The sequence below is a fragment of the Pleurodeles waltl genome, chromosome 4_2, assembly GCF_031143425.1.
Source record: "Pleurodeles waltl isolate 20211129_DDA chromosome 4_2, aPleWal1.hap1.20221129, whole genome shotgun sequence".
In the NCBI taxonomy this organism is placed as follows: domain Eukaryota; kingdom Metazoa; phylum Chordata; class Amphibia; order Caudata; family Salamandridae; genus Pleurodeles; species Pleurodeles waltl.
The window spans coordinates 1,041,798,081-1,041,942,259 of record NC_090443.1 but is presented as its reverse complement, the minus strand read 5'-3'; the positions used below and the strand labels follow the sequence as shown (position 1 = coordinate 1,041,942,259).

The window sequence follows — 144,179 nt, the reverse complement described above, 5'->3', positions numbered from 1 at the left end:
AAAGACAACATTGAATATCTGATCACCAATTAAGGTAACATCCATAACCAGAACACTGTTTTCTGTCCAAAAATACCAGTGCTTGACTACACGCAGGCACATGTAAAAGTACCTAAACTATATTTCAGTTAAAAAACGTACCCTTGAGATTGACATTGCAGGGGTTATGGAGCCTGACTTGGTGGTCCACAGGACAGGTCCAGTTCTTGTTATAGTGTTGGGGGCCCTAGGCATAGTAGGTTCATATAACTGACCCAGGGCATGTGCACCTGGCCATTTTTATTAGCAGAGTCACCAGACTGGTGATGTCTGTGATGGATGGATGGGTGTGGGGTGAGTGTAGAAGCCAGCCATCAGCAGAGTGGCTGGTGGAAACAAAAGACTGTGTCCAGCAAGACACTACATCCCTTCCAAACTTTATTTCAAAGAAACAAACAACCAGGTCCAACCTGTGGGAGAGAAACATAAGCACAAAAGAAACACTGGGGTGGTCATTATGACCCTGGTGGTCCTGTTAATGTGGCGGTATCACCGCCAACAGGCTGGCTGTGAAGATTGCCACATTATGAGTGTGGTGGGTTGTGTGGCGGGTTGTCCGCTGCCAACCTGCCATATCTCCACCCATACTGCCATGGCGGCATTAGGAGCCGGCCTACCACCATTGTTTCCATGGCGGTAGCACCACCACGAAAACCATGGCGGTAGAGCTACCGGTGACAGGGAGTTCCTTCCCTGTTACCGGTAGACGGCTCCCCCCCACCCCTAGCAAGCACCTGACCTTCCCCCCTACAGTCAAAGCAACCCCGTACTCACATAGCGCCACCACTACTTACATGACGCCCCCCTCCCCACATATATGCACACAGACACCCACACGCACCACGCATCCACTCACACTCATCCATACACGCATTTACTCGCATGTATCCATACATGCAGACACAAACATACTCACACGCATACACACAAACATCCAAACATGTATACTCACACGCATACACACTGACATGCAGACACGCACTCACTTCAACATTCATACACTCATTCACTCACGCGTTGGAGAAGTGTGGCACAATGGTTAGAGCGGCAGACCCTGATGCAGAGATCTGGCCTGAGACCAGGGTTCAATTCCCACCTCAGCAGGTCTTGGGCTCAATTCCCTTGGACCAGATAATTCTTGCCTCAGTGCCTAATCTAATTAATAGGTCCCACTCTGTAACTCTGGGCAATAGCTTGCTTAATCTTCACAACGGCCCTCACAGAGCTTGGATGCCTGGCTTCACCCTGGGGCTGTCCAGGAGTGGGCGCCTCACAGGGAAAAGCCAGGAGGGGTTCTACAGCAGTATGCATGCAGCACCTTGAGATCCTAACGGGTGAGTAGTGCGCTATACATGTGCGAAGTTTACAGTTTTTACGCATACACCACAACACTCACAGTCGCATTCACACACGCACACACACATTCATACACACATGCAGACACCACAGACTCACACAACACCCCCACCACTCCCCCCGTCTCCTATCAGACGCCCGACTTACCTTATCTGGAGAGGAGGTCGTCCAGCAGAGAAGGGGCACTGCCGGCAGCACCCCGCCAGCAGGACACCGCCAGGCCGTAATAATGGAATAATGGGCAGTGCAGGTAGTAGCAATGCCAGAGCGCCACGCCCGCCAGAAAGGCTACTGCCGGATATCCGCCCACAGTGTTGAGGAAATACGGCAAGTACCCATTATTTGGTGGGCAGAAGAGCGCCTTCGCTGGCAGTCTTCTGGCCCTGTGGCTTTGGTGGTCTAGCTCAGAGACCACCAAAGTCATAATGAGAGTCTGAGTCTTTTCAGGTGGTCTGCCGGACATGCTGCATGGAACAGGTACAGCTGGGCACTCGGCATCACAGCACGCCTCCAATGTTTAACCAGACTGCTCTGGACACGAATGGCAGTGTTGATGACATCCGAGTCGCCTGACCACGACATCACAGTTCGTTTGGGGACTGTTGGTCCTGTCCCACCTGGGCTCGCAGTGTTGGAGTCCTATTTACACAGTTTGATGCTGGTGCATTAGGAGCATTGGGGAATCCACTTTAAGGATCTCAGGAAGACATTCTGGTTCCAGGGTTGGTACACATCCATAGACTGCGGATCATATGGATGAAGAAGTGCCATCCTTAAAGGCCTTGGTGCATCGGACACGAGCCTCCTCCAAACCCTTTGGCGGGCTACCACGGGACCTTGTGGACTGTGCTGTGCCTATCGCAGACCAAGCAAAGAAGTTGCTGAGGAACTGCCAACTGGACCACATCCTAGTCGCGCATGGAGTCACAAGGGTGGTTGTCATATGGTTGGCTTGCTCAGGCCGTCAGGACTCAGGTGCTCTGGCCTTAGTGCAATAGTCTTTGGGTGACCAGTCTCTGTCTGTGACCTCTGTGCTTCCCAATGCCTGTCGTGGAGCCTCCTCAGGCACATCTCTCGTGGCGGGCTTCCTCTCTCGCTAGGATTCCTCGGAGGCCCTTGCCCCTGGATGGCCATAGGACCGCGTGGGTTATGCAGGCCATTGGTAGGCCGTGCCAGGGGTGTTTCTGCAGAACTCCCAACAGGGCCACGTCCAAGCCTCGAGCAACCCCAAGGGTGGATGATACGAATGGTCGAGTATGCTCTCTTTGGCAGGTGTACGGTTCATGAGGGCTCATGGCAGTTGTTTGGGTGGTCTGCCTTGCATGGTGCCTGGGATGCCTTGTAAGCTTCGGGACTTGTTGCTGACTTAGGTTCCACTCGGGTGGTGCTTGCTCCTCAGGTGTTTTGGGTGATTCACCTCGTAAAGATGACATTCTTGCTACATCTTGCAGAAGATCTACAGGTGGCTGTATCTTCCATGGCGGAAGGTGACTTCAGGGACTTGGTGGCCACTTGCGGTTCTTGCCTGGTGTGTGCAGTTGGCAACAGAGATGCCATCGTGGTCAAGCAGCTGGTGGCAGCTGGCAGAATGGTCGAGCTGGGAAGCGTGGGGTCTGGGCTCGGTTTGCGCATGCTGGCGGTTTACAGTTGGTTCACCCGCAGAGCTATCTCCATTGACGTCTGTTCACACTGGTGGCTGGCTTGTGGTGATGGATGCTCTCTTGTCTGCTGGTACAACTCCTCAGTCCTGTCGCTCTTCTCCCTTTTGCTTGCGCATCTGTGGTGGTGTTGATCTTCTGTGTGACTGGTCTGTCACACCCTTCTTTTTGGTTCTTCACCTTGTGGCGTTGGGCCACGTTCTTCTCTCCTCTTCTCTTTCCCTAACGTTGCGCCACATAGACCTTTTGCTGGCTTGCGCTGCACCTCAGCTGTTGCATTGTGTTCCGTTGCAGCCTCTCGCAAGTTGAGTCCTGTCAGTAGGACTCGATCCTTTCACCCCTCATACCTCTTGCAGGTCTGGTCATTTCCGGGATGTTCTTGGTGGTCCACTCTGTGACTGGAGGGTCACCATCTATTCTTTGTGTCTTCACTGGAGGGTCAGCACTTGCGCCTCGAGACTACACTATTGTAGCACTTGCTTCTGCCTCCGTCTGTTAGGGAGGGTTGGTCACTTCTGACCTGCTCGACAATGGGCCAATGGTGGCCATTTTGTGCTTCAGCGTGGCCGGCAGGCACAGCCTCTTCTCCCTGGCTTTTTGTCACGCACTGAGAGGGCTGTCTATCTCTCGGGCTTCTGCCCCTGCTGTCAGGTTTGCTGGTGCGGCCCTCAGCGCACTTCCAACATTGTCTCTTTCCTTCTCCATGGGCGCCCTTCATTGGTGCTTGGGGTGCCCATTCTTCTGGCTTCCGGTGATGTCCTTCACCGCTGGGGGCATTTGGCACTGTCTTCCCATTGGCAGTTGTGACTGATGCCCCATGGGGCACTTGTGGCCTTCATAGGCTTCGCTGCTTGGCTGGGGCAGCATTGGGCATCTGCGGCAGTCTCTCCCTTCGCTGTGCAGGCTTGCACACATCTCTCTCTCTTCTGCAGAGACCTTGATGCCTTAGAAGGTGGGGTGGGTGGCAATGCACAGTCTCACTGCAAGGGGTCACAGGTTCTCCCCATGACATTCAGTGTCCATGGATGCTGTTCACTTTGTTTATAAAAATGGGTACAGTAATCTCCAGTAGCCACTAGCTGGCACTGCAGCGTTGTTCTTTACAGTCTGTGGCAGTCTTTCCTGTGACTGTGGGCCTCGATCGTAAATGCAGTTGCCGATGCTTTCAGTCACTGGTGGCCAGGGCGTCTCCCCATGCTACTTGGCCCCACCAAAGTAGCTGTTAACACGTCGCTCAGGTAGGCTGTGTTTCCAACTGTGGCAACAGCAGCCTTATTGAGGCTGCTGGCCACGCTTTTCCTCGTGGGCTTCTGTGTGTTTATTGCTGGGGTTAGGGTTTGGGTGTCCACTCACTTGTGACGCGGTCGCAGGCTGCTTCTTTGGCCACCTTAGTGACGGCACAGCCGGCCTCTCAGGAGGGAGCTTCTCCCACCTTTTCACTACCGGGACCAGATGGTGCCTGCGGGTCAAAAACTGGCTTTTCTGATTCAGGGGCTGAGGAGGCAGCACAGATTGGCAAGCTGTCTCGCAGCAGGCGGGCGGCTGCAGGATCCTCACAGGGGACCGGGTGGCCATTGTGTCGCCTCGTGCTGGTGACATTCACGCTGGCAGCGGGCGTAGGGGTGCCTCATTCGAAGGCTGCTTTTCCCCCCATGAGTAATGTTAAAGCTGCTGCCAGCGCCCACTTAGGGTCAGACCCACTCGTCTCCATTGTAGTTTTGGGGGCCGTGGGTCCTCATGCTGCTAATGAGGTTACATGGACACGGCATAGTGGGTTCATATAACTGGCCCAGAGCACATGCGCCCGGCCCTCTTTATTAGCAGGGTCACCTGTGTGGGGTGAGTGTAGAAGCCAGCCCTCAACAGAGTGGCTGGTGGAAACACTAGACTGTGCCCAGCAGGACACTACACTTAATGGGAAGTCGCGCTGAGAGGCAGGAGTCAGTGCAGGATGGAGATGCATGCTGAAAGTCTGCAAAAGACCAAAAATGTACTCCACACGTCCTGCGTGACAATTGGAGAGTGAAACATGTCAAATCATTTGCTGTCACTCCAAACGCTCAGAATTACTGACAAATGCCGTCCATTGAGGAAATGGTCAAGGACATCGGATTGAGGGCGAACATTACAGACTGTCCGTAAAATGTACGGGCGGTTGCTCACCCTAGTTCACACTTTCTGCTCCAACAGTCTCTGCCCCATCGCACTCTTGTCATCTCTCATCTCTCCTTCCCATTCGTCACTGACAGCCCTGCAATCCAACACCAATTCATGCTCATCAGACATTTCCCAGTCTCTGTAACCTGCTCTTTCATTTTTCCGCCCCTCATCAAAGAACCATCATGTGGATCTGATACTTAACTCGATGGGTGCCCCACCTCTACCTGAGCCCGCGCTGTAGGGAGGGTTGCCAAATAACCCCTCACCTCTTCAGGCCATAGTTCAGGGGCTCTTCATACCCCATTAGGTTTGTCAAACATTTGATCTTTCTCTGGGTGCCATTGCTGCCCAGTACCTCTCCAGGACCTCCTTCACCATTAGGCCCACGAGCTACACCAACTCCTGTTATCCCGGTCAGGTCACCCTCTGTATCTGGAGCCCAGAACCATTGCCCCTTTGGGCCCCCACTCCTGTTTATAGCAACGTATCTCTCTCACTGCCTCTTGCCCCTCCCCGTATGCTCCCCTGACTTTCATATTGGGTGCCCTTGTTCACACTTTGCCTCCTGTTCCAGGCATACCCACGCTCATTGCTCTTCTGTGTCCTTCAGTAGTCGCAGCGGCTCCCTGATCTTTGCTTCTGTTTCCACCTCCTGCCACCTGGAGTGTAGCCCCGTGCCCAGCTCCATCGATCTCAATGCTGCACTTGATGTGGCCTCTGACAAGACTACATGTCTCATTATTCCCTCCCGCCCCAGGGAGTCCTCCCACTTTTGCTAGCGGGCCCCCAGGCAACCAGGAGCTCCCTCTGCAGCCTCTATCATTTCACTTCCTCAGTGCTCCAGATGTGAAACAGTTGTAGGCCCTACCCCGCATAGCACACGGACTGCACCTCAGCATAATCGACATCTCTTCATCCCCACCGCCATCACCCAGCAGTGTGGCCCTCATTAACCCATGCTTGACCCATGCTCCCAAGTAAGCTGTGCCTCCTGCGCAAAGGCTTCACATTGATCTCTTTGCGCAAAGTAATGATCTTCTTCCCCTCTCCCCACTGACCCTAAGATCTGCTCCTGGGTGACTAGCAGGGCACAGCCTCGTCCGCCACACCCCCAGGTGCCACTATGCTGTCCAAATCCTGATCAAGTACATTAGGCTTGAGCATGTGTTCCCTCCCTCCTGCACATAAAATGTGCAGAGCCTGCCTCTCCACATCTGAATTCTGCATGGCGCAATATTGACAATAACCTGAATCTCTCCCATCAGGTCCCTTCTGGCCCTGTCCCGCCGTTTATTTAACAGACCAGTGTACCTCACTTTTTTCTGTATCTGCTTGCCCTGATGGAGTCAGCAGGAGGCTGCACTCCTGACCCACTTAAATACCCTAACCCTAAATTCCAGCCTCTCCCCTATGTCTGAACTTTGAAGGGTGGGCTAACATGTCAGTTAGATGGGGCGGGGCTAATATGGCAGATTATGAGGAACGAGCCATGCTTGGCCACACTGAGAAAGTAACATTCTGATTTTTAAACTGTTAACAAGTAAACAAATGTTTTTGTTGATCTGTGACAAAAGGCCTCTTTTTTGTCCTGGTTAGTCCCCACTTTCTGCCTGGTATGAGATGTAGCCTCAAAGTTTTTAGTGCCCTGGTCCCCAGCTAACGAGGTTCCCTGGGCCCCAACTAACGAGGTTCCCTGGGCCCCTGTTAACCAGGTTCCCTGGGCCAAATCTCTTTCTCTAGAACTATTGTGATGCATTGGCACAATTGGCAACACCTTTAGCTGCCACTATCAGTCCCCAGTAAATGGTACTTAGTACCCCATGCCTTGGGTACCTAAGGGTAGGTCCCTGAGGGCAGCAGTAACCTCTCCATTTAATTTTCTTTTCATCTTGCATGGGAGGAAAATAGGCAGTCAGGTGTAGGGAAGTGACCTCTGTCTACTGGAAGTGGTCACCTAGTAGATGACCCATTTGTCACTACTAGGTACCCCGTAAAACACCCACTAAATTCAGTATTTAGTGGGCATCACTAGACCAAGAAGTCAGATTCCAATAACAAAAGAAGACCAGCAGCAAAGAAGACCAAAGGCTCGAGAACCGAAGTCCTGCTGCACCAAGAAAAGGCGCCGAACCCTGCCTGCTGCTGCACTAAGGATTCTACAATCACCGCTGAGGGACTGCTTGGATGTCGGTCGGACTGTACAAACCCCCAGAGGACCTCCACTCTTCCAAAATTGCCAAAGATCTCCCTCCAGAGTGAAGGCATCACTCTGCAACACCAAGTAACCAAAGACCCAGTGAAGGCCACTAGGCCACTTCACTGACTGGCTGCTGACCAAGGAACCAGACGCCACAGCTGGACCAAACCTAACCCTTTGGACTGTGAGGACAAAACCTACCAGTGTGCCAAGGTTTGGTGGCACTGGCCCTCCATTGCCCAGGCTGTGCAATAGACCTAGGTACTGGTCACCTCACATCAGACACCCAGAAGGAAAGTCTATTCCCTCCAGCTGGACGAGCATGGTCTTGCAGATCCATACAAGAAGGGTTTGGGCGTCGCGGAAGAGGGGGGCTGGGTTGTGGCCGACCTCTGGCTAGACCCTCTGGGTCTGAAGGTACCCCAACCTCGTCCTCGCACTGGATGCTGTGAAGATGGAGGATGGTGGCTGACCTGTGGATGGCGTGGTACCCCGTCCCTCCTGAAGCCTCGAAAAGGGCTATAGGCAGACTGCTGGCGAGCGGGCGCCAAGAGGCCCAAGGATCTGGCCGTGACCCAAGAGTCCTTGAACCGCTCAAGCACCGAGTCTGCCTTCTCTCCAAAAAGGCATGAGCCATCGCAGATTTGCTGGGACATTCCCCGAAAAGCCAGTGGTACGCAGCCAGGCATGGCAATGAAAGGCCACTGTTGAGGAAATCGCTCTGCCCAGCGAGTGTCCAAACCAAACCGAATGGTAAACTTGGATGCATCTCTCCCATCCTTGACAGCTTGACAGGACCTGGGGCAGCACCTGTGCCACCGTATCCCATAAAGTATGGGGAAAACGGCGCAATAGGCATGAGGTGTTTATGGACCTCAATGCCAGGCTGGAGGAAGAAAACATCTTCTACCTAAGTTGGTTCAGCCTCTTGGATTCCCTATCCGGTGGAGCAGAAGGGAAGGCACCACAGGAAGTGGAGGCTTGGACCACCAAGCTCTCCGGGGTGCGGTGTTGGGTGAGAAAACTAAGATCTCTAGGAGCTGGTCGATGGCGGCGACCAATTATAATATTAATAGGAGCTTCTGTGCTGGGTTTGGACCACATCCCCAGCAGGACATCAGTAAGGGCTTCATTAAAGGGTAACATACGATGTAGCAACCCCACGCTGAAGCACCTGTCAGGATGTTAGTCCTGACCGGCACGTAGGCAACTCCAGGTCCAAGATCTCAGCTGCTCTATGCACCACCATGACGTATGATGCTCCCTCCTCCGTAGCAACAGGAGGTGGTGAGAGCATACCAGTATCTGGAGAAGTAGCCAGTCCGCTGGCTTCCCCTAGTTCCTCATATCAGTCCTGCTCATCTAATCTATATTCTAAAGGGTCTTCAGACCCCTCCCATTCCTCACCTGTGCCTGGCTGATCAAAATAAGCCTCAGGCACTGATCTGGGCCGAGTCAGCGCCATTGAAGTCTGAATCGGCATTGTCCGATGTCGTTCTGGCTCCGGATCATCTGGAATGAGGATGGGGCTCCCACCACCAGACATCGGACCCGGCACCGAAGGAGGCTGACTGGGTGGAACCGCACCGGTCCGGATCCGATATTGAATTCTGGGGTGGCCAACGAGGCTGAAGCTGCCTGCGTCTAACCCGATGGGGCCCCTGCTGTCCCTGCGGAGTCCACAGACTCACCCGCGGGGGCAGCCTGCTAAAAAACGAGGCGCATGGCTTCGTAGAAGACTTGAATTTGAGCTGGGGTCGCTCCGGCTCCCGGATAAGGGGGGAGACGTGAAGTCGGTCCTGGCATCAGCTCCGCTGAACCGCGCTCAGAACGTCAACGTTTCCATGGCGCCTTGTCAGCCGATGGGCGTTGCAAAGTCAAAGTCCGCTTGGACTTCTTCTTGTGCCTCTTCCCCGAATGCCCCCTGGACCTTGAGTGGGACGAAGAGGACTTGGGGCTCCTGGAGCAGTCCCGCGACCTCCTTCTTCTGGGGGACCGTGACCTCCTAGGAGTTGCGCCCACCGAAGTTGACTGCCGGGCCGCTATGAGCTTTAGAGACCGCTCGCTCAAAGCTTTCAAGTCGTGGTCCCTGTCTAGGCACCAGAGACATACCTGGTGGGGGTCTGTCCGTCACCGACATGGCGCCATGGCAGGCACCACACTGCTTAAACCCTGTCTTTCTAGATGACATTCCTCACACAGACCCGAAAGAAATCTTCGACAAAACGGTCGAAAAAGGCTTGCCAAAAAAGGCAAAGGGCAGCTCGATCCCAGACCTGCACGTAACCGGCGCAGAAGGAAAAGAACTGATGTATGAGCATCAGGGTGGTGCCTTTATAGGCAACCATGACGTCACAGATGGCTCCAACGATGCTGACGTAGCCACGCGGAGCCGGACGACGCACGCGGTTCCGAACAACGCCACCTGACGGCACACGCAGGTTATTGCTCAGCAAAAAGATTCCGGATTCGAAGCTTACGCCAGGGAATTCAAAGGTAAGGAATCTGCAGCTAGAAGTCTTTCAGATGACCTTTAATAAATGATAGATATATATATATATATATATATATACATATATATATATATATATATAAATATATATATATAAACTTTACACTGCACCGTATCACCGTTTCAACATATGCAGAAATTAATCTTGTTTACATGATCTGCTGACTTCATATACCTAATGCATTTCGGGACATGGGGCCTTTCATCAGGGGTCTCTATAGTAATATATATATAGATATATATATATATATATGTCTATATATATATATATGTCTATGTATATATTATATATATATATATACACACACAGCACCTAGAGGACCACCACTCATACAGTAATGTAACAATGCATCTAATAAAATGGAATCTTCGGTGCTTCTGAACCCGTACCTATCTATAACACTGTGCACCCTTGTGTTACCATATTAATAGTGCCTTCTGTATGCCACACAAGCATTCACGATGACTCACCATACTCAGTAGTGTCCAATGGTGGCTTTATTCTTGCTAAACATGTGGTTCTCAACTCTTTGTGCCACACAAGTACAGTACCTAATGAGAAAACTATGTCAATATCATTATAGAGATATCAACAGTGGCTAAATCTTGTGGTATCGATAACATATGGTGCATTGACCTTCCATGTTTGTTACCAAAAAGTGCTCCATGTATAAATGTTCATTCATGCATATGTACAAATATTCCATACTTGTGAGAAGGAAAACGTGATACAACTTACATGGTTGCCCAGCTGTGGGTGAAACAAAAAAGACTTGAGGGCATTGTAGGAAAATGCCACTGTTGTTATGGTTACCCCCTTACGTTTTGCCTTTTGTTGATAATAGTTATGATTGAAAGTGTGCTGGGACCCTGCTAACCAGGCCCCAGCACCAGTGTTCTTTCCCTAAAACTGTACCTTTGTCTGCACAATTGGCACAGCCCTGGCACACAGATAATTCCCTTGTAAATGGTACCCCTGGTACCAAGGGCCCGGTGGCCAGGGAAGGTCTCTAAGGGCTGCAGCATGTATTATGCCACCCTGGGGACCCACTCACTCAGCACATGCACACTGCCTCACAGCTTGTGTGTGCTGATGGGGAGAAAAAGACTAAGGCAACATGGCACTCCCCTAAGAGTGCCATGCCCACAACCCACTGCCTGTGCCATAAGTAAGTCACCCCTCTAGCAGGTCAGGCCTAACAGCCCTAAGGCAGGGTGCACTATACCACAGGTGAGGGCATAGGTGCATGAGCACTATGACCTACAGTGTCTAAGCCAATTCGTAGACATTGTAAGTGCAGGGTAGCCATAAAGAGTATATGGTCTGGGAGTTTGTCAAACACAAACTCCACAGTTCCATAATATCTACACTGAATACTGGGAAGTTTGGTATCAAACTTCTCAGCACAATAAACCCACACTGATGCCAGTGTGGGATTTATTGAGAAATGCCCACAGAAGGCATCTTAGAGATGCCCCCTGTATACCAGCACAACTACTAGTGCTAGGTTGCCCAGTTTCTGCCAGACTGCCACATTCAGAGAGGTCTCTGGCCACTTGGGGCCAGATGTATCAAAAATGTGCGAGTCGCAAATGGCCCAAATCGCAATTTGCGACCCCGCAAAATCAGAAATGGGATGCAGAAATCCCATTTCCGAAGTGCAAATTGCGATGCAAGCCATTACCAACTCGCAAAAATAGCGACCCCATTGTGCAACCCGCAAATAGGTAGATGCAATTTGCGAGTCGCAAACCATATGCAAAAGCTAGTCGCAAATTGCGACTAGTCCCAAAAAGCCCATTTTGCACACCAAAATTACCACTAAGTCAGAGCAGGTGGTAATCATAACCAAAGTATAAAAGGAGACCCAGAAGGCATCTGGGTTACTCAAAATGGCTGAAATATATGTGATAGCAAGGAGGAGGAGAGTCACGCCGCAGAGCAGAGGAGGAGGAGGAGCCAGAGACAGGAGAGGATATACAGAACCAGGCAGACACTTTCCCAACAAACTGAGGGGGAGATTTATGAGAAATACAGACTCAGCAGTGCAGCAATATTAGAATTAATTGATCTACTCAATCCGCACCTTCAACGCCAAACGGTGCGCGGCAGCGCCATCCCCACACATGTGCAAGTGCTATGCTCACTGCACCTCTTGGCCTCGGGTAGCTATCAGGAGGTGATTGCAGTGGCAGTTGGGGTATCCCAAAGTGCACTCTCACGGTTCTTCAGATGGTTCCTAGATGCCATACTCACACACATGTGCAGATACATATACCTACCCAGGAATGAGGCAGAAATCAACAGCACCAAATTGGCATTCTACAGAATTGCCAACTTCCCACATGTAATAGGGTGTGTAGACGGGACACATATACAAATAAGCCATCCTGCAAATCTTGAATATCTGTTCCGCAATAGGAAGTGTACACACTCACTGAACATCCAGGTGGTTTGTGACACCCATTATGTCATCACTGACATGGTAGCCAAATTTCCAGGGAGTACACATGACGTATACATATTTAGGCACAGTGGGATACACCAACTCCTAGAACGTGGGGAGTTTGGAGACAGATATCTATTAGGTATTGCTGCAGACACCTTGAAGCCACACACACAGGTCACTGAAGAAACCATCCATGCCCTGCTAACATTGTCAATTTTTGCCAAACAGGTGACAGTGCATATGCACTACGACCCTGGATACTTACCCCGTACCTAACACCCAGCAATGAGAATGAGAGGCGATATAACAGTGCACATAGGCGGACCAGAAATGTCATAGAGAGGACCTTTGGACTGTTAAAGGCCAGATTCCGATGCCTCCACAGAAGTGGAGGTGCGCTCCGGTATGCCCCAATAACAGCTTTCAAAATAGTTGGCGCATGCGCTATACTGCACAACATTGCCACCAGACGTGGGCTACATCTCACCCCTGAAGACCCAGATTCGGAGGATGACGAGCAAGAGCTACCACATCGCCAGCCTGGGGATAGAAGCATTGCAAATCAAGGCAGACAGAGACAGGACCAACCACATTACAAACCAATACTTTGGAAGGTACGTTGCAACTGTCACCACACACACTAATGTCCCACACACAAAGAGCCCAGTTGTGAAGTGGATCAAACAAAACATTTTAATAAGTGAACCTAATAACAGAATAACTGAACTGTTGGTAAGAGGCTACACATGTCCACCCTCAATGAGGACACATTAACTCCATGTGCCTCATGAGTCCTGCAGTGTTTGGGCCTAACACCTCCTCCTGGTACGCCCAGCATGGCTCGTGCTATGTGGGTCAGCAGACCCCTGACGTGCACTGCCACTCCGCAAGACACGTGTGTCTGGGGCAGATGCGCTGCTGATGGTGGACCCCTCCTCACTGGCCTGAGGTGTCCCAGCCGTGCCCCTTGCCACCTGCCTGGCCTACAGCATGTCCACAGCGTGGCTAATGCGCCCAGTCCCCGCGCCACATCCCCTGCAAAGTGGCCCAGGTCCACCTGTAGGCTCACGGTATGTTGTGACAGGCCTGGGGTGTTCAGTGCAAGACGGACAATGGATGCTGCCATCGATCTAGTCTCTGCACTAGTTGGTGCTCACGGCGCCTTGCACTTTGTCTCTCTGCCACCAGTTCCGTCACCAGTTGGCGTATTGATAGTGCTAGGTCACTGACATTGTCATTCAGTCTTGTGAACTGTGTGTTCACTTCTGCCAGGCCATGAGTAAAATTGTGCTCCATCCTCTGCATTGCCCCAGAAATAATCCTCAATTGCCTTGTTTGCAGGCGCTGACCAGATAGGAGGGATGCCTCAACTGCAGACATGGATGTGTCTCCTATATCTTCCTGGGGCACTGCCTGGACCTGGAGTCTGCGTCTGTGCACGGTGGTGCTTCTGTGTCTTGCTGTCTCACACTGTGGCTGGGACCAGGTGTTGTGTCTCTTTCCTCCATGTCCACTTCTTCAGCTGGAGGGAACTGTGGTGGTGTGGTGCTGGGCCCTGTAGTGGCTGCTGCAGACTCCTGCCCTGCTTGTGGCCTGCTTTCTTCAACCTGGATGGTGTGGCTGGTGGGTGTGTCGTGTGGGAGACCTGTGGGACATAGGGAACACACTGTCAGTATGTAACATCTGTTGTATGCCTCCTAATAAACATTTGCCTATATGCTGCCTACTGTACTACATTGCCCATAATGCACCATTCTGGTGGTTGCTAGTCTGGAATGGAGCTAGTCTGGTTGTGCATGCTGCTGTGTACTGGGTGAGTGCGGGTATAGCAGTTATAGGTGTACATGCCTGTTTCATGGTACTCACTTTTTGATTTCCCTTGCGCTGACGTGTCCGGTGCTCCCATTCCTGACGCTGCCTCAGGCTCCAGGGTCTGCTCAACCAATTCCTCTACGGCTGTGGGTGGTGGGATGGTGAATGGGCCTCCTCCTGTGCCCCTCATCTCCCTGAGACGCTCTGCCACCCTCTCCTTTGTCCTGGAGCGCTGGTCATACCTCTGTTTTTTTATTTCGTCAATGCTTCTGTGGCTCACCCCTACGGCATTGATCTTCTCCTGGATGTCTTGCCAGATCCTCCTCTTTTCAGCATCTGGGACACTCAGGGCTGCCTTTCCAAAAAGCTGGTCATGGTGCTGGCAGCATTCCTCTGTCAGCACCTCAAGTTCCTTCTCAGAGAATTTCAATTTCCTCTTCCTTCCAGCACTGCCTGTATCTTCCATGGTTGCAGCTGTTTCTCCAGGTAGTTGTTTAGCAGTTTGAAAAGGGTGTGGTCCTCCCTCCTCCCAGGTGTATTTGATGACTTCCTGGCTCTGATGTCATCAGCATGAGCCAGGAAGTGTTTTTTCAACTGTTTTTCTGCACCTGCATGCAATTTGCGGCACAGCCACAATTTGCAACACCCGACTCGCAAATTGCGAGTTTGTTTTCAGCTAAATCGCAAAAAGCGACCTCGCTAACAGCGGACTCGCAATCTGCGGTGCAACATCATTTGCGAGTCGCAAATTGATGTCGCTTTGTTTTGTTGGATCCCATTTTGCGAGTCGGAAATTGCGAGTTGCAATGACTCGCAATTTCCGACTCGCAAATTTTTTCCTTCCTACATCTGGCCCATAGAGTGAGTGTCTTTGTGCATTCAGTGGCCAGGAACAAAGTCTGTACTGGGTGGAGGTGCTTCACACCTCCCCCTGCAGGAACTGCAATACCTGGCAGTGATTCTCAAAGGCTCAAGCCTGGTGTTACAGCACCCCAGGGCACTCCAGCTAGTGGAGATGCCCGCCCCCTGGACACAGCCCCCACTTTTGGTGGCAAGTCTTGAGGAGATTATGAGAAAAACAAGGAGGAGTCACCGTCCAGCCAGGACAGCCTCTAAGGTGTACTGAGCTGAGGTGACCTCTGCCTTAGAAAATCCTCCATCTTGCTTTGGAGGATTTCCCCCAATAGGATTAGGGATGTGCCCCCTCCCCACAGGAAAGAAGCACAAGGAGGTTGTAGCCACCCTCAGGGACAGTAGCCATTGGCTACTGCCCTCCAGCCCTAAACACACCCCTAAATTGAGTATTTAGGGGTGACCCTGAACCTAGGAAAACAGATTTGCTGACGACCTGAACAAGAAGAAGGACTGCTGACCTGAACGCCCCGCAGAGACGACGGAGGCAACAACTGACTTGGCCCCAGCCCTACCGGCCTGTCCCCAGACTCAAAAGACCTGAAACAGTGACGCATCCAGAGGGACCAGGACCTCTGCCGACTCAGAGGACTGCCCTGCAACCCAAAGGACCAAGAAACTCCAGTGGACAGCGGCTCTGTCTAGTCTCCAAAGAAGAAACCATCTTTAAAGGGACTCCAGCCTCACCCCGGAAGCGAGAGTCCCCAACACTCTGCACCCGACGCCCCCAGCTCGTGTCCAGAGAAACCAACCCTGCAGCGAGGACCCCCAGGTGACTCCCACAACATGGACACCCTGAGACGACCTCCCTGCACCCCCACAGTGATGCCTGCAGAGACAATCCAGAGGCTCCCCCTGACAGCGACTGCCCAGTAACAAAGAACCCGATGCCTGGAAGAAGCACTGCACCCACAGCCCCCAGGCCCGAGAGAAACCAACTACCGGTGCCGGAGTGACCAGCAGGCGGCCCTCATCGTTGCCCAGTCGGTGGCTGGCCACAGAAGCCCCCCCTGTGCCCTGCCTTCATCGCCAGATTGACCCCCGGGTCCCTCCATTGCTTTCAATGCAAATCCCGACACCTACTTTGCACACTGCACCCGGCTGCCCCTGTGCCGCTGAGGGTGTATTTTGTGTGCCTGTTTGTAAAAAAGTGCTCTTCAAAACCCCCGTGGTCTGCTCCCCGAGGACGCAGGTAGTTACCTGCTAGTAGACTGGAACCGGAGCACCCCAGTCTCCATAGGCACCTATGTTATTTGAGCCCTTTTTTGACCTATACATGTGACCGGCCCTGTGTTGCTAGTGCTGGGTGTTTGGGGTTGATTTGAACCCCCAAGGGTGGGCTGCCTTTGCCCCGGAGACTGAACTTGTAAGTTCTTTACTTATCTGCTAAACTAACTTGTACTTACCTCCCCCACGAACTGTTGATTTTTGCACTTTTGAAATAGCTTATTGCCATTTTTGCCAAAACTGTACCTTACTGTTTTACTTCAAAGTTCCATACTTACCTGTGTCAAATACCTTACAATTTAAGTATTTACTTGAATTCTGAACCTTGTGGTTCTAAAATAAATTAAGAAAATAATATTTTTCTATATAAACACCTATTGGCTTGGAGTTAAGTCTTTAAGTGTTTGTACTCCTTTATTGCCTGTGTGTGTACAACAAATGCTTAACACCACCCTCTGATAAGCCTACTGCTCAACCACACTACCACAAATAGAACATTAGTATTTTCTATTATTGCCACTATCAACCTCTAAGGGGAATCCCTGGACTTTGTGCACACTATCTCTCACTTTGAGATAGTATATACAGAGCCAACTTCCTACATTGGTGGCAGCGGTTAGATCTAAGTCTGCATTTGCTGGACTACTCAGCCAATACCTGATCACATGACAGAATTCCCAAAATTGTCATTAGAAACTGATTTTTGACTATTTTTCTAAAGTTTTCAATGTCCTGCTAGGGCCTTGTGTAAGTCCCTGTTAGCATTTATTTGTAAGTTTAAAAGTTTGTAAAAGTTAGGATTTGAGAACTAGAAGTAGTTTTTAGTTTCTTAAAAAGTAATCTCAACTTTTAGTCATAATGAGTCACACAGATGAGATGGTGATGGAACTCAACCTCACCCCTTACCTGCATCTATGGATGTCAGAGCTAAGATCTCTCTGTAAGATCAAAAAGATAAAGACTGGGTCCAACCCTACCAAGTTAAAGCTCCAGGAGTTCTTGGCAGAGTTTACAAGGGACCATCCCTCTGAGATGGAGGATCCTCCTTTAGATGGGGAAATTAGTGAACAGGACGATAAACTCACTACTACTGTCCTAATTAGGGAGGACAGGGCTCCTAGAACCTTGACCCCACAAATCATAGTCAGAGAGCATGGTTCTTCCACAGGGGAGTCGGTACCTCTGTAAGCACTGAGGGCAGCCTCAATGAAGAGGACATCCTTCGAGCAAGGATGGCCAAGAGATTAGCTTTGAAGAAGCAGCTCCTAGCTATAGAAAGGGAAAGAAAAGAAACAGGTTTAACACCCATAAATGGTGGCAGCATTTTAAATAGGGTCAGAGAAAATATTGACATCCTAAAAATCCCCAAAGGGATTGTAACTAAATATGAAGAAGGTGATGACATCACCAAATGGTTCACAGCTTTTGAGAGGGCTTGGGCATCCAGAAAAATAAGCAGATGCCACCGGGGAGCTCTTCTTTGGGAAATGTTCACTGGAATGTGTAGGGATAGACTCCTCACACTCTCTGGTAAGGATACAGAATCCAATGACCTCATGAAGGCTACCCTGATTGAGGGCTTTTGATTCTCCACTGAGGAATACAGAATTAGGTTTAGGGGGCTCACAAAACCTCAAGCCAGACCTTGGTTGATTTTGTTGACTTCTCAATCAAAACACTAGATGGTTGGATAACTGGCAGTGGTGTAAGTGATTATGATGGGCTATATAATTTATTCATGAAAGGACATCTGTTAAGTAATTGTTTTAATGACAAACTGCATCAACATCTGGTAGACCTAGGTCCAATTTATCTCCAAGAATTGGGAAAGAAGGCAGACCACTGGGTCAAGACAAGGGTGACCAAGACTTCAACAGGGGGTGACCAAAAGAAAGGGGTCACAAAGCTTCCTCAGGGGAAGGGTGGTGAGACATCCAAGGACCAAAGCAAAGGGTCTTCACAAGGGCCCCAAAAACCTGCTCGGGAGGGTAAGCCCAGAGCCACTTCACAGTCCACAAATGGGTATAATGGTAACAACATTGATCCCAAGAAGGCCTGGTGTCACAACTGTAGACAGCATGGGCACCAAACTGGAGACAAGGCCTGTCCCAAGAAATGTCCCACAACTTCTACTCCAGTTAGCACTGGAATAGCCAGTCTCCTGGTGGGATCAACAGTGTGTCCAGAGTAAATCAGGGTTCACACTGAAGCTACTTTAGTCTCTGAGGGTGGGGTGGCTCTAGCCACACTTGCTGCCTGGCGGCCTAACATGCAAAAATAAAGGCAGCAGCTCTTCATAAATGGGAATAAGATTGAAGCCCTGAGGGATACAGGTGTCATTGTCACCATGGGGACAGACAAACTGTTTTCCCCAGGACAGTATCTGGCTGGACATACATATCCACTCACCAATGCTGTATTGGCTGAGGTGAAAATACTAATACCGCAAATAAATGAAAGAATAAAGTAAACTGACACAACAAAAGATAAATGTAAAACTTGTTCACCTCACCAGCAAGTGTAGCAATTAGATAAAAACATGATTATAACTTTCCACAACTTGAAGTTTAGTTGGAAAAACATTAAATACCCAAAAACATTTTAGTATGTGAATATTCGTGTTCAACCGTGAAATACCCTGATCTTCATTGATCAATTACACAGTCATTGATTTGTTTAACCAATAAAGAGTTGTATTTATTGTCTGTTCAAGAAATACAAATGTACTCCAATTTATCGGTCAAGCCATGTGGTTGCATGGTGTCAAGTCTTTTTATCCCAAAAATAATTCAGAATGGAAAAGCCACTTATCGTCAGTCCCTATCTTAAGTTTTACCACTTCCAAAACCTCAAACCGCAGTTGTGTGATGTTGTGACATGCCTCACCCCAACGAGTAGCTGCCCTGAAATTTTTCATTTTGTTGCGGATGTTGCTCTTGTGCTCAGTAATCCAAACTTTAATTTCTCTTCCTGTGTTTCCAACATAAACCATTCCACAGGGGCATTTTAATGCAGATATTACATTCTTAGTATTGCAGTCAATGAAATGTTTCAATCTGATGATGTTGCCATTTTTACGGTGTGAAACTTTGGTGCCTGGTATAACATGTTTGCAGTGAACGCAGTTCAAACATTTTCTCATGCCCCAACATTTGCCGTCTTACTTTGGGTGCCTCAGGGATAACATCTCTGATGTTCCGAGACCTTCTGTTTAGTTTAGACATTTTTATAAAGCGCATAGCTACCCTAGGGCATCCCAGCGCTAAAGGTGCAGAGAAATCCAAGACACATGAAAAGACACAACTAATGACTAAAAAGAATGGTTTTCAGTTTCTTCCTAAAAAAGGATTCAGAAGGTTCATGGCGAAGCTCAGAAGGTAAGGCATTCCAAAGATGGGCAGCCTTGATAGTAAAGGAGTTTCCACCCCATGCTCTATAGACACGGTGTATATGAATCTGCCGGGCTAAAGAAGATCTAAGGTGTCTTCGAGGGGCGTGAATATAAATGTGTTTTCTAAAAAAAGAAGGTCCTTTGTTATGTAAGGCTCTGTGAGTGATGCACATGGATTTAAAATGTATGCGATGTTTGACCGGCAGCCAGTGGAGAGCCACAAGAGCCGGCGTGGCAGATAAATGTCTCGGGCAGTCCGTAAGAAGCCTAGCTGCAGCGTTCTGAACAATCTGCAGCTTCCTTATCACGTATTCCGGGGAGCTGAGGGAGAGGGAATTCCCATAGTCCAGGCCGGAAAGAATTAATGCCTGGATCAGGATCCTTCTGGACAAAGGAGGGAGAAGATTGAGAATCTTCCTAAGCGATCTGATAAGGCCAAAACAAACCGAGGAGATTTTCTTAGCTTGTGATTCCATCGTAAGACGGGAATCCAGTATAAAACCTAGGCTTTTTACCTGTCTTTTAGGGGACGGAAGACTGGCAAAGGTCTCTGAGTAATAAAATAAAGGGGAGGCAGGAGAGCCATTGCCTAAAATGAGTACTTCAGATTTGCCGTCGTTGAATTTAAGCTTGGATTGAATCATCCAGTCACTTATGTCCTTCATACAGCCAGATAGATTTGCAGAGGGAGACTTTGCAGTACTGGAGAGAGAGACGACTAATTGAGTGTCATCGGCGTAGGTGATCACTGAAAGATTGTAGGGGGCAACCACTTTGGCCAAGGAAGATAGATAGATATTAAAGAGGGTAGGACTTAAGGAGGATCCCTGAGGGACTCCACATACTGAAGAAACGACATTAGACAGGAAAGATCGGTCTAAAACTTGAAAGGATCTTCCAGTAACAAAGGAGAACAGCCAAGAAAGCGCAAGGCCTCCCACGCCTATCTTACGGAGTCTATCACGAAGAAGATAGTGGTCAACAGTGTCAAAAGCTGCGCTGAGGTCCAGGAGAATAATGGCTACATGTCCTCCCTTATCTAATAGATGACGGGCAGATTCGGTCACCGTCAGAAGCGCAGACTCAGTGCTGTGTTGTGTTCTAAAACCCATTTGGGAGGGGTGAAGGAGCATATTACTTTCCAGATAGTTCATAAGCTGTAGATTTATATGCTTCTCTAGTATCTTAGCTAGAATGGGGAGAAGAGCAATGGGTCTGTAATCATCCAGAACCAAGGGGTCAAGTTTGGGCTTTTTAAGGAGAGGTTTTACAATGGCATGTTTGAGCGATTGGGGGAAGAGGCCAGCGGTGAGAGAAGCATTGAGAATTTTCATCAAAGAAGGAATAACAACATCTGCGGCTTTTATAAGAATAGACGGGGAGCAGGATCCAAAGGGGAGCCAGATTTAATAGCACTGAGTAATTTAAAAGCTTGCTCATCTGTGAGCGGTAAGAAGGCAGTTAGTGAGGGTCCGGTCGGTAGGGAATTCCCTGCCAGCTCATCAGAAGACATCTGGGGGGAGGACAATGAGAAATCCGCGTAGATCCTCTTAATCTTGTCCTGGAAATGGGCTCCTAGAGAGTTACTATGAATAACCGACGCTTCAATCAGGGAGGCCGGTGTAGGAATAATAGTAAGCTCTTTAAAGATCTGGAATATTTATTTCTGAGAGTTAGCGGAGTCCTCTATTCTCCTGCTATATTAGCTGGCTTGGGCTGTCTTAATGTTATGATGATAATTTCTAATAGCTTGTTTGTACTTTTCTTTAGCTAAAGAGCCATAGTCCTTTCTCCAGATTCTTTCTAATTTTTTACAGATAGTTCTAAGTTCTAATAGTAAGGGGGAGTACCATGGTTTAGATTTAAGGTGGGGTTTTTGTGATCTGAGTTTGATGGGCAGTACTAGATCTAGGGTGGTGGAGATCCAGCTATCAAAATGTTCAGGGGTAGTCAAAGGAGAGTCACCGCTGAACCTAGTGGAGGCACGAAGTGCAGCACACCAAAGATTAGGCGATAATTTAGACCAAGTGCGACTCGAGGTGGTTAGCTTAGGTTGAGGGTCTCTAGGGAGATCATAGGGAAAGTTAAATGAAAGGAGAAAATGATCGGTCCACGGTAGAGGTACTGACGGAGGGATGGCAAAATCTGGAATATTGCTGAAAAGCAGATCCAGAGTATGGCCTTTCACGTGAGTAGGACCCACAACAAATTGAGTCATGTCAAGCCCATTAAAAGAGGACAGCAGGGATTTTGCCGAAGGGCAATCCGGATTATCCACATGAATATTAAAATACCCGAGTACCGTTAGATTGGGGGACTTACCTATGAGGCCGGCCACAGCCTCGGTGACCGCTTCTAAAAAAGAGGTACACAGGCCAGGTGGACGGTAAAGAAGAATACCCGAAAAAGCAAAAGTAGCAGATAGTTGTAGGGAAAAGGTCATACCTTCACAGTCAGGGAGCTTAAGAAGCGATGTCCGACACTTAATGGTCGATTTGTGAATAATTGCTATCCCACCACCTCTATTTTGAGACCTATCTATATGGGTAATAGAATAGGAAGGGGGCAGATATTCACATACAGTATATCAGCTGATAAATCCTCATTAAGACAAGTTTCCGTTAGGAACAAGGCATCAGGTGTAGATTGCTCCAAGAGTGTATGTATGTGTAAGGCATGCGCTGGTAGAGAACGGCAGTTGAGAAGTAACATGTTACCCAACTGAGGCTGAGGGGGAATATAAGGAGCAGTGGGGGGAGTCCAGAAACAATCAGGACATGAAAAGCCAGTGAGGGAGTGAGACATGTTTATCCTAGCGGGGCATGGCGGGTGACTTCTAAAGGCAAGCAGTTGAGAGGAGGAATAGCACAGCCTATTAATAGGGATAGGGGCAGCATCCATGGGCGCGTCAGGGTGCAGACGGGCTTGCCTTTGGCACGCCAAAGGCCCACGTCCGCTGCACGGCCGGCGGCCGCCCGAGCTTAAATGAATCATGTGGGCGTGCCAACCAAGCTCCACACAAACAACTAGAGCGGAGACCAAAATGGCCACCGCAAAACGTCCAGATAATGGCTGCCGGTTAGGGTAATGAAAATGCCTAAAAGCCTCAAATTGAAATAGTCCCAGTAAAATGTCAATGGATTAAATAGATAAAAATGCTTTAAAATGAATTACAACCCCCCCTGCTTCCCCTATTTTAAAACTGCCGAAGGTAAAGGATAAAAACGGTATCACAGAAAAACGAGACACAGCAGCAAGTGCTGATTTAACAAAATAATATGCAGCCCCGATATGATGTCAACCAAATTCTAAAAATTCTAAAGTAAATCCGATAAAATGCAGCAATAGAAGAGATAGATAGTGCAAAATAAGGAAGTTCTATACCTTGTGGAACCGGCGGCTGCCCGAGCCTAAATTAATCATGTGGGCGTGCCAACCAAGCTCCACACAAACAACTATAGCGGAGACCAAAATGGCCACGGCAAAACGTCCAGATAATGGCTGCCGGTTAGGGAAATGAAAATGCCTAAAAGCCTCAAATTGAAATTCTGTGTGCGAACATCAGATTCTCCGCAAACAGTCCTTGGAAATATGTCTCACTTTGTAGAATTCCCCTACCTCTTGGTAATGATGTTTTTGATTGTGACTTTGTGGAATGCTTTAACATATATGCCATCCCACTTGACTACTTTAGCAGTTTTTTCCAGTAGATTTCTGTTTCTGTGCATGGTTTATGGATTGATCCAACACTGATTGGGTATAACCTCTGCTCTGGAACCTAGCTTTAAATGACTCATATGTGGCTTGTAAATTTTGTAGATCCAAAATGATTCTTTTCAACCTAATGAATTGAGGAAACAGGAAACAGTATTTTAAAGCTGGCTGATGGAAGCTCTGATAAGAGACTATTCCTCTCCGTAGGTTTCGTGTAAATGCTGATTTGAGCGCCTGTGGATGGTTATTTGACCAAAATGTTAAACAAAACGATTTGCTGTGTGTGAATTAGGTGGGTGAACTTGATATGGTCATTTCTGGAATTCAGTATGGTGATGTTGTTTTCCACTGCTTGTGTATCTCCTTTCCATATCAGAAAAATGTTGTCAAATTGTTTATACACTAAGGCCCTCATTGTGACTTCGACGGACGGTCTGGCGGTGCCTACGGTCCTAATCTGCCAGGACAGCGCTGCCCTGGGAATTACAACACCCTTCTCTGCCACTGGTTTCATGGCAGAGGCACCGCCATAAAGGGGCAAGCGGAGATGGGGTGCAGGTGGGCCTCTGCACTGCCCATGCACTTGGCATGGGCAGTGCAGGGCCCCTCCTGGCCTTTCCCGTTGCAGAGTTCACTGTCTGCTTTACAGAGAGTGAACATTGCGACGGGTGCTTGTGCACCCTACGCACTACAGCATTGCTGCCAGCTCTATTATGAGCCGGAGACAATGCGGGAGATGTAAACTCATAATGGCCCTGGCGGGGAGGCTGCCATACTGGCCGCAACCTACCCATCGTCAGATGGACTTTTACGTCTGCCGAACTCATAATGAGGGCCATGGTCGGCTTCCACTTTGGCCATGAAAATATTGGAGTAACTGAGTGCTTTTGAAAATCCAATTCAAGTCCCATTTTTGTAAGTAAAAGCCTTTTTGCCACTGGAAGTAAATTAAAACTTTGGTTGCTCCGATTTCATTTTGTCGTAATAAGTCCTTCTCTACTGCTTCCGTGCCTTCGCGGTGTGGAATGGACATGTACAATGCATTCCCGTCTATAGTACACAACCACCAATCTGTGACCTCATCTGCTGGTAATTGTATTAGTGTGTTGAGGAAAACTGTAGTACCCTTGACATACGTGTGCTAATGTTGCTCAAATGGTTACAAAAGGAATCTAGATATTGCCTGACGGGTTCATGCATGGAACCGCATGCTGACTGACACAATTGATCTAAATGGTGAATCACAAGGGTGTTTATGAAACTTGGGGAGCCGATATATCCTGGGTCTCCGAGGATGTTCAGTTATGAGAAAGAACTTTGTACCATCGCTAATCTACTCTATGTCCATTGCTTTCACAAGTTTTTAATTCAAGATAGATTAAAAACCTTCAGTTGGGTCTATATCAATTGGCATGTATATATGTGTCACTAACAAGAGTTTCTCATGAACGTGAAAAATGTGATTTCACTTTTCAAGATATTACTTTGATACGTGGGAACGAAGGATGTAGCTTTGTTCAGTACCGCTATTTGAGGCAAGCTCAATTTAACTGAGCAGATATTAATGACTGAGGGCTTGATGCAGATGTTGACAGAAGGAAATAATCCACAAATGTGACAGATACCCCATCTGCCGTATTGCGATCTCATTATGGGGATCATACTACGGTGGACAGAGTATTCCCTCCACTCACATCAAAATCAGGCCCTATGGTTCAGAGTCATCATCATAGGCTATAGTTCTGCCCCTCCATTACGAAAGGTTTTTGTCTGGCTTGACTACCTGACTTTTCTAACATTGTCAACCAACAAAATGCCCAGAATGATATTGATACTGCAGTGCTAACTGAACTGTAGTGATGTATTGCAATTGTATTTTTTTGACTATACATTTTTTAGAATGCCAGATATGCCTCTCCTCAATTTTTTTAATGTGTTTTTCTGGCCACACCGACCACCAGTGCTGCTGGCTCAAGTGTTGCTGCAGGAGAATGAGAGTCAGTTGGAGCGGGAGAAGCGGCAGCACGGAAAGGGGATGGTAAGTCACATTGCTTGCTTATTGACGATTACTATTATACTCACCAGCTACAACGGCGTTTTTGTGGCTCGTGTTCGACAACCCCCTGCTTTACCAGATACAGGGGTTGGTTGAGTATGGCCTCTTATCCGCAACTCAGCAAAAGCTCACACAATGCATGCTAAAAATGATGGCATGATGGAAACGGGTAATAATGGAATGTTAAAAGAAAAGATGGGTGAAATGAGTGAAAGGAAAAGGATGCATGGGTGGGTGAAAGGATGTGTGGTTGAGTACTGGGTAAATGGATGGGTGAAAGGATAATTTAAAAAATGGTGGATACTGAATAGGTGGATAACGGATTGGAAATTGTGGTTAAAGACTGGATGAAAGAAAGGAAATCTTAAATCATGGTAGCTACGGTTCAATATAGTAGAAGAATAAAAGGATGATTTAATAATTGCTTGGATGAATAAACAAGGGAGCTCTTCTGAAGAGGGGCATGGTGCTCACCTACTTCGCTTACTTTGAAGCATAGCTTTGATAACCTTAACACAAAGTTGGGGGTATTTTAATTTTTGTTCTAATTCCTTGACTCACTGATTGGTTAAACGAGGCATCTATGTATCCCGCACATCATTCATCAACTTTCTCCCTGTCCATGGCATTTCGCCACCCATGACCAAAATGCATTATGGATCAATTTCTGACTGCAGTCTTGGTTGTGCAATGTGTGTCTGCTTCAATTAATGCAGCATTTACAAAGTTTTCAATGCATTGCAAACCAAATACACAAGGTGTGTTTCCCTTCACCCACTCAGTCACCTCTTAGTGCTTCACTCCTTTATTCATTCCCAAGTTCTTCCAATCAAGCCTACCAAAAAATAGAAAAATAAATTCTTGGCATGTACAATTTTTTTTTTACCATGTGAAGTGTTTCCAAAATATATTTAATGGTTTCCCATAACAGATTTAGGGGCATATTTTGCAGTTTTGCGTCAAACAATTTAACGCTGGCTAACGCCATTTCATAGCACCACCCGTGCGTCAAATTTATACTTTGACGCACTTTGGCGCTAAGCACAAGTTAGAGTCTTTTTTTTTTACGCTAACCATTGCGCCACGTCATAAAGCAAAATGACGTTAACACAGGGAAAATGACTCTAATCCGGTTTGTGACACGGAAAACGTTGCAAACAGATATGCGCCATTTTTCACCGCAATAGCGTCAAAAAGTGGCACAAACGCAGCAAACAGTGCTAACGAGCCCCAAAATGGATCCCAGAAGCCAGGAGAGACCCCAGGGAGATCTCAATCTACCAGGAACCAGCCAGGAGGACACAGACAAGACCCAGGGGAGAGACAAGAAGAAAAGGAAGTGTTGTTTCAGTGCAGAGGAGCATGAAATACTGATCAGAGAGGTGACGGAGCACCAGCATCAGCTTTTCATTACCTCTAAATTGCCAATTGGGAGGAGAGAGGCAATTTGACAACAAACTGTCTACAAGATAAACATTGTGGCAGAGTTTAGGAGAACTGTCACTGAGTGCAAGAAACGCTGGCATGACTGCAAGCGCAGGACAAAGGAGAAAATGGCAAGGAACAGGAAGGCAGCACTACAGACTGGAGTTTGGAGTCCAGCACTGCAGGAGGCCCTGGACGTGATGGAGGAGATGGTTGCAGCCATCATCCCGGAGGAGGTGGTCACAGGAATCGCAGGACAGGACAGCGCAGACTACCAGGAAACAAAACATATGTAGGGTAAGTTGCCTGGGGGCCAAAAATACCTAAATGTTAATTGCAAGCAGGGGGAGGTACATACCTACTACACAATGCATGTCAGGCATTGAAATCAGGCAGTAGAAAGGGGAAAGGGGCACAGCACGGGTGCACGGGCTGTGCAAGGGCATCCCAAGGCACATATCAACACAACACCAACAACCTTTGCATGGGGGTAGCGCCATGCCAAGGCTGCAGGAAAGGGAAAGCCAGTCCAGGAGGGTAGTCTAGAATGCAAAACTGGGCTGCTGTCACAGGATAGCTGGTATTGTCAGAAAGTGAACTAGGGGACAATGCCCAGTCTCAGGCCATTGCCTCAAGCGGCATTTACAAACACGCTCAAAATGAGGGTTCAGGATGACTACGTGATCAACCCCCTTCAATTCCTAACCAAGTGTAACTCCTGTCAAATGCTCATGTCTATAGGCGCAGTAAACATCATGTATTGTTACTTGCATTATGAAGTACACAGCAGCAATGTCATACTCATGCTGCCCATTCCAGGGTCTACCCCATACCTGTGTTACATTAGCTGCAATGCCACCTTGCAACATCTCAACTGTCTTACTGCTAAGACAACAGCATTGAGGGGGAGGACATATGTGTGTAGCTAGTGAAACACACCCGCACAGTCATAAGAGGAAATGTAACTCTGCCAGGCCCATCGGTGCAATGCAGTGTAGCACACATACGCAAACATCAACATGACACACTACCAATGCTGACATCTGTATCGTGTCATGCCAATGCAATACATGGTATGTGCTAGGTCTCAGCAATGTATAGGTGTATGTGAAATAACATAGACTGGGTCAGGCCCATATTGTTATGTGTGGTGCAAGTGGCATCAGGACACCAACAGGCATTGCAAGGCCTCACCATGCTAATGGTAGTAGATGGGGGGTTGAGTAGGACAATAAGGTGGCAAGACACAATTTGGACAGAACATACACCTAGAGGATGTGACGCAGACAATTCCCCAAACTGCCACTCTGCATGTGACATGCAGGTGGGGTATAGGCCTGTGAGAATGCTAATATTAATGACAGGAACAATGAACAAGAACCCAGATTACAATGTTCCACTACTAGGAAATCAGTGACGTCACATTAAAAGTGCCAGAACACAGACACACTAATTGTACAATATCTCATTGCAGAGGACGATGGCTCTCCTGTGGATATGTGTGTCCTTGACTACCCTGATGACATGGATGACCAGCTGAAAACCATTAGCCAGGAAAACCTCCAAGATGTCCTGGGAACCCTCCAGACCCCACCTTCAGTCGCAAGGAGGAGCACAGATGTAGCAGCCATCACAGAGGACCCATATCACCCCAATAGTACGACCTGCCAGCTCAAACACAGCTGAGGACTCTGATGACACTAGGACCATCTTTGAGAGGACAGTTGTGGGAGTACAGCGGGAACTGGCGAAGGAGGTGTGGGTGGGGATTCAAAATATGGCAGCCAGCCTTGAAGGGATGCGCATGTGCATGATGACATCCGCATAACAGTCAGCAGCCATGTAAGTCCAACAAATACTACTGCAAGGGCTACAACAGTGTGTGAGGGACTTCACCACTGCAGTGAGGGAGTTGCCACAACACCTGGCCTCCCAAACTTTTCACAGCATGCATGACTACAATCATGACCTTCTCAGGGCTGACCTGGCTGCCTACCACAGGGATGTTGCTGCTATACTCAATAACCAGCAGCTCCTCCTTGCTGCAGTTAAGCCCTTAATAGTTCAGCAGTTGGCAGCTACCGGGAATTCAGAGCCACTTCTCCAAACACTGAAGTGTGTGTTGCCCCCACAACCCACCACCACCAAGCGCAGAAGAGACGACACACACATCAGAAGATGAAGACGTGGGACAGATCACCTTCACCCGTAGAAGTACCCGGTAGAACCAGTCCATTCCACATGGGCACTGAATTTCCTATGTCCTGTGCTTGATAACATGCCAGTCTTGCTACAGTTGGTAACATACACTGTTCTCCAACACACTGTTTACCTTACCACTATGGACTGCAATTGTCTCTCACTACCTAAGTGGCAATTCATGTTCCTCTGCACTGAATGACACTCCATTGCAGCATATCCAATGACATATCCCTCAACATTGCACTTGTATTGCGTCACAATAGAATGTGTCACACCAATGCACTTACAAACCTGGACTATGTAAATATTGCAATCCAGCACTTTAAAATAAACAGCACCTACACAACCACTTTGTCTCTGTGTAATGTGATACATCTACTGTGCAAGAGTTTTGTGATGCATGTAACATGTCAATGTTCACAGAATGTCAATACAATAGTGTAGAAAGAATGTGGGCTGATATCTATGCACAAGGGTCTTGATTTTACAATCATCTGTGCTGCTTGTGGCTCATTTCTGAAGTTAAAGCATCACAAACAGTATAATGCTGTGTAAAAATTGTATATGTCAGGGCCAAGGTATCTACAAGATGAAAGTCAATGCTGCCCACATCCCCTGCAAGACAATCATTGTGTATGTGACATATGACTCTAAACTTAACTCTCACAACCACACCATACAGCAGGAATGGATGTGTAAGAGTGTTTGGACAATAACGTCACCTGGGAGTACAGTGAGAAAACTCATAGGTGTGATTTATGTATACTGAACTTCTTAGGATTATGACACCACTCAGTTCATCAGGGTTCACATGAACATCAGGCTGCAGGCAGACATCCCACAGTGCCCAAGATTCCAACACAGGAGCCAAACGATGACAGCTTTAAAATCACACCTACCTCTCCAATACATGGGAGCCATAGTCACTTTGAGTGGTGGGTTCAATGGATGGCAGATGCATAGACATGTAGCTTTGTTGTAGCTGCCAATGTGACAGCTCACTTGGAAGTGGGAATAAGCATGTCAAGAATGGGATGTGGATGCAGGATGGAACACACAGGCAAACACAAATTGGCCACTGTACACTCATGCAAAGGCCCAGATCCCCAAGCGTATGACATACTGTAAAGGAGTACCTAAAACTTTATTACATATGTATGAAAGAAAACAAACTTAAACTATGTCACACACCTATACTAATCTAACCTATCCTAACTATACATTACCCACAACTGGCCCTAACTACACTTACTTAACCACATGCAACTAAATACTCTAAACATCAACCCCTCACCCCCCTTATATGACGGGACACGTGTAGGACAACATATACTAAACAAATATATATTTGTATGTTTTTTTCTGGAATACACATAAACCCCAACATCAACCCCTACCCACCGACCCACAAACTAATATGTAATAATATAACCCCCCAGCCCCAACCCACTTATCCTATCTAAACTAATATCCTACTCTAAACTATCACTAAACCCCCTAAACCCTCTAAAAAACAGTATAATTGAAGAGGAGGGAGGGTACGGAATTAGGGGTGAGGCAAAACTGGACTCAGAGGTTTGCCCTCCTCAGATTTTTTTTAATAGACTTCAATCTTCTGCTGTTGCAGGCCACTTCTTGCTGGAGACTGTCCATGCCCCTAATCACCCTTCGCATGTCCTGTTGCAGCTGGTGCAATGCGGCCATTCCCATACCACCTGCTGTGGTGGTTTGTGTTGCAATGGATGTTGCTGGTGCCTGGGCCGTGGTTGGGGGTTGTGGCATAGATGGTGCAGTAGTTGTGCCTTGTGCTGCAGATGTCGAGGGTGTAGCTGGTGTGGCAGAGATACCAGTGTCCACTGTGCCTGCAGTCGGGGTGGTGGTGGCACCTGTTGTGGCCCCATGCTAAGCCACCTTGGCTAAAAGCGCTCGATGCTCCTGTGGCTCGTTCTCGATGATAGTGTCTTGCCATCATGCGATACCCAGCCTCCACAACGTGGATGTACCTGTACCGCACTGCTAACCACTGAAACTCTCAAATTTCTTGGGCATTCTTGTGCTGTAAAAAAGAGACAGGCAAACATTAGTGTCATCATTGTGTGATGCATGTACAGATAATAATCTAACACTTCCTCACAAATAGCACATGCAGTCCAAATCACAGTACAGATGATTGAATGTCCCTGAGGAATGACATGCCAACGCAGCCTGCCCATCAGCTATCTAACAGCACAGCAATGCACAACAAGGTGTGTACCAAATTAACTGATCTGTGCATATATGTAGTGCAATTGGTCACATTGCAAATGCAGCAAGTACTCAACATGTGCCAGGCCAACTAATCCCTATTATCTGGATAAACTTCAAGGCACACAAGACCTGTGATTTGTATATGGAGCTGGCAGGATAGTATGCAGTTGCTAATCATAAGGGGTCAGTGTAGTTTGGCACACATGCATGCTTGAATTACATTACTGTAATCTACACTGTGGCCATCACACCTAGCTACATATATTTTCTCCCCCTCGTTTGTGCCTCAGGGGGGATGGGCATGCAATACATCATCACAGCTGTCAAGGACAACCACTGAGCTGTGTCCAGCTGTACATGGATTTAGTCAGTGGAACACAGGTAAGGAGGTCTGCCAACTAGGAGTGAGTCAACCACTGGTCATTCACATCAAAATTTCTGTTTCCATTTGTGGACAACCATTAACATTAGATCTTACTGACACATTTCCTAAATCACATTGATACAAGCACCCATCTGGCCTTGACCTGCATGCATGCCTATAACATACCACTTAGGTGCCACATAAATGGAGTACAACAAGTGGGGCTAGATACTGGGGGACAGTCACCCATACAGTTCTACATGTTCATTACATTACAGGGATACACATGTTTGTGTGTAAAAGTGATGCATCACTAGTTTGTGTGAATTAGGGTATGACTTGGTGACTAAATTATGATACTGGCCACCTCCAAATCAATTGTGGGCATACATGTGGCTACAAATCTCCTTGTTCACCTGCCCCTGCCTATTGCGCAGCACTAGACTGCCAATCTATGACTCTCTGCCAGTGAATGTCTAACTCTTCCATGGAACACTATGTCAACCTCAAGTCAAGTCACAAATCAGATCACGTGCCAGCTCATCATATCTTGCAGTGAGTCCAACATACAAGAGTCAATCACACAACAGCTGCAATCACAACACAGGACAAACATTTCCATACTTACTGGATACGTCTGGGTCCTCAAATCGAGCCACTTCACCAATGGTGTAGGGGGCTGGTCCACCTGTAAAACATGGAAGGGAGATACATGCTCAATGTCTGATCACTGTACAAACGTGGGAACAACAAATCACATTGTGTGACATTTTATGTGATAGAGCTTGCACATCAGGCATGTAGACACTCCAACAGACATACCACTGCAAACTTGCATTGACACTGTCACTCCAGTGAGTGATAGACACACATATGCACACATGCACTGGCCCTAACAATCATGTGGTGCCAAACCTGACTACACACTTTTGTGGCTAATCCATTCTAAATGGTTCTCCATTTCATCAGTTGTTATTATGTGACAAATGCAATGCCACGTTCCTGGTGCACTGCAATACCAGTGACTCAGGTATTGTGGCATGTGCATCAAGGGACAGTGAGTAACTGTGTGATGGCCATGTGGGTTGATTTGCTTTCATGGATTGTTGTGCTTTCAGTGGTCCATAATAGGTGTACCAGTGTTGCATGTAGGTAACATATGCCCCATTGGCAGTGTCCCCTAAGTCATATATGCCCCCATGACAACATGATGGCAGGGATCGTGTGCGAAATGGTGACAATGTAGCGCTAAACATGGATTGGCCACTTTGCTGTTCCAAAACTGCAAAATAATGTTTGCTGACAGTGTCTTAGTTGATCTTTGTTGACAGAATGCATGGGCACAGGTGTAGTCATTTCACCTGAAATGTGTCACTCAGGGCCATGTGTACCTATATCAGGTATTGACAGTGTTTGCAAATGAAAAATGGAGTAGCAAATGACCTACCTCTTCAGTCATGATGAGGTAGGCCTCTATTTGAAAACCACTTGGGAATGGCGGCACTCACAGGAATGCTGGCCTGCTGAGCTCAGCAGACCACCATGTCTGTGTCTGCCTTCATATCGAGATGTTTACATTTGTTGAAATGCAGCAGTATTTGAGCAGGGGAGTACAGAAAGTAATTTAACAACCTATTTCATCACTAAAATAGAATTATGGAAGCAGTCAGTGGTCCCTTGAACAACTTCATTCTCAGAAATAGTTTGTGGCCATGCATTCACAAAGAGGAGGGATCCTATGCTGACCCTTTCCATTTTGGCACCAATTTGACACAGATGGTAACTGCAATAGCTCAGCCCCGGCAATTGTGCCCAAGAAAAAAATGTTGTAGGGGCCTGCCACTCAATGATAGGATTTCAACGCCTAATCCTAAATGCCACTAGAAGACCCTGTTTTGTGTTTGTGCAATCTGGTAGCATAATGGGCAATTTGGGTTTGTCCATGTGAAAGATTATTTGTCCAGACATAAACACACAAATACAATGAACTTAGGCCCAGATGTATATTTTTTTTGCGCCGCATTGGCAAAAACTTTTGACGCAAAAGCGGTGCAAATTTGCAAAATATATTTGTATGTTGCACGTTTGGCTGCTTTTGCGTCAAGAAATGACGCAAATATGGCGCAAAAAAATTAAAATATGGGCCTAAGATAATAGTGAAGGTTATGAAGAGCTTGGTACATTTGGCCCTGAATACTGTTCGGACATGGCTCAACAAAAGTGTGGACGGCATTTTTACCATGTATTACCATGTGTAATACATCACATTCCTGGTACACTTACAGTTTGTTCAACTTGCATTCCACATGCCCACAAACATTGCATGCAGCATGTCAGGACATCTGCTACTGTCACTCCAGAGCATTGAACTGTACACATCTGTCAATTTGGTACTCACCAACAGGGCCACCAATCACCACACCCAGGTGGTCCAGCGATGCTTCAGCTGGTGCTTATTGCGTGCGGTGTTAAAAATCTTCCTCAGGTGGAACAGCACCTTTGCACACCGCAGCCGTCTTGCCTCCGTGTGATACCCCTGTATCACACGGCCCCCAGCCTCCAACATCATGGGGAGGAAGTGGCACTTTGGCCACACAAATGCCCCAAGCTCCTCCTCACCCATGCGCCCCAACCGTGGCCTTCCCGACATAATATAGAATACAATTTCTTAATGTAAATAGGGGAAAAACAAGGAAAGTAGGTAGAAAAATTTAGCTTATATAACCCAATTAAAGCCCCAAACTACCCCAACTAATCCTACCTACAAACAGACCCCCAACAGTACAAATGCAAATCTAACCCCAATAAAAAACACAAAAACACTTACACAGGTACAAAATAGTTACTAAACACCAAAAGACAAAATATAGACCACACAGGAAACAAAATTACAAAATCCACAGAGAAGCAAACCAACACACAGCCACACAGTCGAGAAAATCACAGACTGCAAAGTGAAAGTGAAAATACACCCACTGTTCCATTTCTGTAAACAGGATATCCTATTACATCACTTCCTGTCTCATTTGCAGCCCGTTTTTTGTCTTGCGTGTAATTTTTTGACGCTCACGTAGTTTGTGTCAAATTTTTTAGCGCATGTTCCTCAAAAACCCACGCATTCATGGATCAATACATTTTCAATGGATATCCGCATGCCTGGGGTGCACTGGTGGAAATAACGCTAGGGACCCATTGATGTAATTTGAGCGTTTGTGTCATTTTTTGACGCATTTGCGTCAATATTTCTGACTCAAACTGTGTTTGCGTAATTTTTCATATTTTAACATGCATGCAGCCTATAACCAGATAAAGATAGGATGGTATGACCTGCAGTGTGTGTTCTAATGTTTAGCCACATGTGGTAGGCCATGCTACTGAGGCCCACATTACTCATATTGTTGTGCAGGATTAGCTTTCTTAACTGACACAACACCAGCGCAAACTTTGGAAATTAAAATGGAAATTTTAAGATTACGCAGGTGTTGCGTCAATAGAAGACAGCAAGGCTACGCTACAAACATATGAATCATGGCCTGTGTGCTTCGTGTGTGAATTCACTGTTAAAACTATTTGTGCGCTTCTTTTGGAACGGCATGCAATACATTTGGCGTATTGTTCATGTATGAATGTGTTACAAATGGGTATCCCCATCAGATGCCAATCAATGAGGTACAACAGTCATGAGAATTTTACAATTTTTACTTTCTGCAAATTAAATGTATTGTTGTTTGTGTATGTGTTTGAGGAATTCTTGCTTCTGTATTTTATGTGTATTGTTTTGCGGTTCAAATCATTGACAATGTTTAGGCTGGGGTCCCCACCTTCCAGTAATGACTCAGGAGTGTGTCCTGTGATTCCAATAGTGACTCAGTGGGGGTCCCTGGGTTCCAGGAATGAGAAGGTCGGTGTCCACAGTAGTCAAAAGATTGGGAACCACTGCTTTAAGGAAATTACATGAAACATCAGAAATAAATTTAGCCTCTATTTCCTTGCTAGAAAAAAATCTCTAAACACTCCATCCTTCTTTAATGGCTGCAGCTATAGTGTAGAAATACTCAACTAGTGACTAAGAAGCATAGACTGCATAGATTGCCGCCCTCAGAATCCAAATTAAATCCAGAAAAATTAGTTTTTTAACAAAGCCTCTACTTTCCTATCTACAAAGTCAGAAACAGGGACCTCATCAGAAACAAAAGAAGAGTGTCCTGCCAAATTGGCCAACATCCGATCAATCTTAATTAGTGCTGAAATATCAACATCTCCTTTAGCCAGAGCATATAAGTTAGAGAGAAATTTCAGGAGGACAACCCTATCTGGGGTTTTCCTCTTATTCAACCGAAGACCCAGGACCTCTCTTCATAGCTAGACGTGTAGGAGGGTGAAACTGCAATTGATGAAACTACGCAGAGCCTAGTACTCTGCAAATTATCTTCCATTGAAATATACAAGTTATCGTCCTAGTACCTAAATAAGGAAGAAAGCTCAGATTTTTTGAATGAATTTACTCTTGAGTGGAATCAGTAGCCTGAACTTCATCATACTCAGGGAATGGCCATGAAGAAGTTGTAGGGGAAGACACATCAAAAGAAGAATTAGAGCAAGTGGGGGAGGAAGGAGAATAGCAACTATCACCCTTATCCTCAGATTTGTGAAGGGCACCTGCCAAAGAGGCATTTAAATACTGCATGTGGTCATCAGACAGGTCAACCCCCCCCCCGCCCTGTAATTTGCACATAGAAGAATCTTGTCTTTTAATTTTTTTTATCAGGATCCTCATCTGTCCCTTGAACAGTAACAACTGTTAGAGGAGTGCTTCCTGTGTTCCATTATCAAATGACACAGTAAAAGTAAGCTAGAAATAAGATTTGCAGGGACCTCATTTAGCCCTGAAAAAACTTCCTGCAGTATAAATGTTAACTCAAATGAAAATGGTGATTCTCCAGTTGAAATGCAGAGAGAATCTGGATTCCATTAAAGACGTCCAACGACAATTAAAATAAAGCGTCCTAAAGCCATTTATATGAGAACAAAGTATTTAGGGCAAGATGTAGCAAAATTTTGCGAGTCGCAAATGGCCCGAATCGCAATTTGCGACCCTGCAAAATCGGAAATGGGATGCAAAAACCCCATTTCCGAATCGCAAATTGCGACGCGAGCCATTACCGACTCGCAAAAATTGCGACCCCATAGTGCAACCCGCAAATAGGAAGTCGCAATTTGCGAGTCGCAAACCAAATGAAAAAGCCACTCGCAAATTGCGACTAGTCGCAAAAAGCCCATTGTGCACACCCAATTTACCACTAACTCAGAGCAGGTGGTAACCAGAACCAAAGTATAAAAGGAGACCCAGAAGGCACCTGGGTTACTCAAGATGGCAGAGATATATGTGATAGCAAGGAGGAGGAGAGTCCACGCCGCACAGCAGAGGAGGAGGAGGAGCCAGAGACAGGAGAAGATATACAGAACCAGACAGACACTTTTCCAACAAACTGAGAAGGAGATATATGATAAATACAGACTCAGCAGTGCAGCAATATTAGAATTAATAGATCTACTCAATCCGCAGCTTCAACGCCAGACTGTGCGCGGCAGCGCCATCCCCACACATGTGCAAGTGCTATGCTCACTGCACCTCTTGGCCTCGGGTAGCTATCAGGGGGTCATTGCTGTGGCAGGTGGGGTATCCCAAAGTGCACTCTCACGGTTCTTCAGATCATTCCTAGATGCCATACTCACACACATGTCCAGATACATATACCTACCCAGGAATGAGGCAGAAATCAACAGCACCAAGTTGAAATTCTACAGGATTGCCAACTTCCCGCATGTAATAGGGTGTGTAGACGGGACACATATACAAATATGTCCTCCTGCAAATCTGGAATATCTGTTCCGCAACCGGAAGTGTACCCACTCACTGAACATCCAGGTGGTATGTGACACCCATTATGTTATAACTGACATGGTAGCCAAATTTCCAGGGAGTACACATGACTCTTACATTTTCAGGCACAGTGGGATACACCAACGCCTAGAACGTGGGGAGTTTGGAGACGGATATCTCCTAGGTATAGCTGAATATACCTTGAAGACATACACACAGGTCAATGTGGAACCCATCCATGCCCTGCTAACATTGTTCATTTTTGCCAAACAGGTGACAGTGCATATGCGCTACGACCATGGATACTTACCCCGTACTTAACACCAAGCAATGAGACTGAGAGGCGATACAACAGTGCATATAGGAGGACCCGAAATGTTATAGAGAGGACCTTTGGACTGTTGAAGGCAAGATTCACAGAAGTGGAGGTGCCCTCCAGTATGCCCCAATAACAGCATTCAAGATCGTTGGCGCATGCGCAATACTGCACAACATTTCCACCAGACGTGGGCTACATCTCACCCCTGAAGACCCAGATTCGGAGGATGACGAGCAAGAGCTACCACATCGCCATCATGGGGATAAAAGCATTGCAAATCAAGGCAGACAGAGACAGGGCCACATTGCAAACCAGTACTTTGTGTGTGTGGTGACAGGCAGCACATACCTTCCAAAGAGCCCAGGTGTGAAGTGGAACAAACAAGAACTTTAATTAAGTGAACCAAAAAACTATAGAACTGAACTATTGGTCAGGGGCTGTAAATGTCCACCTGCTATGAGGATACATTAACTTCATGTGCCTCAATTGTTTGTAAGTGCGTAGCTCAAATCCTACGCCTTGGACGCCCAGCATGGCTAGTGCCTGGAGCGTCTGCAGATCCCTGCCGTGCACTGCCACTCCTCAGGACCCTGGTGTCTGGCAGATGCACTACTGATAGTGGAGCCCTCCTCACTATCTTGAAGCGTGTCTGCCGCGCCCCTAGCCACCTGTCTTGCCTCCATCATGTCCACAGCGTGGCTTATCCGTCCCAGGCCGCGAGCCACATCGCCAGCAAAGTGGCCTATGTCGACTTGTAAACTGACTGTCCGGCGTGACAGCCCTGTAGTATTCACAGCCAGGCGGACGATGGAGGCAGCCATGCGGTCCAAACGGCGGATCAGTTGACGTTCACGGCGCCTTGCACTCTCTCTCTCCGTAACAAGTTCAGTCACTAGTTGCCTGATGGAGAGTGCGAGGTCACTACATGACTGTTCAGGTTTTGCAGATCTGTGTGGACCTGTGCCAGCCCTGTTGTGTGATTTCTCTCCATTCGCTGCATGGCCCCTGATATCAGTCTTATTTGCCTTGTTTGCAGGCGCTGACCTCTGATGAGTGCTGCCTCGGCGGCGGACATGGAGGAGTCCCATACATCTCCCTGGGACATGAACACGTCGTCTGCGACGCGGTGGAGCATCAGGGTCCTGTTGGCTGGCACTGTGGCTGGGACCGGGTGCTGGGTCAATCTCCACAATGTCAAATGGTGCATCTGGAGGGGACTGTGGTCGGGTGGTGCAGGGCCCTGTGGTGGCTGCTCCTGGGTCCTGTGCTGCCTTTTGACTGACCTCTGCACCCTGGACGGTGTGGCTGGTGGTGGTGTCTTGTGGGAGACCTGTGGGACATAGGGAACACACTGTCAGTATCTACCATCTGTTGTATGCTTCCTAATAAACTGTTGCCTATCAGCTGCCTACTGGACTACATTGCCCATAATGCACCATTCTGGTGGTTGCTACTCTGAAATGGAGCTAATTTGGTTGTGCATGCTGCTGTGTACTGGGTGGGTGGGGGTATGGCAGATATGGGTGTACATGCATGTTTCATGGTACTCACTGGTTGATGGTCCTGGCGCTGACGTGTCCAGCTCTCCTATTCCAGCCACTGCCTCTGGCTCCAGGGTCTCTTGCACTCGTTCCTCCATGGGTGTGGGTGGTGGGATGGTAGATGGGCCTCCTCCTGTGCCCCTCATCTCCCGGAGGCGCTCTGCCACCCTCTCCTTGGTCCTGGAGCGCAGGTCGTACCATCTTTTTTTCAGTTCGTCTATGCTCCTGTGGCTCACCCTGATTGCATTCACCTTCTCCTGGATGTCCGTCCAAATCTTCCTTTTGTCAGACTCAGGCACACTGAGGGCAGCTCTTCCAAATAGTTGATCATGGTGCTGGCAGCATTCATCTGTCAGCACCTCCAGTCCTTTTTCTGAAAATATGAGTTTCCTCTTCCTGCCTGAGTCCTCCATTGTTGCTGCTGTTCCTCCTGGTGGTTGTTAAGCAGTTGGAAATGGGTGTGGTCCTCCCTCCTCCCAGGTGTATTTGTAAACTTCCTGGCTGTGATGTCATCAGCAGGAGCAAGGAAGTGTTTTCCAGAGTGTTCTGCTGCACCTGCATGCAATTTGTGGCACAGTCGCAATTTGCGACACCCACTCGCAATTTGCGTGTTCGTTTTTAGCGAGGTCGCAAAAAGCGACCTCGCAAACAGCGGACTCGCAATCTGCGGTGCGACTTCATTTGCGAGTCGCTAAATGAAGTCGCTTCTTCTTGTTGGATACCTGTTTGCGAGTCGGAAATTGCGAGTCGCAAAGACTCACAATTTCCGACTCGCAATTTTTTAGCTACCTACATCTGGCCCTTAGCTACTTAACTGTCCAAGGTGCAGCATTTAAAAGAGCAAGAACAGTCTATGAAGTGTGTATTTATATGATGGGGAAAGTTCTATTTTGGATTGAGTTAATATGATGTTATATAATTCTTTAAACGTGCTGCAGGAGTGGCATTAGAAGGTTAAAGCATAATGATAGCCTCCGGTCTTGTAAATAAATCACCCATAAAACATGAAAATCGGCCTCCACACCCTCAGAAGCCACATGAGGGCAGTTCTGCCTAATATGGACAGTGGATTCTCCATATAAACATTGTTGTAATTCCAAATACTGAGGATGTGAGCCTAAACGCTCGTACATGTCGGCGTGTGCAGACAATCACAGGCACCTAAAGCCCAAGAAAACTGTTGTAGTGGCCAGAATTGGGGCCCACACGGTGGCGGGGCGCGCTACGTTGGCGCAAGAACAAATGACTTGCGACACTATATCATTGTTCCACTCTGTTTTCCCACAGAAAATATGTATTTATTAAGTTTGTTTCCCACGTCATGGTAGCAACCATTCTGTGGTTGCATGGAGGGGCTTCGCACTGGGGGAACCCTCCCACGGAGGTAGCAGTCGGTCGGGCCACCCAATGACAAATCATAATATCTCTCCCAAAATTCAGAAAAACAAACAAACAAACAACGAATAAAGAAGGGGAGAGAGATAGATGGAGAGAGAGAGAGATGGCAGCATAGCTGTGCTGGTATCTTAAAACTTAATTCTTGGGCGAAGGGTCTGAGTCGGGACAAGGCAGCTGGGTTGGGGCGGAGGTGGTATCTCAGGTTCTGAGATCGCTGACTGGTTCCAGACTGTGATCTGGGGCTTTCAGATTCGGTTGTCGAGGTGCCCTGGGGCATGCCATGTGGAATGTGCTCTTGGTCATCAGTGGCAATGCCCGTTTCCTCTTCAGGATAGAATGTCCCAGGGTTCTCAGTGTCAGAAAAACTCTGTTGTTGATGTGTTCTCTTTTGCCAGCTTCTGTCAGTTCCTCATTTGCAGGATGGCTGGCAGGCAGGTGGAGCTTGAACAGGGCCTTCCTCTTGAGAGACATCTTGTCATTCTTTGCTATCCTACGATGAAGAGCGTCTGATGCTTTGTCTCGGAGAGTGGAGGGAGGCTCAATGTGAGGTATAGGGTAATTCTCGGGTCGATTAATGCATAAATAATTTGGGCTGACCTTGGTCGTGGAATGGGGGTTTGTCTATACTCTTGGAGAAAGTCATACAGGGTGCAGTCCACATTCCTACCTTCAGCTACTTCAATGTGAATTGTTTTATTAGGCGTTCTCATCAGGCGTTCTACTTACCCATTTGTTTGGGGCCACTGAGGCATGATTCTTTAGTTATGGATATTTTGTGACTTCAGATACTCAGTGAAGTGCTGACTGGTGAATGGGGGGTCCATTAGCAGTTCATAGTTTGTGAATAAGCCCATAGGTGGCCCTGATTTTCTCAATTCGAGGAATGGTTTGATTGGCTGACGTGGCATCAACTTTTCTATTTCAGGGTACTTGGAGAAGTCGTCTACCACCATGAGCCTGTGGTAATCGTCTGGTAGGCTGCCAAAATCTGCATTAGCACATGCCATGAGTTCAGCGGACTATGAGTTGTGATGATGGGCGAAAGAGGCTCAGCTGGATTAGCTGCCTGGCACATTGAGCATTGGCTGATAGTTTTCTCTACTAAGTTTCCAGCAAGGGGAACCACACTTTGTTTCTCAGCCTGGCCTTCCTCTTCACGATGTCCTGGTGTGCGTAACGGGCAAAGTCCACTACCTGCTGTTGTAGGGCATGGGACCCTTCTGGAGATCTCACCAGCTCATCTCTGAGAGTGCAGTAAGGAGGTGAGGGTCTATCCGCTTCTGGTGTGTGACGGGGAAAGTTTTGAGTTACTTTGTCCCAGTTGCCAGAGGACATGGCGGTTATTGCGTACTGGAGGCAGTCATCCTTTTGAGTTTCAGTGACAATCTCATCTACCGAGATCGGTAGTGGCTGTGACGTTTCCACTACCAGTTTGACATATTCTTTGACTTCCTATGCTTCAAACTCCTCCCCTGTAGTGGCAAGTTGAGCATGCCAGGACAGGTAGTGGGCTGGGTTTAGTGATCCGGGGTGATAGACTACTGAGAAGCAGTATTCCTGGTGCTGTAGAATCCATTTCTCTAACCTCGGGAGTGATTGAAAGGAGATTCCCTAGAACAGTGGGATGAGAGGCTTGTGGTCCGTGTGACCTGTGAAATGATGTCCATAGAGATACAAATGGAAATGTCCACATCGCCAGTGGAAGGCGATGGCCTCCTTCTCGATGTGAGAATATCTCTGCTCCGTGCCTGTAAGTGCTTGGCAGGCATATGCCAAAGGGGCTCAGTCTCAGTTGTTTTGTCTCTCGGAGAGTAATGCCCCCAGTGCTGTGGGACTGGCATCCACAGCCAGTTCTGATTCTAGTCGGTGGTCAAAATAGTCCAAAGTGGTGTTCTCTGACACCGCATCTTTTGTGGCTTGGAACGCCTCTACTTGCACGGGCCCAATGCCCAGAGAGTGGTGGATTTCGTTAGTTCACAAAGGGGAGCTGTCAGTGCCTTGAGGTTGGAGGTGAAGTGTCCGCCATAAGTCACAACCCTAAGAAGCTTCTTACCCCTGTGATGATGGTGGGAGCCGGTGCGGAGTAGATGTCCTGAACCTTGGTTGGGTGAGGCATGACCCCCACGCTCCGAGAATTTCTAAGTGGAGAAGCTGACTTCTTTCTTGAGGGTTGCACATTTTTCACAGTGTAGTGTGAGCCCGTTGTGTAAGAGCCGTTGGAAGCTGACCTTTCGAGGGTCAGACATGTATCAAGATGTCATTAAGGATGCCTTGAAGTCCTGCCAACACTCCCCGGATTGTGTCTTGGAACACCTCAGCCGCACTTGAAACTCCAAAACTGAGGGAATTGTATCTTCGGAGGCCTACATGAGTGGAAAAGTTGGAGGTGGGCTTTGACTTGGGCGTCAGCATTAACTGGTGGTAGCCAGTCCGCAGATCTACTTTAAAAAACCATTGGGAGCCACTCACCTCGGTTACTATATCATTCACCGTTGGAGTCATATGCCTTTCCCGACTAATCACCTGATTTGGGAGCCTCATGTCCACGCATATCCTGACCTCGCCAGACTGTTCATGCTTGTGAGCTACAGCGATCGGGGACACCCACGGAGTGGGGCCATCAACTCGTTCTATGATGTCCGCCTCCTCTAGTTTCTGCAGCTCTGCTTCCACTTTCTGACGGAGATAGAATGCCACCCGACGATGATGGAGGGTGATGGGTTGGAACGATTCGTCAATGTTCAGGTGCACCATTCGGTCCTTGCGGCATCCAATGCCTTTGAACAGTCTTGAGTACTCTGCTATCAAGGTGTCAATTGCCGCCAGATGCAAACTGTACATGAACATGACGAGTTGAAGAGGTTCGGCAGTCTTGCAGCTTAGTGTCAGCGAGACCGGAACCTCGGGGTTTGTGCCTGTGCCCAATACGTCCACCTCTTGGCAGCTCCAAACTCCACTAGCTATCATAGCACAGAGTTAAAGAATGACCAAGTGGGGTTTTAGGTTGGGCACAGCAGGGAAGGAGACCTGTGGAAGCAAGAGTTAAGAACACAATAGCAAGGTTATTCACATTAATCTTCATGAACTTTGTTTAAATTATCTATACTCTAATAACTTGAGAGATTAAGAACATTTCAATAATGTGACCTTTTTAACTCTGGATACCTGGAAATAAAAGAAGGATTACGCAGACTTTCATATGAGCGTTTTCAAAATAACATCTTCTTATAATCATATACTCTGAACATTGAACTCTCTCAAGTTAGTCCGTAGAATAGCAATTAGGTCATAACAAGAATCGATGAGTACATTTGTTCCCAAAGAATTAACTGCTATAGGATTCACGAACGATACCGTAGAAGAGGTAAACTGACTGACCTTGTTTTGTCTAAAAGGATCACACTCTGTTTGGTCTGAATCTCAAGATTCAATTGCCCAGAAATTATTGCGCACTTTTTTGCCAGACTGCGCATCAAGACTCAAATACCTGAAATGATCGCGCACTTTGCCGATCTGAACTGCAAGGGTTAATTGCCAAGAATGAATCGCGCACACTGTTGCAGATTCAACCATCAAGATTCAAATGCCTCAAAATGATCGCGCACTCTGCCGATCCAAACTGCAAGGGTTAATTGCCAAGAATGAATCGCGCACACTGTAAATCACAAGGTCAAAACTCAAAAGTTTCTAGAAACGGAGTCGGGGGCCTACCCCGACCTCCGCCTTACTGCCCTCATTGAAGATCAGCAAAATAATGTGGACAGGGCCAGGTAAATGCCTAAGTTGGCCTCCGGAACAGGAGTTCAGGGAAATGCTGCTGCTCTGCACCGGGACCTCTGAATAGTGAGCACGTGGAGCTGGGCTGGGTCCCTTAAATAGACCCAAGCCCCGTCCATATTCCACACCCATCCAGGCTGCAGGAAAGGCGTCTACAAAGGCTCGGAATACGGACCACACCCTAACCACACCCTGTATTCCTGCAGCAAAGCCTTGAAAATGAACAATACATTAGAAACAGCATTAATGACATTTCAAGATAAATACTTGCAATGCAAAAGGTTAATATACAATATCAATACATAATGCATGAATGATTACATTGCATAAGGTTTGTCATTTTGCAATATGCTGCCTGTAGAGCGTGCACTGTCCTGGTGTTGACACTACTCCCCCCTCCTGAACGCGATCTAAGGCCTGGCTTGTTTGGGTATAGGTGGTGAAAACGCTGCACTAGTCGTGGAGCATGAATGTCAGATGCTGAGACACATGAGTCGTTCTCTGGACCGTACCCTTTCCAAGATATTAGATACCAGAGAGTACGACCTCTAAATTTTGAATCCAGAACCTGTTTTACTTCGTATTCCAATTCTTTTTGTACTAATACTGGAGTTGGTCGAGAGCGAGTTTCCTGGAATGCTGTTTTCAGGAGAGAAGTATGAAACACTGGATGAATACATAGTTTGTAGGTTACTGGAATGATCTGTTGAAGAACTGTGTAAAGACTTATATATTTGGGATTAAACATATGTCTTTTCTTGAAATCAATGTGGTGTGTTGAAAGCTACACTCCTATCTCCTTGCTTATATTGTGGTCCCTCACAATGTTTTTGGTCATAATGTTTTTTATAATTTTGTTTTGCTTTGTTTAGATGTTGCTGGATTCTTTTCTGGGTTTGATGGAGTTGTCCTATTGTTTCTGACACCGCTGGTGTAAGTGAACTTTCTTGTGGAATTGTGATTGGCAAAGTATCTGGGTGATAACCAAATAGACCAAAAAAAGGGAGTTGCTCCAGTGGAAGTATGATACGAGTTATTGTAGGCCAGTTCAGCTAACCAAAGAATTGATACCCAAGAATGGAGTGCTTTTTCAGCGTAAGCACGCAAATATTGTTTCAATGTTTGATTTGGTCTCTCAGTTTGGCCATCCGTTTGAGGATGATGATTGGTAGGTAATGTAGATGTAACTTGCAGCGTTTTGCACCACGTTTTCCAGACGTTAGAAGCAAATTGTGAACCTCGATCAGAGAGAATTACTTTTGGTAATCCATGATAACGGACCACTCGATTTACAAGTATTATTGCCAATTCACTGGAGGTAGGCAATTTCCTGCAAGCAATTAAATGTGCATATTTGGTGAGACTATCTACCACTACAAGGATTAATGAGTGATGTTGAACAACTGGCAGTCCTGTAATAAAGTCTATTGTGTTCCCAAGGTCGGAGTGGAGTTGGGAGAGGATGTAACAGTCCTTTTGGTTTTGAATGACTTGTCTTGGTACGAGCACAAACTTCACAGTTAGCTACCATTTGCTTGACATCTTTTGTCAAAGTAGGCCACCAAAAATATTGTTGGATTAGTTCAAGTGTCTTAGGAATACCTGGATGACCTGCCATAGGTATAACGTGCAACCAATGAGACACTAATTTGAGCAACTTGGTAGTTGGAACAAATAAACATGAATGATGAAAAGGTAGGCCTTGTTTGATCTTTTGGAGTCTGCTTGAGCCCATTTCTGCCATTTTTCGATGGTGAAAGAATTACGAATATTTTCAAAAAAGTCTTCACTTTTAATGATACAAAGGATTTTGTCTGGGGCAATGATAGCTTGTGGGGGCTGGATTGTGGGTAACATGTTAGAGTCTTGTCTGGACAAGGCATCCACATTGCGATTGTCTTTGCCGGGACAGAAGGTTACCACAAAATCAAACTCGGCAAAAAACAGCATCCATCGTAATTGGCGAGGAGTCAAAAGTCTAGCTGAACTCTTGAACTGGAGAGTACGATGATCTGTGTATACTGTAATAGTGTACTTGGTGCCTAGCAAATATTGTCTCCATTCTTTGAAGGCATTACGGATTCCTATAAGTTCTTTCTCAGCAATGACATCATTTTGTTCAGCTTTGTTCAGTTTTCGAGACAGGTATGCTACAGGGTGTAGCTGATCGGTATCTTTGTTGCGTTGCGATAACACTGCTCCAATTGCCACATCTGAAGCATCTGCTTCTACTATAAATGGACGTTCAGTATCTCGGTGAGTCAAGACTGGGGTGGTCGAGAAGACTTCCTTTAAGATTGAAAAAGCCTTGTCAGCTTCTGGAGACCATACAAATGGTTCTTTCTTTCGTAGTAACTTGGTTATTGGTGCCACTGTCTGTGAGAAGTGGTCTATGAACCTACAATAGAAATTTGCAAAACCAAGGAAGCACTGAACATCTCGACGGTTTTTGGAATTGGCCAGTCGGATACTGCTTGCACTTTTCTTTCTGCCATGACCATGCCTTGAGGGGTAAGGATGACCCCTAAAAATTCAACGGTGGTAACATGAAATTCACATTTGCTCAATTTGCAATATAAATGATGTTTCTGAAGGGCTGTGAGAATCTTTTGGACATGTTGTACATGTTCGACTTCGTTATCAGAATAGATTAGAATATCATCAATATAAACTATTGCAAATAGATCTAGATATTCTCTAAGGACATCTTTCAGAAAGAATTGGAATGCTGCTGGAGCATTACAAAGTCCAAAGGGCATGACTGTGTATTCAAATAGACCATATCTAGCTTTAAAGGCGGTTTTTCACTTGTCGCCTTCTCTCATCCTGACTAGGTGGTAAGCTCCTCTTAGGTCTAACTTGGTGTAAATCTTGGCTTTTTTAACTTGATCCAACAGGACAGGGATCAAGGATAATGATATTTATTCTTTATTGTTTTTTTGTTTAACCCTCTATAATCTACACAAGCCCTAAGATCCCCATTAGCCTTGGGAACAAAAAAAAGAGGAGATGCTGCAGGAGACTTGGAAGGACGGATAAATCCATTAGCTAGAAATTGGTCTAAATAGTTCCTCAGATATTGATTTTCGTGTTCAGACAGGGCATACACACGACAACTAGGGAGTATAGCACCAGGAGTCAGATCAATTTGACAGTCATAAGGTCTGTGTGGTGACAAGGTTCCTGCTTCGTTTTCATCAAAAACATCAAGGAAGGATGAATACTGCAAAGGCAGCATTACATTATTTCAGCGGCTGTGGTTATGTGGGATTTGTGGGAATATGTGACACTTGATGTTTGGAGACATTTTTCTTTACACCGAAATGAAGAAAACATGATGTTCCTTTCTTGTCAGTTTATTAAAGGATTATGGTAACTTAAACACAGCATTCCTAGAATAATTCCATACTGAGGAGCATGGATTACATCAAAGATTATTTTCTCTACATGTTTGGTGTCTTGATTTCCCCCTTTACAGATCACAGACAAGGGGAAGGTCTGTAGAGTCACCGGACCTCAAGCTAGGAGTTTTCCATCTACAGCTTGTATTATTTCTGGTGTTTTCTTCTTCTTACATAGGATCCCCCATGTTTGAATCAATTGTGCACCGATAAAATTACCAGTAGCCCCGGAATCTACTAAGCCTTTCTTTAGATAATTCTTTAGTTTTTTCAGTACTTCTAGATCTAATTTTAAATGTGTTGACTCGAGTAAAACCTTTTTAGCATCTTGTGAAGGGTCCATGGTTACACCCAAGAGCAACCCTTCCTTACATCTTGGGTGTTCTTGTTTTCCTGATTGATCTGAGCATTTGCTACAACCTTCTTGGTAGGGGTTTGTTTCCTTTTTGGTTTTGCTGGACATTCTTTGGCGAAATGGCCCTTTCTACTGCAATACAGACATTGTCCGTTCTTTTTACGTAGATCTTTCTCTTTATTTGTTAGGGGCCGCCTGATGGTTCCTATTTCCATTGGTTCATGATTGTGGTCTCCATGAATTTGTGAGTCTCTATGCTCATGAACACGCCAGGAGCTTTTCTCAGTCTTTTTATGTGTTCCACGTCGTTCTGCAAGACGATGGTCTAACCTTAAAACAAGATTCATCAGATCTTGAAAATCCGTGGGTTGAGGATCACTCTGTGCAAGAATGTCTTTTAACTCATCTTTGAGTCCTTGATAGAACAGGGCTGATCTCTTTTCCTCAGGCCAGGCCGTTTCTGCTATGAGCCGATTAAAGTAAGCCAAGTAAGAGACTTTCCTTATCGCAGTTCTAACAGTTCTCGGTGTGCAGACAGAGTAACTGTTCTTTGATTGAAAACACTTTCAAATTCTCTGACAAAGTTTCTCCAGTTATAAAGCAAAGGATTATCTCGACACACAAGAAGGATGTGCAAGTAAGGACTTACTATTCTGTCAGCGAGACCGGATCCTCAGGGTTTGCGCCTGTTCCCAATATGTCCACCTCTTGGCAGCTCCAAACTCTACTAGCTATTATAGCACAGAGTTAAAGAATGGCCAAGCGGGGGATGGGGTTTAGGTTGGGAACAGCGGGGAAGGAGACCCCTGGAAGCAAGAGTTAAGAACACAATAGCAAAGTCATTCACATTAATCTTCATGAACTTTGTTTTAACTCTTTATGCTCTAATAACATGAGAGATCAAGAACTTTTCAGTAACGTGACCTTTTTATAATCATATACTCTGAACATTGAACTTTCTCAAGTTAATCCTTAGAATAGCAGTTACATCACAACAAGAGTCAATGAGTACATTTGTTGCCAAAGAATTAACTACTATAGAATTCAAGAATTATACTTCTAGAATAGGCAAACTGACTAAACTTGTTTTGTCAAAAAGATCACACTCTGTTTGATCTAAGTTTCAAGATTCAATTGCCAAGAAATTATTGCGCACCTTATTGCCAGACTGCGCATCAAGACTCAAGTACGTGGAATGATCACGCTCTCTGCCGATCTGAACTGCAAGGGTTAATTGCCAAGAATGAATCGCGCACACTGTTGCCGATTCAACCATCAAGATTCAAATGCCTCGAAATGATTGCGCACTCTGCCGATCTGAACTGCAAGGGTTAATTGCCAAGAATGAATCGCGCACAGTGTTGCCGATTCAACCATCAAGATTCAAATGCCTCGAAATGATCGCACACTCTGCCGATCTGAACTGCAGAGGTTAATTGCCAAGAATGAATTGCGCACACCGTTGCCGATTCAACCATCAAGATTCAAATGCCTCTAAATGACCGCGCACTCTGCCGATCTGAACTGCAAGTGTTAATTGCCAAGAATGAATCGCGCACAGTGTTGCCGATTCAACCATCAAGATTCAAATGCCTTGAAATGATTGCGCACTCTGCCGATCTGAACTGCAAGGATTACGTGCCAAGAGTAAATGGCACACGCAGTAAATCACAAGGCCAAAAACTCAAATATTTCTAGAAAACAGAGTCGAGGGCCTTCCCCGAACTCCGCCTTACCGTCCTGCTTGAAGATCAGCAAGATAATGAAGACAGGCCAGGAAATGTCCAAGTAGGCCTCTGGAACAGGAGCCCTGGAAAATGCTGCTGCTCTGCACCGGGACTTCTGAATAGTGAGCACATGGAGCTGGGCTGGGTTCCTTAAATAGACCCAAGCCCCGCCCACCTGCCACACCCAGCCAGGCTGCAGGAAAGGCTTGAAAATGAACAATACATTGCAAACAGTATTAAAGACATTTCAAGATAAATACCTTCAATGCAAAAAGTTAATATGTAATATCAGCACACAATGCATGAATTATTACATTGCATAAGGTTTGTCATTTTGCATTATGTTGCCTGTAGAGCGCGCACTGTCCTGGTGTTGGCAAATGTGGTGCCTTGCTGCCATGCCCCTGACCTTCCCCCGCAGGTCATTCCATCTCTTCTGGATGTCGTCCCTGGTGCGTGGATGGTGTCCCACTGCATTGACCCTGTTCACAATGGTCTGCCATAGTTCCATCTTCCTTGCGATGGGTGTTCGCTGCGCCTCGGGCCCAAATATTTGTGGCTCCACCTTCAGGATCTCGTCCACCATGGTCCTTACCTCCCTTTCTGTGAAGCGTGGATGTTTGGGGGGGACATGGTGAGTGTGGTGAATGGTGTCGGGGCTGGGAAGGCGGTGAGGGTGCTCTTCTGTGGGTCGGTGTGCGTCTCGTGTATGGTGGCGTTCAGTGTCTGCCTCTGGTGCTCTCCGTCTTCTTGGCCTGGTTTTGTTGCAAAGGATTGTGGGGTGTGTCTAGAGGTTTTTAATGGGGTTATGGATGTGTCAGATGTGTGGGTTACACACTTATCCAATGTGTGCACTTCTTGCTGTTAAGTCCACTTGCCGCCTGTGGCGGTCGGGACCGCTGATGATCGTCCAGCCTCCACTGTCCGCCAAGGTGATTTGTGCATCATTATTTGGGGGGCGGGATGGGGGTGTGCTCGGCATTGGAGGGGTGGTGAGGTCCAGCATTCCCGCCGACAGGGTCATGGCGGGGAGTGGTGGGCTGTTGATTTTTGGCAGGGTCAGATTTTTTGTTCATTATATGGGGGGTTTCCATTTACCACCAACTGTTCACCGCCGTCGTGTTCATAATTAACGCCTTAGCACCCAAGTGTCCGATGTGACTAACTCTCACTCGTGGAGAAAATGAAATATCCTGCCCCCTACGGGAGAAACATGACTTAAGATGGATGGAAAACTAGGGTTGCTTTCCTTGTTGTGTTGCCCCAGAGGAAGAGGATGCGGTTGGGTGGCTCCTCATGTCCTAACCCTCCCCGCCCTCTATAAGATCTATAGAGAGGGTTGGCAGGCTGTTGAGTGCTGGACTGAGGCATTCCACGATAAGTGTATCCACGGCCAAACCCCCTAAATCTCCGAAAGTATCTGAAGGGAGTAGATGCATAAGCCTGTAGCTCCAAAGATCTCGCAGTGGCCGTGCTGTCTTGGAAACGTTCTAAAGCAGAGTACGCCTTGGCCCCACACAACTGTTCGCCATCAAACGGGAGGTCCAATAAAGTTGCCGTTGAAAACCCAGAAGACCTTAGCCACACATGTCTCCTGGTGGCCACCGAAGTACCCATTGCCCTGGCTACTGAGTAAGCTGAATCCAGATCAGGCTGAATGATCTGTTTGGCCACCGTTTGGGTGTCCAAAAGGAGCTTGTCAAACTGCCCCTGCATATCCTGAGGCAAGTTAGGCACCACAGCTCTAGCCGTGTCCATCAGGGCATAAACATATCTACCCAGCACACAGGTAGCATTGACTGATTTTAGGGCCAAACTACAAGAGGAGAAAATCTTTTTAGCTGCTTGCTCCATCCTCTTGGACTCCCTGTCCGATGCAGAAGCAGGAAAGAAACCACGTTCAGAACGAGCAGAACAAGAAGCCTGGACCACCAAGCTCTCAGGAGTCAGATGTTGGGATAAAAATCCTGGATCCCTAGGAACAACCCTGTACCTCCTTGCTACAGTCCTGGACACCACTGAAGGCGTAACAGGCTTTCTCCAAATGTTCAAAATAGGCTCAGGAAGAGCATCAATGAAAGGGAGAAGGGGCTCTGCCGAAGTGGAGGATGGATGCAATACCTCTGTCAAAATGTTTGTCTTTACTTCCAGAGATGGCAATGGAAGCTCCAAAAATTCTGCTGCCTTCCTTATGACAGTGTGATAGGAAGCTGCCTCCTCTGTAGATTAACCCGGGGATGAAAGATCCCACTCATGGGAGGTATCCAGTCCACTAGCTGAGTCCAGGCCCTGAAACGCTCCGAAGGGCTCAGAAATTTCTCCTTCCTCCAATAACTGTTGCTGGTATTCTTGCTCTTCCAAGAGCCTCAATGCTCTCCTCCTTGATATCAGCCTGGCATCCAACCTCGGTGTCGACAGAGTTAGCCGACGTCGACAGCGCTGGTTTCAAGACAGATGGACGTGGCACAGGAGATGAAGGAGATACACTCCGTACCGGCCAGGACCATCCGGCACCGGAATTGACTCCATTGGCGCCGGAGGCTTCATTTGGGGCGAAGTCATCGGCGCCGAACCAGTACCCTCAGCCTGTTAGAAAGGCACAAACGGAGCCAACTTGTATGGAGCCGGCGAACCCAAGGAGAACGCCAATGGACTTGTGGGACCAGCCGGTGCACCAGAAGGGGCCATAGCTTTATTAAAAATGCTGAACATAGCATTTAGAAAAGCTGCCAGATCCGCTCCTGGAGTCGGGAAGGCAGGAAACCCCTGTTCTTCTTGCAGCGCTTGGGTCGGATCCGAAACCTGTGCCACCGGCTCCTGAACCAACACAGGTGAAAAGTGAGTTGGAGGACTCGCCGGGGACTCGACCACCTCGATCACTGATGGTGCCGGAGAAGCCTGAGGACTCTCAGTTTGGGGAGTAACAGTAGGACTGACCTCCCACGCTGTACGACGTCGTCTAGAAGGAGATCGAGACCGAATCCTAGAAGAACGGTGTAGAGAATTGTGCCAGCACCGCTTCTTATGTGAACTTAACGGTTTATGAGGTGAAGAGTCCCTTGTCCTGGACCTCTGATGACTCTTGTGTCATCTCTTAGCTTTTGCTAAGAAAAGCTTACCCTCTTTCTTTTAACGCTCTTCTTTTAACGATTCATCCTCTGGCAAGAAACGCACCCTTCCACGTTGTGGTCCAAAATAAGACACCACAAACAGTCTTCATGAGGGTCCGTGACTGACATACGACCCCCGCACTCACGACAAGGCTTAAAACCTGATTTCTTAGATGGAAACATTGTAACAAGTACAGTAATACACCTTCGAAACAGTAGCTGTTCGAGAGCTAGGAAAAAAACGTTAGCGTTGAAGGCATGGATAAAAGGGAACTGACGTCAGCACACCGGCGAGGACCTCTTATTGCTATGATGGCGTCAGATGGAGTCGCATGCGGAGCCCTGCAATTGTGATGTCCTTGTCCACGTGAGGAGCTGGGAAGAAAGCTTCCGTCGAATGCTGGTGCATTGGGTGAATTCATAAGGTGAGGAATCCACAGGTAGTTGTATCCATTAGAAATGGCCAATGCCCAGTCCAAAGTACAAAAGGCCCACATAGCCACAGGGCAGCGTCCAAGCCCCAACTTGATCCTGACCGTCACCGCACCAAACTGTGAAGGGGCAACATGTTGAAAGTGGGCAGGCACCTCAGCTGAAGTGGGGAACTCACCCATTGTTTCTGGAGGGGGGCTCCATGCCCATTTCCCAATGCTGGGGAGTGCAAGGTCACAGTCTCTGAGGTGCACTGTTTCTGGAGAGGGCTCCATGCCCATTTCCCAAGCTGGGGAGTGCAAGGTCACAGTCTCTGAGGTGGGGAACTCGCCCACTGCTTCTGGAGGGGGCTCCATGCCCATTTCCCAATTTTAGGGAGAGCAAGGTCACAGTCTCTGAGGTGGGGAACTCGTCCACTGCTTCTGGAGGGGGCTCTATGCCCATATCCCAATTCTGGGGAGTGCAATGTCACAGTCTCCTGAGTTAGGGAACTCGCCCACTGCTTCTGGAGCGGTCTCTACGCCCATTTCCCAATGCTGGGGAGGGCAAGGTCACAGTCTCTGAAGTGGGGAACTTGCCCACTGCTTCTGGAGGGGACTCCTAGTGCAGCAGTCCCTGGAGGGTGGCCTACATGCCCTCTGCTGGAGGTGAGGCTTGCATTGTCTCTGCTGGGGGAGGTGTCTCCTGGGCAGCCTTTGCTGAAGGAGAGTGCTGCATTGTCTCTACTGGAGGAGGTATCTCCTGGGCAGCCTCTGCTTTAGGTGAGGGCTGCATTGTCTCTGCTGGAAGAGGTGTCCCCTGGGCAGCCTCAACCTGAGGTGAGGGCTTCTTGTCTTTCATTGGTAGTTGACTGGGAACCATTACTGTCATTTGTGGTTGAGTGGGAACCTCTTCTGTCATTGGTAGTTGAGTGGGAAACTTACCCTCCTTGCTGGTGGAGTGGGATATTTCCCTTTCCTGGCTGGTGGAGTAGGATCCTTCACTTTCTTGCCTTCATGACTAGGAGGTGCCTCCACTGTCCTCGTGGACCGTTTCGCTGAGGTATTGGGCTGGGTTGTTGGGACTCTGCCCTTATGGGCAGGATGGGGGGGGGTAAAGGGAGAGGGAAGAGGTCAAGTTGGGCAAGGAAAAGTTTCTTAGGGGTAGTGGGGCGGGATGAGGGAGGAGGGATGGGAGTGGAGGTTGAGGGAGTGGTTGTTGGAGGAGTACGTCTGCTGGACTTGGGTGTGGGTGCATGGGCAGTGTGCTGATGTGAGGTGGATGGCTGTTGGGTGTCTGAGTGCCTACGTTTCTGTCCCTTAGGAGGGGGGGAGAGACAGGGTGGGAGAGGACACAGGACCCGTGGATGGATGTTCTGAAAGTGTCTGCTAGTGAAGTGTGTGTGCTGCTTGGTGTGGTGATGGTGGTGATGGCAGTTGAAGCAGTGCATGCAGGTGTGAGTATGTGACTTTGAGGTAGGAGGGGGAGACAGTGGAGGCAGTGGATGTTGTGTGTGCAACTGTGTTTGTGTGAGTGCCTGTGGCCTGAAGTGTGCTGCCTGTGTTTGACTGTGCTACTCTTGTCTGATGTCTTGTGTGTATGCTTGTCTTTATGTGTCCATGGGATGGGTTGAGGTTGAGGAGACTGGGAAGTGGTAGTTGGAGGGGGGACGGTAGGAACAGGGACAATGGCTGCCATTAGAGAGGAGGCCAGAGGCTGGAACGGTCTCTCTTGGGCCACCAATCCACCGTGGATGCCCTCCAGGAATTTATTGCATTGCTGCATCTGGGATGCCAGCCCCTGGATGGCATTCACTATGGTTGACTGCCCTGGAGAGATGGCTTTCAGGAGGTCATTCGCCTCCTTACTCAGGGCAGCAGGGCTCACTGGGACAGGGCCTGAGGTGCCTGGGGCGAAGGAGATGCCCACCCTCCTGGGTGAGAGGGCACGGGCAACTCTATGAGGGGCTACTGGGAGGGCGGTGCTGGTAGAGGGGGTGGCGGCTGTGCCTAGAGCTGTTGTGGTCCCAGAGGTGTCCACCACCACCTGGGAGCTTCCATCGGAGGAGGAATCAGATTCAGTGTTGTCACCTCCTGTCTCTGCTGTGGTGCTCCCCCCACCCTCTGTCCTGTCCTGTGGGATGCAGCACCCTTAGTCACCGGTGCCCCTACTCCTCCGCCAGATGATGCTAATGCACACATGGACAGGATGACAGAAGTAAAAAAGAGAGAGAGAGAGAGAAAGGGAACACTGGGTCAATTACAGCACCAACACCACAGTTGGCATTCATATTACCATCACACACAGGGTTCAGGGTTCAGGATTGAGCACTGCACCACACTGGCAATCAATTGGCTAGGTGCCACAGCAAGATGAGGCCCAAACACCGCCAACTGCAGCCCTCCTGGGACCCACTAAGCCTTGTCTGACATGGAATACAACCTAGCTAGGTTTCCTGAATTTGCTAAACACCCATTACCCTTGAGCTGGGTCACGCTGCAATATCTGACCTGGCATTAAGGGGTACCCACTGGCTCACAACCACTACCCGGATCCCATGAGAACTACCAATGATTGTAGTTATGCACACTGTACTCGCCCCCTTGTGGCTGCTGTGATGCCCTCAAGCACCCATCTAGAACTGGGTAGGCCACCACCAGTATGCAGGCCATCAGGGGGGTCTGGTTCCGACGGGCATCCCTTCCTCTTTGAAAGGCCATCCCCAGCTGGATCTCCGCGGTCTTCCGTGCCCAGCATCTCAGGTCCTCCCACCTTTTCCGACAGTGGGTGCTCCACCTGTTGTAGACCCCCAGGGTGTGCACGTCCTTGGCGATGGCACACCACAATCCCTTCTTCTGATGGGCGATGAGTTGCAGAGGTAATACAGGCGGAAGGACACCACTACACATACAATCCACCCTGTCACACATATGGCCCACAAATCCCATTTCCATCTCCATTGGCACACACATCACCCGGTGCCCACCATATACACTGGCAACAGACATTCCACCCCCCCAAACTACGCGATGATTGCACACACATCTCCATGCAACCTTGGCATATGCATCGTTCCCAAGGTGTACTTACCTGTTGGTCTGGAGGCCCATACAGCAGTCCATACTGGGGTAGGACTCCTTCCACCAAATGCTGCAACTCCTTCGAAATGAAGGCATGGTCTCTTTCCCCGGTCACACGGGCCATGGTAGGTTCCAGACACAGGTCACAGCAGCACACACAGTGTAGGTGTTGTCCTGTGGAAAGTCAGGAATCAAGTGAGGATTTAGATAGAAACTGGTGGTCACATCTGTGGCCGTGTACACCGTCACCACCGCCGCTGATCCCCATTGCCAACTATACTCCATAGAGCCCCATATTAGCCAATGAGGAATTGCACGGCGGTGCGAGACCGCCTTCCGCCATGACGCCCAACGTCGGCAGAGTTACCTTACTTCCACTTGTCCCTACATACAGGGCAGGCGGTCGCCATTTAATGGTGGTGGATAACATTCAGATAATCCATAACTGCGTCATTGGTGATGATTGCGCGTACATTGCCATTCCCACTGTCCCATCACAACAATGCCTACAGTGAGGTGGTGGTTCCACTGTTAAAACTGTGACAGCCTACTCACTCGTGTCCCTTAGATACCTACCACTGCAGATGAATAGGAGGAGGAGACAAAGCCCCCTTGTACAGAACCCTTGTGGACTTGGCTACTGTTAGATATTGGGTTTCTGGTTGGCTAAGGTATGCACCTAAGCCAGGTATGCACCTAAGCCAGGCAGAACCCACCCACTCTAGTCAGGGCAAGGGAGTTACACGTCCAGGATAACCCCTGCTCACCCTCTTGGTAGCTTGGCACGAGCAGTCAGGCCTAACCCAGAGGCAATGTATAAAGCATTCGCACAACACACACAACACGTGTGATGCAAGATGTACACCACAAAGTAAACACAACACTGAGCTATGTAAAAATAAACTGTATTGCACAAAACATAATTAAACAAACATTACACATCACCAATACCCTGCTACCTCAGCAGTTGTCAGAACGTTACACAAGTTACTAATACTCTGCAAGAATAAGCAGTTGTCACATTAGAACACGTAAGTACTCAGGATTCTGCAACATAAGCAGTAGTCAGGAATTACAGTAAGGAAATCTATGTACTTGTCATGAATGCCTCATAAATATCCATAAAAGGAACATTAGAGAACATATCACAAGTCATAAATATATCAGCACGTCATGCCCCTAAAAGGAACACTGGTATACGCCAATCATACCAATTTTACATGGGAGAGCACATGCACACTAGCACTGGTTATCAGTGCAAAAGTGCTCATAGTCCTAATGTCAGCCAACAAAGCTCAGAAAAGTAAGGAGGCAAAAAAGCAAAAAGTCTGGGAATGACCCTGTAAAAGGGCCAGGTCGAACAGCTACACTGGAGGAGAGGCACATAATACTCACTTATAGACTGGACAGGGCCACTATCACAGAGCTGTGTGCCTAGTTGGAGCCTCATCTGATATCAGCTATCTGCCATCCCGCTGGGATCCCCCTCTTGTGCAAGTCCTGTTAGTGCTCCATTTCCTTGCAACTGGTTCTTTCCAAGTGACAGTGGACTTGGCAGCAGGAATGTCACAGCCAACGTTCTCAATCATGCTGGCAAGGGTTCTGTCTGCCTTGGTCAAACACATGTGCAGCTACATCTCTTTCCCCAGGTGGAAGATTTGGCCTCTGTGAAGGCAGGATTTTATGCAATGGGACATGTACCAAATATTGTTGGGGCTATTGACAGAAGACATATTGCGTTCGTCCCCCCGCCAGAATGAACAGGTGTTCAGCAGTTGGAAAAGTTTCCACTCACTCAATGTGTAAATGATGTGCCTGGTGGACCAGTACATCTCTCACATCACTGCCAGGCATCCTGGGTTGGTGCATGACGCCTTTGTTCTGAGGAACAGCAGCATCCCACAGCTGATGGCACAAACTACAGAGGCACAGAGTGTTGCTAATAGGTAAGCCTGAGTGCCCACCCAATGTATGTCAGTGTATGCCTTCTGGTGTTAATCCCATACCATTGTGTAATGCTAATGTTTGTCCTTCAATACTTGCAGGTGACTCAGGCTACCCAAACCTATCGTAGCTCCTGACCCCTGTGAGGAATGCCAGGACAGGGGCTGAGAATCGTTACAATGATGCATATGGGCGCAAATCAGGAGAATTATCGAAAGGAGTTTCAGCCTCCTGAAGGCCAGGTTCAGATGCCTGCATCTGACAGGTGGATCCCTTTGCTCCTCACCCAAGAAGGTCTGCCAGATGGTGGTGGCATGCTCCATGTTGCACATCGTGGCCATCAGATGACATGTGCCTCATCTGCAGGAGGAGGAGGCTGGAAATGCCCCTGTAGCAGCAGTGGACCCTGAGGACAGTGAGGATAATGAGGCAGAGGAGGAGGATGTGGGCAACAGAACATCAGTTATACGTCAATACTTCCAATGACACACAGGTGAGACAGTGTAACTGACCATTCCTCTGACTATTATTTTATCTGTGTGGCTGTAGCAGGATGGTATTCACTTCCTTTGCATCTCTACTTACTGTCACCAATGGCTTCTCATTTTGCAGATGTTGGCTGATACAACTGTGTACTGATGTGATGACTACAGACAGCTACAGGTCATTAATTGTATTCTATCACAGTTTTCAGATCATTTGCACATGATTAGACTGTCTCCATAAATGCACATTTTCATCACATTAAACATTACCAGTCAAGTTGTGTTCAAGGGTGTTTATTGTATTGCAAATGATTGACTGGAAAGTGCAATGGAATGGGTTGCTGGTAGAGGAAAGTCCAGGGTATGGTTCCATTCTGGTTGTAGCACAGGTCCAGTGTCCAATGGCCATAGGAAGGGGAGCAAAGGCAGTTCAAAGTGGACAAGGTGAGAGGGTTGGACACAAGGGGGATCTTCAGGAGGGTCTTATTTCCTGGCGGTGGTCTTGGCAAGTGTCTCTGGTTTCTGTCTGGTTCGCACGGAATGTTTGCGGGGTGGTTCACCTTCTGCAGGAGGAGGGGTGCTGGTGGCCTGTGGATCCTGTGGCAGGGCCTCCAGCCCATTAGCTGCAGCGGAAAAGGAGGGCTGGTCAGTAGGCTGGCTAGTGGTGGGGACCGCTGGTGTGCTGTCCATTCCCTCATGATGTTGGCCATGTCTCCCAGCACCCCTGCTATGGAGACCATGGTGGTGTTTAAGGCCTGCAAATCCACCCTGATCTCCTGATGGTGTACCTCCTGCAACTGCTTGTTCTCATGCATGTTGGTAAGGATCTGGCACATCTTGTCCTGGGATTGTTGTTAAGCCCCTAGGACATTAGTGAGTACCTTCCGGAGAGTCGGTTCCCTGGGTCTGTCCTCCCCTGGGCGCACAGCGGTCCTACCAGTGTCCCTGTAGCCCTGTGCCACTGACCCCAGGACCCTGATTGTCTTCTGGGTGAGGTGTGGACTGGGGTCCCTGTACAGGTGGGCACATTGCTGATTGACTTTTCCTGGGGACAGAGGTGTGGGGGCGTTGGGTGGTGCTGTGGTGTTGGAAACTGATAGAGGATGCTCTGTGGCGGACTGTGAGTGGGCTGGGATGTCCGACTGACAAGTAGTCCCTGATGGGCCAGGTAGTTCATCCAGATGTTCAGAGTTACTGTCATCACTGGGGGCATCTTCTGTTGGGAGACTGGTTAGACATGGCACCTTCTCTCCACTGAGATTGGCTGGTGCACTTGTGGGGATGTAAGTGATGCATTATACCTCATGTCTGTGACAAATTGTACATCCCTGGCTTCCCCTCTATCGTTGCTGTTGCCCTGCCACCTTTGTTTGTGTATGTTGATGTATTGTGGGCTTGTTAGTTCTCCATGCTGTGCATGCTTTTGTGATAGGTGTCCATGCAGGGATGGGAGGGCTGTCCATGCATTAGTATAGCATGCAGGGCTAGGCATTGGGGTTACTCATATGTGTAGGTGCAGTGTGTGGGATGTAGTGGAGTGATGGGAGTGAGGGTGAAGGGATGTGATGGCATGCAGGTATGGGGGTGATAAGTTGTAAATCACCAGTGTCCAGTCCTCCAGCAACTCCAGTGAGTCCCTCAGGATGCAGTATTGCCAAGACTTGCTCCTCCCATACTGTGAGCTGTGGGGGAGTAGGTGGGGCTCCACGACAGTCCTCTGCATGGTGAGCTGGTGCCTTGCTGGCACAGAACGTACCTTCCCCTGTAGGTTGTTCCACCTCTTCCTGACGTTGTCCCTTGTTTTTGGTTGCTGTCCCACAGTGTTTTCCCTGTCCACGATTCTCTGCCACTGCTCCATCTTCCTGGTAATGGATATTTGCTGTATCTGTGCTCCGAACAGCTGTGGCTCTACCCTGACTATTGCCTCCACCATGACCCGCGACTCCTCATCGGTGAAACAGGGGTGCCTTCGTTGGGACATGGGTGTTGTGTGGTGTGTGTTGGTAGAAGGGTGTTGAGTAATGTGGTGGGGTGTGGGATGTGGGGTGCGTGACGGATGTGTGGGTGTATGTGGTGTGTTTGTGTGTGTGTGTGTAATTGTCTCAGTGGTCCTGGTTTCAGTCTGGTGGCAATAATTGGTGTTCGTAAAGGGTCATGGGTGATGTGGGTGTGTGTTTTATGGTGCTGTCGTTGGGTTGGTGTAGAGTGTGTAGGAGTGTCAGGTGTGTGATTTTGGTTTTGGCCAATGTAGTCTTGTTTTGTATTTGGGTGTCCATTCTGAGCTCACCGGTGAGTGTACGTCAATGGTTTACCGCTATTGAATGTCTGCTGTGGTGATTCGTGGGTCGTAATGTGGTGGGTGTTGTTTGGTTCGCGTAACGGTTTGGGTGTTGGTACCGACACTCTACCACTGACCTTTGGCTTGTCGGATTTGTGTACGTGGCAGTATTCTGTCAGATTGGTGTGTGTCATAATATGGTGAATGGCTATCCGCCACTGCAGCGGTATGTTGGCGGCCGTCACCGCGGCGGTAAGCATTTTCCACCAATGTCATAATGAGGATCTGCGTGTCAGGCAGAGTCCAACGGCAAAGTCTAGCTAGGTCCAACTGCCACTGGTTAACAGGGCGCTCTAGGTAAAAGACCTGTTGCAGCTTGTGTCCCTTTAACCACACAGGAGGTCAGGCAGATTACCATTGTAGCCTACTTACTTTTCCTGGGTACAGAAGGCAGCAAGAGCCATCCTCTCAGGACACAGACAGTAGGGCCAAAAATGATGGTGCCTAGGGATGCTAAATTTATGCCTGCCAACAGTTCTTTGGTGAGGATGACTCCTGTGTACTACCTATCCAATGGGCTAAAAGTTTCAATGGACAGGTATACCCACTTTTCCATCTGTTCCTGTTTACTGCAAGCTCTCATTTTCAAAATCCATAATGTAGAAAACCTCCCTTTTTGCAGTTTGTTTGCCCACCCAGAGGTGTGGCTGGGGTAATGAGCTGTGCCCTCCTATGCTGTCAGTTAAAACAAGTTTAGGGGTAGCTTTCCTCCCACACAGCTTATCCCCCTATTCAGGCTGCAAAAAGAGAACAATGGTTCCCTGCGTGACAGGTTTCAAGCCTATGCCTCTTAGGCAAAAGAATGATTTTCAGTTCACAATCAATCATTGCAAACTGAACAGATCATTTAATTCATTTTATCATGTTACGTTACAGGGTCTCCAAATACGATGCAGTGAAAATGGAAGTTGATATCAATGAAAGAGGTGTGTGTGTGTGTTGGTACAGCACAAAAATATATACATTAGAAATGTGCATTGGTCTCTAGGGGCTGATAAAATGAAATAATCTGAGCAAGACTAAAAATAGGAGTACATTATGATGATCATCAATCATCTTAGTCCGCTAGTTCATTTGTCGACATTTCAACCCTGAAGGAAGGAACTTTTCAGGGTAATCATGAGGACAGCAAAATAATGGAAGCAACCTTTAAGGCTGAAAAAAAGCCAGCTGATTAGTATATACCCATATTTCACTGTGGGTAAATACAGTGTCATGGACTGGAGAAACCTACCAGTGCAGGAAAACAATCCCACAATGAAAAGAATAAATCAAGGCAATGGCCCTCATTATGACATTGGCGGTCAGCTGATTGCCACTCCGGCGATGACGGTAGCACCGTTGCTAGGCTGGCGGTGAAGACCAACAAATTGTGACAACGGCGGTGATCCCTCCCATATACAGCCAATGTACCACTTGAACCGCCAGTGTTCCCCACCCACCCATAGTATGTCATAGCAGATCGTCAGGATTTCTGGGGCGTGACCACCGCCACAAAATGCCCGGGGAAACGAATCATTTAAAAGGAGACACTCAGCTACAGGGACACAATGGAGTCTGCGGCCGCCATGGAACCGGAACTGGAAGCCCTGCTGATGCTGTACCACGCAATGGCAGTCCAGGAGCAGCAACGCCGACAGTGAGTACAGCCACCTAGCACACAAGGGAGGGAGTGGAGAGTCACATACCCACACTTATAACACACACAATACACACATACAACACACCGAGAACAATCCGCTGATAAATCCAACAGCAACATAAGCCAGACGTAAAGAAAGCCAGGACAAATACCTTTGGTCCAACTGCTGGATTCGGGTGGGAATAGCTCCCACAACAAATGAGGCAACCATACACAAAGGACCATTGGCCAGTCCAATGTCAGATACAACCCACAGGGCATCGAACAAGGCCGAACTTGACTCCTGACAGCCCAAGTCAGTCCACTGGGCAGGGACGTTATGATGTAAGGCAGGCACCTCGGGGTGGGGTGAGCAGGGTTCTTAAGAGGGGAGGTCCTTGGGTTTGGGAGGGGGGAGACCTTTGCTCTTCTGTTTCAGGAGAGGAGTGGGCTTGGAGCAGGGGGTCAGAGTGGAGTTCTTTTGCCCCTTAGTGGGAGGTTTTGCTGCAGGGGGAAGAATATGGGCAACACCAGGCGGGCCATGAGAGGTCTGGGAGCTGGAGATACTGGGCTGGGGGAGTGGGACCTTCCTCTTACGGACAGGACGGGATGGGGAGGAGGAGGAAAGAGGTCAATGCGGGCAAGGAAATGTTTCTTAGGTACAATGGGGGGGCTGTGGGAGCAGGTTTGGAAATGCAGGTAAAGGAAGTGGTTGTAGGAGGAGTGGGTGTGCTGGACGGGTTGCAGGTGCATGTGCAGTGTACGTGTGTGAGGTGGATGGCTGTTTAGTGTGTGAGTGGGAGGGTTTGTGTTTTTGGAGGGGGCAGACATGGTGGAAGAGGACAAACAGGTCATGTGCATGTATGTTGTGTGTGCAAGTGAGGTGGATGTGCTGCATGTGGTTTGACGGTGGTGGTGACTGCTCATGTGGTGAATGGGGTGCTAGTCTGCATGTCTGTTGTGGTGACTGGGCAAGGCTGTACAGGTGGCAGGATCTGGGACTGAGATGCAGTGCTTGCAGGTGGGAGTGCTGATGTGACCATGAGGGAGGAGGAGGAGGGGGAGTCAGTGGAGGCAGTGGTTGTTGTGGTGTGTGCTCCTGGGTGTTGGCTGTGTCTATGCATGTGTTGTGATCTGTGGTGCCAGTGGTTATCTTTGCAAGTCCTATCTGTTGTCTTGGGTGCATGCTGATCTGATTGTGTGCTTGGGATAGGTGGGGGAGAGGGCTTTTAGGACTAAAAACAGGTAGTTGGAGGGAGGACGGAAGAACCAGGGACACTGGCTGCTGTCAGAGGAGGCCAGAGCCTGAAACGATCTCTGTAGGGCAGCCAAGCAACCATGAATGCCCTCCAGGTAGCTGCATTTGGGATGCCATTTACTGTGGTTGACTGCCCTAGAGAGATGGATCTCAGGAGGTCAATAGCCTCCACTGTGAGGGCAGCAGGGCTGACTGGGGCGCAGCCTGGCTTGCTTGGGGCAAACAAGATGCCCACCCTCCTGGGTGAGTGGGCAGGGGCAACTGGGTGGGGGGAATACTGGGAGGGCGGTGTTAGTATGGGGGGTGGCAGAAGATGATGTAGCTGGGGTGGTCCTAGAGGGGTTTGCCACCACCAGGGAGCTTCCATTGGAGGAGGAATCAGAGTCAGTTATATCAGCTCCTGTCTCCCCCGTGATGCTCCCCACACCCTCCAACCCACTGGTCCCCTCGGGATCGGTGGACTCTGCCTCCTGGGTCCTGTGGGCTGCAGCTCCCCCACTCGCCGGTGCCCCCGCTCCTTCACCAGATGATGCTGTTGCACAGGACAGGATCAGAAAAGGAGAGAGGGTGGAAGAGAAAGAAAGGGTGCACAGGGTCAATTTCAGCAACAACAGCACATATGTCATAAGCATCACAATGACTCACTGGGACTAACACTGTTCATTATGAGCCACAATACCAAATCATTGCCTGGGAACAACAGCAGAAATTAACTCAAACACTACCATCTGCACACTTCCTGGGACTCACTAAGCCATGTCTGCCATGGTGTGCCAGCTTCTTGCCATCACCAAATGTACATACCACTCTACATTGCTAAGCAGGACTCCACAAGAGTAGCTAAACGGGCATTTTGGGCCATCAACTGACTAGAACCTTGCACCCATGCAATATGGCAGGGATCAAGAAAGAATTCCACACAGTGTATACTCACCCACTTGTGGCTGCTGTGCTGCTGTCAAGCCCCCACCCAGCTCCGGATTGGCCACCCCCAGTATGCAGACCATTAGGGGGGGGTCAGGTTCCGACAGGCACCCCTCCCTTGTTGGGAGTACATCCCCAGCTGTGTCTCCATGGTCTTCTAGGCCCAGCATCGCAGGTCCTCCCACCTCTCTGCAGTGGGTGTTCTGCCGAATATGTACCCCCCGGGTCCTCACATGCTTGGTGATGGCACACCATAACCCTTTCTTATGATGGGCGCTGACCTGCTTAGGGAAAACAGACAAAAGGACACCATGAACTCCACACTAGATTCTGTTACAGCAATGGCTTACATACTGCATAGATCCCACATCAACCTCTCACATTACTCGTACCTCTGTGTACACATTGCATGCAGCAAAAATGCACTCCCCAAATGACACACTGCCAGCACACACATACATCTACATACAGCCATGTAGCACCCAAAGTAACCAAAAGGGGCTCTCACCCGTTGATCTGGAGGCCCATACAACTGTTTATATAAGGGTAGGACCCCATCCACAAGCCTCTGGAGTTCCTCAGATGTGAAGGCTGTGACCCTATCCCCTGTAGCATGGGCCATACGCGCCGGTGAACACCGTTACCGCCGGCGGAGATCTTCATTGGTTCCTGTGCTCCCTAGACTTCCATGTTAACCAATGAGGATTTGCACGACGGTGCAGACCGCCTACCGCCATGATACCAAACGCAGGCAAAGTGAGGTCACTTTCACCTGTCCCTGCATACAGGACAGGCAGTTGTAATTTCCTGATTCTGGTACTCCTGGAGGTCAATTTAATGTGCGTCATAGGTACCAGCTGTAGACACCAAGGCACTTCCAGTCCGCAACATACTTTGGTTTGGTTGTAGACTCTGGCACTCAAATTAGATTTCATACTAGTGCACTGCTTGCAGATAAGTAGTTGACAGGACATCTCAAATGGGATTCTACTAATCACGACACACAACTCCGACTACATCTGCGAGACACAATGGCTAATGAAAAGTATTGGTATTTTTGAGGAAGTCCGCTTGCATGTAGAGGACACCAGTGCAAATTGCAGTCATTGTTTGCGTAAATTGGATGTGTCTGCTGTGTGTACTGTGATATTGTGTGTCCATCCTTCCTTTAGTCACACACTTCTAATGTTTGGTTTACTTAGATACAAATCACTGCGGAGGAGGAGGCAAGCCCCAGTGTACAGACCCTTATTCGACTTGGCTACACTGGAGGAACGGCACATTATTATGACCTATCGTCTGGACAAGGCCACAATTACTGAACAGTGTCAACAATTGGAGCCAGATTTGATTCCTGCTATTCATAGCACTACTGCAGTACCCCCTACAGTACAGGTAATGTCAATGCTCCACTTCCTGTCCAGTTGTTCTTTCCAGGTGACTGTGGGCTTGGCTGCAGAAATGTCACAGCCAGTGTTTTCACATGTGCTGAGTAGAGTTTTGGCTGCCTTGCTGTAACACTTGAACAACTATATCTCATTCCACCACAGTGATTGTTTGCCCACTGGAAGGCTGCATTGTACACTATGGGACATATACCACACGTGATTGGGGCCTGTAGCAGTGGGTGTAGCGATAGGGATTAATGAGGCGACTCAGGTTGGTGATTGAATATAAGTGGTTTATTTTTAGTGTACAGGTGCCCTCGTAACACTCTGTGTCTTTTATCCTTCTATGTTGGTGACTTCTTCTTCTCTTTCCCAAGGCCTCCCGTAGGTTGGTGATTATTCTCCCGGCGGTGGTGTCATCAGGTCGACCGGAAAAGGAAAGAAAGGTAGGTAAGTCGCAAGTCTGGGTGGGCTCGGATGATATTAGTGAGGGGAGAGGGTGGAGAGAGAAAGAGAAAGTGTGAGTGGTGATGGTCTGGTGTAGGGCTCCAGCCCCGAGAGGAAAAGGAATAGGTATAGTGCGACAGGGTCCCGTCCACACCTCGGTGGAAACCAAAACTTCTTTCTTCTAATGATAGAGCTACCACCACTCCGTGTTAGCCGTGATAGGAAAACTGGGGAAAACCCCAAGGTGTCCTCGGGTCTGTGCCTTATCACTGCCATCTGGGCTCTCTAGGTAGCCAGTGTTTAATCGGTTAGTGCTCCCCCCCGGGTGTTCCTTCTCCCAGGTATCCCTTCCCTAGTTCTCCCTCCTCGCACTCCAAACCCTCCTCCCTTCCAACTAAAGCACTTATTGTATTTTTCAGGCAGGACCGTACCTGAAGGAGCCACACCCCTACAAGGACGTGGCGGAGTTTCTGCCTTTCAGGGCCGCCTTGCCCCTCGGTAGTATCTAGGATCCAAGAGTTGTTCGTTGTTGGGCTCTCCTTCCCTGACGTCTGGGATGCCTTTGCCGGCGTCCTCTCCTCCTTCTGTGTCTCCAACGTCTCCCGTACATCTCCTTCCTCCGCTCCGTCGTCTTCCTCCTCGTCTTCTTCTTTTGTGCGCGCGTGTCGTCCTTCTTTTCACCTTTTTGGAAACCCGGATATCCGGGTTTCCTACTTCTGCAGTTTCCTCCTCCGCGGGACCCCCGGGGCAGTGGCTGGGCTGGTGATCGTCATAGAATGTAGCCGGGGGTTCCGACACCCGGCTACATATCCCTTCCCAAGAACGGTACTGATGGAGTTCCGTGGTCCAAGGGTAACAGGATAGATAGTCTGCAGTATATTGTTGATTCCCTGGGATGAGACAAACCTGAAACGAAAAGGGTTGGAGCTCCATAAACCACCGTAGGATGCGAGAGTTTGTGTTCTTGTGGGAGGCCAACCAGGTGAGGGGAGCATGGTAAGTATACAGGATAAAGGGATGACCCTGAAGGTAGTACTGTAGATTCTCAATGGCCCACTTGATAGCTAGACACTCCCTCTCAATTATTGGATAATGTCGTTCCCGGGGTAACAGTTTCCTGCTAATGAACACTATAGGGTGGTTATGTCCGTTGTTGTCTGCTTGGAATAATACTGCGCCTAACCCTACGTCCGAGGCATCGGTTTGTAGGTGAAAGGGTTTAGTAAAGTCGGGACATCGCAAGACCGGCTCAGTCATGAGGCGGGTTTTTAAGTGGTGAAAACTAGATAGTTGATCGGAAGTTAAGGCCGATAGTCTGGATGGTTGGCTTTTCCGTAAAAGGTCGGTAAGGGGGGCTGCCAATGTAGAATAGTTGGGTATGAACCGTCTGTAATAGCCTATTAAACTCAAAAAGGAACGGAGTTCTTTTTTGGTTGTTGTAACTGGGACCCGATGGATGGCCTCCACTTTATTTTTCTGAGGCCGCAGTTGTCCCTTCCCTATAAAGTACCCCAGGTATGCAATATGGTCATGGGCTAGGTGACACTTTGCCGGGTTGGCCGTAAGGCCCGCCGTGCTTAAGACACAGAAGAGGCGGTCTAGATGGTGGAGATGGTCTTCCCAAGACTCGCTTTAGACCACTATATCATCTAAATAGGCAGCCGCACAATGTTGGAGGGGTCTCAAGAGGTGGTCCATTAGCCTCTGGAAGGTAGCAGGAGCACCATGTAGGCAAAATGGAAGCACTGTGAACTGGTAGAGCCCTGAGGGCGTGGAGAAAGCTGTCTTTTCTCGGTCCGCTGGGGCCAGCGGTATTTGCCAGTACCCCTTGGTTAGATAGAGGGTTGCCATAAATCGGGCCTTACCCAATTTCTCGAGTAGATCGTCAACTTGAGGGATAGGATATGTATCAAATTGAGATATTGCGTTTAACCGGTGGAAGTCGATGCATAAACAGATCGAGCTGCCTGGTTTCGGGACTAATACGATCAGCGAGCACCAGGGGCTGACGGATGGTTCAATAACCTTCATTTGTAGCATGGTTTTTACTTCCTGCTCAACTAGATGCTTTCGGGCCTCTGGGATACGATAGGGCCGGGGGCGTACTGTTTGACTCTCTGCGGTTTTGAGATGATGTTGCACTAGCGTTGTCTTACCGGGCTTTGACGAAAAGAACCTGGTATGCTGAGCCAGAAGGCAATCCAGCTGCCTTTGTTGGTTTTCTTGTAGATTGGGATTGATCTGGGGACGTTCCGAGGACGTCCCTGGTGTAGTGGGACACAGCTCAATATCCAATGGTTTATCGGGGTTACCATAAAACCCGTCGCTTCAGGGGGCAAGGGAATAGTGGGCTCCTCCCATTTCTTTAGCAAGTTAATATGATAAATCTGCACTCTTTTTGGGTTCTGAGATAATTCTACTAGATATGTGACAGTGGAGACTAATTTCAGAACTTTATATGGGCCTTGCCATTTGGCTAACAGCTTAGTAGGAGTACTTTATCGTTGGGTTGGAGTTGTCTTGCTTTCGCCCCCTGATCGTAATAACTCTTTTGTTTCCCCTGGGCTTTTTCCATGTGGGTGCGGACATCTTCCCAAACTGTCTGCAGTTGGGACTTGAGTTGTTAGATGTGGTCTAATATGGGTTTTTCCCCACCTTCTTCTTCTTCCCATGTCTCAGCCGCCATATCTAACAAACTACGGGGCTGTCGTCCAAAGACCAACTCAAAGGGACTATGGCCCGTGGAGGCTTGTTCGTGGGACCTTATTGCATAGAGGACCAGTGGGAGTTTCCTATCCCAGTCCCGCCCTGATTCCGAGACGGTTTTTTTCGACAATGATTTTATGGTACGATTACACCTTTTGACGAGGCCGTCTGTTTGTGGATGGTATACTGACGTTTTGAGTTGTTTGACCCCTAATGTTTTGCAGATGTGTGCCATTAAGGCTGACATGAACAGAGTACCCTGGTCAGTTATAATTTCGCTAGGAAATCCGACTCTGGAAAAGAAGCCAATCATGGCCTGGGCTACATTCTTGGTCGTCATACTGGTGAGAGGTATGGCTTCTGGATATCTTGTGGCATAATCGACGAGGACTAGTATGTATGTATACCCCTTTGTGGATGGGAGGAGGGGGGCCTATCAAGTCCATGCAAACTCTGGAGAAGGGGATGTCTATTATAGGGAAGGATTGTAAGGGTGCCTTCCTCTGGCGTCCGGGGTCTACTAGTTGACATTTAGGGCATTGCATACAAAACCGTCGGATGTGGGCATAAACACCCGGCCAATAAAAACATCGTAACAAGTACTCCTCCGTTTTCTCTCTACCATAATGCCCCCCCCCCAGGTTGATTGTGAGCAAGGTAGAGCATCTGTGTTCGGTAGGGTTCTGGCACTACTAATTGTCTCTTTTCGTGATTGTCATGTTTGGTGATTCTGTATAGGAGGTTTTTGCATATAAGGAAATGAAGGACCCACCTTACCTGTAATTTCCGTCTTAGCTCCTCTCCAGGCATGTTGAAGGGATGGGTCTTCCCGTTGACTACTACGGAAAGACAGTAAGGGGGACGGGTTAGTACTTAGTACCTTTCTTGAATCCTCTTCCTCCCCTTGTGCCCAGTACAGTTGTCTCTCGCTCCTCTTTTCCCTTTTAGTAGGCCTATAACGGGAGTCTCCACTTTCAATCAGGATGTCCGAAAAGGGGGCTTCCACCCACCAAGACTCTAACTGGATTCCCGCCTTTACCCTTTTCAGCAAATCAGAAACATTTATGTAATCCGTGCCTATGATACATTCCTCGACCAGGCGGTCCATGACCCCCATTGGGACCTCATCCCATTTTCCTTCCCACTCGAGAAGAACCGAGGCCAGGGGATAATCCTTCTTGTCTCTGTGGATACAGCATATGAAAACCCGTTGCTTGGGTCGGTATTCCGGTAGTTCAACCAAACTGGCCCTAATGACTGACTGACTACATCCCGAGCCTACTAGGGCCTTAATGTTTTTACCGTTGACCCTTATCTCCTGCATATATCTAGGGTTGCCCTTCCCTCTGCATAGGACTCGTCCCCGGGTTATCCGGATCTCCATTGGCTCTGCCTTGTACTCCTTGCGAGGGCATGCCCGTGCTGTGTGTCCCCATTCGCCACAGCTACAGCATTGGGGTTGCTGCATAGGAGGTTTTTCAACTGCTCGGGGAAACTAGACGACTTCACCAACCTTCCGAAAAAGGGGTCGAGCAGTTACTGTTTGAAGTAGGGTAGAAGGGTTTGTCAACTTGAAAGGCCCACTCTTAAACTCAGTAGACCGGTGGTAGGCGCAGGCTAGGTCAATCGCCATAGTGGTATCGACCTTGGGGTGTTGTCGGATCCATCTGCGTGTGAGAGCTGGGAGGGCTTCCAAATACTGTTCAAGAAGGACCGCTTTTATGATGGCCTCCATTTCTGTTCCTATGGGCCCTAGCCATTTAAGGCTTAGGTCCTTTACCCTATAATACAATGTCGTGGGGTCGTCTGTAGGGGCCCACTTTATCTTATGGAATCTTAGGCGGTAATATTCCGTGTCGTGTCCCACACGTTCTAGGATACTCTTCTTGATTTCGTTGTATGGTGTGGTCCCATCCGGGTTGGCTGCCTGATATGCGGTTTGTAATATGCCCGTCAATAAGGGAGCCACATACTGGCCCCATCACTCTTCGGGCCATTGGGCCGAGGAAGCCACCTTTTCAAAGTTCGTAAAAAACGCGTCGGGGTCCTCCCCCTCTTGAAACCTTTGGAGGACCGAACTCGGTACTTTGGGGTGGACCTTACTGGCGGCAATGGTGTCCGTTAGCTTTTGCAAGGCTGTCTCGTGCACCAACTGATTATTTGCAATAATAGTGGCCTGGCTTTTTAGTGCACTCTGGAGTGCCTCTCTATCAGCCTTGGCCTCTCTTTGTTGCGCCGCCCATACCATTTGAATATGGCGTTGGCCTTCTGCGAGTTGTTGGATCATATCTTCTATGGTGGGCTTCACTTCCATGATGTTCTGGGTTGACTATGTCCTTCCGTCCTCTACCGCTACTCCAGTCCCACTTCTGACACCACTGTAGCAGTGGGTGTAGCGATAGGGATTAATGAGGCGACTCAGGTTGGTGATTGAATATAAGTGGTTTATTTTTAGTGTACAGGTGCCCTCGTAACAGTCTGTGTCTTTTATCCTTCTGTGTTTGTGACCTCTTCTTTCTTCTCTTTCCCAAAGCTCCCGTAGGTTGGTGATTATTCTCCCAGCGGTGGTGTCGTTAGGTCGACCGGAAAAGGAAAGAAAGGTAGGTAAGTCGCAAGTCTGGGTGGGCTTGGATGATATTAGTGAGGGGAGAGGGTGTAGAGAGAGAGAGAGAGAAAAAGTGTGAGTGGTGATGGTCTGGTGTAAGGCTCCAGCCCGAGAGGAAAAGGAATGGGTATAGTACGACAGGGTCCCGTCCCGTTTGCACCTCGGTGGAAACCAAAACTTTTTTCTTCTAATGATAGAGCTACCACCACTCTGTGTTAGCCGTGATAGGAAAGCTGGGGAAAACCCCAAGGTGTCCTCGGGTCTGTGCCTTATCACTGCCGTCTGGGCTCTCTAGGTAGCCAGTGTTAAGTGGTTAGTGCTCCCCCCCCAGGCGTTCCTTCTCCCAGGTATCCCTTCCCTACTTCTCCCTCCTCACTCTCCTTACCCTCCTCCCTTCCCACTAAAGCATTTATTGTATTTTTCAGGCAGGACCGTACCTGCTGGAGCCACGCCCCTCCAGGGACGTGGCGGAGTTTCTGCCTTTCGGGGCTGCCTTGCCCCTCCGTAGTATCGCCTCTAGGATCCAAGAGTTGTTTGTTGTTGGGCTCTCCTTCCCCGACATCTGGGATGCCTTTGCCGGCGTCCTCTCCTCCTTCTGTGTCTGCGTCATCTCCCGTCCCGTCTCCTTCCTCCGCTCCGTCGTCTTCCTCTTCATCTTCTTCTTTCACGCGCCGCGAGCGTCGTCCTTATTCTCTTTTCACCTTTTTGAAAACCCAGATATCCGGGTTTCCTACTTCCACAGTTTCCTCCTCCGCGGGACCCCCGGGGCACTGGCTGGGCTGGTGATCGTCATAGCATGTAGCCGGGGGTTCCGACACCCGGCTACAGGGCCATTGACGGGACCCATATTGCATTGGTCCCTCCCACGACAAATGAGCAGGTCTACAGAAATAGGAAGATTTACCATTCAATAAATGTCCAGATGGTGTGCCTTGCAGATCAATACATCTCCCACGTTACTGCCAAGTTTCCTAGATCTGTGCATGATGCCTATGTATTGAGTAATAGAAATGTCCCACAGGTGACGGCACGACTACTGGTGTCTCTCACTGCTTCCAGGTGACTCCGGCTACCCAAAACCTATTGTGGCTGTTGACACCAGTGAGGAATCCGAGGACATGGCCAGAAGATCGGTGCAATGAAGCACATGGTCGTTCCAGAAGGGTAATTGAAAGGACTTTTGGGCTACTGAAAGCCAGGTTCCAGTGCCTCCATGTATCTGGTGGATCTCTACTCCATGCCCCTGGGAAGGTCTGCCAGATAGTGGTGGCCTGCTGCATGCTGCACAATCTGGCCTTCAGACACCGTGTGCCATTCCTGCAGGGGGGGGGAGACAATGCACCTGTGGCAGCAGAGGACACTGAAGACAGTGATGAGGGGGGGGTGAGGATGTGGACAACAGGACACATCTGATACAGCAGTACTTCCAATGACACTCAGGTAAGACTGTACTTCGGTTCATACCTCCATTACAGTTAAGTGATGTGTGACTGCTGTGTTGTGCCAAGCACAAATGTCTGTATTCTGTGACCTGACACTGTTCCATCTGTGGTCAGTCGTGCAAGTGTTATGGTGATGTTGTGCAATCTTATTCAGCCCATGCAATGTGTCAGTAGTTTAGCTTTATCAAATATATGGCCACTGCAAACTGTGTCCTGATCCCATAGAGTATGTAGCATATGTTGCTAGGAATGTCATGTGACTTACAATGTGCTTACACAGCCGTTCTGTGACTTCAATTTCCCTGACAGTGTAGCCCAGAATAGATTGTCCAGAGGAGGGATTGGTATGCTGACAACATGGCATAGCTAATAATGTGGTATCTTGTGTGAGGGCCTGAAATTAGTTGTTTCTCCTCACTTAGGTGTTATGAGTCGACTGCTGTGCAAACTCCTGAGTAGAAGTTACCATCTGAATGTAGGCTGTTATGTTACAGGGGCTTATGTTGCTCTACGTCCTTCACTTCTCAATTGACTGTCACTAATGGTTTCCCTTTTTGCAGAGGTTGGTGTGGTCACAACTATGAACTAATGTTTCACACTGTTTGGTGTATGGTGACTTGTGGCATGCTCTCACACTGTTTATGTGTACCCTAAAGTGACTGTCCATTGAATGGATTCACACTTTACATGCCATTTGCACGGGATAATACAGGTCAAGACATTGCATATTATTGTAATTAAAACACAGAAACTTCAGTTGTGTTCAAGTGTGTTTATTGAAGTGAAAAAAGGAAGGGATAGTACAATAGAGTGGGGGTGATAGTGGACGAAAGCCTCAGTGTAGTGGCCCAGTAGGTTTGTTGCTCAGGTCCAGTATCCATGGGGCCGTAGGAAAAGGATCAGTGGCAGACAAAAGTGAACAAGCTGTCTCAGCGGCATACAAGGGAGACATTCAGGAGGGGCTTATTTCCTGGCGGTGGTTTGGGTCTTGGCTACAGTCTCTGGTGTCTGTCTGGGTCGCAGGGAACGTTTGTGGGATGGTTATTGTGCTGCAGGTGGAGGGGTGCTGGTGGCCTGTGAGTCTTGTGGCAGGTCCTCCTGTCCACTAGCTGCAGAAGATGTACACTGAGTACACTGGCTAGTGAAAGGGGCCCGCTGGTTTGTTGTGTACTCACCCATGATGTTTGCCATGTCACCCAGCACCCTGCAATGGAGGCCATGTTGGCATTTAAGCCCTGTAACTGCTGCATGACCTTCTAGTGGTGTTCCCCCTGTAGCCACTGGTTCTGGTTCTCCTGCAAGATGATAATCACCTGGCCCATCCTGTCCTGGGATTTCTGGTAGGCTCCCAGGACATGTGTGAGTGCTTCCTGGGCAGTCGGTTCCCTGGGGTGGGCCTCCCCTTGGTGCACAGCTAACTTTCCAATGACCCTGGCCCCCTTTGTCTGTGTCCATTGAACTGTGTGCCCACTCCCACTAACACCAGGACCTTCATCGTCTTGTCTGTGAGGTGTCAACTCGGGTCCCTGTACAGGTGGGCACACTGTTGATTGTCGTGTCCTGGGGACAGAGGTTTGGGGATGTTGGGTGGCTGCTGCGGTATTGGAGTCCCATGGTGGGTGTTGGCTGTGGTGTCCGACTGACAAGTAGTCCCAGATGGGCCAGGGAGATCATCCTGATTGAGACATCAGAGTTGCTGTAATCACTGAGGGCTTGTTTTCGTGGAGGACTGGGTGGCCGTGGCACATGCTTGCCGCTGACATTGGCTGAGGTACCTGTGGAAATGTATAAGATGTGTTACACTCATTGTCAGTTATATATTCAGCATTTCTGGCTTTCCCTATGGGTTGGGTGTTGTCCTCACACATTTGGTCAGTGTATGTTCATGGATTGTGGGATTGGTAGTGCTACATGCTGCCCATGCATTACTGTTGTGTGCATGCAGAGCTGGGAGGGGTGTACTTGCAGTGGGTAGGGCATGCAGGGGTACAAAGTAGGGTGGCTATGGGGGTGGTTCTCTGTATGGGATGGAGTGGGGTGAAGGGAGTCAGGGTGAGGGGGTCACATGCCATGCAGATATCGGTGGTGTTGAGGTGGTAATGGTGACTTACAGTGTCCAGCCCTCCAGTGATTCCAGTGAGGCCCTCTGGATGCAGGATAGCCAAGACTTTCTCCTTCCATGCTGTCAACTGGGGGAGAAGGCGGGGGTCCACCAGCAGTCTTCATGATGGCAACGTGGTGCCTGGAGGCCACTGCACGCACCTTCCCCTGTAGGTCGTTCCACCTCTTTCGTGTGCCCTCCCTTGTGCGTGGATACGTTCCCACGGAGTTCACCTTGTCCACGATCCTCCGAAATTCAGGCTGGGATCAAAGGCTGGGGCCTTTCCAGGTGTCCCCTTAATTTACTTTCAATTGTCCTTTCCTGTCACAAGTAAATCTAAGTTCCTGTGTCCACTCCAACTAGTTTACCTACCCGAGGAAGGAAACAGTTCCTTACTCCCTGTCTACTGTCTCTGGTCTGGGTGCAGTGCTCACACCTTTTTCACGCGTCATTCAGGGCACGTACAGGCTGGGTAGTGGCTGGAGAGCTAATCAAAATTACCTTTCGCAGCTTCAGGCAGTATAAAGGTAACATTTAAAAACTACATTTCCCATAAGCCAATTTTACCATTAGATTTTATTTTTACTAACTGTATAAAACAAAGTATTGGTACACAGCAGAAGTTATAGATGTTGTGTGATCTATACTTGTACCACTTACAACCTGACCAATGATAATGTTGTTTTGGGCCTAGTCATTAGGGGAACATGCAATTTCTAATGACACACCTGTTCATGTCTTAAATGTTGTGTACTTTGCCTTGTAGGCAGCAAGGTGTGCTTAGTGGGGACTTATTTAATATTTTAAATCCAGTTTTCCTACCTGCCAAAATGATTATTGTTTTGGATGACAGAATAGGTGCTACAATATACCATTGGCATTTTACTTCCAGGCCCTTGGTACATTTTGTAACATACAGTAAGGATTTATATGCATGTTAACTGTGCTGTTTAGAAGTAAGACACTTCAACCATGTTTAAAGAGGAGCTGAGCACATTACTAATACAGATAATTACTACTGCAGGGATAAAGGTGCACAGAGTTCTGAAGACAGCAAAATATAGGGTCAAATAAAAGATGAAAACACTTGAGTGACCTTGCAGAAAAGGTGTGCCCATCACTGTGTACTCCTTCTCACAGTAGCACATTGGAAACATCCCAATTGACGAAGATGGCCACAGATGTGCTGCATCATTTTCCATGGTAAATTGAGCTTGTCTTGCCAGTGCAATGTGCCTCACTTAAGAAATTTCAATTGGTGATTGCTTCAGATGGTGCATAACCTCTACCGCATGCTCAGTCATGCGATTATGCCTCAAGGAGAAGATGGCCCTAACTTGCAGTGTTCCTTTCATGCAACGCTGCAATGACTGATAGACAAGTCCTCCTCAATTCAATAGTGCGCAGCTTAATAACATGTGCCGTTTAAGTTAATTTCTTGAAAAATAACCCTCACACAACAGCATGAGCTGTCACCGTAGTAAGGTTAATTCATCCCAAAACCAGCATCGCTGTGATGCTGGCTCCATGCTTTTTCAGTGCTGGTTCATACGCACAGCATATGCCAGTAACACTGCACTTTAGTTCCTCAAGTGGCTAATGCTGGTTAACTTCACATCAGATATGCTGCATTCTTTGTTATTTATGCTGCTGGTTCACACCCCACTGTCATGTCTTGCTAAAGCAATTAAATGCGATATATGCCAACTCCAACTATGTTGACACCAAAGTCACAATAAATAGCATACACTTGTAAAGTTAAGCCAGACTCCCAAGACTTCTGTTAACTGCAGGCTGTCTAATGAGTAAGACGCTGCTGGGGCTTCCAGGATGTTTTTCTGCACTTCAGGCTTAAATTTCCTTTTCTTTTAATCTTCATTTTAATTCCCTCTCTAGGTTCAGTTTCTCTTCGATTTCCTCCCATGTGTAGATTCTTTCATTCTTTCTCCAGTCGTCACCAGTGTTGTAAATAGCGAAGGATCTTTTGTAGGTTATACGATGCAGGTTTATTCAGCTTAGTTACAAGTAACGCCCCAGCAGGAGCAGCATCATTTCTGCTCAGCCCACTCTCTCCAACTGACCATTCACAAGAACCAGGCACTCATCAACATTCTGTGACCTTACACACACACTGGCTGAGCAGAAGGGAACTGGTAACTATGGAGAGAATGCATAGCAACAATTCAAGTCCCAGCAAAATCTTGAAGAAGTGGACACAAGGCTGAAGACTACTTAAGCCGGAAAAAGGCAACTGAAGAATTAGACTATTGACTGAAGTCTTGCTGCTTGCTCTCCTGAATAGGAGAAAAAGCGCTTGAGCAAAACATTGTTTACCTTTCTCTGTGCTAAATGTTCTGCTTGAGCACAACAATTGGATATCAAAGTTGCATTTTAGTGTTTAAGCCTGTGTCATCCTCCAAGACATCTTGAGTGCCGCAGATGGTTGTTGGTCAATTTTAACTTTGAGAATGATCTTTCAGCGCTGGCTACAGTAACTCGAATGGTAAGAAAACGCTTAAGTGCTGTTGCTACATCCAAAACACTAGGCCACGTTGCATGATTTTTCAGAACTAAAAGATCAGCCAGACCCTTTATTATCCCACCTGAAAAGTTGTGTTTTTTAATGCATCTTTAAATGAGATGGAATTTGATGGAAACTGCGATCAGATCTTCTCTGTAATGAGCTGCCATTGCTGATTAAAACAACACCTCTTCACCAGCTATGAGGATTTCTGATGGCATCATAAAATTATAGTGTTGCATTATGTTATTTATTTCAGCTAATATAGTTTTCAGCTGATTAACAACAATATCAGTGTACTTTAAAATTGTCTTTGGGATTGCATAACCACTGGTCATGGTTGTTTCTGTGTAAACAAGCATTTGCAGTGCAATTAGTCTCGCATTTGTGAAAGTTAGAGCTCTTGGCTTTGAAAATGGTGCATTTATTTACTTATTTTTTTGTTATTCAGTGGAGTGATATTTGCTTAGCGCTATTGGCATTCGTATGACCTTGCGGCGCTGGAGAGCCAGATAATGGGAAATAGGTTATTGGGAGACCAGAGTAATATGGTGGCTGAGAAAAAAAAAGTAAATAACAACATGCTCGAAAAAGCACACATTCAAAGAGAATGCAAGATTAAGTAAGACATGAAATGTAAGCAGGAACAACATGGTTACATTAATGCTTTGACACTTATAATATGCTGGCTGAATAAAACCTGGAACATGTACCATTCTAATGTACAAGAAGCAGGGAAAAGGTGCAGCACCACAAGCTGTCATTAGGTGTCCCCTGGGACCTCTTTTGGCCAGATAAGGTACTGTACCCTGCAGTCTTGAAATCAACACATCCCCAATGACTTTCGTGCATCGTGCTGAAAAATGTATCACGCCGCCTGTTTTGTGAAAAGTTTTACGCTGTACGTTAAGGTTATGAGGGAGGGAAGACGAGTAATATGCTGGCTGGGAAAAAAATAAATAAGTAACAACATCCTGGAAAAAGCAAACACTTATAGAGAATGCAAGATTAAAATGTAATTATGAACAACTTACATTAACTCTTTTACACTTATAAAATGCTGGCTGGAAAAAAACAGGAAACATTTACCGTCGTAATGTGCACGAAGCTGGCCAAAGGGTGCAATACCACAGGATGTCCCAAGGTGTCCCTTGGGAACTCTTTTGGCCGCATAAGGTACTGCATCCTGCAATGTTGTGTTCCACACACCCCCAATGACTTTAGGGCGCCGTGCTGAAAAATTAAGTGCTGCGCCCGTTAAAGGCTGCTTTTATTTAAAGCGCTTAATGGAGACCTGAGTGTGTCTGAAAGCTCTGGCTTAGAGGAGGAGGGAGGCGATATCAGAGTAGAATGAAAACTTCCAAAAGCACACAGCAATTACCCCATAAACAATTGTTATAAAAAGACACACGTTACGAGTACTGATTCAGAATGTGAGCAATGTGAGCATGGAGTTGGTATTTCAGCAACATAAACACTAAATCAACCATAACCAAAAGTAGTTCTTTAAAATTACATAATAAAACTTGATATAGCAGACCAAACCACAGAAGCAAAATTATTATAAATGTGTTTGTACTGTGGATATGTAACAAAGTCGCTGTTGTGTGAATTACATTTGTTTTTTAAAGTTAAGCAGGTGACATTTTTGATCTTTGAAATGGGACTAGACAAAGCCACACCTGTATTATGCAGACATATGGTAAATACTCCCTAGGTTTAAAGCATCAAAGTGAAAACAAAGCTTTTGAAATAGTGTTAAATGTGCCTGGCTCTTCCATGTCTGATGCTCCTATCTTGCAGGACAAACGTTGCAAAGATTGGGGTGTAAGTAGGCTGTTAATGTAAATTGGTCTCAATCACTCTGACAGTGCCGCCAACACAGAAAGAAAGCGTGTTTATTTTACATTGGAATTTAAAAGCCAAGTGCTTTACTTTGTAAAACGCCCTGTTCCTGAAACTGTTAAATCCTATTAAAAAAATAACCAGTAGAGTTTATTTGCAAAATTCGAAAAATTAAACAAAAACAGCGACAGTGTTAAAAAAGCAGTTCGGACTAAAACACACATACAACACAAGCAGGAAGTTCTAATCACAGCAACATGAGTTTTGAAAAAATAGCTGGCCTAGTGAGCTGAAAACTCATTGTAGAATTTATAAAGATGAAGCTGCACAAGTGATTGTGAAATTTCCGTCAGTGAAAAGAATGTAAACAGTGCCGGCTCTAAGGCGGTGCGACCGGTGCCACCGCACTGGGTGTTGACTTCAGGTGGGGGGTGCAGTTTTTGTAAGTATATTATAATTTTAAAAGCACCTGCTGTTGACATTTCTTGACACCAGCTATTTTCAGGCAACAATAAAAATGTCATCATAACTCCGTGACTAATGTTATTTCTGGAGAGAGATTGGAAATCAGTCTAATGTTAAGTTTTGACACAATTGTAAGGTAGTGCAGAGGGTTAATATGCCTGCTGCAAAGAACTCTGGTGCGACCGATGCCACCGCACCGACTTCAGGTTGGGGTGCAGTTTTTGTATTTGTATTATAATTTTAAAAGCACCTGCTGTTAGCATTTTTTGCCACCATCTATTTTCAGGCAACAATAAAAAAGTCAACATAACTCCGAGATTAATGTTCTTTCTGAAGAGAGTTCAGAAATATGTCTAGTGGAAGTTTTGACTCCATCATAATGTAGCACAGAGGGTTAGTACATAAATTATGAAATAAAGCAAATCAGAGAAAAGTATGCACGGAAAATGGTTACTGTGTTGGAACTGTAGCAATGTGAACACCGAACAGTACAAGTAAAATATGAGCCAGCATTTGTAATCCTGTGCAAAAGCAAACAGTCATTAAAGCAAATGGCTGAAAAAAACCTGACACTTTTACCGTTCTAATGTGCACGGAGCAGGGAAAGGGTGCAGTACCACAGGCTGTCCCTAGGTGTCCCTTCGGACCTTTTTTTGGCCACATAAGGTACTGCACCCTGCAATCGTGAATTTAACACATCCCCAATGTCTTTCGGGCGCAGTGCTGAAAAATAAAGCACGGCTCCCGTTTTGTGAAGTTGTACACTGTGCTTTCAAGATATGAGGGAGGTGAGACCAGATTAATATGCTGGCTGAAAAAAGCAAACACTGATAGAGAATGGTAGATTAAGTAAAGCACGTCAAATATCAGCAGGAACAACATGGTTACATTAGCTGAGAGCAAGAATGCTGTGGAAATGAAAAGGGATGCTTTGCCGAGCACGAGCAGGAAACCAAGAAAAATTATGAGGTGGGGAGACAAGAGTAATATGTTGTTTGAAAATAATAGTAAGTACGAGGTTGCGCTATATGTAACGTCACATAGTGATGTAAATTGCTCTTCCGATCGAGTTTGCGCTATATGCGTATCTATGTAAAGTGCTCTTCTGATCGAGTTTGAGTGTAGCACGGTCCGAAGAGGAAAGGGAGACGGGCGATCCAATGAAACTCTCCTTCCACCAGACTAGTACCTTAAATAAGTCTTGTTGGAAAATGGGTTATTGATAGGGCAGGTAGGTACCTACACCTAGCAACAAGCCACAAACCTCCACAAAAGTACAGTTAGGTCTCAGTAAATTAATCCCAGCTCTACCCTTGGTAGCTTAGCATCGAGCGTCAAGGCTTAACTTAGGAGACAAAGTGTAAAGCATTCAAATATCACAAAACAGTAATTAAATAAAACACAGGAAACAGTTTAAAAATCCAAAACCAATTTATAAAAATAGCTTATATTTTTATCTTTAAAATGACACAAAAACGATTAAAATCGGTTCAGGGGAACCGGAGATATGAATTTTTAAAGTATTATTATTTTCTAGCGCATAGAAACAAAAAGCGCCAATCGGGTCATCTGGTTGCACCAGGACCGGGGCAAAGTCAAATTTCAGGCCGACCGCGATGGAGCCCTGCTCGGCTACAAGTCGCGGGAGGCCTCGGTTAAAAAGTTACCTTCTGACTTAGTCTCTTTTTTGATGTTTTTCTTCACCGGGACGAACCTGCCAATTGGATCCGACCTCCTGGAGCCCTTGTCCGGATACGCGAAGTCGGTTTCCTCGGTGGTGATTTCTACCTTCGGACTTAGTCGTTTTTTCGAGATGAAAATCCTTCGACCGGGGTAAACCTGGATCTTGATCCGACGTCCGTGGAGCCCTTCTCGGATACGATGGCTGGAAGGTCCCGGTCAACTTTTTACGTTCGGACTTAGTCTTTTTTTCAGATGTTTTTCTTGACCGGGACGAACCACGAAGTCAGGCCGGGTCGCGGTTGAGGCAAGCCGGCTAGAATTTCCGCGTCGAGTCGGTCACTTTATGGAGCTTTTTTCTAAAATTTCTCCAATCTTTTCCAAACTTCTGGGGCTTCACCCAGATGTTCTTTTAAGGTTCTTTTGGGGTCCACAGCTCACCCCAAGGGTCCAGAAGTTCTGTGATGGTCCTTGGGAAGTGCGGACTTCAACTCCCAGAGTGTACCTGGCGCAAACTCCTTTTTGGCCACTGGGCAGTGGTCAGCTGGTCACTTTTTCAGGAGTTGGTGCAGGGGACTCTGGTTAGCAATTTTTCACCTGTAGCAAACAGGGAGTCCCTCCTTGAACCAGTGGAAGCCAGGCAAAGTCCTTCTTGTGGTGAAGCCCAAGTGTGCAGCTGGTGCAGTCTTTCTGAGTGCAGGGTCCAGGTGCAGGCCAGGGGTCCAGCAGGGCAGTCCTTCTTCTCCTTGTAGTTCTTTCTTCTTGAAATTTGGTGGGGATCTGAGGCGTGGGTGCAGGTCTGCCAGTTTTATCCTTGCTCCTGGGTGAAAAGCAGGGGGGCCCTGGTCCTCCAATCAGGGACAGGGTCGTCCCCCTGTGATGACCACTTCCTGGGAAGTGTGGCAAAAATCCATCCCAGAAGGCAATAGTCTCTAAAAATCCAAAATGGATGAATCTGATTTTTGGAGGAGAGATCTGGCTGAGCCCACCCACTGGTGTGGCTAAAAATCATAAACACACCCCTCTCCTGCCCTCTCCTAATCTAATCAAGGGGGCACCTAGCTGTCTGGGGTTGCAGGATGTGGGGGTGTTGCTGGGTGCTCCAGATGTCCTTCTCTGCCTCTGAAGACCAGTTTGGCAGCCCTCCCCCTTCCTGCTTCCCCATCTGCTGAGGGGAGATTCTCTCCCCCAAGCACATTCCTTTGTGTAAAGCCAGGCCACTTCACACCTCATAAAAGTGGCCTGGCAGAAGCTGCTGCAGGCTGGCCAATCAGAGCACAGCAGCAAAAACAATGCAGAGCTGAAATTGGCAACTTTTTAGGTAAAGTCTAAACTTTTTACCTGCACTAGTTATATTAAATCCAACAACTGGAAGTTGTGGGATTTATTATAACAATCAATTTGATACCAAATTCTTGGTATGTAACATTTAAGGAGACTTTAAAATTAAAAATAAAGTCTGCCCATTCTAGCCTATGAAGGCCATTTACTTCAATGAGGGAAAAACGAATTTGGCTGTTTTTACCTCAGCAGGGCTTATAAATCTATTTTTATAAAGTCCCTGCTTATAGTTACATGGCACCCAGCCCTAGGGGCACATAGGGCACACCTTAGGGGTGACTTATATGTAAAAATAAGGTAGTTTAAAACTTTGGAAGTACCTTTAATTCCAAAGTCGAATTTGCATATAACTTTAATTTAAAAGCAGCCAGCAAGGCAGGCTTGCTTTTAAAATGACACTGGGCACCTCAGCAATGCACCTAGGTGTGCACCACCTATGCTGTGGTCCCTAAACCTACATGCCCTACCATATACTAGGGACTTATAGGTAGGTTAACTTAGCCAATTATAATTAGCCTAATTTGCATATCCATTTTACACAGAGCACTGGCCCTGGGACTGGAAAGCAGTACCCAGGGCACAGCCAAGAGTCAGTAACCACCAGTACCTATCCAGAAAGAGTGGGGGTGATCAGGCAAAAAAAAGGACTTTCCTACACTGCCCCCCCCCAGATGAAAGGTGATGGGTACTAACCTACACCCTGGTAGTCCTCATCAGCTAAGTGGAAAAACCTGGAAAGGCCATCTGCATTGGCATGAGCAGTCCCAGGTCTGTGCTCCACTGTGAAGTCCATCCCCTGTAGGGAAATGGACCACCTTAACAGTTTTGGGTTCTCCCCCCTCATCTGCATCAACCATCTGAGAGGTCTGTGGTCAGTTTGTACACGGAAGTGAGTGCCAAACAAGTAAGGCCTCAACTTCTTCAGGGACCAAACCACAGCAAAGGCCTCCCTCTCAATGGCACTCCATTTCTTCTCTCTGGGGAGTAGTCGCCTGCTGATGAAGGCAACTGGGTGATCATGGCCCTCTTCATTAACTTGTGCTAACACTGCCCCAATCCCTTCCTCTGAAGCATCTGTTTGCACTACAAACTCCTTGCTATAGTCAGGGGCCAGTAACACTGGTGCTGAACACATAGCCTGTTTTAGGGTGTCAAAAGCTTTTTGACACTCTGGGGTCCAAATGACCTTCTTGGGTTGTTTCTTGGAGGTAAGCTCAGTCAGAGGGGCCACTATGGTCCCAAAATTCTGAACAAACCTCCTGTAATACCCAGTCAGGCCAAGAAAGGCCCTGACCTGAGTCTGGGTTTTTGGAGCCTCCCAATCCAGGATAGTCTGGATCTTGGGCTGGAGAGGTTGTACATGGCCTCCACCAACAAGGTGGCCCAGGTACACAACAGAACTTTGCCCTATCTGGCACTTGCTTGCCTTGATAGTCAGGCCTGCTTGAAGCAGGGCCTGAAGCACTTCCTTCAGGTGGACCAGGTGGTCCCTCCAGGTGGAACTAAATACAGCTATATCATCCAGATAAGCTGCACTAAAAGATTCCAACCCAGATAGGACTCTATTCACCAACCGTTGGAAGGTGGCAGGAGCATTTTTCATCCCAAAGGGCATCACCTTGAACTGAAAGTGGCCCTCTGGTGTGGAAAATGCTGACCTCTCCTTAGCTCTTGGACTTAAGGCAATCTGCCAATATCCTGAGGTCAGATCAAATGTGCTCAGGAATTTGGCAGCCCCCAACCTGTCAATGAGCTCATCAGCTCTAGGTATGGGGTGAGCATCAGTCCTAGTGACTGCATTTAGACCTCTGTAGTCCACACAGAATCTTAATTCTTTCTTCCCACCTTGGGGATTAGCTTTGGGTACCAGTACCACTGGACTGGACCAAGGACTATCAGAGTGCTCAATTACCTTCAGATCCAACATCTTAGCCACTTCAGCTTTGATGTTGGCCTTGACCTGGTCAGACAGCCTGTACAGCTTGTTCTTGACAGGCAAGCTGTCACCAGTGTCAACATCATGGACACACCAATTGGTGAGTCCAGGGGTCAGGGAGAACAGACTAGCAAACTGTCCCAAGACTTGCTTACAGTCTTGTTGTTGCTGATCTGTCAGTTTGGGAGAGAGTACCACTCCCTCCACTGACCCATCTTTTTCCTTTGAGGACAGGAGGTCTGGCAGAGGTTCACCCTCCTCCTCCTTCCCTTCATCAGTGACCATCAGCATGGTCATGTCTGCCCTGTCCTGGTGGGGTATTGCCTCAGGGTACCTGGTGGCATGGTCCACTACCACCACAATGTACCTGTTACCTGAAGCAGTTGGTGGGTCTAGGGGACCAACAATGTCAATCCCCACCCTCTCAAAGGGAGTCCCAACCACTGGCAGTGGAATTAAGGGAGCCTTTGGCTTGCCCCCTGTCTTGCCACTGGCTTGACAGGTGACACAGGAGCTGCAAAACTCCCTGACTTTTTCTGACATTTCTGGCCAAAAAAAATGGTTGACCAGCCTGTTCCAGGTCTTGGTCTGTCCCAAATGACCAGCTAAGGGGATATCATGGCTTAAGGTAAGGAGGAATTCTCTATACTTTTGGGGGACCACTACTCTCCTAGTAGCCCCTTCTTTAAGTGTCCTAGCCTCAGTGTAGAGAACTCCATCCTCCCAGTAAACCTTGTGGGTACCACTGGTATCCCCTTGTTCTTGCCTGGCAGCAGTCTGCCTCAGGCCCTCAAGAGTGGGACACTCTCTTTGTCCCTGGCACAAATCTTCTCTGGTGGGCCCACCTGCCCCTTGCAGTTCTGCCAAGTCAGGCAGAGTTTGCAGGGAAGGTGTCCCTCCCTCAGAGTTCAGATCCTCCCCCTCAGGGTTGGATTCTTCCTGACCCTCTGTACTTGTTGGGGCTGGTAAGCCAGACCCAGTGCCCTTTCTCTTCTTCTTGGAGGCTTGGCCCATTGTTCCAGGGTCCAAGTGTCCAGCATTTCCCTGTTGTGCTGCCTGTGACCTGGTCACAGCACACACCCATTCAGGGAGATCCAGCATCTTTGCATGGACCCTTCTCTCCACTTCTGACCATTCAGATGCTTCAAGATCATTTCCCAGTAGACACTCTACTGGGAGGGCAGGAGCTACAGCTACTTTTTTAGGGCCAGTCACACCTCCCCATTCCAGACTCACCATAGCCATGGGATGGAGTTTGGTTCTGGTATCTGCATAAGTCACCTGGTGGAAGACACCAGGTAAGACCTGCTCTGGAGAAACCAGCTTTTCTGCAACCATTGTCACACTGGCTCCTGTATCTCTCAGAGCTTCCACTTCAGTCCCATTGACTTTAGGCCTCTGCCTATACCTCTGCATGATGGGAGGTAAGGTGGCCATAGTTGCAATGTCCACCCCACCCACGGATACTAAGGTGACTTCAGTGTACCCTGATTCCACCCCTAGGCCAACTTCCACCCCCAACCCTACACTAGCAATCCCCTGGGATTGCCCACCAGTGGGGGGCTTCTTGGTGCAGATAGCATCTCCTCTTTTATGTCCTGGCTGATAACAGTCAAAACACTTGCCGGCCTTAGCAAGCTCCTGAAACCTTCCTGCTTTAGCAGGATCAAAATTCTTTCCCTGATACCCTTTCCCTTTAAAAGTGAATTGGCTCGGGGTTCCCCCTCCCTGAGAAGTTTTTGGGGACTCTTGTGAGGACTCTTTGGGTTTTTTGTCATCTTTCCCCTGGTTCTTCCCCTGAGAAGAACCATGTCCTCCCTTTTTCTGATCACCCCCTGGGGGTCTCTGGTTAACCCTAGTTCTTAACCAGTCATCTGCTGCCTCCCCCAGCTCTCTGGGGTTGGTCAACCTAGAGTCTACTAGATACTGGCGGAGCCTCTCTTGGACACAATTAGTTAGAAGGTGCTCCCTCATAATCAAATTGTACAGCCCCTCAAAGGTACTTACCCTGTTGCCCTGTATCCAGCCCTCCAGTGCTTTCACTGAAATGTCCACAAAGTCCACCCAGGACTGGGTGCTTGTCTTTTGGGTGTCCCTAAACTTAAGCCTATACTGCTCTGGGGTTAGACCAAACTTTTTAGTCAAGCATCTCTTCATACTGGGGTATGAGTCTGCATCCTCCCCACTCATGGTTAGGAGCCTATCCCTCCCAGAGTTGGGAACTAACTCCCAAAGGAGTGAACCCCAGTACTGAGGCTTGACTTTCCTCATCTGGAGGGCCCTCTCAAAGGCCCCCAGCCACTTATCGATGTCATCCCCCTCTACATAGGCAGGAACCACCCCTTTGGGTAATCTGGGGGCAAAACCCCCACCCAGGGACACCTCAGTTTCTTTCTCGCTGCTTCCATCTTTTTTTTCTTTGCTTGCCCACTTCTTTTTTTCTAGGGCAAGCTTATCTGCCTCCAAAGCTATGTAGGCTAGCTGGGCTTCCAGCTCTCTCTCCCTGATGGATGGGTTCTCTCCTCCTGAAAGGACCCTCTTCCTACCACTAGCTTTGGGTCTGCCCCTAGTGACTGTGTCCAGTGAGGACCGTTCCTCCTCTTCCTCACTTGGGGTCTGATGCCTTTCCTCCCCTGAGTGGTTAGAGTTAGCATCATCTTCTTTTGGTTCCTCCTCTGGAGCTTCCTCTGTCTCTACCTCTTGGGCCTCAGCCCATGCTGTCAGGGATTTAATCAGGATTTCTTTCCTGAGATTAGTGGTTGCAGGCAACCCCCTCTCAATACACAACCCCCTAAGATGGACTACTGTCAGTGTGGGTAGGCTAGCCAGATCAAGCTCCATGGTTCCCTAGTTTTGTGTCAACAAAAGCTTTTTGCAAAAATTGGAAACAAGAATTTAGAAAAATTACAAAAATTCAATAATTGAAATTAATCCAAATTAATTTAAAAAAAAAATTAAATTAAAAATTAAAAACAATTTTTGCACTAGGACAATTTAAAGGATTTTTAATTTGTTTTATCTAAAACTGTAACGTGATATTGAACACAAGTACAGGATCCCGTCGCTGCTTCCAATTATGTTGGAAAATGGGTTATTGATAGGGCAGGTAGGTACCTACACCTAGCAACAAGCCACAAACCTCCACAAAAGTACAGTTAGGTCTCAGTAAATTAATCCCAGCTCTACCCTTGGTAGCTTAGCATCGAGCGTCAAGGCTTAACTTAGGAGACAAAGTGTAAAGCATTCAAATATCACAAAACAGTAATTAAATAAAACACAGGAAACAGTTTAAAAATCCAAAACCAATTTATAAAAATAGCTTATATTTTTATCTTTAAAATGACACAAAAACGATTAAAATCGGTTCAGGGGAACCGGAGATATGAATTTTTAAAGTATTATTATTTTCTAGCGCATAGAAACAAAAAGCGCCAATCGGGTCATCTGGTTGCACCAGGACCGGGGCAAAGTCAAATTTCAGGCCGACCGCGATGGAGCCCTGCTCGGCTACAAGTCGCGGGAGGCCTCGGTTAAAAAGTTACCTTCTGACTTAGTCTCTTTTTTGATGTTTTTCTTCACCGGGACGAACCTGCCAATTGGATCCGACCTCCTGGAGCCCTTGTCCGGATACGCGAAGTCGGTTTCCTCGGTGGTGATTTCTACCTTCGGACTTAGTCGTTTTTTCGAGATGAAAATCCTTCGACCGGGGTAAACCTGGATCTTGATCCGACGTCCGTGGAGCCCTTCTCGGATACGATGGCTGGAAGGTCCCGGTCAACTTTTTACGTTCGGACTTAGTCTTTTTTTCAGATGTTTTTCTTGACCGGGACGAACCACGAAGTCAGGCCGGGTCGCGGTTGAGGCAAGCCGGCTAGAATTTCCGCGTCGAGTCGGTCACTTTATGGAGCTTTTTTCTAAAATTTCTCCAATCTTTTCCAAACTTCTGGGGCTTCACCCAGATGTTCTTTTAAGGTTCTTTTGGGGTCCACAGCTCACCCCAAGGGTCCAGAAGTTCTGTGATGGTCCTTGGGAAGTGCGGACTTCAACTCCCAGAGTGTACCTGGCGCAAACTCCTTTTTGGCCACTGGGCAGTGGTCAGCTGGTCACTTTTTCAGGAGTTGGTGCAGGGGACTCTGGTTAGCAATTTTTCACCTGTAGCAAACAGGGAGTCCCTCCTTGAACCAGTGGAAGCCAGGCAAAGTCCTTCTTGTGGTGAAGCCCAAGTGTGCAGCTGGTGCAGTCTTTCTGAGTGCAGGGTCCAGGTGCAGGCCAGGGGTCCAGCAGGGCAGTCCTTCTTCTCCTTGTAGTTCTTTCTTCTTGAAATTTGGTGGGGATCTGAGGCGTGGGTGCAGGTCTGCCAGTTTTATCCTTGCTCCTGGGTGAAAAGCAGGGGGGCCCTGGTCCTCCAATCAGGGACAGGGTCGTCCCCCTGTGATGACCACTTCCTGGGAAGTGTGGCAAAAATCCATCCCAGAAGGCAATAGTCTCTAAAAATCCAAAATGGATGAATCTGATTTTTGGAGGAGAGATCTGGCTGAGCCCACCCACTGGTGTGGCTAAAAATCATAAACACACCCCTCTCCTGCCCTCTCCTAATCTAATCAAGGGGGCACCTAGCTGTCTGGGGTTGCAGGATGTGGGGGTGTTGCTGGGTGCTCCAGATGTCCTTCTCTGCCTCTGAAGACCAGTTTGGCAGCCCTCCCCCTTCCTGCTTCCCCATCTGCTGAGGGGAGATTCTCTCCCCCAAGCACATTCCTTTGTGTAAAGCCAGGCCACTTCACACCTCATAAAAGTGGCCTGGCAGAAGCTGCTGCAGGCTGGCCAATCAGAGCACAGCAGCAAAAACAATGCAGAGCTGAAATTGGCAACTTTTTAGGTAAAGTCTAAACTTTTTACCTGCACTAGTTATATTAAATCCAACAACTGGAAGTTGTGGGATTTATTATAACAATCAATTTGATACCAAATTCTTGGTATGTAACATTTAAGGAGACTTTAAAATTAAAAATAAAGTCTGCCCATTCTAGCCTATGAAGGCCATTTACTTCAATGAGGGAAAAACGAATTTGGCTGTTTTTACCTCAGCAGGGCTTATAAATCTATTTTTATAAAGTCCCTGCTTATAGTTACATGGCACCCAGCCCTAGGGGCACATAGGGCACACCTTAGGGGTGACTTATATGTAAAAATAAGGTAGTTTAAAACTTTGGAAGTACCTTTAATTCCAAAGTCGAATTTGCATATAACTTTAATTTAAAAGCAGCCAGCAAGGCAGGCTTGCTTTTAAAATGACACTGGGCACCTCAGCAATGCACCTAGGTGTGCACCACCTATGCTGTGGTCCCTAAACCTACATGCCCTACCATATACTAGGGACTTATAGGTAGGTTAACTTAGCCAATTATAATTAGCCTAATTTGCATATCCATTTTACACAGAGCACTGGCCCTGGGACTGGAAAGCAGTACCCAGGGCACAGCCAAGAGTCAGTAACCACCAGTACCTATCCAGAAAGAGTGGGGGTGATCAGGCAAAAAAAAGGACTTTCCTACACTGCCCCCCCCCAGATGAAAGGTGATGGGTACTAACCTACACCCTGGTAGTCCTCATCAGCTAAGTGGAAAAACCTGGAAAGGCCATCTGCATTGGCATGAGCAGTCCCAGGTCTGTGCTCCACTGTGAAGTCCATCCCCTGTAGGGAAATGGACCACCTTAACAGTTTTGGGTTCTCCCCCCTCATCTGCATCAACCATCTGAGAGGTCTGTGGTCAGTTTGTACACGGAAGTGAGTGCCAAACAAGTAAGGCCTCAACTTCTTCAGGGACCAAACCACAGCAAAGGCCTCCCTCTCAATGGCACTCCATTTCTTCTCTCTGGGGAGTAGTCGCCTGCTGATGAAGGCAACTGGGTGATCATGGCCCTCTTCATTAACTTGTGCTAACACTGCCCCAATCCCTTCCTCTGAAGCATCTGTTTGCACTACAAACTCCTTGCTATAGTCAGGGGCCAGTAACACTGGTGCTGAACACATAGCCTGTTTTAGGGTGTCAAAAGCTTTTTGACACTCTGGGGTCCAAATGACCTTCTTGGGTTGTTTCTTGGAGGTAAGCTCAGTCAGAGGGGCCACTATGGTCCCAAAATTCTGAACAAACCTCCTGTAATACCCAGTCAGGCCAAGAAAGGCCCTGACCTGAGTCTGGGTTTTTGGAGCCTCCCAATCCAGGATAGTCTGGATCTTGGGCTGGAGAGGTTGTACATGGCCTCCACCAACAAGGTGGCCCAGGTACACAACAGAACTTTGCCCTATCTGGCACTTGCTTGCCTTGATAGTCAGGCCTGCTTGAAGCAGGGCCTGAAGCACTTCCTTCAGGTGGACCAGGTGGTCCCTCCAGGTGGAACTAAATACAGCTATATCATCCAGATAAGCTGCACTAAAAGATTCCAACCCAGATAGGACTCTATTCACCAACCGTTGGAAGGTGGCAGGAGCATTTTTCATCCCAAAGGGCATCACCTTGAACTGAAAGTGGCCCTCTGGTGTGGAAAATGCTGACCTCTCCTTAGCTCTTGGACTTAAGGCAATCTGCCAATATCCTGAGGTCAGATCAAATGTGCTCAGGAATTTGGCAGCCCCCAACCTGTCAATGAGCTCATCAGCTCTAGGTATGGGGTGAGCATCAGTCCTAGTGACTGCATTTAGACCTCTGTAGTCCACACAGAATCTTAATTCTTTCTTCCCACCTTGGGGATTAGCTTTGGGTACCAGTACCACTGGACTGGACCAAGGACTATCAGAGTGCTCAATTACCTTCAGATCCAACATCTTAGCCACTTCAGCTTTGATGTTGGCCTTGACCTGGTCAGACAGCCTGTACAGCTTGTTCTTGACAGGCAAGCTGTCACCAGTGTCAACATCATGGACACACCAATTGGTGAGTCCAGGGGTCAGGGAGAACAGACTAGCAAACTGTCCCAAGACTTGCTTACAGTCTTGTTGTTGCTGATCTGTCAGTTTGGGAGAGAGTACCACTCCCTCCACTGACCCATCTTTTTCCTTTGAGGACAGGAGGTCTGGCAGAGGTTCACCCTCCTCCTCCTTCCCTTCATCAGTGACCATCAGCATGGTCATGTCTGCCCTGTCCTGGTGGGGTATTGCCTCAGGGTACCTGGTGGCATGGTCCACTACCACCACAATGTACCTGTTACCTGAAGCAGTTGGTGGGTCTAGGGGACCAACAATGTCAATCCCCACCCTCTCAAAGGGAGTCCCAACCACTGGCAGTGGAATTAAGGGAGCCTTTGGCTTGCCCCCTGTCTTGCCACTGGCTTGACAGGTGACACAGGAGCTGCAAAACTCCCTGACTTTTTCTGACATTTCTGGCCAAAAAAAATGGTTGACCAGCCTGTTCCAGGTCTTGGTCTGTCCCAAATGACCAGCTAAGGGGATATCATGGCTTAAGGTAAGGAGGAATTCTCTATACTTTTGGGGGACCACTACTCTCCTAGTAGCCCCTTCTTTAAGTGTCCTAGCCTCAGTGTAGAGAACTCCATCCTCCCAGTAAACCTTGTGGGTACCACTGGTATCCCCTTGTTCTTGCCTGGCAGCAGTCTGCCTCAGGCCCTCAAGAGTGGGACACTCTCTTTGTCCCTGGCACAAATCTTCTCTGGTGGGCCCACCTGCCCCTTGCAGTTCTGCCAAGTCAGGCAGAGTTTGCAGGGAAGGTGTCCCTCCCTCAGAGTTCAGATCCTCCCCCTCAGGGTTGGATTCTTCCTGACCCTCTGTACTTGTTGGGGCTGGTAAGCCAGACCCAGTGCCCTTTCTCTTCTTCTTGGAGGCTTGGCCCATTGTTCCAGGGTCCAAGTGTCCAGCATTTCCCTGTTGTGCTGCCTGTGACCTGGTCACAGCACACACCCATTCAGGGAGATCCAGCATCTTTGCATGGACCCTTCTCTCCACTTCTGACCATTCAGATGCTTCAAGATCATTTCCCAGTAGACACTCTACTGGGAGGGCAGGAGCTACAGCTACTTTTTTAGGGCCAGTCACACCTCCCCATTCCAGACTCACCATAGCCATGGGATGGAGTTTGGTTCTGGTATCTGCATAAGTCACCTGGTGGAAGACACCAGGTAAGACCTGCTCTGGAGAAACCAGCTTTTCTGCAACCATTGTCACACTGGCTCCTGTATCTCTCAGAGCTTCCACTTCAGTCCCATTGACTTTAGGCCTCTGCCTATACCTCTGCATGATGGGAGGTAAGGTGGCCATAGTTGCAATGTCCACCCCACCCACGGATACTAAGGTGACTTCAGTGTACCCTGATTCCACCCCTAGGCCAACTTCCACCCCCAACCCTACACTAGCAATCCCCTGGGATTGCCCACCAGTGGGGGGCTTCTTGGTGCAGATAGCATCTCCTCTTTTATGTCCTGGCTGATAACAGTCAAAACACTTGCCGGCCTTAGCAAGCTCCTGAAACCTTCCTGCTTTAGCAGGATCAAAATTCTTTCCCTGATACCCTTTCCCTTTAAAAGTGAATTGGCTCGGGGTTCCCCCTCCCTGAGAAGTTTTTGGGGACTCTTGTGAGGACTCTTTGGGTTTTTTGTCATCTTTCCCCTGGTTCTTCCCCTGAGAAGAACCATGTCCTCCCTTTTTCTGATCACCCCCTGGGGGTCTCTGGTTAACCCTAGTTCTTAACCAGTCATCTGCTGCCTCCCCCAGCTCTCTGGGGTTGGTCAACCTAGAGTCTACTAGATACTGGCGGAGCCTCTCTTGGACACAATTAGTTAGAAGGTGCTCCCTCATAATCAAATTGTACAGCCCCTCAAAGGTACTTACCCTGTTGCCCTGTATCCAGCCCTCCAGTGCTTTCACTGAAATGTCCACAAAGTCCACCCAGGACTGGGTGCTTGTCTTTTGGGTGTCCCTAAACTTAAGCCTATACTGCTCTGGGGTTAGACCAAACTTTTTAGTCAAGCATCTCTTCATACTGGGGTATGAGTCTGCATCCTCCCCACTCATGGTTAGGAGCCTATCCCTCCCAGAGTTGGGAACTAACTCCCAAAGGAGTGAACCCCAGTACTGAGGCTTGACTTTCCTCATCTGGAGGGCCCTCTCAAAGGCCCCCAGCCACTTATCGATGTCATCCCCCTCTACATAGGCAGGAACCACCCCTTTGGGTAATCTGGGGGCAAAACCCCCACCCAGGGACACCTCAGTTTCTTTCTCGCTGCTTCCATCTTTTTTTTCTTTGCTTGCCCACTTCTTTTTTTCTAGGGCAAGCTTATCTGCCTCCAAAGCTATGTAGGCTAGCTGGGCTTCCAGCTCTCTCTCCCTGATGGATGGGTTCTCTCCTCCTGAAAGGACCCTCTTCCTACCACTAGCTTTGGGTCTGCCCCTAGTGACTGTGTCCAGTGAGGACCGTTCCTCCTCTTCCTCACTTGGGGTCTGATGCCTTTCCTCCCCTGAGTGGTTAGAGTTAGCATCATCTTCTTTTGGTTCCTCCTCTGGAGCTTCCTCTGTCTCTACCTCTTGGGCCTCAGCCCATGCTGTCAGGGATTTAATCAGGATTTCTTTCCTGAGATTAGTGGTTGCAGGCAACCCCCTCTCAATACACAACCCCCTAAGATGGACTACTGTCAGTGTGGGTAGGCTAGCCAGATCAAGCTCCATGGTTCCCTAGTTTTGTGTCAACAAAAGCTTTTTGCAAAAATTGGAAACAAGAATTTAGAAAAATTACAAAAATTCAATAATTGAAATTAATCCAAATTAATTTAAAAAAAAAATTAAATTAAAAATTAAAAACAATTTTTGCACTAGGACAATTTAAAGGATTTTTAATTTGTTTTATCTAAAACTGTAACGTGATATTGAACACAAGTACAGGATCCCGTCGCTGCTTCCAATTATGTTGGAAAATGGGTTATTGATAGGGCAGGTAGGTACCTACACCTAGCAACAAGCCACAAACCTCCACAAAAGTACAGTTAGGTCTCAGTAAATTAATCCCAGCTCTACCCTTGGTAGCTTAGCATCGAGCGTCAAGGCTTAACTTAGGAGACAAAGTGTAAAGCATTCAAATATCACAAAACAGTAATTAAATAAAACACAGGAAACAGTTTAAAAATCCAAAACCAATTTATAAAAATAGCTTATATTTTTATCTTTAAAATGACACAAAAACGATTAAAATCGGTTCAGGGGAACCGGAGATATGAATTTTTAAAGTATTATTATTTTCTAGCGCATAGAAACAAAAAGCGCCAATCGGGTCATCTGGTTGCACCAGGACCGGGGCAAAGTCAAATTTCAGGCCGACCGCGATGGAGCCCTGCTCGGCTACAAGTCGCGGGAGGCCTCGGTTAAAAAGTTACCTTCTGACTTAGTCTCTTTTTTGATGTTTTTCTTCACCGGGACGAACCTGCCAATTGGATCCGACCTCCTGGAGCCCTTGTCCGGATACGCCAAGTCGGTTTCCTCGGTGGTGATTTCTACCTTCGGACTTAGTCGTTTTTTCGAGATGAAAATCCTTCGACCGGGGTAAACCTGGATCTTGATCCGACGTCCGTGGAGCCCTTCTCGGATACGATGGCTGGAAGGTCCCGGTCAACTTTTTACGTTCGGACTTAGTCTTTTTTTCAGATGTTTTTCTTGACCGGGACGAACCACGAAGTCAGGCCGGGTCGCGGTTGAGGCAAGCCGGCTAGAATTTCCGCGTCGAGTCGGTCACTTTATGGAGCTTTTTTCTAAAATTTCTCCAATCTTTTCCAAACTTCTGGGGCTTCACCCAGATGTTCTTTTAAGGTTCTTTTGGGGTCCACAGCTCACCCCAAGGGTCCAGAAGTTCTGTGATGGTCCTTGGGAAGTGCGGACTTCAACTCCCAGAGTGTACCTGGCGCAAACTCCTTTTTGGCCACTGGGCAGTGGTCAGCTGGTCACTTTTTCAGGAGTTGGTGCAGGGGACTCTGGTTAGCAATTTTTCACCTGTAGCAAACAGGGAGTCCCTCCTTGAACCAGTGGAAGCCAGGCAAAGTCCTTCTTGTGGTGAAGCCCAAGTGTGCAGCTGGTGCAGTCTTTCTGAGTGCAGGGTCCAGGTGCAGGCCAGGGGTCCAGCAGGGCAGTCCTTCTTCTCCTTGTAGTTCTTTCTTCTTGAAATTTGGTGGGGATCTGAGGCGTGGGTGCAGGTCTGCCAGTTTTATCCTTGCTCCTGGGTGAAAAGCAGGGGGGCCCTGGTCCTCCAATCAGGGACAGGGTCGTCCCCCTGTGATGACCACTTCCTGGGAAGTGTGGCAAAAATCCATCCCAGAAGGCAATAGTCTCTAAAAATCCAAAATGGATGAATCTGATTTTTGGAGGAGAGATCTGGCTGAGCCCACCCACTGGTGTGGCTAAAAATCATAAACACACCCCTCTCCTGCCCTCTCCTAATCTAATCAAGGGGGCACCTAGCTGTCTGGGGTTGCAGGATGTGGGGGTGTTGCTGGGTGCTCCAGATGTCCTTCTCTGCCTCTGAAGACCAGTTTGGCAGCCCTCCCCCTTCCTGCTTCCCCATCTGCTGAGGGGAGATTCTCTCCCCCAAGCACATTCCTTTGTGTAAAGCCAGGCCACTTCACACCTCATAAAAGTGGCCTGGCAGAAGCTGCTGCAGGCTGGCCAATCAGAGCACAGCAGCAAAAACAATGCAGAGCTGAAATTGGCAACTTTTTAGGTAAAGTCTAAACTTTTTACCTGCACTAGTTATATTAAATCCAACAACTGGAAGTTGTGGGATTTATTATAACAATCAATTTGATACCAAATTCTTGGTATGTAACATTTAAGGAGACTTTAAAATTAAAAATAAAGTCTGCCCATTCTAGCCTATGAAGGCCATTTACTTCAATGAGGGAAAAACGAATTTGGCTGTTTTTACCTCACCAGGGCTTATAAATCTATTTTTATAAAGTCCCTGCTTATAGTTACATGGCACCCAGCCCTAGGGGCACATAGGGCACATCTTAGGGGTGACTTATATGTAAAAATAAGGTAGTTTAAAACTTTGGAAGTACCTTTAATTCCAAAGTCGAATTTGCATATAACTTTAATTTAAAAGCAGCCAGCAAGGCAGGCTTGCTTTTAAAATGACACTGGGCACCTCAGCAATGCACCTAGGTGTGCACCACCTATGCTGTGGTCCCTAAACCTACATGCCCTACCATATACTAGGGACTTATAGGTAGGTTAACTTAGCCAATTATAATTAGCCTAATTTGCATATCCATTTTACACAGAGCACTGGCCCTGGGACTGGAAAGCAGTACCCAGGGCACAGCCAAGAGTCAGTAACCACCAGTACCTATCCAGAAAGAGTGGGGGTGATCAGGCAAAAAAAAGGACTTTCCTACAAGTCTCCTTATTGTGGATCCACGGCAGGCACTCACGTCCAGTACCTAGGTAACCCGAACTGAAAGTGCCAACCGAAAACCCTAGAACCTTTATGAAAGGTTCCATGATGACGAAACAAAGCAAATACAGTTTAGATGGAAAGGCGTATAAACATACAAATGTAAACACAAAAGATACACATATTACATCATCTTTCCCCTTATAAAACAAAAATAAGATAACTAACCCATGACATAATCATTAAACGTGGATGGAAACTTAACAAGTCTCTCACTGCGTGTGCGTACAAGTTCCGGAGCTGCAACATCAATTCTGTCAGTACCATAAGAATCTTCTGCATCAGAAGTAGGACACACCACCAAGTTTGGCTCACCATTAAGAGTTTGACTAATAGTGAAATCATCAAAAAACACTCCACTAGAATAGCTTCATTTTCCCTTCCAGAATAAACTTGTTTGAAGACTTCAGCTTGAGCGTTTGTAACAGGTACAATATTGTTTCTATTCCACCATCCTTTCCCCTCCAACAAAACAGAATTTTTTGTAACTTTAAGTACCTTAACTGGCAGAGAAAACTTTGATTCCCCTTTGGAAATTCTTCTCGGTTTTTTAATCAAAACCCAATCATGTATATTCACCCCAGATCTCTTCACTCTTTGTCTAGCATCATAATCACACTTCTGCACCATTTGCTTCTCGCAAACTCTGTGCCGTAATTCGTTTAAGTTTACTTCTGGACTCTCACACTTGTTACCTAAAGAGTCAACCAACCAAGCCGGCTGAAGTTTAGATCCGGACTCTCTGCTTCTGAGAAGAACAAAAGGAAAAACACCTGTAGTGGAATGAGGTGTGTTCAAATATGCCCAGACTTTCTCCTTTAGAAAATCATCCACATCGAAATTAGCAGCCAAAGCAGTTTGCATCCCCTCCTTCAAAATACGGTTGTCTCTTTCAACCAAACCATTGGAGGCTGGACTGTATAAAGCTACACGTGAATGCTTGATATTGAATTTCCTCATTAACATATCCATCTTTCTGGAAGTAAAATGTACACCATTATCAGTAACGACAATTGATGGAGGACCTTCCAATAAGAAAAGGTTTGTCAAAAACTAAGTTACAGTCTCTGTATCAGCATACTCTACAAATGAATAATAAATCCATTTGGAAAAGTAATCTATGGCAACAATTAAGAACTTCATGCTCTTAGGTAGTAAATGGAAAGGTCCTGAAAAGTCAATGGCAATACTTTCCCAGGCTTTACTAGGAAAAGGTACTGTGCTTAAAGGTTTAGTAGTACTTTTCCAATGCTTGTCTGACACAATGCAATAAGGACATTTATCAATGAAATCCGATGCATACTTGTCCAATTTTGGCCAATATTGTTCTTTCAATCTTCTGTAAGTAGCAGAAATACCAAGGTGACCTTCGCCGTCACTAAATCATGTCTAAGTTCGGAAGGAGGAATACAAACAGAGCCCCTCATACAGATCCCATTTTCACAAGACAATTCTGATTCTAACTGATGGTAAGTACCTAATTCACCATCATATTTCATTTAATGGGCCACCCTTCTTTTGATGTAAACTAAAACTTGAAATAAAGTATCATCCCTAGACATTGCTGAACACCAGTCTTACTCACTAAAAATCCCTTCTGACGCAGAAACAACATCCAGCACTCCTACCACACACTCATATCATCAACTTCATTCATATTTTGAGAATATGGCAATGGCAGGCGTGATAAACAATCTGCGCGAACATTTATACCACCAGCCGCATATTTAACTTCCAAGTTGTACTCCTGCAATCTTGAAAGTAAACGAACCAATCTTGCAGATGCTTTGCCTAGACCATTTCCACTCATAAGAAAACCAAGGGGTTTGTGATCAGTGTAAATAGTGCAACAAGTACCCCAAATGTATGTTTTAAATCTTTGAACTGCCCAAACACATGCTAGAGCCTCCCTCGCTATGGTGCTACAATTGCCCTCAGCTACAGAAAGAGCACTAGACGCAAATGCAACAGTGTGTTCTTGTCCGTTAACCCACTGACCAAACACAGCCCCCAGCCCCTTCAAGCAAGCATCCACAGTTATAAAAGATTTTGCTGATGATATGTAAGACTTCAAGGCAGGAGCTGACAACACAACTAGTTTGACATTATTAAACGCATCAACTGTTTGCTCATTCCAAATAAATTTGTTTCCTTTCTTAAGTAGTGATCTGAGAGGTTGGACCATTAAAGCATAACCATTTACGAACATCGAATAGTACTCACAAAGACCAAGAAAAGGACACAGTTCACCCTTGTTGGTTGGAGAAGGAGCATCTTTAATCGCCTCCAAATTTCACTGCTTCGGTTTAATACCCTCAGCCGATACAGTATGCCCTAAATACTCTACACTCCCAACCATAAACTTGCACTTTTCACTTTTAATGGTCATACCACAATCTTGAAGGATGGAAAAAACTTTGTCAAGTACTATTTTGTGTTCATCTATGTCTACAGTATGTATCAGAATGTCATCCTGAAATGTACAAACATTACTTAAATGGCCAAATAGAGAAACCATCATTTTTTGGAAAACACTCGCCGCAGAGGCTAGACCAAACAGTAACCTCAGATATTTAAAGGCACCATATGGAGTAACAAAAGTAGTAAGCTCCTGAGAGCTCTCACTAAGTTGAAATTGATGATATGCAGAGTGTAAATCTATAGTAGAAAAGATTTTGGAATTGCCTAGACTTGAAATAGATGGATGTGTGGAAGTGGATGACAATCCACTAGAATGTTTTTTTTAAGGGATCTGAGGTCCACACATAACCTAAGATCACCATTCTTTTTCTTAGACAAAACAATAGGTGAAACCCACTCTGATGAGTCAGTGGGAGCTATAATCCCATCCTCAACTAACTTGTCAAGTAAAGTCTTCAACTGTTCCCTAACAGAAATGGGAACCGGTCTTACCTTGTGCAAGACTGGGACAGCTCCCTCCTTGAGTTTGATGCAGTGCTCAAAACCCTTAACTGATCCGATAAAACTAGCCAACACACTGGGAAACTTTGTGATGAATAACTCCTTAACATCATCAGTAAAAATGATAGACAGCCTACAATCTTCAGCTCCACATTCAGGAACATCCCCTAAAGTTATAGGAACATTGCATCCAGCGCGAAGCACAATACCTAGTCTGGTTAGATCTTTCCATCCAACAATGTCCCTACCATTCACCGCTACATACACTTTAGTTACAATGCTCCTTCCCAATATCACCAGAGTAGCAGGAAAGAAACCCAACAAGTCAATATTATGATCTCCAAAAGCCTTTGGACTAATGTCAGCACTCTGCAGAACTTTAGACGGTGGCCAAAGCAAGTCTTGTCTGCTAAAATGGTGACTGGTGCACCAGAATCAGCCATAACAGTAACTTCTATAGAATCAATGACTGCTTGACAAATCGGTCCCTTAACTTTCCTAACAGCGTCTGCATCATCGTGACCATGGAGGTCTAACGTCAACACCACATTAGATAATCTGCTAGAACATTCCTGAGTCATCCTATCCTCACCTAGAGTGTAAACATTATTGATTTTCATCTTTGTTCCACCCAGCGAAGATTTATTACCACGTCCATACTGTTTACAAACTGCTTGGAAGTGACCCACCTTTTGACATTTGATGCATTTTTTTCCTAATGCTGGACATGACTGACTGTTGCCAATGTGATTGCGTGAAACGCAACAATAGCAAAGTAATTGTCCTTTGTTCTGCTTCAAAGACTTCTCTTTAATGTAACAGAGATCAAAATAAACATATACCTGACTAACAGCAACCTGTTCATTTTGTCCACAAACCACCTTAGACGTGACGATGGACCTCTCAACAGCTTTCTCCATGTCAATGGCTTCATCTAAAGAGGGGTTACGACAAGCTAAAAGACGTTCCTGAACCTTCTTGGAATAACAATGGAAAACAAACTGATCCCTGATATACACATCCACATTACTTCCGAAATCACACTTCGCAGCCAGAACACGCAAAGTAGCTAAATACTCATCTACAGATTCATTCATTGACTGCTTGCACATCACAAAATTGAACCTCTCCAACAGCACATTTGATTCATCAGAATACTGTTTTTTGATTCTTTACCCTCAATATACACATTCCAGACATCATTTGGTGAAGGAATAGTAGGTCAATTATCAAAAACGCGCTGCCCTGCAACTCCAATATGATTAATTAAACAGGAGTGCCAGTTTCCGGGCTGGCGAATAATCAATGGCATCAATAGCGACAAGATAATTTTCGAAATTTCTCACCCACTCACTCCACCTTATATCCGGTTTCCCAGCTTTTGGTAAAAACGGTGGTGGTTGAACCACTGTGTGATTCGTTGCCATGTTAAACTCAGCAACACCTACACAAACAAAGAGCTGAGTCACATAGACAGCAACACACAGAAATAAAACTTTATATTATGCACCCAAACTTATGCATCTAAACTTTATAGTGTCCCCCCTTGAATGTTCACAAGGACATAACATTCCAAAGTTGTTTTTTCCTTGTTTCCTTTTCTTATAGGTTAGTGAAATTAGATGTACTGAACAACACGTTTTTCTCCTTCTTGACAAGTCAGTTCCGAAAGCAGGAAAATGCCTAAACACATTACAGGTGTATGGCGCACACGATTCCCTTTGTCACTGAAATATCATTCAACAAAGTGATGGCCGTGCGTTGTGCAGCACTTCCGGGTACGATGTGCAGTTGGCGCGTTTCCTGGCAACCAATAGCCAGTAGAAACTGTTGAAAGGTATCCCAGCAACCGCACCAGAATACTGTCAACAGCGTCCTAGGGAATTCAAAAGTTGCGTCGTGCCGCTGATCCGCTAGTAACTAAGCAACCACGGCCTCCTGCCACGGTCTCCGATGACAGAACGCCGCGTGCAGGCGAACGCACACAAAAATCTTTAGGCGCGAGCCTGTCCACGCTCCATCCGCGCTCCATTTAAAGGCGACACTGATCACCGGCAAAACATCTAACAGTACCTCGAGATCGCCGCGGGTCAGGTAAATCCTCCAAAAACATTTCTTCCTTTCTTGCCGGTCGGTGGATCCGTAAAATACTTTTCTCCTTCAAATTAAAACCTCTTGGACCCCACTCCTGGTACCATAAATGTAGCACGGTCCGAAGAGGAAAGGGAGACGGGCGATCCAATGAAACTCTCCTTCCACCAGATTAGTACCTTAAATAAGCCTCTTTATTGTGGATCCACGGCAGGCACTCACAATCCAGTACCTAGGTAACCCAAACGGAAAGTGCCAACCGAAAACCCCAGAACCTTTAGGAAAGGTTCCATGATGACGAAACAAAGCAAATACAGTTTAGATGGAAAGACTTATAAACATACAAATGTAAGCACAAAAGATGCACATATTACATTGAGCTATATGAAACTTTACGTCCTCATGTAAAGCTCTCAGACAACACAAAGAAATAGCGGCATGCCCAAAACAAGGAAGAGGAAGAAACAACATATGACCACGTAGTGCGAAGCTGCGAGGCAAAAGAAAAAATAGCGTGCCACACTAAGGTACATTGCCGATCATGCAGTCGTCCATGTAACGGGGTCAGTCTGCAAGGCGGTAACAAAGCAGCCACAAGGCTCGACAAACGGGAACCATGTACCTACGAAAACAAGAGAATTTTGAAAAGCAGGTCCATAAACAAATGAAAGTGATGGGCGTGGTTAAAGCCCATAGAATAGATTACAACATGACAAAGAGCAAGTAAAGATACTGCAAATGTATTCGCTGCACTTCTAAACAGATTTGCTGCATGTAAGCTGTGCAAGTTTTATATTTAGGCTGGATCAGTTTGGTCACAATGTCCACTGTCTCCAGCACTTAGCACTGGGTTACAACTATCAACACAAACTCAAGTCTTCACGCACCTCCTTGGAGCCATAACTTCCTTGAGCTCATCTTTTTTTCTAGTCTGCAGTTAAAATGTAGAGGGTGCAATTATGATATCCATGAAATTATAGTGCTGAGCAGAAAGAGTGTCATTTCTGGATGCCTAATGGTTGGACAGAGTCTCTACAGTGCTGGCTTTGAATGAGGTTGCTCTTGTTTGTGCAGAAATCAAACATATTTTTCAGTATATCAAATGGTGGGAAGTACTGACGGTCACAATGTTATAAAATTCTGCAGTTTCAGGAATGTGCGTGCAGGCATCATTCAAAACTAAATTCAAATTATGTGCAGCGCAGGGAACATAGAATGCATTGGGTTCTTTGTGATGTATTCTTGATTTCTTTTCTAGTATATATACACCACTCAATTTGCTAGGACCATCGTATCCATATCACTCCATCTTTGAAGCACTAAGCGTTTGTCCTTTATCTGGTTCAAAAGTTCTCTTGCTAGGCTCAGCAATTTGGTCTGTGATTTAGTGGTATCCAACAAAGCTTTCATTATTTTTGCCTTTGATAGGAATGTCCTAATAATTAAGTCATATTGGGCCAGATGTACGTAGATGCAATTTTGCATTTCCTTAAAAGCGACTAAATAGAAATCGCTATTTAGGAAATGCAGAATGCTATGTAACAAGATACTGATTTCCTGATAGCGATTCGCTATCAGGAAATCGTAAATAAGAAATCCCATGCCATTTGTGACATTGGGCCAGTTTTGTGTTTCCCAAATAGTGATTTCCTATAAAAAAAATCACTATACCGGAAATGCAAAACCAAGAATGGCTATTGGCAAAAGGCCTCCCAAAATGCACCCCAAAAATAGGGGTGTGTGTGCTCTATGGCACTTTAAAAAAAACATTTTGAGGTGCTTTTCTAAATTGCACATGGTTACCATCGACTTCAAGTCGATGGTAATTGCATTTTCTAAATACCCAATTCGCATTTAGGAAATGCTTTGTACATCTGACTAGGAATCGCAAATAGGTAACGCCTATTTGTGATTTCCTATTCAGGATTTCTACTGGATAGAAATGGTAATTTGCCATTCCCTAAAGGGCTTTGTACAACTGACAAGCCCATCTTGCTGAAATTGCTATTTCGGGCCGTTAAGAAATGCAGAATGACTTTGTACATCTGGCCCATCGTTATGTATCCGAAAATCTGGTATACTGTAGTTTGCCATTGTTTCTAATATCATGCATTGTGTGCATTCATTCCATGAGGGACCCTCATGGAATGAATTACGATGAAGAACTTTATGTACATTTATGAATATGCATTAATGAATTTTTGAAATTTTGGAAAACAATATTTTGTCATTTTGATGGATTGGCTATTGGGGTTAATTATTTCTGCACATTTCACACTATGTTTAAACAAACAGGGCAAAGCATGCAATAACATTTAATTTAATTTAATCTCATTGGATTTAGGCTTATATGTGAACGTTTTAAGCAATGACAAATTAGTGTGGATAATGAGTAAAAATATTGGACCTTTAAATTGGTAACAAAATTTATCTGAACATATGATGAGGAACTATTTATTTGTTTGTAGATATGTGATAGAAGAATTATTCATTACTTAATAGAATTAAATTTGTGACAAATATTATGTATAAAAACATATATGATTTCTGTTGATATAAGTTTGTAGGTGATTATAGATTGGCACTATTCTCTGTTTGTTTTTCTCTTCCCTTTTTTCTCCTTTTTCTCCTTTTCCTGTTTAACACTACAAGTCCCAGCTTGCATCACTTTGGTAATATTGCAATTAGCTATAAATAGGGTGTTAATTGAATCATGAATTTTTAACTTGACAAAGACCGAATTGGTCAAAACGGGTTGTTCTTTTCCTTTTTTCACAGTCAATAAATAATTAAATCACTATTCTTGGTGGAGTGCTCAACCGAACGTTGCTTTGTTATTTAAAATTGAGGGTTCGGCTTGCCCTTGGTTTGAGCACCGGTGTTTGGAGCGCGGCGCCATCAACTGAGCCGCTTTGTTTGTTTTCAGGACTAAAGTGTGTAGGTCTGCTGTCTTTTTTAATTACAAGATTGAAAAGGGGATCATATTTTCCCAAAAGTTGAATTACTGCTAAAAAGTTCCCACTGTCTTTTTCTCACAGTTTTTCTCTATTTAAATTGAAAATTGACAACTTGAGTGTAACATCAATGATCCTGCTCAGATTATGGCCCTCATTATGAGTTTGGCGGGCTGCGGAGGCTGCCCACCAAACTCTTCCCGCCTTCGGGTCGCCTGTGCGGCCTGAGCCCCGCCGACCCTATTAGTTCACTGCAGGGCTGGTGGGCGGAAACAATGTCTCGGCCGGCCGGCCCTGCGGTGAACGGGGCCTTAATATTGACACCGGTGCCAATGCGGTATTGCGGCAGGTGCAGCAGCACCCATCACGCATTCCACTGCCCGTAATTCAGGCAGTGGAATGCACGACGGGGCTGTGCATGGGGGCCCCTGCACTGCCAAGTGCCTAGGCAGGTCAGGGGTCCCCGACACCCCAATTTCACCAGCCTTTCCATGGTGGTGTAAACAGCCATGGAAAGGCTGGTGGTATGGGGACTCGTAATCCCCAGGGCGGCGCTGCAAGCAGCGCTGCCCTAGAGAATGAAAACCACCAAGACTGCCAGGCTGCCGGCTTGCGGCGGCCTCACATTGTCGGTGGTCCGACCATGGCGGCTCTGCCACGTTCATAATGTGGTCATAATGTCCCACTGACCGCCAGACTCGTAATGAGGGCCTATGTGTCCAAAGGTTCACCTGTTCTCTGTAGTCTGATCCCAGTTGAGTGTCAGTGGTCTCATTGTGCCTCCATCTTCCATGTAAGGTGCAAGCTGTTAAATGTAAGCATTTATTTTGAGACTTACTTGCCAATTGTTTATACCATTAGACTATTCTTGCAGAGAAGATAAGGGTTCTATCTCCCATGTGCCAACCAGGGTCACAATTTGCACTGTCCAGTTTTAAAGAGAAGATTCCACAAGTATGGCTGGGCTGATCTCAAGCCTTACTTGCTTTGTAATAGTACTTGGTGGAAAAGTACCTGGGTGTGTGTGTTTTTTTAAAATCTCCTTTATAAGGGCCCACGAGGTTTGTATTGACCAGTTTTTATACCGCAAGGTTTGTCTAGAAAGTTCCCTCTTTCAGTAGATTACAAATACTGAAAACACTGAATATTTCTTGCTTCTACTTATTTTACATGTAGCTCCACCTCTTCACCCAAAACATCTTCGCTGACTTGGGTGTGGCAACAGCACTGACACTATTGGGTATGATTATGGTCTTTTGTCATTGATAGCATTGCTGACACTTCTGGCATCTTCCCATATTCTTCCCTTCCTTATGTTCTGCATCAAATTTCAAGGTTGCACATTCTCAAACACCGATATGGTGTTATGTTATGCAGATTTGGAAAGCGCACTATCTCCCGGGAGGGTATCCTGGTGCAGAGCAGGTGTGAGTATATCTACACACAGGGTCTAGTGGAACTACTAACAAAGTGAGGTTTTCAGCTTCTTGTGGAATTCAAGAAGTGAGGAGATCATTCCACGCTCTAGGAGCGATATAGGAGAAGGCTTGACTGCCGGTTCTGTTTCTTGCAGATTTGTGCAAGTAGAAGTCCGGGTGAGCTTTATGTCTGGAGGGTTTGTGAAAGTAGAGGCAAATGTTGAGGTAAACTGGGCCAGTGTTACGTAGTGCCTTGAAAGTGTGGCTGAGGAGTTTGAATTGTGCTAATTTGCAAAAGGGGAGCCATTGGTGCTCCTTCAGGTGGGGTGTGATGTGAGTACAGCATGGAAGGTGGAGAGTGATTCTGGTCTCTGAGTTCTGAATGATCAGCATCCTTGTGGTATTTGTTTGGTTGATCCCGGCATAGAGGGTGTTCCCGTAGTCCAGCTTCCTTCTGACCAAGGCTTTGATGATGGTTTTACAGGTGCTAAATGGGATCCTTTTGAAAATCTTCAGGGTGTAGAAGCATGAGGCAGTGATGGTATTGACTTGGGGTGGCAATGTTGTTTGGCGTTGATGATGATCCAGAGGTTCCTGGTATGGGTGGTGGGTGTGGGTCCTAGCTCTGCTGATTACCACTTGAAGTCCCATGGTGATGTGCTCTTCTTGAAGTACACAATTTCAGTCTTGTCGGTGTTCAGCTTTAGACAGTTGATCTTCATCCAATGGACAATTTCAGTCATACAGGCATTAAACTTGATCCCGGTACTGAGCGTCTTGCCGTGAGTGAAAGAATGAGTTGTGTGTCATCAGGATAGGGAAGGAGGTTCATGTTCTGATAGTGGATGATGCTGGCTGGAGAGATCATGCATTGAAAAGGGCTGGGGTCAGGGAGGATACTTGTAGAATGCCGCAGATGAGGTTCCGGTCACACAAGGTGTAATGTGCCAGGCTAACTGACTGGTTTGTTCCAGTCAGAAAGGAGCCGATCCATCAGAGTGCATGTCCTTTGATTCTTATGTAGTGTAGGTGCTGGATCTGGGTGATGTGTGAGGCTGTCAGATGCTGCAGAGAGATCCAGGAGGATGAGGGCCACTGTGTCTACTCTATCCAGTCATGCAGATGTTGTTTGTGGCAGCAATAAAAGCAGTTTCCGTGCTGTTTTTGGGTCTGAATCCCGACTGAGTGGTGTCACAGAGTTTGTGGTCAGAGAGCTATTCGGTGAGGCATCTTCTGACTTTCCCTAAAACCATGGCTGGTAATGGTAGCGGTCTGTAGTTGGAGAGCATTGGAAGGTTTATCCAGTCTGTAGTTGGAGAGCATTGGACTGTTTCCAAGCATCTGGGTAAGTTGCGGAAGTGGTGGAGCCATTCAGAATGGGTGGGAGCATGACACCAATGGGTTGCTGTCCTCTGGAGAAGACGTGGAAGCAGGGGTCCGATGAGACCCCTCGGTGGATGGACTCGCTGGTGGTGTTGATGGTCCATGTAGTTGGCATTATTTTTGTGTATAAGATCAGGAAGCATTTGGCAAGGTCTGTTGGGTCCAGTTATGGGTTGAAGTTGTTGTGAACGCCAGAGATTTTGGTGCTGATGAATTGAGAGAGATTGTTGCAGAGTTCCTGCGAGGAGGTGATCAAGTTGACAGCTGCTGGTGAGGTGAAATCCTTCACAACGGCGAAGATGGCTTTGCTTCTATGGGTGCATCATGGGGGTCACCTTTGGTGGTAAGGATCATTTGGTGGTAGCATCTCCATTCTTTCAGTCACACGATAGGCAGCTAGTCACACACAACAGGTGGCACTTTTCACAGCCTCTCTACTGTCCCAACAGGAGCCACTCAGGGAGACCATGGCAGTCCTCCACACATTGTCGCTCCTAATTTTGCTACCTTATAATTGCTTGCTTTCTCTGGTCATTACCCATAATGGGAACATGTTGTTTTTCTCATCCTATTTCTCATCAAAACAAATTTGTGAGTTTTTCACAACCAGGTCATGTAAAATTAAATATACATATCCAACATTTTAATTACAAGGCAGTCTGCCTTTTGAGCTGTCTAGGGCCTAAGTTAGGAGTGACGTTAATGTTCGAAAAAGGGAGGGCAAGGGTTGGCAACATGTTTATTTTGCCAAGTCGAATTGGCAGATTAAAACTGAACAATCACCTCTGGGGCCCCAAACAATGACTGCCCCCATCTAATCTTCAGCCTGAACATCTTCCACCTCACCACTATCATCCACTCCTCCTTCCAAAGTGGAACTGTTCTGAAAAATCCCACAGCAGACCCAAAGGAGCTCAGCAACTGCAGACTCATCTCACTCCTGCCCTTCCCATCCAAGTCATGAAGAAAGCTATCAACAAACTACTCTCAAACCATCACAAACAACACAATCTAGTAGGCATCACGCAGTCTGGATTCCGCAACAACCACAGCACGGAAACCGCTCTCATTGCAGCTGCTGTAACATCCAGACCATCACGGGCAAAGGATATTACACAACCTCACTCCTGCCTTCGACACCGTCTCACACAGCACATTTATCACAAGACTTAACAATTCTGGAATACATGGTACCAGCCTGAACTGACTGGCCTTCTTCCTTTCTGATCAAACCCAGCTATTCAGGCTATCGCCCTATACCTCCAAACCCAGAAACCTCATCTGCTGTTTCCCTCAGGGATCATCACTGAGCCCTACCTTCTTAAGCTTCTACAGGGCACCACTCACCCACGTCATACGATCCCACAGAATTAACATTGTATCCAATGCAGATGACACCCAGCTCAGCCTCTCTTTCACAGACAACTACAGCACCAGGACCACCTTCACCTCCTGCATGTCAGACTTATCTACCTGGGTGAAAGAGACCTACTTAAAGATCAACATGATAAAACTGTCCGAATCTTTGGCAACAAGAGCCCTCTATGGGACTCCTCCTTGTGGCCAACGGACCTGGAACCCACGCCCACCACCTACCGACTGTGCCGAAAAGTTCTTTATCATTGTGGATGCCGTATTGTCAATGGCTAAACAAGTGAACATCATCTCCTCCTGTTTATTATTCATCCTACATGTGCTCCTCAAAATATTCCACTGGCTCCCCGCTAACACCAAATGCACGGTCACCCAGGCCCTCAACACCAGCAGACTGGACTATTGCAACACACTCTATGCCGACATCACAAATCAACCCTTACAGAGACTCCAAGCCACCCAGAGCACCACCACTGCAACTCACACATCACACCCCACCTCAGAAAACTACCGTTCCAGAAGCAATGCAAAGTTAAACCGTTCACCCACGTATACAGAGGTCTCCACAACGTCAGACCTGCTTACCTGCGCCACCATCTCAACTTCCACCAACCTGCCAGACCACTGCACTCAGCCTCACTTCTCCTCACACAACTATCCTGCATCTGCAGGACCAATTTAGGAAGGTGCTCCTCCTACATCACTGCCAAATCCTGCAATGACCTTCCTCACCACATCAGGACCTCCTCGTCCCCTGTCGAATGCTGCAAAAAACTGAAGGCCTGGCTATCTGACTAGGTGCCTGATCAGCCTACTCACCTGCTCCAGCCCCTGAATACCCCTCAGGTGACAAGCATGCTCTACAAATCGTTTTAACATCCCAATTCAGAACATTTCTACTGATATGAATATGACCCAAAGAAACAAGTTTGAAAATAAACATGTCACATTAGGTGAAGTTAATGGCATATAGTTGAAACATGGTTGTTTCTATCCTGATTATCACGCTGGTATTACAGCATCAGCAATGCAGTGTTGTTTTGACTAGTACAGTTGAATATCTTATCATCTGTCAACCCCTTAGCTGCTGGGCCTCAAACCCCCCACTGCTCCCCCTTCCGTTGCAGAGCCTTTTTGGGGGTTTTGGGGTAGTTCTTAATTAGACCCTCATAACATTTTGTCCACATTACCTATTCATGCCAAATTTCCATCATTTCTTTCCAACATTCTGGGGATTGTAAAGATACTCACAGTTTGTGGGTTCCCCTAAAGGAGACCAAGAAGTTAGCCAAAATACAGCTACAATTTGGTTTGTTTTGGAAAAATGGGGAAAAAAAGCTGCAGAAAAAAGCATCTGTCCCCCCCCCCCCTGCAAATGACATCAACAAAGGGTTTGCAGTGCTAGAATCACCGTCTTCCCAGTGTTCAGGAACAGGCAGACTTGAATAAGAAAACCAAGTGAAATCAATTGTGGATCCTGGACAGCTAAACATTTATAAAAAGTAGACAAAATTCTGAATTTAGCAAGGGATCATTTTTGTAGTTCATTCAAGCCTTTCCTAAGAAAGTAACAGTTGAATTTAAAAAATATTGAAATTGAGCTGAAAAAAACAGCCATTTCTATCTACATTCTCTTCCGTAACTTTTTCCAGCTATTGTAGATTTTCAAAAGCAATATACTGTTACATCTGCTGGACCCTTCTGGTTGCGGGTATATATATGTAGGTTTTGTAGGTTCATCAAGAACCCAAGGTACCCAAAGCCAATAATTAAGCTGTACCTTGCACTGGGTTTTCATTGTATATTGGGTATACAGCAACTCATTTGGTGAAATATAAAGGGTGAAAAATAGGTATCAAGGAAAACCTTGTATTTCCGAAATAGGCACAAGATATGTAGTTTAGAAGCAGTTGTTATTTGCACATATCTGAATTTGGGGTCCCCAGACTAGCATTTGAATTACAGGCGTTTCTCAAAATGGCTTCTTTCTTGAATACTGTCTTACATTTGAAGGCAAAAATGTAGAGAAAGACAGTTGGCAGTAACACTTATTCTTCTGTTCTGTATTCCCCCAAGACTCCTGATAGAAATTATACCTCATTTGTATGAATAGGCCTAGTGCCCGCGACAAGAAACGCCCAAAAACGCAACATGGACACATCACATTTTTCCATTGAAAACTCGTGTTTTGTGCAACGTGCCTAACTGAGGATTTTATCCTGTAGCTCAGCCAGCTACTACGGAAAGCTAGCAAATCTATGGCCCTCATTACAACCTTGGCAGTCGGTGTTAAAGCGGCGGTAATACTGCCAACAGGCCGGTGGTAAGAAAAATGGGATCACGACCACGGGGGAAACCGCCAACATAGACAGCCACTTTAACACTCTAACCGCCACGGCTGTAGCAACAAGCACCGCAGCGGTAACCACCAACAGACAGGTGGAAGACAATGTACCGCCCACCCTATCACAACCCGCCAATCCACCAGCTTTTCCGGGGCGGTGCCAACGCCATCAAAAGCTCGCCGAAAACAGGACTTGGAAGGGAAACCACTCACCTTTCGACACTCAACGAAGAGCCAGGACGCCATGGAGCCCGAGCTGCAGGTGTTCCCCATACTGGTGTATCTTCTCATACACGACGGATATCAAAGGCGGCGGCGACGGCCACGGTAAGTACTGCACCTAGCACACAGGGGAGGGGGGGAGGAAAAAGAGAGTGAGACACACACGAAACACACAACACCCACAACACCATACACACAAAAACATGCAGCAACATTACATTTGCACCCCGTAGCCCCCTGGAAGAACTCAAGGACAAAAGGAATAGAGTGCAAATAGTGATATTTTGAAATATACAGATATAGTTAACGATTAGAAAAAAACAGTATATACAAATATTTACAATATGCATAGAAGGCCGTACACTGTCCTTTGCAAATGTCCATGGCCCACTGGGCCCAAAAATCATGGGCGAAGCCCACACTTGACTCCTGCCTCAAAACGGAGAGAACACTTCAGGGGCATCAGGTCAAAAACACACAGGCACCTCAGGGGAAGGGGGGGGGTGCAACACAGCCAGAAGACGGTACTACGCCACTGAACTTGGAGGGGGCAACATGCCCACAGCGATATCCTGGGTATTGCAAAGCCACAGTCTCTCAAATGCATGGTTTGCCCACTGTTTGATTCTGGGGAGTGCAATGCCACAGTCTCTCAAGTGGGTGCGTTGCCCACTGCATGGTCCTGGGGGAGTGCAAGGTCACAGTCTCTCAAGTGGGTGGGTTTCCCACTGCTTGGTCCTGGGAGTGCAAAGCTACTGTCTCTCAAGTTGGTTATTTGCCCACTGCTTGGTCCTGGGGAGTGCAAAGCCACAGTCTCTCTAGTGGATGACTTCTCCAACTGGTTCTGGAGGGGGCATTGTGCCCAGTGTGCTTCATCCTGGGAAGGATGGGGTGAGTGGATGGCTTCTTCCACTGGTTCTGGAGGGGGCCCTGTGCCCAGTCTGCTTCATCCTGCCAAGGATAGTGATAGTGGATGCATTTCTCCGCTGGTTCTCGAGGGGGCCCTGTGCCCAGTCTGCTTCATCTTGCCAAGGATAGTGATAGTGGATACATTTCTCCACTGGTTCTTGACGGGACCCTGTGCCCAGTCTTCTTCATCCTGTCAAGGATAGTGATAGTGGATGCATTTCTCCACTGGTTCTGGAGGGGGCATTGTGCCCAGTGATGCTGCACTTGGGGTATGGCAATTCACATTCCCTCACATGGGTGTCTGAGGCATGAGATTTGCAGGGAACATGTAGCATGATACTCCATGGAGGCAGAGCCAGACTCATCCTGCGGCGACTAAGGCTGCAAACTGGTGGTAGTGCCGGTGCTTGCGGGGGTGCTTCAAGTGGTGGTGGGAGGAGACTCCAGGCTGTCTCCTGCAGCCCCGGACGGCTTCCCACTGGGGATGCTGCTGCTGATGCTGCTGCTGACAGTTGTAGTGGCACTGGCTGGGGATGCAGTGGTGCAGGGGGTGGTGCCTGTGGCGGTGCTTTCAGCGGTACAGGTTGCGGGGCTGTTGGTACTGAAGGTGGGCACCAGTCCCTCACCTTGACCCTCCGAGTCCTGAAGTGCCTTGCCTTGGGTTTTCTTCCCCTTCCCCACCTTGGCAGATGCTGCTGGGACCTTGTCACTGGCAGCTTGAGTTTTGGGCAAGGCCTTGCTGGGTGGGTCGTGCTTCTTGGCCATGCTGCATGCTGATCCCCCTTCACCTTGGCAGGTGGCGGAATGGGTTGGTCCTTAGCAGGGGTCAGTTGCACACTGGCTGCCCTGACGGGTGCCCCTTTGATCCTTTGGGACTTGCAGGTACCACTGTGGACACCGAATTGGTGGCTGAGGAGCTGGCCTGGGATCTTGACACCCTGGCCCAAGGGGAAGGACGGGGGAGGGATGGGGAGGCATAGGGAAGAGGTCAATGTTTGTCAGGAATAGTTTTTTAGCCACACTGGGACGGGAAGATGGATAGGGTTTGGGAGTGGAGGAAGAGGGAGTGGTTGTATTAGGTGTACGTCTGCTGAGTTTGGGTGAAGGTGCATGGGCTGGATGCTGTTTTGAGGTGGATGGCTGTTGGATGGGTGGGTGCTTGCATTTGTGTTCTTTGGAAAGAGGGGTCACAGACACACTGGGAGAGGACACAGGGGATGTATGCATGGTTGTGGGCGTAGTGACTGCCAGTGAGAGGCGTGTAGTGATGGGTGTGCTGGTGATGGAGGTAGTGGATGAAGATGTAGTGCATGCAGGTGTGAGTGTAGACGCTACTGGGAGGGAGGTGGAGGAGGAGGAGGGGGACACGATGGAGGCAGTGGATGTTGGTGTTTTTGCATGGGCATGGTGCTTGTGTGAGTGCCTGTGAGATGAAGTGCGGTGCTTATGTTTGCCTGAGCCACTTTTGTATGGTGATTTGGGTGCATGCTGGTCTGAAGGTGTGCTTGGGATAGGCTGAGGTAGAGGGGATTGGGTCTGGGTAGTGGAAGTTGGAGGGGGGAGGCTGGACACAGGGACAATGGCTGCCATCAGTGCTGAGGCCAGAGCCTGAAATGCTCTCTGTTGGGCCGCCATGCCAAAGTGAATGCCCTCCAGGTATGCATTTGCTTGTTACAAATGCCTCTCGACACCCTGGATGGCATTCAGTATGGTTGACTACCCAACAGTGAGGGATCTCAGGAGGTCAATAGCCTCCTGACTGAGGGCAGCAGGGCTGACTGGGGCAGGGCCTAAGGTGCCTGGGGTGAAAGAAATGCCCACCCACCTGGGTGAGCGGGCACGGAAACACGCTGAGGGACTGCTGGGAGGGCGGTGCTGGTAGGGGGGGTGGCTGCTGTACCTGTTGTTGGGGTGGGCACAGAGGTGTCCGCCACCGCCAGGAAGCTTCCTTTGGAGGAGGAGTCACTGTCAGTGGTCTCCCCTCCAGTCCCCGTCATGGTGCTCTCCTCGCCCTCCGTCCCACTGGTGGATTCGGCCTCCAGGCCCTGTGGGATGCACCTCCCTCCTTCGCCGGTGCCTCTGATCCTCCGCCAGATGATGCTAATGCACACACGGACAGGGCAACAAAACAAAAAATGGAGGGAGAGACAGAGGATACACTTGGTCAATGCCAGCGATAACACTACCGTTGGCGTACACAACACACAGTGAGCTGCTTATGCACTAGGCCATGCCCAACCAGTCACTAAGATAGTCACCAGCCCATGGGGTACAATGCCTAACACCAGCATCTGCACACCTGACACCCACAGGACCATGCCCAGTAGTAGATGGCCACTTGCACCATTGGGGTAGGAGTGCGCCAGAGCCTGCACACAAGGGACCTACCCTGCCATGATCGCCCTGGCCTAGGGGCACCCACAGCCCACATCCCCCACCCAGATACCTCCTAAAGCGCAAAGTCAGCTTTCTGAATCTGTACTCACCCCCTTGTGGCTGCTGTGATGCCCTTAAGTGCCCATCCAACTCCGGATAGGCCACCGTCAGGATGCGGAACATCAGGGGGGTCATGGTGCGACGGGCACCCCTTCCACGTTGGGAGGCCAGCCCCAGCTGGGCCTCTGCCGTTTTCTTGGTCCAGTGGGGCAGGTCCTCCCCTCTCTTGCGGCAGTGGGTGCTCTGCCTGTGATAGACTCCCAGGGGCCGCACCTCCTTGGCGATGGCACGCCAAATACCCTTTTTCTGGTGGGCATTGACCTGGAGGGAAAAGACAGCAGAAAAGGAAATCACTCACACGTCCGGACCGGCATACCCCTTGCCCACCAGTTCCCACCCATGCCCTGACGCACATACACTGACCACCTATCATGCACCACTCAGGCCAGGACGCCTCAGCACCTCCCAACATGTAGCTTACATCCACACCACTCCAAACATGTATTGCCCATACATCATTCTCACAGTGTACTCACCTGTTTGTCTGGAGGACCGTAGAGTAATGTGTGCTGGGGTACGACCCCATCCACCAGTTTCTCCAACTCCTCCACAGTGAAGGCAGGGGCCCTTTACCCAGACACATGAGCCATTGTTGCTTCCAGACACAGGTCACAGCAGCACTTGCAGTGTAGGTCCTCTCGTGTTGACAGTGAGGTAGCAAGTGAGTGAATAGTTAGAAAATGGCAGTCACGTCCGCGGCGGTGCGTACCATCACCGCCAGCGTACTGGAATCCATAGGGCCCAATTATAACCAATGCTAAGTTACGCGGCGGTCATCAACCGCCTACCGCGACGGCGCACAACGCCAGCACACTTACCTCATTTCCACTTGTCCCTCCTCACAGGTCAGGCAGCCGCCATTTCAGGGGGGGCACATGGCATGGCACGTAACTGCGTCACAGCAGACATTGGCACATCAGCTGACTCTCAACTTCACATACTGCTTCTGTGACGTAAATTCAGCAACAGTAGTGCAGTCTATGTGGAAATATGGCCCTCTGCTCACTGTTCTCCTCCATAGGCTACAACCGCAGAGGCAGATTATGAGATGGCCGCATCCTCCTGTGTACAGACCCCTGGTGGACCTGGCGACAATGGAGGACAGACACATTATGATCACATACAGACTTGATCATGCCACTATCCAAGAACTGTGTGCCCAATTGGAGCCAGACCTGATGTCAGCTATCCACAAGCCCACAGGAATCCCCCCTCTAGTGCAGGTCCTGTCAGTGTGCCATTTCCTGGCAAGTGGTTCCTTTCAAACTACAGTGGCCATGGCAGCAGGGATGTCTCAGCCAGTGTTCTCTAATGTGTTGACCAGAAACACATGCGCAGTTCCCCCAGGTGTTCCCCCAGGTGGAGGCATTGGACACAGTGAAAGCTGACTTTTATGCCTTGGGACATATCCCCAACATCATTGGTGCCATTGATGTTACACATGTTACACATGTGGCATTTGTCCACCCCCCCCCCCCCCAGAGCAATGAAGTGGTTTACAGGAATAGAAAAAGCTATCACTCGATGAATGTGCAGATGGTGTGTTTGGCGGACCAGTACATCTTCCCATGTGAATGCCAAATATCCTGGCTCTGTGCATGACGCCTATATCTTCAGGAATAGCAGCATCCCATATGTGATGGGCCAACTCCAGAGGCACCGGGTGTGGCTAATAGGTGAGCCCAAGGTCCCCACACAGTATAAGTAGGTGTCTGGGTATGGGGTTGTCCCTAAGGGTTAGTGTGTGTCTAACAGTTGTCCCTCTATATTAACAGGTGACTCTGGTTACCCCAACCACTCGTGGCTACTGACCCCAGTGAGGAATGCCAGGACAAGGGCAGAGGAACGTTACAGTGAGGCACATGGGCGTACAAGGAGGATAATTGAGAGAACCTTCAGGCTCCTGAAGGCCAGGCTCTGACTGGTGGATCCCTGTACTACTCACCCAAGAAGGTGTGCCAGATCATCGTGGCATGCTGTATGTTGCCCAACCTGGCCTTGAGATGCCAGGTGCCTTTTCTGCAGGAGGATGGAGATGGTCTTGTGGCAGCGGTGAAGCCTGTGGACAGTGACGAAGAGGAGGCAGAGGAAGAAGATGTGGACAGCAGAACAAACATAATACAGCAGTACTTGCAGTGACACACCGATAAGAGACTGTAACTCCACTTAACATTTCAGGAATCTGTTGGACATTGTACATGGCACCCTCTTACCCTATGTCTATGGCCACTGACTGTTCCCTTTGGATTCTCTAATTTCAGATCTGTGTGCCCCATTCTGGCTCCTGCTATATGTACTGCTGTCCACCAAAGGTCTTCCTGTAGTATATTTTACTGAACATATATGTTGCAATTATTTGATAATGTTGTACTAATACATTTGAGATTCATTACACTGACTCCAGTATGGTATTTGTTTCAAGGGTGTTTATTTTTGTGCCAATAAGTATAGGGGTATGTGCAAGGGGCTGGGGTGATGGTGGAAGAATGTCCAGTTAGAGTCCAGTCTCTTGGTATCACAGGTGCAATGTCCAATGGGGCATAGGAAGGGGAGCAATAGGAGTTCAAGGTGGAGTGGGTAACAGAGCGGGAGAGAAGGGTGACGATCAGGAGAGTCCTATTTCATTGTGGGGGTCTTGGCAATTTTCTCTGTCTTCTGCTTGGATTGCAGGGACCGTTTGCGAGGTGGTTCTCCTTCTGCAGGGGGTGGGGTGCTGGTGGCCTGTTGGTCCTGTGGCTGGGCCTTCTGTCCACTAGCACCGGCGGAGGTGGAAGGCTGTTCCTCGGTTTGGCTAGTGTCAGGCGCCCTTTGTTGTGCCACTGCTTCCCTCATAGTCTTGCCCATGTCTGCCAGCACCCCAGCAATGGTGACCAGGATGGTGTATATTTGTGATAGGTCCGCCCTGATCCCCAGGTACTGTCCCTCCTGCAGCCGCTGGGTCTCCTGCAACTTGGCCAGTACCTGGCCCATGGTCTCCTGGGAATGGTGGTATGCTCCCAGGATCCCGCAAGTGGAGAGTGGGCTCCCTGGGCCTGTCCTCCCCCTGTCGCACAGCAGTCCTTCCAGCATCCCTGTTGTCCTGTGCCTCTGCCCCCTGAACCGTGTGCCCACTGACCCCAGGTCCCTGATCGTCCTGTGTTTGTGGGGCTGCCTGGGGTCCCTGATGGGCCAGGTTAGTCATCCTGATCCAGTGGTGGAGAGCTGCTGGCAGCACTGTGGGCCTCTTCTGGGGGGGGACTGGATGTAGTTGGCACCTCCTCTCCGGTGACGTTGGGTAGGGGTCCTGTTGGGATGCAAATGCATTGTTAATGTATCTGCCTGTGCCATCTTGCGCATGGGTGTGTTTCCCTCTATGATTTTGATTTCCCTGTCGGCTTGGCCTTGTGTGGGTGGTGATTTTGTGGGCTGGGTGAGTCTCTCTACTGGGCATTCTGGGGTGATGGGTGTCTATGCAGGGCTGTGATGGGTGTCCAAGCATTGTTGTTGCATGCAGGGCTTGGTATTGGGATGCGTGGGTTGTGCTAGTGGGGTATATGTGATTTGGTGGAGTGATGGGGTGAGGATAGGGGTAGGATTTTGTGATGGCATGCAGGTAGGGTGGGGGGTATGAAGTAGTTAAGAATTGACTTACCAGAATCCAGTCCTCCTGCTACTCCTGCAAGGCCCTGAGGATGCATGATCGCCAATACTTGCTCCTCCCATGTTAGTTGTGGGGGAGGAGGTGGGAGTCCAACGCCAGTCCTCTACAGCAATCTGGTGTCTTGCAACCACGGAACGCACCTTCCCCCATAGGTCGTTCCACCTCTTCCTGATGTCATCCCTGGTTCTTGGGTGCTGTCCCACGGCATAGACCCTGCCCACGATCCTCCACCAGAGCTCCATCTTCCCTGCAATGGACGTCTGCTGCACCTGTGATTCGAATAGCTGTGGCTCTACCAGGATGATTTCCTCCACCATTACCCTTAGCTCCTCCTCAGAAAACCTGGGGAGTCTTTCGGGTGCTATGGATGTGGTGTGAGTGATATGTGTGAGGATGTGTGGGGTGATGTGTTGTTGTGTATGCTGTGATGTGCGTGAATGGTGCATGGGTGATGGTGTTCTATGCCTCTGATTGAGTGGGTGCTCCTGGCTTGTCTCTCTCAGTTAGCTATATTTTTTTCATTGTAAGGGGTTGTGCGTATTGTGAGTGTGTGTTTATAGTGTTGTGGGTGTGGTGTGTGTATGTGTGTCAGGTGTGTGTATTTTGAATTGTCTAATGTGGTGTAGTTTTGTAAGTGTGTATGTATTTTGAGCGCAGCAGTGTGTACCTCCAATGGTTTACCGCAGTTGAAAGACTGCTGCGTTGATTCGTGGTTCGTGATACCGTGGTCGTATTCCTGTTGGCGTAACGGTGTGGGTTTTGCTTTCGCCAGTTTATCACTGAACTTTGGTCTGGCGGACTTGTGTGGGTGTCTGTATTGTGGCGGTATTCTATGTGTGGGTCATAATACCAGTGGCGGATTACCGCCACAGTCACGATATGTTGGCGGCCGTCAGCACGGCGGTAGGCGGCATTTACCACCAGGGTTATAATGAGGGCCTATATGTTTTAGAGAACTAGACACCATGGGGAATCCAGGACGGGTGACCTGTGGGGCTCTGACTGGGTTCTGTCTCCCAGAATCCTTTGCAAACCTGAAAATGTGGCTAAAAACACTTTTTCCTCACATTTCAGTCCTGCAAAGTTCTGGGATCTGAGAAGAGCCACAAACTTCCTTCCACCCAGCATTTACCCAAGCCTTCCGATAAAAATGGTACTTCACTAGTGTGGGTAGGCCTGGTGCCTGCAACAGGAAATGCCAGAAAACAAAATGTGGATACGTCACATTTTTCCAATGAACTTTTTTTTTTTTTTGTTGCAAAGTGCCTAGCTGTGGACTTTGGCCTCTAGGTAAGCCGGCACATAGAGAAACCTACCAAGCCTGTAGACGGCATTTTCTTTTATATCGAGAGTGAATAAAAGATTATTATTCACTCTTGGTATGATGAAGCGGAGGGTTGTAGCCCTGGAGCCCTAATAGAATAAAAACACCACTGCCATCACATTCATACGCACAGGAAAGAATAAGTTTGACTACATTTTACTATCTGTCAAGTAACCGCCACCTTTTTCCTTAACATTACCAAAGGCATGCGTAAGAAACCTTTACTTATGACTCCCATGACAGCCAACTGAGGCTCAGGACCTTTAGTGCACCCACTGTGCTAAATACAGCTCCTTCCTGTTTGTGGTTGCAAGTTGGAGGCATCCGAGTACACCTTGGACGGCCTATTTCTTGAATTTTCCTGAAGTTTCCTAAAGAGAAGGTCATAGACTATGAAAAAGGGTAGTGTTTGGCACACAGAGTAGTGCGTGAGAACGTGGCATATATCCCAGCCACCATTATGTGCAGTGCTGTGACTGTAATGCACTTATCATACAGAAAATTGAACATCTACTAAGTTCTGATGGAGGATGAACATGGCAAGCTGGTCAAACGCTGACCCATACGTGTCATTGTCCTTCAGTGCTGGCGTGGCACTAATGGGTTCGAATCCATAGGTGTAGATGATGTGCATCTGTACCACCTTTACTATTTGCCTTCTACCTGTGCAATATACCTGTGAAGGCACACCTACCATAAGTTTTCCTTACCATTTCTTGTCTCTGTCCTCAGGTACTAATGTCTTCCGCCATTAGCTACTTGAAGCTCAAGAAAACATGTCTTTCATGCGCTATCAGTGCACTTACTGTGCTCAATCTAACCCCTTCCAGTATGTGGATGCAAGTTGGGGATGTCCGAGTATGCCTTGGGAGGCCTATTCCTTGAACTCATCAAGCATATCCTCTGTTGAAACTAAGGCAGACATGATGGTGAAGAAATCCTAAGGTCTCTAAAGTAAAAAGTCAAACAAAGATCCTGCGGGACTCATTCACTAACACTTCTACTCTTGTTTTGAAAGTGAAGCTACAACTTGAGTTTGCACACATCCAAACTAGTAGAAATGTTCGTGAAAAAGTCCGACAGGACATTTGTTTGATTTATTACGCGTACTCTGGTTCTCGTTGGCAATCATGGTGGTCCATGATTAGCATACACAAGTCCCTAACAAGCACTTCAAAATTCAGTCATGCCTTTAACATTTTGCCATACAGGGTACTCTGTGACAATGTTCTGTCCACTAGTATGTACAGTGTGGGGACTAATGCATGTTAATCAAACAGAACACCTATCATGTTCTGATGGTGGATATAGGTGTCGAGCAGGCCATAAGGAAGTCCATGATTTCTTGAAATAGATCAAGTAAGATTCTGTGGCTACTTGCCTAACAAAGCAGTGGCCTATGGGTGTTCAGGGTCCATGCACTGCCATTGAAAGGATTACCCAACGGCAGCTCCACCTCAGTCGATTTCCCAGAACTTTGCGTTAGTATGATACAATGTAAAGCAAGTAGGGACAAAGAGGCCTGGTTGAGATGGGCACTGAGGACAGTAATACCGACTCTCCTACCGCTTTCTATGCTTCGAGCACACTTTACAGCGACGACATGGATGATCCTTTTTGGGTGTTTTAGGAATGCGAACAGCAAAGTGTCGCTCCTGCAGCCTTGCCACATCCTGCAGACAGGAGGTGGAGGCTGCTGCTTCTGTAACGACAATGAGGCTTTCAGTTGCAGACAACTGGAAGTCAAGGAAAGTCATGAGTATTCCTGTGGTTGTCTCGCAGTAAACAACATACGCATCGTATATTGCCATCTGGATTAGGTAGGTAAACAGTTTCTTGTACCAACTGCAAGTTTTTGACACACACTGTACAGTTGAAGAACCTGATCGTTCTTGTGCACTCTGCCCATGTATGTATTTCAATCAAGTATACAAATGGGCTTGTGGACTTCAGCTATCTGACCCTGAACCGTAAGGGGGGCAAGTGCTCTCATCATGAATTGTAGTGAGCACGTATATAATCTGAGAACTTGACTGGGAGCAGTTCGTTGGAACACAACACAGTAATGTGGGAATTTTGGAGCGTCTTGCAAACAAGCTCCTGCGGGAATCCTTTGCAGTTACAAGGAACTGTACCGCAGGCCACAGTACCAGCTTTGTAGAGCTCACTGAACAGCTCTACTCCTGTCTAGAAATTGTTGTCTTAAAGGTTAGAACCTTTGTGAAGGAGTGGCTGGACAAGTACCCACACAGTCCTACCTGTGACCGCTAACGCGGTAGGGCAACCTACAGGGTCTAAGCCAGAAGACTTCTCACACAGCATGTACAGCTTTATACCATAGGAAGCTCTTTTGCATGCAATGTACTGACTTAACAGCAGCCGCCCTTTGTACAGGATCAAGGACTCATCGACTACTATATTCTTTCCAGGAGTATAGAACTGGAAACCTGGCTGACATATGTTTTACCAACCTGTGATGGTCTAGATGGTCAAGGGGTAATGCAGCAAAAGACGGTCTCTGCTCATGTATGGTGCGAAGATGGGGATTAACCACACCATGCAGTTCATCCAGCTAGACTGCAAGGTGGGTTTTATACACTAACCCCATTTTTAGCGCAGGGCCCAAAAATATGTTTAAACTCCGCCAGCGAAGTGGGAGTTTGCTGGTGTGCCCTAGAATGGGGCCCTAGAGTTCCTTCACGTTCCCTCAGAAATCGTTCTGCACGCAAATTAGTTTGCTACATAATTTGCTGAAGAAAGTCAACATCCCAAAAGAGATGGACATAGTTAACTGGCAAAAAGTTGGCCGTATCGACTTTACATCCTGCATCACCAATAAAAGGCTGAATTTGGGGTTGACCTAAAACGGGGGGCTGCCAAGTGAGCACTCTCCCTGTGCCTGCTGCTGCACGCACCTGCTCTCGGGGTTGGGCTAACCCGCTGCTGTCCCACTGCACAGACTATGCTTATGAAGGGACAGCACGACTGTCCTCATCGTCGCCCTCAGAATCACTGGAAGAGGAGTTGTCGGATGTGACTCCGCCGACTGAAAAATCACTCACAGATTCTGCCCCATAGTCCTCTCCCTCAGCTGCTGTCTCAGTATCTGATCCTGCCTGAGAGCTGTCCGTCATAACCTGAGTTACGGCTTCAGCAGCAGTCATCCTGCTACTAGCTAAACTGTCCCTCTGAGGCACTATACTTCAAAAACAGGGACAGGGAGATTAATGGTCCAGTGTACAGCCTCCCAGGGATACTGTACTCGAAAACAAGGTACACTGTTCCAAAATGAAAATAACAAGAAGAAAGAAGACACAGGGTAACCCTCTTGTTAGAAGCAAAAGCCCTCACGCATCCAATTGGATGTCATGCTTCATCATTGGGTATGCTCCTCGTCAGACCGATGCTGCAATGTCTGACGGGCTCCCCATAAAGGGGGCTCTTTGTCGGAGATCTTTTTCCCAATGTCTCTGTGCCGTGAAGAGAGGTGTAACGGACAATGCTGACCTACAAGCACAATAAGGATAGGAGAGCAAATAAAGAATAAAATTGGATCTAAACCTAGCACTACATCATAAATTTATTTGATCAGCAGAGGGTTTAGGCCAAGATTAAATAACAATGGAAGAGTGAAAGTAGAGATAATGCTCATCCACTCTCTCAGTCAGGATAAAGGAGGGGGAAGGACACTACCTTATACCCTTTATCGATGGGTCAACATGTTTTGCTTCTCAAGGGTCCGGAAGGATCCAACGATGCTTCATGAGGACCAAAACAATCAAAAACGTCTCCTTTGTATTACCACACAGACCTCAATGTGTCTTTAATTGTCCTTCTACTAGGCTCCGGTCACATACTTAAACAAACTGCGCATCAGGCTAGTCTAGTAAAAAAGGTCACCCTGTGGAAAAATAATAAACAATGACGAACATCTCAAATCCAATGTAAGTCACGTAATTCAATGCACACACAAATACTAGGTGGCACTCAGTGAACAAAAAGTGATAATGTGCTCAGTGGTAGTGTGGAAAAACGTCAATATATTGGCTTACCGTCCCAAACTATGAAAACAGCTCCCTAGGAATACACATGCCGGGAGACAGGTGCAATTGCTATAAAGATACAGAACATTGTCAACAAGGCATTGGTACAATTGCTATAAAGATATAGAATATTGTCAAAAGGGTGTTGTGTTTAAAGGAACCTCAGGGTCCCTTGATTGGAACAGATGGGATCAAAAGTGCGCTAAATCATGATCCCACCAAACCCAACTCGGGTAAACATAGTCAAACTCAAACACACTAATGTTAAAATAAATAAATAACAAACAGTCCACCAACTATGTCACATACTGTCACAAAATCATATGTACTGAGGCGGCTGATTACCCTATTTAGGGGAGAGGTTTACAACGGGGAACCCGGCTCCAAAGAGAAGAGATCCCCTTATGTCCATAGCAAGGATACTTGTTGTCGTAGTGTGACTAGTTCACTGTGTAATAAGCACATGCTTAAAATTCTGTGAAAGGCAGTCAAGGAGATTTAAAAAAACTCGCTCACGCGAGACAGTACTCACTAACATGCAGCCAGTCCTCCGCTGGGGACCTACCCCGGGGCATCGTAACACGATTGGCAATGTTAAAAAGACGCTGGAACCCGGAAGTCGGGTCCGCTCGATTAGTGCCGATTGAGGGGCTGCAGAAATAGACAGAGGGACACGGAGGGGAGAGCCTCCTCTTCAAAGCGCCATAGGAATAGAAGTAGGACTTGCCTCAGCCAACTACAGAAATACAACTGAACTGTTTGTTACAAGGTGAATGCCACATAATAGCCATGGTTTGCAAGGGGCAAAATATTAACAGTGAACAATGCTTAATGACTGTACACATGCTAAATTAATTAAGGCACACATTTAACTATCATGTCAGCAAGAAAAATGAGGAGGATATCTATAAATCAGTAATTAATCTAACGATTACGGGACACTCATCACATCTTTGCCAAGAACATACACCAGAGAAAATTGATGCGCTCGATGTGACCATGGGATTTCATCACTTAACCCATGGGTATGTGTCCCTAATTTGAACACCCAACGCTGTTCAGTCTCAAAAAGAGACCACGCATCACTCCCTATAAATCTAGGAGAGTCCAAAACCACCCACCACAAATCATCAGGGCCATGGTGTGATTCTGAAAAATGTACACTCAGTTTCTTGGTGGCACAGCCACAGCTAATATTACTCCGGTGCTCATTAATCCTGATTTTAACTAGTCTGGTAGTCATTCCAATGTAACGTGGGCCTCAGGGGCAGGTAAACATATAAATACAATTACGTGTGTTACAATTAGTGTGTTTGACGAGACGCCAAATACCTACTGGTGCCAGGCCAAGAGTCTCCAGGTGTCTAGTAAGAGGACAAACATTACACATGCCACATGGATAATGACCTGAAACGAGGGGGAGATTCCAAAGTGTAGTTTGTTTAGAGGTCTCACGGTCTCTCAGTGGCCGAGTATGGAACATCATGTCTTTGATATTGGATGTCCTCTTAAATGCAAACAAAGGCTTTGGAATAAGTTCACTTCCGCTCACTAGGATAGACCATCTCTTATTGATCAACTTCTTGACGGTATTAGACAACGGAGTGTATGTCGATACACAAGTCAAACGGGAGTCAAGTTCCTTCATAGTAGTCCTCAAAAATGCTTCTCTATTGTTATTCCTTGCCCTTTTATGGGCAGTATTTACAACGTGGAGTGGGTAGTGTCTCTCGTACAATTTAGTCTTAAGGTCACTCGCTTGGGTCTCAAACAACTGTGCTGTGCTACAATCGCAAGAATTGTCCATAGGGTAAATTGTCACGCAAAGATTTAGGGTGGTGACTCTCATAGAGTGAAACACAAAGAGAGAGTTATGGGAGTGATACTATCCCACACATACTCCCAAGAGAAATCTACATATCCATCAACCACTGAAGGTGTGGGGTTGTTGAAGTTGAGGGTGGAATTAGATCAGTGTACTCTCAATTATTAGCGCGGCTAGGTGGGGATTCGTGCTAGGGGGAACAAAAAGTGTGTAAAGAGTGTCTCTAAACGAGTGGCAGTGTTAAACAAGGGGGGGAGTTCCTTTACGGACTAGGTGGTCTCACACACATAATAGTGTCCTGCTTCATCATTTGACCACCTAGCCCCACCCAGGTAAGATGATACTACCGGTGCGGACTCAACCTCTTTGTTAAATGAACAAGATGGAGTGCTGAAATTAATCTTACTGGATAAATATCAGGGATCCAGATAGGTTTAGAATAAAATTACCATACATGTCACCTATTTCAACTGATTAAATTTAATAGAGGTGCATGTCGGTAAGGTTAAAATGGGGGGAGGACTCAATAGAGATTAATGTCTCTTAGAGTCTAAAAAATAATCATGACCAACATGTTTCTGCCCTCTCAAAGTGCTGGAAGGTCAGGGGCATTCGTCAGGGTCTAGGATCCCCAGAGCACTGCTGCTAATGGGTGTGCTCGCTGAGTGAAATAAAGGAGTTCTAAAGGCCTACCTGAACAGTTGGTTCGTTTTTGGGTAGGTCTGTGAGGAGGATAGTTAATCTAAAAGTTACAATCAAGTAAAACAGGGTGACACACCACTACACACAACACAGCAAACATGGTGGTAACACACACGGTTAAAGATGAAGACACTCAAAACACATGCAGTGGTGACTTACCCAAGAAATAGGGGCGATTGGCCTCTGGTCTGGGTAATGCTGGGGGTGGAGTTTTCCCTTGTAGTCACACTCTTGAGGGGAAAAAAAGGGGGGAGAGGGAAAAAAGAGAAGGCGAGGAGGATCAGATAAAGAATCCCCACCTAGCCGGTACTAATAATTGAGGGTACACTGATCTAATTCCACCCTCAACTTCAGCTACCCCACACCTTCAGTGGTTGATGGACTCTCATAGAGTAACAAACTGGTACGATCTGTGGTCTTATGATAAGTGCATGTTGTCAATTTGCCTTTGTCAATACTGATCATTAGATCCAAAAAGGCAATGTGTGTTGAAGAAACAGAAGTGAATTTCAAAAAAGGATCGGGGGTGTTAATCCATAAAATGAAGGGATTGACATCTCCTAGCGATCCTTGCCATGCAAACAAAATATCATCAATGTAGCGCCTCCATAATTTGATATTCTCATGAAAAGGATTAGAAGTGGGAAGTATGTGCCGTTTCTCAAAATCATACATGTACAAACAGGCCAGACTAGGTGCGAAGGTACTGCCCATCGAAGTACCCCGGATCTGATGGAAAAATAGAACCTCAAATTGGAAAAAAAATTCAGTCATGGCTAACGTAGCGCACTGCATGATAAAATAAACTGGAGTGGAGGAACTCCAGGTGCCCTCGAAGAGGGCATTCTCAACTACTTGCAATGTAGCTTCCTGGGGTATGTTGCTATCTGAGGCTTCTACGTCAAGTGTTATGAGTTCATGCACATCCACTGTAGAATTGATTGACTCAATCAGATTCAAAACATCCTTTGTGTCATTTAAATAAGTGATGGATTCCCTCACTAATGGTTGTAAGAAATGATCACAGAACACGGATAGGGGTTCTAATATAGAACCAATACCGGACACTATGGGGCGTCCGGGAGGAGGAAACTTTCCCTTATGTATCATAGGGAGGCAGTAAAAGTACGGGGTTCGTGGATGGACAGTATCCAAAAACTCTGCCTCTTTTGGAGAGATCCATAGGTTACTACAAGCTTCCTCAATCATACTCCTTATCCGGATCTGTAGTCTCTCCGTGGGGTCTCGTGCAATTGGGGCATAGTAGGTGGAGTCACTTAAAAGGCAGACACATTCCTGCCTATAGTCATCAGAATTCATGATGACTATGGCCCCACCCTTGTCAGCTTGTTTAATCACAATAGTCCTGTCAGTTGTCAAGGCTTTCAGTGCATTCCCCTCTGGTTGGTATGTTAATAAAGGAATGTTTTGGACGTAATTTGTTAAGGTCAGACATCACTGCTTTTTCAAAGGCAAATACTTCACATGGCATGGTTAGTGAAGGGGGAACAAAGGATAATGTTTTTTTAAGTCAGAATCCTTAAGCTGGGAATCAGCCAGTTTATCCTTAAAAAAGAAATGTAACCGGATCTTTCTTAAGAATTGTAAAAGTTCACAATTTAGTCGGAAAAAGTCTTCATTGGGGGTGAGCACAAAACCTAAGCCTCTGTTGAGAGTGTTAGTCTCATCAGAGGAGAGGCACCTAGTGGATAAATTAACCACTAAGTTCTCAGTGGCTGGTTTTTGCCCTGGCTCCGAGTCACCATCTGGGGTTCCTCCCTGGCCCAATGTACACGTCTGCCTCTTCCTCTCCTTCTGCCTCTTCCTCTGCCCTGACCGCGGCCTAAAAAAGGCATATAAGGCATCATTGGACGGGGTTGGAAGAAAGGATATGGTGATTGCCAAGCCATAGGCTGATTGACAGGGTACTGTGGGAAGTTGAAATATGGTTGTGACATATTATCTTCAGTGATCCACCCATCCGAGGAAGAGCTGCTACTGTAATTACGCTACGTAATTAGAAGCCGACTCGTCTGAGGAACGTGACTGAGTGTCAACCTCAAAGTCTTCCTTAATGTATGGGTAAACTTTTTCTCTGCTGAACTTATTAATGTCCTTCTGTAGTTTCGTAATCTTTTGTTGCATCAGGAATTCTTTGGTTTCATTGAGTTCCGAATTGATTTTGGTAAGGCGACTCTTAAATGCTGTCAATGTAATAGTTGTCTTTAGTGTGCTTTCTACCAAGTTGATTTAGATGGTAATAGATTCAGCTAGACGTTTAGATGTATTAATAATAAGGACCAGCCAGTCCCTAGTACACTTCAAGGCAATTTGTGCCCAGTCTTTCCTAAATGCCAGATCTTGTAAAAAGATTCTAGGTATGTTGGATACAAGTAAACCATCGGGGGCAATATTGGCTCTCAAATATCCAGTCATAATAGTACCATGCATAATGGTCTTAATCAATTCCCTTTCAAGGAAGATAGTTTATCCCAGTCTTCCTTGAGACTCCCTGAGGGGCCGGATCCATCACTACCAAGAATAGAAGGGGTCTGTTGAATTGCAGACACCACTTCATCATCAAAACTTAGACCCTGGAAGTCATCCATATTGGGGGAACAACCGAGTATGCAACCAAATACCAAGATAAATATTGAAGTCCCACAGCAAAACTGCTGTACTAAGTATACTTCAAAAACGGGGACAGGGAGAGTAATAGTCCAGTGTACAGCCTCCCAGGGATACTCTACACGAAAACAAGGTACACTGTTCCAAAATGAAAATGACAAGAAGAAAGAAGACACAGGGAAACCCTCTTGTTAGAAGTAAAAGCCCTCACACATCCAATTGGATGTCATGCTTCATCATTGGGTATGCTCCTCGTCAGATCGGCCCTGCAATGTCTAAAGCACTAGCCTACGTAGAAGGCAGATAGGGTCACATAATTTCTCATGGGTGAGTGTGTGTGATGTGTGCAACAGTAAATTTCAAGTCATCTTGCCTTCACTTCTCCGAATCAGCAGATTCTCTGAAGACACTGAAAAAAACTAAAAAGACACACTACTACTTCCCCTTATCACAGCCTTTAACGCTGGTGGCAACCAGTGCTACAATCAGTTTTGGTGCTCCCCCTCCCATGACCTACTCCTCGAATTCCATCACTACCATCAAGCAAAAATGCCCCTCATCTCGCCATAGCCCCTCTCGCACATACATTTAGGGGGTCATTCTGACCCTGGCGGCCGGTGGCCGCCAGGGCCACCGACCACGGGAGCACCGCCAACAGGCTGGCGGTGCTCCCACGAGCATTCTGACCGCGGCGGTTCAGCCGCGGTCAGAAGCGGAAAGTCGGCGGTCCCCCGCCGACTTTCCGCTGCTCGGGGGAATCCTCCATGGCGGCGGAGCGCGCTCCGCCGCCATGGGGATTCTGACACCCCCTACCGCCATCCTGTTCCTGGCGGGTCTCCCGCCAGGAACAGGATGGCGGTAGGGGGTGCCGCGGGGCCCCCGTAAGAGGGCCCCGCATGGTATTTCAGTGTCTGCTTTGCAGACACTGAAATACGCGACGGGTGCAACAGCCCCCGACGCACCTTCCCACTACGCCGGCTCCATTCGGAGCCGGCGTCCTCGTGGGAAGGTAGATTTGCCCTGGGCTGGCGGGCGGCCTTTTGGCGGCCGCCCGCCAGCCCAGGGCAAATCTCAAAATACCCTCAGCGGTCTTGTGACCGCGGAGCGGTATTTTGACGGGGGAACATTGGCGGGCGGCCTCCGCCGCCCGTCAATGTCAGAATCACCCCCATAATTTGTATTAAAGCGCTGGTAACGCCTGGCTTTACTAATCCACTCAGCTAAGCACGTATCTATCCTTTGAAGCGGGCATATAAACACTGCGCTACTTTATGGTGTCAAAACTGCCACTAGACAAAAGTCAGATCATTTTCTACATAGAGAGAATCTATCTCTAGGGAAAAAAATTAAATATATATATATATATATATATATATATATATATATATATATATATATATATATATATATATATATATATGAATCACTTTTTTATATGTGTGGTTTCCCTCTGGGTCGATTGTGGCTCCCGGAAAACACATGTAAAAAAGTGATATATCTATATAGAGAGAGATTTCTCTATCTTTCTCTCTCTCTCTACATTCTTATATATATATATATATATATATATATATATATACATATATATACATATTTATGTAGAGAGAGAGAGTCTCTCTCTACATCACTTTTTTGTTTATACATGTGTGCTTTCCCTAGGGCCGATCGCGACCCAAATGCAGACCACACATGTATAAAAATAAAAAAATATGCCCTAATAGGATGGCTGACCCCCAACATTTTCAATTAAAATTGTTTAATATCTCCTGGATTAGCATGATCGTCCTCCCCCAGGCGAAACCATTCTTTTTTTATGTTATATATTGGCCCCCTAGGGGGTCGGTCCATGTAAGGTTTTTGAATTAGTTTTTATGTCACAGATGAGTGGGAGGGTGTGCGGGGGGAGATGCAGAAGTTCTTGCCTTTCTCTCAGGTGGGTTGGGGACGTTGGAATCCTCTTGCACCGCTGGAGTTTTAAAACCCCTCTCTGGCGTCAGCCACTGACTGGCCCGCCCCAGGGAGAGGGTGAGGGTGTGGTTGTGTGTGTGTGTGTTGGCCATTTGCCAACACAAGAACCTATGGGGTTATCTTATCATCTGAAGATATATTTTCGCAGGCCAAAACCACTTGCTATATGGTCCTTTCAGATAAGAGATTGCCACTTTAAGAGGGTGGATGTTCTAATGTCTGCCTCTGCCTTGTTTCTGTGGTTAGCAGTCATGCACCTTTATGATAACATACCTGGGGCCATATTTATACTTTTTGACGTAAAACTGCGTTGACGTAGATTTGCATACAAAAATGTAACACAGGCTAACTCCATTTCTTAGCGCCACCCGTGGGTCAGATTTATACTTTGACGCACGGAGGCGATAAGAACAGGTTAGAATCTTTTTTTTTTTTAACTTTAACCATTGCGTCGTGTCGTAAAGCAAAATTACGTTAATGCAGGAAAAATTACTCTAATCTGGTTTGCAACACAGAAAACGTCACAAACCGGATATGTGCCATTTTTCACCGCAATAGCGTCAAAACGCGATGCAAAATCAGCAAACAGTGCTAAGCAGCCCCAAAATGGATCCCAGAAGCCAGGAGAGAACCCAGGGAGACCTCAATCTACCAGGAACCAGCCAGGAGGACACAGACAAGACCCAGGGGAGAGACAAGAAGAAAAGGAAGTGTTGTTTCAGCGCAGAGAAGCAAGAAATACTGATCAGAGAGGTGACGGAGCACCAGCATCAACTCTTCATCACCTCTAAATTGGCAATTGAGAGGAGAGAGGCAATTTGGCAACACATTGTGGACAAGATTAACAGTGTGGCAGAGGTCAGGAGAACTGTCACCGAGTGTAAGAAACGCTGGTATGACTGCAAGCACAGGACAAAGGAGACTATGGCAAGGAACAGGAAGGCAGCACTGCAGACTGGAGGTGGGAGTCCAGCACCTCAGGAGGCCCTGGACAAGATGGAGGAGATGGTTGCAGCCATCCTCCCGGAGGACATTGTCACAGTAATCGCAGAACACAACAACGCAGACTTCCAGGAAACAACACATATGCCGGCTAAGTTCCATGGGGGACAAAAATGCCTAAATGTCAAGTGCAAGAAGGGGGCGTTACATACCTACTACAAAATGTATGTCAGCCATGGAAATCAGGCAGTGGAAAGGGCAAAGGGGCACGACACGGGTGCATGGGCTTTGCAGGGGCATCCAAGGGCACAACACAACACCAACACGAACAACTTTTGCTTGGGGGTACACCGCCATGCCAATTTTGCTGGAAAGGCGAAAGCAGTCAGGGTAGAACGTAAAACTGGGCTGCTGTCACAGGACAGCTGGTATTGTCAGAATGTGAACTAGAGGACAATGCCCAGTCTCAGGCCATTTCCTCCACTGGCATTTACCACTGACAACATTTGCCACTACTACCTGTGCTGTGTGTGCTGGTCAACTAGGAAATGGCAGTTAGGTGCCCATGGCACAAACACTCAAAATGAGTTCAGGATGACTACGTGATCAATCCCCTTCAATTCCTATAAGTGCAACTCCTGTCAACTGCTCATGTCCATAGACTCAATAAACATCAGGCACTGTCACTTACATTATGAAGTTCACAACAGTAATCTCATACCCATGCTGCCCATTCCAGGGTTTACCCTGTGCCTGTGTTACAATAGCTGCAATGCCACCTTGCAATATCTCAAGTGTCACAGAGATAAGACAACAACATTGAGGGGGAGGACATATTGTATTGTAATAGTTTTTATATAGCGCTTACTACCCTTGACAAGGCGTCAAAGTGCTTTTTGGTGAGTAGCGTGCTACTCTGGAACCCAAAAGGAATTAGTGGTGGATTAGTATAGGGCAATATAAGTACAGTTTTAGTAGTATTATGAGTTAGTTTGAGCCTCGGATATGTGAGTTTGTTAGTTGGATTGACTGGAGTAATGGAGGGGTGGGGCAGGGAAAAATCCAGAAGTGTTAATTGGGAGTTTATGGTAATAGGATTTAGGCTTGGGATGAGTAAAGGGGGAATGGAGGAGGGAAGAGTCTGTGCAAAGGGTTAGGGAGATCATAGTAGCAGAGTGAGATAAATGAGGGAGAATTTAGTAGGGTTGTTTGGGAGATCATGGTAGTAAGGTGAGGTTTTGGGTGGGTTAGATGTGGAAGAGGAGGGAAAAGCTTAGGTAGGTTTATTTAGGAGATGAAAGTAGTAGAATGGATTTGGGATGAGTCAGAGTGGGAATGGAGGATAGATTGATAGAGACATTGTATATGGCGATGGGTAGACAACCTGTGATATAAAATGAGAGCAGGGATTCATAAGTATCTTATATAACAACTTATCTAGGAGTTATGCAATGACTTATGAACATGTTAAGCATAGAATACCATACACACATATATACATACACACACATCCACATACATACACACATGAATACACACACATATGCACACATATATGTACATACATATACATATTTAAACCATGAGTAAATATACATTAGTTAAACAGGTTTAAAGAGTGTGTGTGTAGTTTATTGTAATGACATAGTAGCGATACATATTTTCTAAAGAACTATATATAACTAGAATATACACATAAACAGATACAAAAATATTTATCAACATAGGCATATGCAGTCCATAGCTGTTTGAATAAGGTGGTTATGAAGGAAAGAGCCAACTCTTGAGTAGTTTCTGAAGAGAAGATAGTCATCTGTGGCTCTTATATTTGGGGGGTAATGAATTCCATAGTTTGGCTGCTTAAAAAGAGAAGGATGTACCACCTATAGTCTTTCTCTTGTATGGTGGTGTTCTAAGGCGGCGTGCCAATCTTGAGTGGAGGTTTCTTTGTTGAATGTATTTGGTTATTTTGTTTCTGATAAAGAGTGGTCCCGTTCTATGTATAGCTTTGTGAGTGTTACAAAGCAGCTTGAAGGTGCATCTACTGGCAACAGGTAACCAGTGTAGTGCTCTCAAGGCAGGGGAGATGAGGGTTTGTGGCTTTACATGTAATAGTAGCCTGGCTGCGGAGTTCTGAATACATTGTAGTTTTTTCATAATAAATAAAGATGATCCATGGTAGAACCTATTGGCATAATCCATTTTGGATAGTACAAGCAAGATAGTAGCTTGAATCTTGTGTGTCTTGCAGGTCTAGGTCTGTTTTCTTTAATAACAGTCGTATGTATGCCTTTTTCAGGTCTTCAGGAAAAGTTCCTATAGTTAAAGAGTTGTTGATGATTCTTCTTACAGGTGTGGCAGCAGAAGTAGATAAAATAATGTTCTTGAAGATGTGTGGTGGGCAAGGGTCAGAAGGGCAACCGGAAGGTCTTCTTGCTTTGACCAAATCCATAAATTCACCTTGTGATATTTGTTTGAAGGACTTTAGAGGCTGGGTTCGTTTATTCTTAGAGGGTATTTTAGGAAAGAGGTTAGTGCAGATGGGTTTCTTCTGTTTTAAATAGCAGTCCACTATGTCTGCCTTGGTTGTGTAATGAGTTGCCAGCTTCTTTGTGAAATCTTGAGTAGTGGGATGACTTCCTTCCATGCATGTAGGTTTTCAAAATTTATTGAGAATTTTATAAAATTCTTTGGTTGCAGATTTAGCATTTTGAATTCTGTCTGAGTAGTGCCTTTTTTTAGCTTTTTTGATTGATGATTTGTATATTCTGTTACGTTTGTGTAGCAGCAGTTTTTCTTGACTGTTGTTTGTTTTGAGCCAGGTCCGCTGCAACTTTCTGATTTGTTGCTTTATTTTTTTAAGTTCTGTGTTTCTCCAAGGTGTTGGTTTTCTTTTGTTGTGTTTAGTTTTTCTGAGTGGTATTAGGATATCAAAAACTTCCTGTAGCCACTCATAAAGTTTTGGAACAGGATTAATTGTATCTCGATCTGTGCTGGCTGTTAGTTGTGTTTCTAAGTCATCAAAATTGAGTTTGCTCCAAGGTCGATAGGTGCATGTATGTAAGTAGTTGTGGGTTGTGTTGATTTGTGGAGTTTTATGTTGGAAAGTTATCAAATGGTCTGAACATGTGATTGGCGTGATGCTATGAACGGTAACTTGTTCAGGCTTAGCAAAAATTACATCTAGGATGTGTCTAGCGATGTGTGTGGGATTGTGTACAATCTGATGTAGGTTCAATGCGAATAGGCCTGTGGTGATAGCTTTTGGATGGGGCATATTGGGTTTGTCAGACCAAATGTTTAGGTCCCCAAGAATGCATAGGTTTGAGTATAATGTAATGAGGTTTGAGACTGTATCTAGAAAAGCGTCTGGGAATCTGGAATTGTTAGGTGGAGGTCTGTAAAAGAGGAGAAAGTTACAGGAGGAAATGTTGTCTGTTTTACTGAGATTTATTGCCTGTTTTAATATAATAGCTAGTCCATCTCCTCTCTTGCCTATACAGTTTTGTGTGATGGTGTGCTAGTCCGGAGGAAGGGCTTCATGCAACACTGGGGCCATGTCATCTCCCAACCATGATTCTGTTATGAATAGTAAGTCAGGTTGTGTGTCTGTGAGAAGTCGTAGATGTTGTGTAAGTGTGTTAGTAGCAGTGTTGTTTTGTTTAGGAGAAGGGTAAACAGTATATTTTGAGCTAGTAGCAGGTGTGTTGTTAGTTGTGATAACTGTGTGAGGGTCACAATAGTCTTGTTTTTCATTATAGTTTTCCTCTTACAGCAGGTTTAGGGGCATTTAGTTGGGTCTGTGTTTGTGGGTGGTGGACTTGGTGGCTGAGAGAGACATGAAGACTGTACAGTTGTTTAATTTGTTTAGTGTGGATGGAGTATGGGTTAGAGGTGGTGGAGGAGCATGTGGATCATGATGTAAGGCTCTAAATTGTGCAATGGAGGAGAGGCGGGTGAATGAATGTTGCTGGGTCGGGGTGATTGTGGTAGATGTTTGTGAAGAGTGAGAATGTAAGGGTAAAGATTGGACAGGATTTTTATTCTTTGTGTGAATGTAAGGGTAAAGATTGGACATGATTTTTTTTCTTTGTGTAGTCATGAGGGTGGAAGTGGGTGTGACGATAAATATAATGAAAGTTTGTGTTGACTGGATGTGGTGATGTGTGTGGTCTGTATTGTTTTGTGGAATAGTGAGAGGGGATATTGATGTAGTTGTTTTCGGTGAGGGATTTGTATGTGAGTTAGTGCTGGTGAGTGGAATTAGAGTATTACAGGGGGTGTTGATGTGTTTTGGAGATTAATGTATGAGGTGTGTAAGAGGGGATGAATGTGTGTCAGGGGAATTTGTGTTAGTTGTGATGACTAGAAGAGGTAATATGTATGGTGGAGTGGAGTGTGAGGATAGTATGTTTGAGCGTGATTGGTGAAGAGAGGGGAAGGGCGTTTATAGATGCTCTGTTGGAAGGCTGGGTTTAGGAATTGTCATAATGAAAGGTGGTCTGTGTGGAGCAAATAGAGGATAGTGTTGTTGGTTTGTATGAACTGGGAGTGTGTATCTGGAAGGCTGAAAGTAATGTATAGTTTGGTTTTGTGTTGTGTGGGTGATGGCAGGTTGTGTTAGTGGCAGTGGACAGAGTAGTGTTTGCTGTGAAAATGAAGGTGTTTTACTGTTGTAGTTGTGGTGGTTATGTGTATAGGTGTTGTAAATGGGGTATTGTTTTGGATGATGGGACATTGCAATCTGTATTTGGTCAGTTTGTGATGCAGGAGTTGGATGTCTTTGCAGATAGTGTGTTTGCATGTTGATGGATGTGTAGGGTGTAAAGTCCTTTTTGGTAAATGGATAATTGGGCAGCATGTCTGGCCCTAGGCCCTACCAGTCCCAAACAGGCAACTGCCCTTGTCCTCTCCGCCCTTAACCTAGACGCCCGGGCTGAAGACGCCCTGAGCCCTAGGCTTAAATAGCCCTACTGGCCAATAGAAACCTAGTCCTAACCCTAACCAATCAGATTTGTAACCCTATTACAAACAGCCAATGGGAGACACAGCCCTAATCACCAATCATACCCCTAATCCTGACAACCAATCACAAACTCCCAACCCTAGAACCAGAAACCAATCAGAATCTCAGCCCTACTACCAATCACAAGCCCAGCCCTAAAAACCAGGAACCAATCAGAATCTCAGCCCTACTACCAATCACATGGCGAGCCCTAAAAACCAGGAACCAATCAGAATCTCAGCCCTACTACCAATCACAAGCCCAGCTCTAATCCCTACATCAATAGAAAGACCAGCCCCCAACAACCTATCACAACACTGTATGCAACAACCAATAGAAACCTTTATAAGGGCCAGGTAAACTGAAGCCCAGCCCCTGTGAGAATAGAGGAGGCTGCTGCTCTATTAAGAATCTCCTTGGATACAGACAGGCTGAATCCACACTTCCAAGCTAGCAGAGTTTACTTTCAAGGTAAGGGAGAGATTGTGTAAATACTGCTTGTCGGTCACTCTGAAATGTGGCTTTTTTAAGGCAAAAAACAGGGGATGCAGACAGTTTCTAAACACAATTTAAATCACAGAAACAGATTAAGCAGTCTCCTAAACACACTCTACAAGATGTATGTAGCCTTTTTACCCAGAAAAGAGGGAGGAGGGGGGGGCTTTTATGCAGTCTTGTGCCACAAACTAGATGGGAAATTACACAGTCACGGCTAAAAAAATAAAACACCTCTTTAAAAAGCCAAGCTGCCTGAAACACAGAGAGCCTACAGTAAACAGGCATGGGTAGCAGTAAACAACACTTTTAAAGAAATAATACGATTTCCCAAAAAATTCTGGGGCTCCTTACCTAGGTCTTTAGGAATCCTTGATCACTGGGCTGTATTAGGGCACAGGGAAAATGCTGGGCTCACAAAAAAGAAAACAAAATGTGTGTAGCTAGTGAAACACACCCGCACAGTCATAAGAGGAAATGGAACTCTACCAGGCTCATCAGTGCACTACAATGTAGCACATATACACAAACATCAACATGAGAAACTACCAATGCTGACACCTGTACCGTGTCATGCGAATGAATTACATGGTATGGTGATAGGTCTCAGCACCATATAGGTGTATGTGAAAAATTAAAGACTGGGTCAGGGCCATATTGTAATGTGTGGTGCATGTGACATCAGCACACCAACAAGCATTGCAAGGCCTCACCATGCTAATGGTAGCCGAGGGAGGGTGGAGTAGGATAAGAATGTGGCAAGACACAATTTGGACAGAACCTACATCTAGAGGATGTGAGCAAGACAATTCCCCAAAATGCCAAGCCTACATGTGACATGCAGGTGGGGCACAGACCTGTGAGAATGCAAATATTAATGACAGGAACAATGAACGGGAACCCATATTACAATGTTCCACTGATAAGAAGTCAGTGACGTCGCATTACAACTGCCACAACAAAGACACACTAATTGTACAATATCTCATTGCAGAGGACGATGGCTCGCCTGTGGATCTGCCTGTCCTGGACTACCCTGATGACATTGATGACGAGCTGACAACCATCAGCCAGGAAACCCTCCAAGATGTCCTGGAAACCCTCCATACACCACCTCGAGTCGCAAGGAGGAGCACACATGTAGCAGCCATCCCAGAGATCAATAGTACTACCTGCCAGCTCCAACACATCTGAGGACTCTGCTGAAACTGGGACCACCTTTGAGAGGACAGTTGCGGGAGTACAGTGGGAGCTGGCCAAGGAGGTGCGGGTGGGGATGCAAGATACGGCAGCCAGCCTTGAGGGGATACGCATGTACAAGATAACATCAGCAGAAAAGTCAGCAGCCATGCAAGTCCAACTATCACTACTGCAAATATTCCAACAGTGTGTGAGGGACCTCACCACTGCAGTGAGGAAGGTGCCACAACACCTGGCCTTCCAAACTTTTCACTGCATGCATGACAACAATCAGGACTCCCTCAGGGCAGAGACATGACTGCCTACCACAGGGATGTTGCTGCAATACTCAATAACCAGCAGCTCCTCCTTGCTGCAGTTATGCCCTTAATAGTTCCACAGTTGGCAGCTACCGGGAATTCAGAGTCCACTTCTCCAAACACTGAAGGGTGTGTTGCTCCCTCAAACCCACCATCAAAGGCAGAGGAGACGACACACACATCAGAGGATGAAGACGTGGAATAGATCACCTTCACCTGTAGGCGTACCCGGTAGCACCAGCCCATGCCACATGGGCACTGTTTTTTCTTTGTCCTGTGCTTGACAACATGCCAGTCTTGCTACAGTTGGTGACATGCACTCTTCGCGGACACAGTGTTAACCTTACCACTATGGACAGCAATTGTCTCTCACTAACAAATTGGCAATTCATGTTTCTCTGCACTGAATGACATTCCATTGCAACATGTCCAATGACATGTCCCTCAACATTGCACTCGTGTTGCGTCACAATAGAATGCTTCACACTAATGGACTTACAAACCTGGACTATGTAAATATTGCACTTCAGCCCTTTAAAATAAACAGCACCTACACAACCACTTTGTCTCTTTGTAATGTGACACATCTACTGTGCTGGAGATTTGTGATGCATGTAACATGTCAGTAGTCACAGAATGTCAGTACAAGTGCATAGAAATAATGTGGGCTGATATCTATGCACAAGGGTCTGGATTTTAAAATCATCTGCTTGTGGCTCATATCTGAAGTAAAAGCACCACTAACTCACAAAATATCAGTGTACTTTGTAAGTTTGAGCAGCTGTTGCTTTAAAAAAATGAGTCAAATGCTGTGTATATTTATGAAATAATACACAAAACCCCCAACATCAACCCCCACCCACAGACCAACAAACTAACATGTAATAATATAACTCCCCCACCCCCAACCTACTTATCCTATCTAAACTAATAGCCTACTCTAACCTATCACTAAACCCACTAATAAACAGTATAAGGAAAGAGGAGGGAGGGGATGGAATTAGGGGTGAGGCAATGCAGGACTTGGTGGTTTGCCCTCCTCAGAGTTTTCTGTATAGATTTGAGTCTATCGCTATTTTGAGCAACGTCACGCGCTGAAGACTGTCCATTCTCTTCTGCATGTCCCTCTGAGGCTGCCTGAATGCGGCCATGTCCAAACCAGCTGCTGTGGGGGTCTGTGTCCCTGATGTCATAGCAACTACAGGTTCCGTGGTGGAATTGATGGTTCAGCAGGTGTTGTGGCTGTAGCTCCAGAGGTTGAGGGTGCAGTAGGTGTGTGCTGAGATACTGGTGCCCACTGTGCCACGTCCTGCACTCGGGGTGGTGGCGACACTTGTTGTGGCCAATGCCGGGCCCCCTTGGCTAAAAGCCAGCCATGCTCCAGTGGCTCTCTCCCGAAGATAGTGTCTTGCCATCATTCGTAACCCAGACTTCACATCCAGGATATGCCTGTATCCGACTGCCTGCCTCTGGAACTCTCTGATTTGTGTGGCATTCATGTTGGGAGCTGTAAAAAAGAGACAGACAAACATTAGTGTCGTCATTGTGTGAGGCATGTACAGATGATAATCTTAACAGTCTCCCTCAAATTGCACATGCAGTCCAAATCACAGTACAAATGATAGATTGTCTCTGAGGAATGACATGGCAATGCGGCCTACCCATCAAGTATTTAACAGCACAGCAAAGCCCAACAAGGTGTGTACCAAATTAACTGATCTGTGCATTTATGTAGTGCAATGTGTCACAATGCAAATGCAGCAAGTACTCAACATGTGCCAGGCCGACTAATCCCTATCAGCTGTATCAACACCAAGGCACACAAGACCTGTGATTTGTATATGTAAGTGGCAGGATGGTATGCAGTTGCGAATCATAAGGGGTCAGTGTTGTTTGGGATACATGCATGCTTGAATTAGATGTCTGTCATCTACACTGTGACCACCACACCTACCAACATATATTTTCTCTCCCTACCCCTGTGCCTCAGGGGGGATTGGCATGCAATACATCCTCACAGCCGTCAAGGACAACCACAAAACCTTGTCCAGCTGTAAATGGATTTAGTTAATGGAACACATGTAAGGAGGCCTGCCAACTAGGAGTGAGGTATCCACTGGTTAATCACATCTACATTCATGTTTCCATGTGTGGACAACCATCAACATCATATCTCACTGACCTATTTCCTAAATCACCCACATTGATGCAAGCACACATCTGGCCTGATCTGAATGCACGCCTATAACATGCCACATAAGTGCCACGTAAATGGAGTACAACATTTGGGACTAGATGCTGGAGACAGTCACCCATACAGCAGTCCTACATGTACATTACAATACAGGGATGCGCAATTTTGTGTGGAAAACTGATGCATCACTGTCTTGTGTAAATTAGGGTATGACTTGCTGTCAATATTCTGACACTGGACCACCTCCAAATCAAATGTGGGCAGACATGTGGCTACCAATCACCTTGTTCACCTGCTGCTGCCTATTGTGCAGCACAAGACTCCCAAGATATGACTCTCTGCCAGTGAATGTCTAACCCTCGCATGGAACACTATGTCAACGTCCAGTCAAGTCATATATCAGATCACGTGCCAGCTCATCATATCTTGCAATGAGTCCAACACACAAGAGTCAATCACACAACAGCTGCAATCACAACACAGGACAGACACTTTCACACTTACTGGATACGTCTGGGTCCTCAAATCGAGCCACTTTCCTGATGGTATAGGGTGCCGGTCCACCGTTAGGACATGGAAAGGAGATATATGATCAATGTCTGATCACTGTACAAACGTGGGAACAACATATCACAGTGTGTGACATTTTATATGGTTGAGCTGCAGATCAGGCATGTAGACACTACAACAGACATGCCACTGCAAACCTGCATTGACTCTGACACTCCAGTGAGTGATAGACACACATATGCTCACATGCACTGGCCCTAACAATCATGTGGTACTAAACCTGACTACACACTTTTGTGGCCAATCCATTTCAGATGGTACTCCATTTCATTATTTGTTATTGGGTGAGAATTGGAATAGCACTTCCCTGGTGCACTGCAATACAAGTGACTCGGGTATTGTGGATGTGCATCAAGGGACAGTGAGTAACTGTGTGATGGACATGTGGGTCAATTTTCAGTCATCAATTATCGTGCTTTCAGTGGTCCATAACAGATGTGGCACAGTTGTATGTAGGTAACAAATGCCCCATTGGCAGTGTGCCCTAAGCCATATATGCCCCCTATGACAACATGATGGCAGGGATTGTGTGTGTGTGTGTGTATAATGATGACAATGTAGCGCTAAACATGGATTGCCCACCTTGCTGTTCCAAAACTGCAAAATGTGGTATGCTGACAGTGTCTTAGCTGATCATCATTGACAGAATGCATGGCACAGGTGTAGTCATTGCACCTGAAATGTGTCACTCAGGGCCATATATACCTATATCAGGTATTGTGATTCACACATTGTGAGACTTAGCAATTAGCAAGTTGGATGATCAGAGGTGGAACACTCGAAATGACACTGTTTGGAATTAAAAAGTGGGGTAGCAAATGACCTACCTCTTGAATAATGATGAGGTAGGTCTTATTTTACAAACCCCTTGGAAATGGCATCACTCACAGGGATGCTGGCCTGCTGAGCTCAGCAGAACACCATGGCTGTGACAGCTTTCATACTGGGATGTAATATTCGTTGAAATGCAGCATTATTTCAGCAGTGGTGAACAGAAAGTATTTTAACAACCTATT

The 144,179-nt window shown here is 47.0% G+C and overlaps 1 long non-coding RNA gene across 1 annotated transcript; it reads left to right on the top strand.

Moving 5' to 3' along the window:
* The first annotated feature begins 25,377 nt into the window (after positions 1 to 25,377).
* Positions 25,378 to 67,129, top strand: LOC138294258 (uncharacterized). Its single transcript, XR_011203305.1, has 3 exons — positions 25,378 to 25,466; positions 66,498 to 66,690; positions 67,061 to 67,129. It is a non-coding gene; the product is annotated as an uncharacterized lncRNA (long non-coding RNA).
* Positions 67,130 to 144,179: the final 77,050 nt, after the last annotated feature.